General features: G+C 32.6%; 5 protein-coding genes and 1 long non-coding RNA gene across 11 annotated transcripts; 2 read left to right on the top strand and 4 right to left on the bottom strand.

Moving 5' to 3' along the window:
• Positions 1-6570: 6570 nt before the first annotated feature.
• On the bottom strand, positions 6571-16704 carry Mnn1 (menin 1). The gene is made up of 5 exons (XM_075297560.1): positions 15647-16704; positions 14070-14717; positions 13353-14005; positions 13167-13280; positions 6571-12239 (listed from the first exon to the last, which is right to left on the bottom strand). Exons 1-5 carry the CDS (start codon positions 15879-15881, stop codon positions 11592-11594), a joined length of 2298 nt encoding a protein of 765 aa, XP_075153675.1. The 5' UTR covers positions 15882-16704; the 3' UTR covers positions 6571-11591.
• A 1778-nt stretch (positions 16705-18482) lies between these two features.
• Positions 18483-81718, top strand: crol (crooked legs). Of its 6 annotated transcripts, none has more exons than XM_075297557.1 (11): positions 18483-19080; positions 37146-37404; positions 59243-59639; positions 60108-61487; positions 61588-61755; positions 67647-67814; positions 71994-72671; positions 73005-73064; positions 73135-73353; positions 73704-74071; positions 77951-81718. In XM_075297557.1, exons 2-11 carry the CDS (start codon positions 37195-37197, stop codon positions 78176-78178), a joined length of 3876 nt encoding a protein of 1291 aa, XP_075153672.1. In that variant the 5' UTR covers positions 18483-19080; positions 37146-37194; the 3' UTR covers positions 78179-81718. The 6 variants fall into 6 exon arrangements, with proteins under 6 accessions (XP_075153672.1, XP_075153674.1, XP_075153673.1 ...); XM_075297559.1 differs by lacking the exon at positions 18483-19080 and adding an exon at positions 23714-23964; XM_075297558.1 differs by lacking the exon at positions 18483-19080 and adding an exon at positions 23714-24113.
• LOC142227178 (uncharacterized) lies at positions 23544-24423 on the bottom strand. Its single transcript, XR_012719800.1, has 2 exons — positions 24196-24423; positions 23544-24129 (listed from the first exon to the last, which is right to left on the bottom strand). It is a non-coding gene; the product is annotated as an uncharacterized LOC142227178 (long non-coding RNA).
• Positions 81719-102341: 20623 nt separating the features above from the next.
• On the bottom strand, positions 102342-104932 carry fzy (cell division cycle 20 protein fzy). Its single transcript, XM_075297553.1, has 3 exons — positions 104483-104932; positions 104111-104423; positions 102342-104051 (listed from the first exon to the last, which is right to left on the bottom strand). The coding sequence occupies exons 1-3, from the start codon at positions 104807-104809 to the stop codon at positions 103099-103101; spliced, it is 1593 nt and encodes a 530-aa protein (XP_075153668.1). The 5' UTR covers positions 104810-104932; the 3' UTR covers positions 102342-103098.
• Positions 104933-107894: 2962 nt separating this feature from the next.
• On the top strand, positions 107895-109007 carry Pex12 (peroxisomal biogenesis factor 12). Its single transcript, XM_075297552.1, has one exon. The coding sequence runs from the start codon at positions 108003-108005 to the stop codon at positions 108888-108890; it is 888 nt and encodes a 295-aa protein (XP_075153667.1). The 5' UTR covers positions 107895-108002; the 3' UTR covers positions 108891-109007.
• Positions 109008-109382: 375 nt separating this feature from the next.
• On the bottom strand, positions 109383-111745 carry Dbp21E2 (putative ATP-dependent RNA helicase Dbp21E2). Its single transcript, XM_075297551.1, has 2 exons — positions 110247-111745; positions 109383-110178 (listed from the first exon to the last, which is right to left on the bottom strand). Exons 1-2 carry the CDS (start codon positions 111099-111101, stop codon positions 109441-109443), a joined length of 1593 nt encoding a protein of 530 aa, XP_075153666.1. The 5' UTR covers positions 111102-111745; the 3' UTR covers positions 109383-109440.
• Between the last annotated feature and the right edge of the window lie 3647 nt (positions 111746-115392).

Below are 115392 nucleotides of genomic sequence, written 5' to 3'. Positions count from 1 at the left end.
AAATTTATTAGTAAGCAAAGAAGAAAATTCTTCTAAAACAGCAAAAAAAATCTTTTAAAAATGAGTTTGGCTGACACAAATAAAAAAATATACACTAAACCATATTAAAACAAGTAAGTATAAAGTCGGGCGGAACCGACTATATTACACCCTTCACCACTACGTCGACAAACATTTGTGTTACCATCTCAACTACTTCAAATTTGCTGGGAGCTATATAAAGGTTTGAATCTCCAGATACAAATACTTTCAATGGAGACCATTTTTTGTATTTCTACAAAATCTCTAGAATAAAAATTTAAATCGGATAACGCCCTGGGATGAAACACAATGTTAGTAAAAAAATATGGGATATATGAAGCGAGAGAAATTTTAATACAATTGTACAAAAGAGCATTTATGATTTATCAGGCGATACATATGTATTCGAGATATAGGAGAATTTTAGTAATATTTACAATTTTTGCTACTCATCAGTGGCGATTTTACAAGGAAATTTTGGCATTACAGTGTATAGGATATGACTAAGATATGGGAAATCATCACAGAATTTTGTATAAAGTCAGGGAATTTTGGCCATATTTGTATAAACCGGAAAAACGAAATCTGAACCAAATTAGATCAAACTTAACAAACTTAAATATCATATTAAATATATTCTCTGTGGAAACTATCCAGTCAATTGTAGGAAAATCCCATTGAAAAGTCTACCATATTTCTCCAACTCTGGTGTACGAATGGGAGCTATATATATAATCTGAACCGATTTTGACTAAATTTGGCATGCATAGTTAGAATAATAATTCTGCAATCTATGCAAAAATTCACTTAAATGGAAGTATAACTTTGGCCCCTGTGGTCATATGAGTGTAAATCGGGCGAAAGATATATATGGGAGCTATATCTAAATCTGAACCGATTTCAACCAAATTTGGCACACTTACCGATACTATTAAACGTACTCTTTGTGCAAAATTTGAAGCAAGTCAGGGAAAAACTCTGGCTTTTGAGGCCATATAAGTCCAAATCGGACGAAAGATATATATGGGAGCTATATCTAAATCTGAAGCGATTTTAACCAAATTTGGCACACATAACGACACCGTTAAACCTACCTCTCGTGTAGAATTTGAAGCAAGTCAGGGCAAAACTCTGGCTTTTGAGGTCATATAAGTGCAAATCTGACGAAAGATGTATATGGGAGCTATATATAAATATGAACCGATTTCAATCAAATTTACCAAGCATTGGTAGAATGCCAACTCTACTCTCTGTGCAAAATTTCACGAAAATCGGTGGTAAACTTCGGCATCTGTTGTCATATGAGTCTAAATCGGACGAAAGATATATGTGGGAGCTATATCTAAATCTGAACCGATTTGGATAATATTTTGCAAGTTTTTCGAGACTCATAAAATATTTGGATGTACGGAATTTAAAGAACATCGGTTGATAAACACGCTAATTATAACCAGATCGGGTATAAATATATATGACAGCTATATCTAAATCTGAACCGATTTTTTCCAAAATCAATAGCGATCGTCTTTGTTCCCCAAAACGTGCCCTGTGCCAAATTTGAGGACGATTGGACTTAAACTGCGACCTGTACTTTGCACACAAAAATACATGAACAGACAGACAGACAGACGGACATCGCTAAATCGTCTCAGAATTTAATTCTAAGACGATCGGTATACTAAACGATGGGTCTCAGACTTTTCCTTCTTGGCGTTACATACAAATGCACAAACTTATTATACCCTGTACCACAGTAGTGGTGAAGGGTATAAATATGTATGTCCCGTATTTGCTAAGTTAACTAAATATTTCCCAAATTAAGCCATAATAGCAAACATAATGTTTGCTAATCACTTTTAGAAGTCCTTGAGAATATTGAAGGTCATCCAATGTACAAAGAACTACTTTTGGTTTTTAAAAATAATTTGGGTAACTTTTTAAGACCAAAATATTTTACGAGTTGTTCCCTAGCCTATGAAGTACAAACACCGACTGCTGTTTTCGGCAGATTATTTTTCTATGAGTTTAGATTTTTCAACAAAAATTTGGTGTTAGTTGATATTGGGGTCTCTCCGGGCACAGTTCCTTTGTCCAGAATTGTAATTTCGAACTTCACAATACCTGTAAAATTTTGATTATGGTACAAAATCTTTGCCAATTTCAAATTTGTTTCTGATAAATATTATATTTAAGAATTTCAGGTTATAGACACCAATCATGAGTGATTACACCAACCAACCCTTTTGCATTTGGATGCAACTGTAATGTAATATGAATTGTCTATTACAGCGTCTCATCTAAATATAACATTTTACAATTTTCTTATAATTAATGAAGATTTGGGCATATTTTTTTACTCGTGTATATATATATTTGATTTGATATAGATTTTACATAGATTTTTAAGATTAAAACATTTAAACATTCATTGGATTATTATGATTTCTTTCTATTTTTGTTATCATTTTCTTCTGGAAAATAAACGATATTTATATTTTATGCACGTTTTATTTTATTGATAGTAAATATAATAGATATTTTGTTTTTCAAAAAAAGTTTTTTTGTTTGTTTTTTCATTAAGATTAATAAAAAAATGTGCTTTATTATTTATTTTTCAATACATCACAGACGGTCTTTAATAAAGTCTGCCATAAACACCACATGAAATTTGCTTCAGCATTCTAATTAAATGGCTAAAGTTAATAGAAAAGTATTTACCAGGGGCGACTTTTAAATGTCCCAAAATTGATTTAGAAAATTATAATGACTATTGTACCAATGAATGCTGTAGCAAATATGCTGTATGACATGTGTGCCCGGCAGCCTTATAACAAAATTCATTTTAAATGTTTTATTATCAATCAATTGTTTAACAAACTCTTCTTCTTCTTCCATTTTTTTTGCAATACTTTAGCCAACAAAAATTATATTTTGTTCAGATTCCATTTCTATTGTATTATTAACAGAAAAGCAAATAAAATTTGAGCTTTACTCTCTTGTTGGGGGGTTAAAAGGTAAATAATGGTTGTTGTGTTTATTTTTTTGTGCTTAAATTATGTGCTTTAAATTATAACATACAAGTAGTTTAATTATGTATATATATACGTTAAATAGAAAATTTGTGTGTGTGTTTCATTATTTTATAATATAAATTAAAAACTTAAATAATTTATAATAAAATAGTTTGATTAAGGATTTTCATTTTAAATAAAATATAATATGTTTAAAAACATATATCGTGTAAAATATGCTAAAAAAAATACATAAATAAATATAAAAAAACATATCACAAAAGTATAGGAAGTTTTACAGAAACAATATTTAATTTAAACAAAAAAGGTATAAATATTAAAAGTAAATGACCATCGTGTCATTTACACTTTGCATACGCATATTAAGATTAATGTTGCCTATCTAAAGGACGTACAACATTTCATTCATGGAAGATATTTGTATTAAAATATTGAATGATCTTAGAGAAATTTGAAGATAGTATGGTACATTTTCGCGAAATAATTTGACTCAGAAGTGACATTTTTATTTTTTTCAAATTTATATTGCCATTAAATTAATATAAGAGCTTTTAAATAACACTGTTGAAGATTTGTAGCCTCTGAGATTTGGAAAATTCATTGATATTAGTGGCATTTAAAGATATCCAACTCGAAGAAGCGAGATGACGCGAAAAGGTTCCCCGTTGTACGTGGCGAATATCGCCACGGGTTCAAAAATGCGCAGTTAATGGTTAGTTTCCTTGATATAGTATATCATAGCAGGGACAACACCAAACTGATCTCTCTAGAGACTATCATCGCTAACAGATGGTGTTCGTCCTCAGAGAAAAAACATTTCACGAAAATTTTTCCAATTAAAATCTTAATTGAGTTAAAAAAAAAAAAATGCAATTAAAAATTTAATTGATTCAAAAATTTGTTTAATTGAAACAAAAATCAGTCACAAACATTAATAGTATCAATTAATTTTTTAATTGAATCAATTAATTTTTAAAATTGACTTTAATTATTTTTTTAATTGATACTATCATTTTTGTGATTGAAGACATTTCATTTCAAACCCCCCCCCCCCCGAAAAGAATGAATATTTTTATACAAATAAATATATATTTTTAGCTGCATAGAAAAATCTTATCGAAGATGTTGAAGAAAAGCTGGAGGTTTTATTTTGAAAAACGCTTACCTATAAAACTTGCACAAATCATAGAATACTAGTTGAAAAGCCCGTCAAACGACGGTCGAAAAAAAAACAAATTGTTTTTGTTCTCGCACCACAAATTTCATTTTTGGAAAATGTATTTCTGCTTTTTATGTGTGTTTGTTGTTCTTTTTGTGAACATGACTCGCTTTGTTTGGCCATAGAACAACAACGAAACAGCCAAACACACTTGTGTAAATGAAATGGAGCAAAACCTGCCTAATTTAGCGATGGAAGCAATAAAGAGATATTTCCAAACGTGCATATTTTAAAAATTTTGGTCACTTTGCCAGTTACTCAGGGATGGAAAATACAATTTTTAAGAAAGTACAAAAAAGGTATTTTTTTCTATATAAATAAAATTTTGCAAAAATTTTCTATAGAAATAAAATTTTCCATTCGTTTTGTTTTGTTATTGTTGGTTTTGATCTTTAAGCATTGTTGTTTTTTTGTTGCAGCTTAAAACCATACAATGACTAAACTACAAGTATAGTTTAACCAACAGAGGAAAAGAATGTTTGTCAAATTTATTTGGGCAAAGACCTATAGACTGCAAGATGGTTGGATGGTTTCGGAATTATCAACCAATTATCAGAATAAATTCAGGCAGTTCATTAAACCCAACAATGAACCACACTTGAACCCTCCGAAAAAAGGTTTTGTATGATAGCCGGCTTATGTCGAAATAATTTGGAAAAAAAAAAATCTATAGAAAAAAAATTTTGCAAAATTTTTTCTATAGAAATAAAATTTTGCAAAAATTTCCTATAGAAATAAAATTTTTACAAAATTTTCAATTGAAATAAAATTTTGACAAAATTTTCAATAAAAATAAAATTTTGCAAAAATTCTATATAGAAATAAAATGTTGACAACATTTTCTACCGAAATAAAAAATCGATAATATAGAATCGCATTCTTTTTTCGACTAAAACATTCTTGAAGTTCAATAAAATCCTGTTTTGGACTATGCCTTTTACAAAATCGAGATTTTCTTCCCACATGAACATGTCTGTTTTGCCATATTTGTAAAAGACTATTAGCAAATAAGGTTGATGAAGACTTTCTCAAAATATTAAAATATTTTGTCAAAGCTATTGTACCATAAATCTGATATCGACTCAAAAATGTCTACACAAAAGGTACTAAATCATTCGCGGGGGTACTACGTTACTGACCGGGGTGAAAAGGTTTTGAAAAAAGTACTATAGTACTGCATTTTCCATCCCTGCAGTTACTACGTGCTCATCCGAACGTTCATTTTCAACAATGAAGAGATTCATGGCTGAACAAGAAGGTTAAATCATGGGGCCATATGATTAGAATTTTTTTATTTCGACCAAATTTTAAGATGTCAAAATCATATGTTTATGGTGATTGCAGCTCTCCAAATGACACTGCATAGCAAATGCATCTCAAACAAACTCGCGCATTCATAGCTGGAGAATTGTTCAAAGATGACTTGAGTATCTTGATAACATATTCCAGACCCAAAATACCACGCACATCAGTTTTTAAACTGCATCATAAACTGTTTTTGTTAATAGATGGCGAATATCCATTTGACTGACTTCCATTATTAACTTTGGTCTCATATCGGCGTTCCTCGGATGAATTATCCACTTCACAATAACTCATAGGTGACGCAATTAAATTTGAACCTTTATTTTTCTCTGGATTTGAATTATTTTTTCAGGACAATTGAAAGAATAAATAATTGCCACTTTTACCAATGCCACACGATTGTTTTATCAGCTGATTTTAACTTCTTAAAATTGTAAACAACATATTGAAATTTGTTGTTTTTGTTATCGTGATTCAACCTCCTTATTCAGCCATGGAAGAGATTAAAGACGTATCTTAGAAATTCGACTAGCGAGAGTAGACTCAAAGGATTGGCATTAATGTCGGTTCATCGCCGAATAAATGTGCCGACTGAAGAAGTCATTGATTTATTTGCTGCCCAAAAAGCCCGTCGGTTCAATTTAATATTATAAAAATATTATATACATACCAATGCATAATTAAAATTTTCTACACATGAGATTATATGAATATTTTTTTTAAGTTGAACCCCCCCCCCCCCCCGAATTAAAATCCTGGCTACGGCCTTGAGTGCAGCCGCCTCAATTCATACTTATCAGTGATTGATATCAGCGTAGCTGACGTGTGTCCCATCTGTAATCAAGGGCCACATGACACTCGTCACTTTTTTGCTTGCCCAGCTAAGCCTACCCGTCTCACTACCAGATCACTCTGGACGCACCCCATCCTTGTCGCAGAGTTCCTTGATCTGGCTGCCAGCTGAACTACACAAGCATAGAACAAAATGGATGAAACTACATTAAAAACTGTTACAACAACAAGTAACTCTTGAGAGTAAAAAAAAAAAGAATTAAATTCGAATATATAGATGTTCTATCATAACCACAGTTGCCACAGTTGGTAGAGTTCTACCAAAAAATGGTACATTCTTTACTGTTTGGTAGATTGTTAGAATTCTTGATGTTTTGATAGATTTTGCAAATTATTCCTATCCAACTAAGAGGTACTTCAATTTTCTATAGAAATAAAATATTGACCAAATTTTCGATATAAATAAAATTTTGAGAAAATTTTCTGTAGAAATAAAATTTTGAGAAAATTTTCTATAAAAATAAGAAGTAAGAAAAGTCTAAAGTCGGGCGGGGCCGACTATATTATACCCTGCACCACTTAGTAGATCCACATTTTCGATATTATATCAAATCCGTCAAATGTGTTATGTGCTATATATAAGTGTGTATGTTCCCAAATTCATATATTTACATCTGACCCTATCTGGACAACAATTTGTTAGACTACAAACTCTATAGACCTACAATTTTAGTCAGCTAATGCCCAGGCGTGGAAAATGTGGCGCAGGGTATAAATATGGGAAACATTTAAATCTGAACCAATTTTGAGGCAGGTTACGTTAGGTTAGGTTAGGTTAGGTTATGTGGCAGCCCGATGTATCAGACTCACTTTGACTATTCAGTCCATTGTGATACCACAGTGGTTAACTTCTCTCTTATCACTGAGTGCTGCCCGATTCCATGTTAAGCTCAATGACAAGGGACCTCATTCTTATAGCCGAGTCCGAACGGCGTTCCACATTCCAGTGAAACCACTTAGAGAAGCTTTGGAACCCTCAGAAATGCCACCAGCATTACTGAGGTGGGCATCACGGTGGCTCCAGGCAACTTTGCAAAAGTGTATTTATGCTTTATCGGTCGATAGATGTGTTTTAAAAGTTTAAAAGTTGTTAAAAGTTTTCCACTTAGCAGAGACGATTTTATAAGGAAAACGTGGGTTTGAACAAAATTGGCATGCACATCAAGAACCTTAATTCTACTCCCTGTGCTAAGTTTCAAGTAATTCGGAATAAAACTTTGGTCTCTGTGGTTATGCGTGTCTAAATCGGGCGAAAGATATATATGGGAGCTATATCTAAATCTGAACCGATTTCAATCAAATTTGGCATACTTGACTATAGTAGTAATTGTTCATCTTGTGCAGCATTTCAACTAAATTGGGGTAAAACTCCGGCTTTTGGGGCCATATAAGTTCAAATCGTGCGAAAGATATATATGGGAGTTATATTTAAACTTCTTAAAATTGTAAACAACATATTGAAATTTGTTGTTTTTGTTATCGTGATTCAACCTCCTTATTCAGCCATGGAAGAGATTAAAGACGTATCTTAGAAATTCGACTAGCGAGAGTAGACGATTTCTCCCAAAATCAATAGGGTTCTATTCTGACCCAAAACAGAAACTTGTGCCAAATTTGAAGTGGATTGGACTAAAACTGCGACCTAGACTTTGATCACAAAAATGTGTTCACAGACAGACGGACGGACAGACGGACATGGCTAGATCAACTCAGGGGCCGGTCCTGAGCAATATTGCCAAATACACCATGTGTTTATCTCGTTTTTTTCTGGGTGTTGCAAACATATGCACTAACTTATAATATCCTGTTCCACAGTGTGCCACAGGGTATAAAAATCTAAGAAAATTTTCTATAAAAATAAATTTTTGTAGAAATAACATTTTGAAAAAATTTTCTATAAATTCAATATCTATAAAATTTTTAATTTTCGTGTTATTTCGTACACAAAAAATTGTCGCTGATAGGAGGTGTCATTCATTCATTCGAAGAAAAACCTTTTTTTTCATACTAACCACAAAAATTAGATCAAAAACATCAAGATAATATTTTTTCTTTAAATTTGGTAGATTTGTGCTAAAATTTTCTCCAAAGTTTGATAGGTTATTTTTGGCGCGAGTGGCCACCGTCATCTGGGTTATGATGACATCATCTTCAATTGTAAAAATGAAGGCATCTTCAATTGTAAGAATAACGCTTCATATGTACCATACATTTTAACTTATTTTAATTTTGTGTTCACCAATAAATTACAAATAATTTAAAAAAATACCAAAAAGAACAAAACGAGCACCACATTGAATATATAAAACTTTATAGAAATAAATAAAGGTTACCTAAATACAAAACTTACTGAATATACAAAAAAAAAACAAAGAGGTATAAACGTTTCTTAAAAACAAATAAGGCAAACCATAGAGGGTAGATCGAAAATGTTTGGTAGTAATACCATGGTATCAAATATATATGTATGTTCTCTGTAAGAAATAACAAACGCTTGGCGTTGTTTCGAAGAATTCATCTGTTCAATAAAGACTTGTTGTTTTGTGGATAGAGAGAATATCTTAATACTAGCATACTAATACGTTACTGGGGTTACTTTAAGCTGAGATTGTTACTAGTCCATATGCTTATTTGAAATGTATTATTCTGTACATATTTATAATATAACAAAATGTCTCACCAAAAAAAAATTTGTCTCTTACATTTTGTTTTCGTCCCTCGTTTTTTTTTTTTTGTTAGCTATGCTTCATTTCATATTGTTTTTAAAACGACGATTAAAAACCTGTAAATGCTGCATATATGCTCTACATTTTTACTACACACATAAATATATATATATAAATATCTAAAAACATTGAATTTAAAAAAAAGTTCACATTACTGACAAGTGAAAAGATTTCCATAATTAAAATGTATTCCAATGTATACACAGAAAAAAATTCCACGAAAATTCTTCCAATTAAAATTTTAATTGAGTTTTAAAAAATATTCAATTAAAAATTTAATTGATTCAACAAATTTTTTAATTGAAACAAAAATTAATCACAAAAAATAATAGTATCAATTATTTTTTTAATTCGATCAATTATTTTTTTAATTGACCTTCAATTAATTTTTTAATTGACACTATCATTTCTGTGATTGAAGACATTTCAATTAAAAAATTAATTGGATCAATTCATTTCGTGATTGAACCAGAAAAAAATTTTTTTTTGTGTGTACATTAATAACCGACAAAATTCATTAACTTATATATCGATTTTTTTTATTTTTAGTTTTTACTGATTTCAATTTTCCGATCTCATTTTCTGATCACTTTGTAGACCCTAGGTTTGATAGCTTAATCCCATGAAAAAGATTTAGCACTTATTAACGGACCAAAAGAAGAAATAGATTTGATTTGTTTTTAATTACAAAATTTAATGTAAAAATTAGAATTGTCGAAAAGTCGTAGTAGATTTTTTTTTTTATTTTTGGAAAAATTCGACTTTTCGCCTTTTTTGAGTTTTGTACTCTATAGATGAATGGTGTATGCAATTGAAGCAAATAAAATTTATAAACTTTGAAACATGTCTTTTTTCATTTCATTTATTCAGAATTGTACTCGTAATTTTGCTCATGGCATAAATTTGACATTTTTACTACCGAGTCATGGGGAATATTTACCCCATTCAGCTATGGGTGAAATTTCAAAGGGTAAAAACTTTATACTGATACCGCATAAAACTTTATACTGGTCCGCATGAAAAGTCAATTGGTCGATTTTGGCATTGGCGTATTTTGAGGGGTCCAGGGATGTGAGTGGTAATAAGATCCAGATATTATATGTCAACATTTCTATTTAAAGGTGAGTACTATGTTCGTATTTTTCACCAAAACACAAAATTAAAAGTACAAAAATCTATATGAAGACGATTATATTTATAAAAAGTCTTGCGAAATAATGAATGGAAAAGATGTAAGGAATTGATTGTGAACAATTTGTATTTATAATTTAATTAAATTAAAAAAGTAACCGTGAAAATAAGCGGGGTTTCAGCTTGAAAACTGAACATAGTACTCAGCTTATGTAGTTAAAGGACATCGAGCGAATTCCAGTCAAAACAAAATGATCAAACAAAAAATTAGTAGGATGTCTTCAATAGGACCATACAAAAACGGGCTGACATAAACTGTACAGACTTGTATCTGCCGGACTCAAAAACTTTATAAATTTAGAAAATATTATGTGTTAAAATATATAATAATATTCTCCATATACTGATGCTTTTTTGATGTCAGCGGATAAAATCGTGGGTTAAAGTTCCAAAAAGGATTTGTTTATCTATATATTTAAATTTTGGATAGTTCTCTTTAAAATATTCACATATATATAAAAATTAAGTTCTTGGGGGCAGGGGAAGGAAGTTCTTAGCTACGCCAATGGATTTTGGTCAGCATCGAAATTCGATAAAATTTTTAAAATTATAAAAAGTTGATTAGTCGAATTTGAAGATAGCGAAAACCCGAATTCTTTTATTTCATGTTTAAAATTAAACATACATTTTGTATCCCTCGAAATATTAAGTTCAATATAATAAATAGCAAAAAATAAAAATATATGGAGAATTCAAATCGCATGGAGTGAATTATAAAATCGCATTTTTGGAACTTTAACAAAGCGTTTTCTATGTTTAATTTTTCATTGTTGTCCATATTCTCCGAGCCATTAATTGTAACGATAATCCAAATGATGACTTTCTAACTTTTTATGGAATTGGAAAGTCAATATTTCAATTTTTCCGAGTTCGTTTCCTAACATTAGAAGTGGATATTTGACATTTCAAAATCTGCAGAATAAGCCGTTAAATACAATCAAAAACAAAAATGGCAGCGATTTAGAAACTGCTTAGCACAAAATCTCAATCCACAAGAGTGCATGCTCTACTATACCAATCCAAATAGTGGAGAAATGTAAAAAATCTGTTCACTTGTCACAACGAAAACTATTTTAAAGTTGTTTTCTCTATTGTAGAGCCTAGATAGCAAGGATAACTGGAAACATATTTGATATAATTCCAGCAATTTACAACTACATGTACACATATACAAAAAACAAAAAAATAACATCTACTTTACCACTGACACAGCCCGCTGTCACAGCAGTAATTATTACACTGGACTCATTCACGCCGCGTCCTTTTTGGTCGGGAAACAGCAATAGAATCGGCTGCCGATGGATCTGCAGAACTGGCCGCAGCCACATTTAGCGATGAATATGTGGAATTTGTAGTGTGATTACCCAATTTATCAATGCCTCGAACTTTTCTACTCGCCACCGATTGAGCAGTGACTTGTAATGAAATGGCATGTGTGTTTAGTTTTTCAGCCAATAGTAAATCTTTGAGCCCTTTCATTTTTTGACTATACAATGTTATAACTGGACTCTTAAACATATATTTTAGGGGATCATCATCGTCGAGTACAGGTGACTGGGGAGGAGGAGGCAAAGGATTTGTTATATGATTGGTGGATTGCCCCAAAGGCGATGTAATTGTAGAACTTTTATCTGGATTTACATTGTTTTTGCTTTTTGGGGTATTATTGATTGTGTTGATGATAGTTTTGCCTTTATCATCTGTGCCGTTGGTACTATTATCATCACATTTCTTTTTATTGTTCATAGCGTTGTGATTGTTATGCTTTTGTGTTAGTTCTTGATCAGCAAAAAGAAATCCTGTACGTCTAGCATTATTTGACGAACTTGAGCGATCTTGTGATGATGGCGATGTTGTGGAAAAGGTATCAGCCGGAGGAGTTAAGTTGAAACCCTATATGGTTTAAAAAAAATATGTCATTTATAATTATTATTAAAAATGAAAACCTCTAAGGAAAATATTTATAAGTGTAAACTGTGTAAACGTTTTGGGAAAACGTATAAGAAAAACGGGGAAACTGAATTTCTAAGAACATGTGAAAAATGTCTTATAAAGTTAGACAGGAATAATTATTATAGGAATTTTTCGAAAAATTATATTTTTCAAGAAAATGATTTATCCATTATTAGATGGAATAAAAAATTAAACAAAACGAAATTTCGAAGTCGAAGATAATATGCACATTTCCAATTGAATTGAAAAAAATCTTCATTTAATATAATTTTATTTCTGCAGGAAAGTAACATAGTCGTTCAGACTCTTAGGCAGTTACAATTACAATATAATAGCATTGCTTTTCATTAAAATTGAAAAGCAATTCACTTCATTTGAAAAATGAATCATTTGAAGTGTAAAATGATTCATTAAAACTGAAAAGGAGTTTCACTTGAAAAGGTTTCATTTGATTTAAAATAATGATTAATTTGAAATGGAAATGGTTTAATTTGGTTTGAAAAAAAAAAACATCATTTGAATTTGAATTATATAAATTGATAAATAGTTATAGATAGCCATAATTGGCCAATGTTAATAATAATATCAATGGAATTAATATGTATTTATCTGAATTTAGTATTTTTATGTGATGTATAAAATTAAGATTTACTAAAATGGCAGTACACTATTATTGGCCTCGTTTTTGGCTTATTGTATTGTCTCAATAAATTGAATTGAATTGAATTTCTATAAGTCATTTATGGGCTAATTTGTCAACAAAATCGGTAAGTAGCAACCCCTTCTTGCATGGGTCTTATATAAGTATCGCCCGATATTCAGTATTAATCGCAGTTGTAAGATCCCCTATACGTTACAAAATCTTACCTGTCGTAAACCTTGAAGCAACAAATCGGGATTTAAAATTTTTTCACCACATGCCGCCGTTAAATCTGCCAATAATGTTGTGGGCATTTCTGAATCGTTAGCATCATTTACTTTCTGTTGGGAAAAACATATAATGAAATACGTTCATCTTTATATCTTTTTAAACTATAACTTGTCATAATTTACCTCATCTTTCTTAACTAAATTATTATTTCCTTCAGACGTTTGCTCTGATGAATTATTTATTTTAGCCTCATTTATAGCATCCGAATTTTCTAATCCACTTTCCATAGCCCCAACAGCTGGTCCATTACCACGTTGAACCGCCTGCGGCTCATCTTCGGGAACTTTTATAATAACTTGCGAACGCACGTCATAATCAAATTTGCAAATGTTATTTACCAATGGTTTAGCCCAACCAATATGAAGGATTGGTGTTAAACTGTCCTCTTCCCATTGACAAATACCATCGTAAAACCTTAACAAATTAGCAAATACTTCGGGATCTCTTAGTATACTACGAGCTGAATGGCCAGAGCTCTCAGTTTTCATGACATAGGGAATCATTTCATTAGCTATGTCCAAAAGTTCTTTATAGATTTCTTCATCATCTCGACATTGATAGGTATACAGACGTATAACATCACCAGCATTGGCCCAGGCGGCAAAAGCTTCACGATATTTATTCAAACGATTATAATAGTTTCCTTGATAGGTGTATGGATAGACATGATGATTTTGATAATGAGCTTTGGCTGATTCAATAGCCTCGCGATAGAGCTGATCACAAGAGGCCCTTGTTGGTGTGGGATTAATTTCTTCCAGTTCTCCCAAAGTTCCTATTAAAACAGCGACAAAATTAGTTAGAAAAAAGGAAAGTTTATAATAGCTAACAACTCTTACCAATGGCCATAGGGTATTTCCTTAAGTGGCCCATATCATATAACAACCAAAGTAAACGTTGCTGCATTTCGGCTACTTCGATACAATCGCTATTGGTGGAAAGCGAAATATTTATAGCTGAAGCAATTGCTGCAACTTCCATAGGTTTATCACATACTACGGCTAGCCCTCCCAGATATAACCATGATCCTGATTCGATGCCAGCTTGTATATCCTGACCTCGTTTGTCTTCACTTCCTTTGCCATGCCAGGTTATTTCAATAGTTTCCAGTTTCTTGTTACCAAAAACAACCCAGGCATGATCTTCCGATATGGCTAAGCGAACATCGCGATAACCCAACAGTTGACAGCCAGCAACTACGGCTAATGCAACACCAAAACAATCCAATTTATTACCCGACAGATAAGTGTAAAGATTTTGCAAATGTGCCCGATCTTTATAACTACTCCGTATTAGGGAATGCCAAATCACATCGGAAACTTTTTTTATAACTTCTCTGGTCGCCTGGCGGCTATTACAGGTTGATGATACTTTTGGTTTGTCCACAATCGAAAGAATGCTTTGGAATTTTTTATACAGACCGGATACGAGTTCGTATGTAACAACAGGGAATGGTACAGAATTGCTTCGAATTACATCGTCGTTTGCTGAGAATGAGAGTATACGGAAACATTTTTTTAAAATTATCGTTCATACAATTTTTTTTTATAAATATTAAATACAAATAAACAGTAAACACGAATTTACAAAATTTCTAAAAATCTGTTTTTCGACCTTTATAAAGGTTGAAATTGTAGAATTTTGGCAATGTAGACATTTTGATTTTTGAAACGTCTATGGATGGCTGTCCCAGTAAAGCCCCGTACTAAGAGTAGCTATGCGTATTCTGGGGATTAAGCAACCAATAAATAACAAAATGTATAATGAAATGGATGTCAATGACCAAATACAATTTACAATTTTTAAATAAAAGAACATCCAGAGTAAAGGCCGGTGTTAAGAATACCATTCACTTCAAGAACTTTTGGTCGAAACTTTACATTTTGAAATTTTAATTTTCAGATGGTCGACGGTGATGATGATGACATATGTTACGATAGGTGACAGCCCGATGTATCAGGCTCACTTAGACTATTCAGTCCATTGTGATACCACAGTGGTGAACTTCCCTCTTATCACTGAGTGCTGCCCGATTCCATGTTAAGCTCAATGACAAGGGACCTCCTTTTTATAGCCGAGTGCGAACGGCGTTTCACATTGCTGTGAAACCACTTAGAGAAGCATTGAAACACTCATCAATGTCACCAGCATTACTGAGGTGGAATAATCCACAATTGCGTCCAAAAGGAAAGATGAAACTAAAATTTAATTTCTATAAAAAAAATAATGTTCAATATATTTGGATGAACATTTTCTTTGATCAAAAACACTTGGTTTACATACATAACTAAATCGAAGCAGATATTGATTCCAAATAACATATATTGACGTTTTTTTTTTTTTGCAAAAAACGAGAAATTCCTTTTTGGTAATCTTTTCTTTAATTTATCCCTAATTTCAACAGATTGATACATACCTTGTTCCAGGGCTGCTTGTGCTGCATCTCCAGTTGTCAATGAAAGTTCAATGTAACCCGCTACTATTGATAATAATGTCAAATCGGGTTCTACACATTGAGTGTGGTACAGTTCCAAGGATCTTTTGAAAAAGTTAACAACATCATCGATTGATCTGAGAGGGAAAAGGCTGGGATCTAAAGGTGAATTCAAACTAATTGAAGGACTGTTGCTGCTACGTGTAATAGTGGCCATGATGAAAATATTACTGACAGATGGATGTAATAATGGGAAACGATTGCAAATACGCTTCGGGTTATAATCTACCCCCCAAAAATCTCCTTCCTTAGTTTTTGGCAACTGGTGAAATGCAACTGCTGCTGCTAGCTACTGCTTGTTCTGAGCTTTGTATTCTCTTTGTTTTTTTTTTCTTGTTGAGTTAAATTATTGCTTGTGACGGTTGCAAGTCTAGAAAGGCCGAGACGACAAAAACGCCACAAGTTGACAAACCACTTTTTGATTCGCCTGTTTTGCACCTTGTTCGTCCAACCGTCGTAATGTGCAACAACTTCAAGTGTACTCCTTTTTCACTTCTGAATTGGAGCGGGAGGGGGGCATGAGTGAACTGCAACGTTTATTTTATCCTTTTATCAAAGTGGTACACTCACACAGATTACACTTATTCTATTTACTCTAAGGGACACGTTATTAATTATATTTTATCTGGTTATAAGCATGTTGTGAAAATAATGGAAATGAATCACAAATTCCTTTGCCACACCATTCCCGCCTTCCATTGCAAACACCCCCACAATACCTTCATTCCGATATATTGGTTAAGTCCGGACTAATGTACTAATGTCTCTGTTTTCAACTTTCTCTTATTGCGAAGTACAAACAAATCATAAATGGGTGACGATGTTTTTATGTTATCGTTATTCCCGGTATTGATGCCTAAATCATAAATGAGACTCTGGCGGAATCATGGGTTTGTTTGTTGATTAAATAACTTTTATTTTTCTTCCAAATATTTGCGGCTCAAAAATTACGTTCTCCTGTTCTTTAATTGCTACCGACATTAATTACGTCTTTTTTATTAAATAGAGATGCCAGAGGTAAAAACTAATTTGACAAACCTACAATAGGTCTGTTTGCGTTTTTATGAACACTTACAGGTATACAAGTGCAAAATCATCATTTAATAAAAATGTGGTATATCTGCAACAGGCGACTAAAATTTTTTGGCTTTTAATTATTTTAAAATTACTGTACCAGCAGTACATAATGGCAATGATTGAACAACATCCCTGCCAGTCCAATTTCTCCACATCGCTACTATAGACTCTTAAATGACACTATAGTAATCGCCAACTGTGATAATGAAATGTACTAAATCATTTTGAAAGTATTTTGCCATAACTACGGTTAGATATTTGACATTTTGCGAAAAACCGAGAGTAAATAGCGTCTTTAATCTAAAAGAAGAATTAAAGAATCTGCTATTGGCCTATAGGCTTAGTTATTTTTACAATGAATATAAATAAAAAAGATAAAATAAATGTACAAATCCAAAAGTAATAATTTTAGGAAATCTTATTTTCATACATTTGAAAGGTTCCTATTATGTACGCTTAATGTAATGAAGATACAAGCCTAGACTTTAGTAAACTGGTGTGGTACAACTTCTCAATAGTTTTCGAAGTACCGCCCAATTCAGAAAATGTTGGCTGGGAGTATATTATTTTTTTATGAATAACACGCCAGCGGTTTTGTCTACTTCTTTTCTAAGATATTAATTTCTTTAATATTTATTTTAAAAAGAGTATATTTCATACTTAAAATTGAAAAAGTAAACATTTTACGTGATTTGTGGGAAATTTGTGTATCGTTTTTAGTATAAAGAAACCGACTCATTTGAAAATGCTGCTAAAGGTTAAACATTTCAAGCCCTAAAACTACGTTACCACAATGCTCGAAAAATCGATTTTCGGGATTTGCAAAATTCATACAAAAGCAATATTTGGATTGTACAAAAATACGATTTCGTTTAGAGTGTGAATGGCGGATTGGGTTTTATAGTAAATAATAGTTAGGGCTGTCATTCGGGATCGATTTTTATAAATCCCGGGATTCGAGATTTCAAAATATAGAATCCCGGGGTCCCGGGATTTATCGGGATTTTTTTTTCGGGATCGTACACTTGTGTTCATTTCATTGCACTTCATCATTTTAAGCAACTTCTTAAAAAAATCAAGGCACCCAAATTTTTATCAGATAAAAGCTATCTTGTGATATTATCGGAGGACCTTTTATCACTGGTTTTTATTTTATGTTGCATTAATTCCATTTCACTTTAACTCATTGTTCAAAGGAGGGCCTTATCGTTTAAATCGATTTTTGATGAAATTGTTCTATACCTCATGTATAATAAATTCTTACTCATGTTGTACCATAAATGTTTATTTACCCAATTTGTCGGGTATGAAATAAAAGAGCCGTTTGCACTGAATGAAGACGCCAATTTATTAATAAATAATGCTAAAAAGCCACAAATTAAACAAATTGGAATTAGTTTTTCGGGATCCCGAAAAATGGATTAATTCCGTCACGAAATCCCGGGATTTCGGGAGGGATTTATCCCGGGTGACAGCCCTAATGATAGTAAAGGAACTCAAATATTCTTATTTCCCATGTCTGATAATAAAATTCCATTTTCCAAATATACAATCAGTTGTTTTGCATGCATTACCTGAGTGAAATTTAACAAAACAGGTGGCATCATCAATTTATCCACGAACGATTTTGTATCTCATACATATTATGGTTGCCATGATTTGTCAGAAATCCCGCTGAAGTACAATAAGAATTCATGTCAATCTGAACGGCCCATAATTCAGAAACAGAAATCGAGTAAATGTCTTCGGTGGAGAAAATGACGATACGTAAAACAATAAAATAAAATATGTGTAACTAAGTGAAGAAACTTCAAGTGATATATTTAACAAAATTCCTATGGCCTCTTTGTGTTGAAAATAACTATGTCTATAAAGAATATTCATGTGAAATCTTATTAGAAGCTGTGGTGTCGGAAGAACAATGAAACCTCCACCCACATCAATATAAACGAATTCATTATTACTGAGTTGAAGTGTAAATTTATTATTATTTCATAAAACAAAAAAATGTCAGCAACTATTACGTGAAACGGCTTTTATGGCCGGGAAATTTATATATACTTTTATTTTTTTCATAAAAAGAATAGAAGAAAATAAGACGTACAACAAAAACTCATACTAATACATCAATTGATTGTGTGTGGAGTAAGGAGTGGTGCCTATTTTTTCGTCTTTGCTTTACTTTAACTTGTGTGTTTGCATTCTAATTGGAATCGCCAAAGTACATTCCAATTCAAAATCAACCATTCGTCCAACAAGAAAAGAAGAGAAAAGTGCAAGTATGTGTGTTTCATTAAAATCCAAATTATTTAATTTAATAAAACAATAATGGTGTTGTAATTTTCATTAGAAACATATGTTTGTAAAAAGTGCGCGTAAATTCTTTTTTTACCATTTGTATGAGCATGCGTTGATTAATTTTGTATTTGGCGTTTTTGTGGCATTTTCGAGCCCAACACTTTATTTCTGGTGTGGGTCGGGAGGGGCAGTTTACTTCATCAATGATGGCATCGAAGAGTGTAATGGATTAAATGACAAAAATATGAGAAAACAAAATTGATGATTGTGTATGTGTGGGGAAGAGAATGTATATATGATTGCTGTGCATATATATATACTCGAAGATTGAAGTAATATTGATTGATGATATATTCAAATATATTTATGTGAAGTTCAATTAAGCTCTCAGAGTATATATCATATTATGGTAATGCCAGACTAGCTTCATAGGTAAGTTAACATGAAATTTGAAATAAAGGGGGCCCCAAATCGGAATCATCGTGGTAATAAAAGCGAGAGTAATAACGACAAAGGGAATATGTAGAATAAACGTTTTTGGCGGATATATTGGTATTGGGTTAGTTCCAACGGTATTTGGTCGAACTAAGAAAAAAATAGTTATAGGGTACCAATAACTTACATGTTACCCTGACTAGCACAAAAATGGAACAAATCTACATTAGGACAAGTTGTTTAAAATAAACACATTTTTTTGAGTGTAGAAGAAGGGATTTCGAATCGAAAATGTCAAGTAAAAAATTTGTCGGAAAAGCCTAGTTTTCGAAATATCGACATCTGAAAATCGCTATTTTTCCTTTATAGTTTTCTTAATTCTGACAGCAATTTTTCATGAAATGAATAAAATTCAGTTTTTTTTTCGTATTTGGTAAAAATAGTACATTTTAAGCAGAAAATATTAAGTAAAAATTTTGTCGGAAGAGCGTAGTTTTGGAAATACCGACCCTTAAAAATTTTGCATAGGTGACCGGCCTTCGGCCGGGATTTGAGGCTTTCTCCTATGGACAGAGTCCAAAGTGGGCTAACGCGAAGCCAAAGAGGATAGGTAGCCGGACTTCGGCCAGGGTTTGAGACTTTCTCCTATGGGCAGGGTCCAAGGTGGGCTAACGCGAACCCAAAGAGGATAGGTAGCCGGCCTTCGGTCGGGATTTGAGACTTTCTCCTATGGACAGAGTCCAAAGTGGGCTAACGCAAACCCAGGACCTCTCCGAGTCCATGTTATTCTAAATATATTACTTTTAGGATGATTATGTGCGATGGATACTAAATCCAATATAGGTGGCAATTAAAACTTTAGGGGCCCGTAACTCCGAAAATAGGTCTTTCCGCCAAAAAGTGGTATATAACATTTTGTGTTTAGAATCGAAAAAGTCTACACCCTGGCCAAAAATTGGACCAATCGGACCACTTGTACTAATGTAGATTTAAGCCCTAATTTTAAAATATAAGAGGCCGCTGTAACGTTTGGAGAATAATTTCATAAAAAATTACTGTCACCTCTTCTAAAGACTCTCGTAAAAATTGGAGGAACTACATGATATTACCGTATCTGACCAGATCCAAAAAATTGTAATATCTGATTAGACATAATTTATATGGCATTGTATCTGATTCGATATCAAAAATTATAGAAATGGATTCAGATATATGTACCAACAGATATTGTCTTAAATTATAACCGTACATATCTGAAGGTATGTAGCGCAGTGCTTATAAATATATATTCCCTCATATCTGCTCAGGTCTAATTATTTTTTATTTGTTATTTTTGTAATCCTATCCCTAATATTTGCTCGGATTGATAATACACCATGTTATAATCATGGTAAAATTACATATAAGGTAGCATTAATTCATTGGAAGACTTTCAAGGGTTCAGCAAAATGTCAAAACATATTATTGATATTTTGACTTTTGTTTACGTTTTATTGTTAAAAAATTCAATTGAAATTTGAAAATAACTTCAATACAACGGTAAAATGCGTAAATTTGTATGTTTTAAAAGCGGGCAAAAATCTTACGTCGAATATTTTTGTATTTGTTAATTTACTTTCCTTTTATATATTTGTTCTTATTTTAGTTAGGTTACCTTATACACAAATTATTTTCAGTGTATGGATATTTTTAAAAAATTCTTTAGCATATGACTTATTTATTTCTTGAAATCATTGGCAACATCGGTAATAAGAACGCCACAATTTACCAACAACGAATCAAAAGCCAACGATTAAGCTCTTCATAATCTCACAACAAAAACGATTTTGTTGTAATTAAATTGTTCTGTGTTAAGTCGTGTTTTTACTAATTCTCTTTTGTATTCTTTTATGCCAATATGGTATATGTTTTGTAAACAAATTTTAAAAATGTATCAACAATAGGCTCGACAACCTATACCCCGCAAAAACTAGCAAACATTTAATAAATCATGCTAAAAAAAATGTCAAATAAGCGCAACAAACCAACGAACTATACAGTGGAAATACATCAGCAACAACAACACGTATGCATCTTTTTGTGTGATAGTATGCTGTTGTTATATGCTTCGTTGCTTAGCCTTTCCCAATAAGAAACAGTAGAAGAACAAAAAATGAAAGAAACAACGCCACACATACTGAATCTGAAATGATACAACAACAATGTACAGAACTAAATATTCCACATTACCCCTCGCTCGTACTCGTCGCGTTCATACCACCACACCAACAAAAATTCACGAGCAACGACAGTTAGTGTTGACAGTGATGGAATTTCCATTCATATGGTAGTTTTTTGGTACTGAAATCATATATGTACTTCCACTTGATGGGAAAACGGGTTGTTTTACTTCTGTCTAATTGGATATATCGCACATATTCCACCCAATTTTTTTTCGCTTATCTTTCTTGTACAAATCATATATGTACTTCCATTTGATGGGAAAACTGCTTGTTTCACTTCTGTCTAATTCGATATATCTCACTATGTTAATCTTGCTTGTACAAACGGTGAATGTATATATTTCAAAGGTTGTATCCTTCATATATTTTCAAACTTAAGTAAATTTAGCCTATCTCAGAATTGTAAATAAAATATATAGTTTTAAAAATGTTACAAAATGTATTAACATTATACTCTTGAGGTGGTTGTACATTTTAGTTACTTTTAAAATGAGATGAATATGAAGTGGCTAAAGTAACAAATTAAAGATATCACACTTGTATATAAACAAAACAAGTATTAATAGCACTCAGTAATTTAATAAAACAATAAGAGAGGGTAAAATTTACCACCACCACAGTGGTTAAACGAAAGAAATTAATTATTTTTATGTTAGCCTGATATCAACGCAGGCTGGTTTTTCGTTCAAATCAATTACTTTACATTAATTACAATTTTAAGTGCGAGCTAATTGGACATGGAATTGACATTTAAAATTGTAATTAATGGAAAGAAATTAATGTTAGGTTAGGTTAGGTTATGTGGCAGCCCGATGTATCAGGCTCACTTAGACTATTCAGTCCATTGTGATACCACAGTGGTGAACTTCTCTCTTATTACTGAGTGCTGCCCGATTCCATGTTAAGCTCAATTACAAGGGACCTCCTTTTTATACCCGAGTCCGAACGGCGTTCCACATTCCAGTGAAACCACTTAGAGAAGCTTTGAAACCCTCAGAAATGTCACCAGCATTACTGAGGTGGGATAATCCACCGCTGAAAAACGTTTTGGTGTTTGGTCGTAGCAGGAATCGAACCCACGACCTTGTCTATGCAAGGCGGGCATGCTAACCATTGCACCACGGTGGCTTCCAAGAAATTAATGTTTTCAAAGGCTTTCTAAGATATGTCAAAATGAATTTTAACATATCTTAGTTTATGTGAGAAATGGCCACTGAATGTTTCGTATTTTTTTTCGCAAGCCTTCCTAGTCACTAAAAACTTAACACCAATTAACCTTTAAAGGTGAGTATTAAGTTTTTAGTTTAACCGCTAAAATCGCCAGTTTTTCACGATTACTTTTCTCTAATAATTCAATAAAAAGAATATAAACTTTGTAAAAAGTTGCTTCGGGATATTCCCCATCAAGTTTTAATAAAATTTGCATCAAAGAAGTACAATTTATATAATTTTGTTTTTACTGAACTTAATACCCATCTTAACTGGTGGGTATAAAAAAAAATTTTGTATCATTATTACATTTGTTGATTAGAACACATTGTATTTATCGAAAATAAAACAATATGTAGAAATATTATATGGTCTTTCAAAAATTAACATGTACTTTATTTCACACGTCTTATTTAGCATACGTGTAAACATGTGTGTGAGGTAGTAAATTATACCACCACGTGGACAATTAAAGGTTAAGGTGTTTAATGACATGTTTTGCAAATTTTCAAGCCTATCTAACTAATAAGGTCAAGGTCGATATATCGATTTAAAACGCGGTAAAAAGAATCCAAATACTGTATATAGGGACAATCTGTCAATCATTTATTTTTCTTGATAATTTTATTCTTATAGTACGTTTAGTAGTACATTTTGAAAACTTTCGTAAATACCATCACTGGATAGACAAGCAAAGCACAGCTAAGCTAAATACACAATCAAATAAACGCCGTGCCGCCGCACATACCATCGTAAAATTCATTGTGTGAGTCCTCTGCTGTCTCTTCGTGTCGTTCGTCTCTGTGTATTCGGCTACGTCTCGTCGACAACATTGTTCAAATTGTGCCCGCCGCCGCGCGATTTGTAAAAATTCTTCTCATTGACTTTAGTAGTTGAATTTAGTCTACGCACCTTAAATCGCGCCTCACCTCCGCGCTGACGGTATAGAGCGCAGTGTATTTCTTTCTTATTTTTGTTATTGTATAGTACTTTTTTACTGTGAGTGATACAACAAAAAAGTCTTTTAAAAAAAATTGTATATTTTCTTCGAAAAGAATACCGAGGAGTACGCCACCATAATATCAGCAGCAATAAAGGCAGAAATAAAATACGAAATATCTCTTAAAACTGCATCGGGAGTTGTTGGGGTATTCATAATCTCTTCTAAAATATTTAACAATTGATTTATTTGTCATATGACGTATTCATAATTTCCAAATGTTATAACACCTCAATATTTGCCCCGTCTCTACCCTTCTCCTTATTCCATAGCTGATTCCAATGATGATTTCTGTTTCAGATTCTATTGAAAAAATAAGCTTAACAGCTGTCGAAGTATTTCGTACCTAATTTCGCGACATTTTTTTTTTTCATTTTTTGCGCTAAATGGAAAAAATTAATTCATTTTTGCTAAAAATGACTTTATGTGAGACGTAAAAGGTGAAGAAGAAGAACGAAAGAAAAAACGAAATTATTCTGTATTCTATTTAATCAGTGCATTAAATATGTATGTGTATTTGTCATAATTCGTTTCGAATAAAGAGAGCACAAAGTGTAAATTAGAAAAATACAAAAATGAAAACGAACCAGAAAAAAATCCATCCAATTGGTATGAACGAAAATTAGACAAGCAGCAGTAGCAGCGCGAACTGCCACACAGCGCAGAGCACTAACACTTGTATACATAGTACCACACATAGATACACTCACCATTCGGATTAGATTCGGCGTTGCCAGAAATTACGATTTGTGACTTATTGCCAATTTAGCAATTAACGGGATAAAATGTACAAAAATATCATCTAAATATTTCCAATTAAAATATTGATTGGAGTTGACATCGAAATCAATTTAAAAAATTAATTGGTACAATTAACTTTTTTGTCAAATTAATTTATCTCTATTAACATTTTAATTAAATAAAAAATACATATATCAAATTAAAAATTTAATTTGAATTTAACCAACCTTTTTCGGTAAAAGTTTGTTTCTATATACATATTCTTCATTGGTTCATTAGAGAAATTTATAGAAAAGTAGAAACTTCGATAAAATTACAAAAAAAAAAAAATATTCAAATAGGAATAAATCAATAAGAATTCAAATAATAATTGATTGCCTCAACTAAAAACTTAATTTGGTTTTGCGATCAAAATCAATTAATGTTGCAATTGAACCATTTAAAAAATTAATTAAAGGTGCCGAAGAAATCAACTAATTTTTTTTTTTTTGGATAGCAATTTCAATTAAAAAAATAATTGGATCAATGAATTTCGTGATTAAATCAGGAGAAATTTTTTTTCTGTGCATATATCTTATAGATCATTACCATTAAATTTTGTAACAGTTGATTTAATCTAATATCGTTTTTTTATGAGTCGATCTTAATGTATTATTAAAGGAATCGCATAAACAATAATATCTACTTCTAAAACTATTGAAGTGTCGAAGGGGTTTTTTTTTGGGAACTCATTAGATATTTTGCAAAAAAAAAAATCGTTGTAGAGAAAAGAAACACGTAATATAACTATCGTGTTGAATTTTATTATATTTACATTGAAAACATATTCGACTCAAAAGTGTGTGGTTACATTTTCTGGAAGTAAAACCAAGTCAATTAGGAATGGAATATATCTTAACCCTCTAATGACCCAATTTTTTTGCAATCTGATTAAATTTTCAATGTTAACGACACAAAACCAAGAGAACTAAGCAAGAAAAATGCATACCGTAAAATTCAACATATGCTGCAAAGCCTTTTGAATAGTTTCAAATAAGTTTTGTTTTTATTTAGCCCATTTTTGTTGTCTTAATGTGTGTTTTACTAAATGCTTCCTTATTAAATGAATTAGAGGGTTAAACCTCATTAGAGGGTTAAACCTCATACACATTACTCTTTTAAAATCCACTTTAGCTAGATTTTAACTGTCATTTGCCTTATAAAAAAGGGATTTCAAATCCACTTTTAGTAGATTTCGAGCCTAATGTGAATGGGCTATTAATATTGTTGAGCATAAAAAAACTTGGGATTGACTCACAGCACACCCTACTAGTGCTGTGAATTTAAAAAAATTGAGAAGGAATGCAAAGTGGCAATAGAAACCTAAACACACACATTCCATAAGAGTATAAACATTAAAAAAATTTAAAATAAATCAGGTGGCTGAAGCAGTTGCAAAGGCCGGATTATTAATATGTTTTATTGATATATTCGCTATTACAGTAGATGAATGACCATATATTTCTTATTGGAATAAAATGGCATATAAGTTTTTACATCAGTCTTAAAAGTAACAAGCTGGCATCACCATCCATAGTAGTGACATCTACACACAAACAAATAGATTTGGCGCGCGCTCTCCTCCTTCTCTCACTCTCTTCAATTTGGATCGACGAAATAAATATAGCAATAAAAATATAAAACACAAGTTAAAAACAAAACAAAAACCAAAAATTGAGAATAGACACAAAACGATGAGAATGATTAACGTCATCGTCGGTCATGTCATTCTAGAAAAGCAATAATTGTATGCATACTCATCCCTACACACACACACACACACACATTAGTTACATATCTATAAGATATAAACGAATGTTTGTAGATATAAACCAGAGTGTAGTTATTGTCTTTCATTTGTACTTTTTTTTTTAATGTTTGCATTGGTTGGTTTTCAAAAGTGAATAAGTTACTACAACTGGAGTAATTTCGTTAGTGAAAAGACATCGAAACAAGTTTATCGAACAAGAAAATTCATTATACGAAACATATGCACTGTCCCCTTGATTTTAAGCCAACAAATAAGCAAAATTAAACCTATTTAAGACTAATAATATCGCTTTTAAACTTAACCCAGAAAAGTTTGGTTAATCGCTAGCGAATGCTTTAGCATTACAAGTAATTAATATCTTACTACTCGCACCATTACTAGAGGTGCAAAAATAATGGTTAATCACTAGCAAAAAATATCGGTTACCTGTGGCCAATTACGGGAAACATTACATGGGATCCAAATCTTGATTCCCCTTTTATAAGATTTTTTCTTTTTTCATCGTTTTGTACATTCCAGGAATTTTGATAAATGTCCAGAAATCCCAAGTGTTCATTCTGAATTTTATTATTTTATTATAAAATAATCTGTTGAACTTTTTGTGTTTTTAGTATATATCATAAGATTAGAGTAAACAGTTGAATTTCACAATTAAAATTAACAATTAAAACCACAAAATTTCCACCATTTGATAGCTCATATTTCTAAATTGTGATGTGATTTCAGCCGAAGTCTTATTTGAAGAGATATTGCAATTGTAGTTTTAAAGTCACGGTTAATTTATTTTGCGATTAATTAGAATAGTTCGAATTAAAGTAGATAATATAATTCAATTGAGGCATTCTTCCTTTTTCATCTAGACTACGTGAAGATTTAATAGGTCTATTTTTGTTTTCATATATAATAAAAATAAAGTGATTTTCAACGAGAAACCCGATGAAAGAACTGGTCTTAAGGCCTGCTTTAAAATATATCATTAATGGTATTTAATATTAAACATATTTTTCACAAAGAACTTTCTTAATTATTGAATTTTAAAGAACGAATGCTTGTTAGCGTTTTTATTTTTGAGTTTCGCCGTAAAACCTTTCAATAAGCTATTTTTCAATTATTCAATTTTTTTTGTTTGGCGTCTCGAATTAGGAGGCGTATTCCATATATCACAGTCGGTTACGAAAAGATTGTATCAAAACGTTTTAGATTCTTTTGCACAATTATTGTATCTAAATGTTCATTTTTCTTTTACAATAAATATGGGCATTAAGTCAGATTTTAGTTGAAATCGAACAAATCTGTAAATGCAGAAAAAATTATAATTTTTAAGCCGAATTTCATTATAATTTGGTGGGGAATGATCCAAAGCAACAATTGAAAAAGTTTATTTTCTTTAAAATAAAAAGTAACCTTGAAAAATTACTAATGGGAACTTAATACTAAACCCCAAGTCGGTCACCCAGACGAGCTGACACCAAATGGTAGATCAATCCAGGATATGTTATGTTATACACAAAAAAAAAATCTAATTCAATCACGAAATTAATTGATCCAATTAATTTTTTAATTGAAATGTCTTCAATCACGAAAATGATAGTATCAATCACAGATTAAGTTGGACATTTAAAAAAATATTTGATTAAAAAATTAATTGATTTCTTTTGCAAATTTCAGTTAAATTTTTAACTGATTGATGTTGATTGCAAAACTAAATTATTTTTTTCATTAAAAACTTAAAAAAAAAAACTTAAAAATTAAAAAAAAACTTAAAAATTTCTTAACAGTTTAGTGTTTTTAGTTTGATTAAAGACTTGATTGTTTGAAATAAATTTTTTGTTAAAAATTAAAAAAAAAATCCATCACTTTTTGTAATTATCTTCTGAGTTTGATTAAAAAGTTAATTTTATCAATTAATTATTTACTTTGAAAATTTTAAAATTTTCAATCATATACTTAATTAACTTAATTTTTCTATCTTGATTAAAAAGTTAATAGTATCAATTAATTTATTAATTGAAAAAAATTTCAACTTCAATCGACTTTTTAATTGGAAATATTTTGGTCATATTTTTTTGTGTATCTATATCGAAATAATTAGATTTAACTCCCATACATTCCGCTAAAGTTCTATACCTTTAAGTCAATCATTAAAAAAAAAAAAAATAAATTAATACAAAAATTCAAGTACATTGAGATTGTAAAATTTTGGATTGGAAAAAAAATTAAAACTTTAAAATATAAATTTATTTTTACGACTAAAAGCTTTTTGAAATCGTTGAAGCGCCTGTTTTAATTTGGATTCCATCTCCATATCCAAGTTAACAACAACATTTTCAACATTTCCTTCATGTAAAGATATCCAGGTTTAAGTCGAATCACAAAAGGACTTCGTTTATCGAATGTTGGACGCATTCCTTCGTCTTCTACACTCAAAAAAAAGTGAACTCTCTATTTCACTAAAGCCAATTTAACTTTATTTTAGTTCATGGAATTATTATGTTTGGAGAAAGATTCCTTTACACTAATAATTTTTTGCGTACGTTAGTTATATTACCTAAAACCGAGGAAAAAAATATGCACAAATGAAGACACGAATTTAGTTAATCTTTATCTAAATTCGTGTCTTCTACAAAATAGTTCAATATTTCTTTAAATTTGTAAATTTTACTACAAATGCGTGAACTTCGTATATCACTAAAGACATTCTTGCAATTTTGAACTTCAATTTTTCCTTTCAAAGTACAACATTTTCTTTAAAAAGTGAAAAAACTTAATTATGTCTAATAAATTTTCTTGAATTTGTCGAAAAATAATTACATATTTGTATGATATCGGCATGATGCCAGCGTTTGTAATACTATTTAGTTAACATTTTCTAAAAGTATGCAAAATTTTCTAAAATTAACCGAAAGTTTTCTTCCTGGAGGGTTCACTGTTTTTTCAGTGTATGTTAAGCAAAATTTTCATTATAAATCTCCAGACAATATTTTTTCTAAAAAAAAAGTTTGTTATTTTGGATTTTTTTAAGTGTAGCTTGGCTCATACTTTTAAACTATGTAAAACATATTTTCTTCTTCTTCTTCATTGAATATTTGCCCATATACAATTTCATTATATTTGCTGTGAATGTCTCATAATCATTACTATTCACACAGAAAGCAACGTTTAAGTTTAGCCAAATGATAAAGGGGGGAAGGTCTCACCTCCACTCACCGCAACAACAACAAAAATAGCAGTACATTTTGCTTTTGCTGTTTATTTAGCAATTATGAAGTGCACTCTAATTAAAATGAAACCAAAAATGACTAGATAAAATAGCAACAGCAAACAAGTATAGCGACGAATTTGTTAAAACAAAAACGCTAATGAATAAATAACAAACCAAAAAAAAAAAAAACGAAAAATGAATATAGTATTGCTTGTTGCTAGAACGCTGTTATACACATATGGATGCAAACATTCTCTTTAGAATATTTTTGGCTGAGCATTTATCATCATAACTCTCTGAGTAATAATGCAAAAATGAGTTCGATCAAATTGCTATTAAGAATATTTGATTGGTTATGACAGTGTTGCCACTTCCTTTTTTTATGTTTCGATCGTTAAACTAATTAAATATCAGTATTCAGTTCGTTTCTGCGAAAACCGTAATAACACCGCGAATAGGGTTCAAAGCACAGGATTGTTTACGTTTATCCAGTGATGCATCAAAGTATGTTCGAAAAGACCCATTGTAAAGTTTTCGCTATGTTTACCCCCGAACGTTATGGATTTGGAGTATAACATTGCGAAAACGTGATCTTAGTACAATATACATAACAGGTTGGCTGATAAGTCCCCGGTCTAACAAAGAAAAACACATTTTTTGTCAAAATTTGTTTTTATTATTCAACATAGTTTCCTTCAAGAGCGATACAACGATTATAACGAGCTTCCAATTTTTTGATACCATTTTGGTAGTACTCCTTCGGTTTTGCCTCAAAATAGGACTCAGTTTCGGCGATCACCTCTTCATTGCAGCCAATTTTTTTCCCTGCGAGCATCCTTTTGAGGTCTGAGAACAAGAAAAAGTCGCTTGGGGCCAGATCTGGAGAATACGGTGGGTGGGGAAGCAATTCGAAGTGCAATTCATGAATTTTTAGCATCGTTCTCAATGACTTGTAGCACGGTGCGTTGTCTTGGTGGAACAACACTTTTTTCTTCTTCATATGGGGCCGTTTTGCCGCGATTTCGACCTTCAAACGCTCCAATAACGCTATATAATAGCCACTGTTGATGTTTTTTCGCATCTCAAGATAATCGATAAAAATTATTCCATGCGCATCCCAAAAAACAGAGGCCATTACTTTGCCAGCGGACTTTTGTGTCTTTCCACGCTTCGAAGACGGTTCACCGGTCGCTGTCCACTCAGCCGACTGTCGATTGGACTCAGGAGCGTAGTGATGGAGCCATGTTTCATCCATTGTCACATATCGACGGAAAAACTCGGGTGTATTACGAGTTAACAGCTACAAACACCGCTCAGAATCATCAACACATTGTTGTTTTTGGTCAAATGTGAGCTCGCGCTGCACCCATTTTGCACAGAGCTTCCGCATATCCAAATATTGATGAATGATATGACCAATACGTTCTTTTGATATCTTTAAGGCCTCTGTTATCTCGATCAACTTCATTTTACGGTCATTCAAAATCATTTTGTGGATTTTTTGATGTTTTCGTCGGTAACCACCTCTTTCGGGTGTCCACTGCGTTAACCGTTCTCCGTGCTCATTTCACCACGCTTGAATTTTGCATACCAATCAATTATTGTTGATTTCCCTGGGGCAGAGTCCGGAAACTCATTATCAAGCCAAGTTTTTGCTTCCACCGTATTTTGTCCCTTCAGAAAACAGTATTTCATCAAAACACGAAAATCCTTTTTTCCATTTTTTCACAATAATAAAAGTTGCTTCACAGACGCTCTATCTCACAAACTAATTGACTTACAGACGTCAAATTTTGACACGAATCATTTGAAGGTTGGTACTATATAAAAATAATTTAATATTAGCAACGCCATCTATGTGTCAGACAGGGGACTTATCAGCCAACCTGTTTCCTAATTTCAAAAATAATGGATGGAATATAACTAAAAAAATACAAATTATTTATCAACTTGTAAAATAACGAAGGTGTCATTTGTAAAGTTTTTGTGCCCAAATGAAACCGGTAGAAACCAAAAATCACACCGGAAAAAAAGTGAACTGTTTTATAGGAAGAATGAATTACCTCGCATGAAAATTTTGAGATTTCCACAAAGCGTTGTTAAAACCGGGAAAATTTAATGCACTGTTGTACATTTTAACTGTAGTTCACGAAATTACATCCTCTCATAGAAGAAAAAATGAACTAAAAGTAAAGAAGAAAATCATTGGCGCCAAATTAACACCATTTTAACCAAACAGTAGTTCATTTTTACTATTTTTGGGAAACATACGAAAATCTTCGTTTGCTTTAGTTCATATTGAACTTATGTGTACGGTCATTGAACTTTATACCCACGTTTAGTTCATAAAATTTTGGAGACATACTTAAAAAAAGTAAGATTACATTAACTGTAGAGAATTTCGAAAAAAAAAATAAAATTTAACTACTAGCAAATAATATTTTTCCAATAAAAATAAGTTAAATTTAGCGTTAGTTTAACTACGGAAATTTTTTTCTGTGCAGTCGTAGAATTACCCATTATTAGTAATACTTATTGCCTATATTTTTGAATATGTAAGATGGAGAAATTCACAATCAGGATACCTCAGACTGGCTGTCACCTCGGAGAGATTTGGCTATTTGATTGTGCCTCGATATTCTTGGGAAATGAGTAAATTCATTCTTTGATCATAACAAGTCAAAATTCTAAATCTGTTTTCTTCCAATGTGTATGTTGTCAAAATCTTCATCATGGAAATCGTATGAGAGTATTCAATCAAATTATGTTACCATATTTGGGATTTGAACACGACCGATTTTCGAAATATTACATTACTTGCAATTTTGGCGCAAAAATTGGTACTAGGAGGCATTTAGAGGGTGCATTTCTCTGATAGAAAGTTTTTTTTCTCGACCAAAAGTCGATAAACTTTTCAATGAAGACGTTTTACCATTAGAGTTAGCAGATTCGATTTCCTACTTCCGTATATTTGGCTAGGAAGCAATACCAAAATTATTAGCAGAAAGACAGAGACAGGACAATATAATATTTTTTTTTGGAAATCCACTACGAATAACCTGATATTTCTATCAGACAAAATCTGCTTTGAGTAAATTTTGGGTCATGTGCTTGCAATGGGGAAATATGTATATGAAAAGTGTGGCAACACTTGAAAGGAAAATCCTACAAACATCATAAAACATTTTGAATTTGTCTGATGGTAAAATATGTTGTTGTAGTTGTTAGAATTATTTTTTGTTCTCTTCATTCTGTCTACCCATTCTGAGCTTTTACTTTGCATTGTTTGCATCATATGGTTGCCCTTTGGTATGGTTTCTGCCTGGTTGTTTTCCAGAATTGCAGGCCAGTGTGTTGTCTATGTGCGAATGTGTATGCATAGCATTTATGTCAACGACAGACAGAGGCAGCGTCAGTGGCAGTGGCAGAAGTAAATGTATCTAAAAAACGTCTCACGATTTTCAGATTTTCTTGTGGGGGGACCGGACCCACCATCAAACCAAACATCTCATCTATCCATATACACTACACATACAGAGAGTCTTCAGCAGCAGCAGCAGCACCTTCGTGTGTGCCAGTTGGTTTATTCAAGTTTGTGTATGGTTGGTTGAATGGATGGATGGATGGATTGGATAGATGTTGGGTCCCTGTGGTGTGGAGGTATGGTTTGTTTTTACTTGTTTTTCTTCTTCGTCTTCTTTAGCACTCTTTGTTTTATGTTGCACTTTGTTTTAGCTTTAGGCGGCGGCAATGGCCGGAGTGAAACGAAAGTTGACTGGCATTATTTTTTTTCTATTTTTGCTGCTTGCTTCCTTTAAATTTTCTTTACTTGCTCGGGTTTATTTTTTTTCTTTTTCTGATGTGCATGAAATCCATCCAGTGGATATCCGACGACAATTCATATGTGTGCGATTGTGTTGGTATTGAGACTCTCGTATCCAATACAAAGTAACTGCAGAATATGAAGAAGCATTGGCATGACTTAAAAGACAACGAAAGAGGAGTCACCGAACGAAAAGAAGGAGAAAAAATATCAAGTAAATGTACACTAGTCTAAATATCAAGAGCAATGATGATGACGATGAAAACGGGCAATTGGTACACATTGCTGGCATAAGAAATCAATAGGAAGTAGATGTTATTCTTCGTTATTGTTGCAACTTTCCTACTTAATCTTGTGGTTAATTTACTGCTGCAGTCTGCTATTCGAAATGTATGAGAGAGAGAGAAACTAAATTAGAGAATAACAATAAGAGAAATGAATGTTGTACTCAGATTGCAGCAATGTTTGATCCAATAAAAAAGTAATAACTTTTCATTTGGAATGGACCTATGTGCACTGTGGTGGCCAAAGTTTCATGGGTTGTGGCCACATTTTCACGCATTTGTACTTTTATTAATTATTATTTGGAATATATTTCAATTTATTACATTTCGTTGTAGTTGCTCTGCGTCTGCCACTGAGATCACCACATGTGATATTATTATGGTTTTGTTTTTGATACCATAAGTGGTGAAATTCTTTCTTATAAGTGTAGTCCAGGGCTGCCAATTTTGCCGATTTATCGGCATTTTGACGATTTTTGACCCGAAAAAATAGCATTTTCCGTTATTGCCACGAAAATGACGATATTAGCTCTGTTCAAAAATTGTTACTGGATGTCATTTGTTTACACTGAAGAGTCAGAAAAAGAGAGAGACTACATTTGACAATTGTCAGATGGAGAAATTGCAAGTTAATTTATAGGGATATTATGGCCTAATTTGGCATATGCATGGGCGCTATATCTAAATGTGAACTGATTTTCATGAGTTTCTTGAAGGTATAGTTTGTACTAAAAAAGCTTACATTGTACCAACATTCGGTAAATATATAAGAATTTTATGGCCACGTTTGTGAAAAATCGGGCGGGTTCGAAATCTGGACCGATTTCGATGAAATTTTGCGTACCTTAAGGGTGCTTATTTACCTTGTATTAAATTTGGAAAATTGAAATCGTGCGATACAAATATATGAGGGCCGTATATCTAAATTTGATCCAATTTTTGCAAATTCAATAGCGTTCGTCCTTGTGCCAAAAAAAAAAACACTGAACCAAGTTTCATCAATATTGGTTACTAATGGGTCATTTGTTACAGATCAAAGTTATTATACCCATCCATTATCCATTATGTAGCTTAGGATATAAAAAACGGGACGCAGTAATGGATTTTAATTTTTTATAAGCGAACATTTTGAATATGCAAATAGTTACTAGACAGCGTACTTTTCGGCTATGATTTACTCAGAATGCGTAATACAAACAGGTACTAATTATAATAGAATTGAAGTACATTACAAAAATACCCATGCAGAAAACAATAAAAAATAAATAAATAAATAAATAATGTTACTGTAGCTATATACATATTAGAAAAAAATGTTAATATTATATTTTTAAATTGCATGTTGTTTTTATTCAAAACTGAATTTGTTATGCTTTTTTATTGAAATTTTTTATTGTGCATTTTAATTTTTTTTATGCAATGAATACTTTGGTTTTGTTTTAATATATTTAAATTTTTGGACGATTCTGTGTATATGGGGCTAACATATATCGAAACATGGTCGATATAGCCCATCTTCGAACTTGACCTGGTTGTAGACTAAAAGCCGACGTTTGTGTAGAATTTTAGCACGATATCTTCATTATTGCAGGTTGTAGCGTGATTACAAAAGACAGACAGACGGACATCGTTAGATCGTCTTAGAATTTCTCTCAGATCAAAAATTTTCGACGGAACGAAAAACATATTATACCCCTATCACCATCCTATGGTGGGGGAATAAAAATAATTAAATTAAGGAAAATTTTCTCACATTCGATGATTTTTGTGAACTAAAATAAAGTGAAATCGCACCCTGAGAAGGAATATGATCACCTCAAACATGTTTTAAGGGCAAAATATTTTTTTTTTTTTGGATGGCGATCATGTAACATATTTGCCGCAACCATGTTCCATGTTCATGGGACTAAAATAAATATGTCGTGCGTGAGCGTGCATGAGAAATCAAATCGATTCGTGAATGTGCGTGAATAAAATTTCTGCAAAATCACGGTCACGAAAAAAAATCAAAATTTATTTCATACTCGTATGTTAACTGAAATTAATTTAGCTCTAGAATTGTATTCTATGTTTGAATTTTGTTACCTCTGCTGATTTCCGTTTGGAAAATGTCGTGAGTCTCGTGAATCACGTGAATTGTTGTGAATCGTGCGTGAATATGAGTCTTTAAAAGTAGTTCGTGCGTGAGCGTGCGTGAGAACTGGTTTTCATTTCGTGAATATGCGTGAGTGGGATTGGATACCACACGTATCGTGCGTGAGCGTGCGTGAATAAACATTTTGCTTCGTGAACGTGCGTGAGTGTGAGTAAAATTTCAGTCACGCGCAAACCTCTAATCACATCTTCATTCGATGGAAATTTCTTCCCTGGGGAATGCTGTGACGGGGAATTTCAGTTTATCAATTTTTTCACAATGACAGTGAAGTTGTTGCACTCAAACTTCCATCACTCAGTGAATGAATATGATCACCTCAAACATGTTTCAATAGCAAAATGTTATTTTTGAACTGGGAACATGTAAAATGTTAGTCGCAAACATGATTTCGGCAACCCTGTTCCATGTTCACCGTCCAAATATAACATTTTGTTTTTGAAACATGTTTGGGGTGACCTTATCCTTCTTTGCCTGAAAAATCATAAACTAAAGCCGACAACAATTTTTTATGTTTAAGAGTAATTAAAAATCATATGGATTTAAAATTAGGGATGACTTGTTATGTGTTGATTCGTATGGGCCTCAATTGTCTACCAGTTGGCATATTTAGTAAAATGTAATGTCTTATTACGTTAGAGAATACATAATGGGTTAAGGGAAGCAAAGATAATAAAAGAGGAAGATGGGAGATTGGCTACTGAGCACATCAAACCATTTACCACATTAGTTTAATACTCGAACCAAACGCGTATACGACAAGTATTGACATAGCATTAAAATGCAAATAAAAAGAAATTAAGAGCACGAAATAAATTTCCATGAAGGGGAAAATGTAATTTTTTTTGTTGTTGCCTAAAATTTATCATTGTTTCATTAAGAAAATTAAATTTTTCATTTAAAAAATAAAAACTAAAAACAACTAAAATGTTACAAACATGTATTAAACTAATCTGGTAAATGCAACATTTGGTATGACGCAAGCCAATCTCCCATCTTCCTCTTTTATTATCTTTGAAGGGAAGAATGTATTTTAATGTGCCTCATATCCATACTTTATTTATTTATTGTATTAATTATTTGTTTTATTCTAATTTAACAATATACAAATTTAAATAAAACAATGACTATTTTGTTTATTTGTGTGTGTGTTTTTTTTTTGTTACAGTTAAAAACAATGTTGTCAACAACATTTGTTGTTTGTTGTTCACCGGAAAATGAATGCTACTGATCATGCCAACGCTCCTGGAGAGTCTACGGCAACAGCAGCAGCAGCACATTTGGCAGCAATTATAGCAAATACCGCCCATGCAAATGGATATGATCAACAACAGCGAAATCAGCAACACATCAATCGAAATTCAACTCTTCAACAAGCACACCATCCCAATCATCATCCCGCCGTTGCTCATTCACAATTGAACGAGGTAAATTCCCACGCACAAGTGTTTCTTTTTTGTTATCCTCATAGTCATAATGTGTCCTCCCTCCTCCCCTTCTGTCTTGTGTTTCTTCTATTTCTTTTATTTTTCATTATGATATCATTTAACTCCATTACGTGTCTAGAATTCCATATACTCTGTTATCGAAATGTTTGTACATAAATCGATCTTTACACTCCTAGAATTATTGGTAGATCTCAGTTTATGCCATTCCATTATTCATATGTGCCATCTTTGATAAATGTGAAATAACAAATTCAAAATGATTGGAATAGTGGAGTGAATAACATTTTGTATATAGTACATATATTAAATTAGTAACTATTTTTAGAAATTAATATCTTACGAAGAGAACATTTTGATGTGACGCTGAAAAGGAATTTCAATCACCTCAAACATATTTTAGGAACATTTTTGCCGCAAAAATATTGGTTGCTCGCCAAACAAAAAGATGCTTGCTGAAAGCAGATACATAATTTCCGAGGAGAAAATAATATGGTAATGAGAAATATCTTATATGTTCCCCGTCGAAACATTATGCTATTGAAATATGTTTGAGGTTGTCATAACAGGTTGGCTGATAAGTCCCCGGCATAACAAAGAAAAACACATTTTTTTGTCAATATTCGTTTTTATTATTCAACATAGTTCCCTTCAAGTGCGATACAACGATTATAACGACCTTCCAATTTTTTGCTACCATTTTGGTAGTACTCCTTCGGTTTTGCCTCAAAATAGGCCTCAGTTTCGGCGATCACTCTTCATTGCAGCCAAATTTTTTCCCTGCGAGCATCCTTTTGAGGTCTGAGAACAAGAAAAAGTCGCTGGGGCCAGATCTGGAGAATACGGTGGGTGGGGAAGCAATTCGAAGCCCAATTCATGAATTTTTACCATCGTTCTCAATGACTTGTGGCACGGTGCGTTGTCTTGTGGAACAACACTTTTTCTTTTTCATATGGGGCCGTTTTGCCGCGATTTCGACCTTCAAACGCTCCAATAACGCCATAGAATAGTCACTGTTGATGGTTTTTCCCTTCTCAAGATAATCGATAAAAATTATTCCATGTGCATCCCAAAAAACAGAGGCCATTACTTTGCCAGCGGACTTTTGAGTCTTTCCACGCTTCGGAGACGGTTCACCGGTTGCTGTCCACTCAGCCGACTGTCGATTGGACTCGGAAGTGTAGTGATGGAGCCATGTTTCATCCATTGTCACATATCGACGGAAAAACTCGGGTGTATTACGAGTTAACAGCTACAAACACCGCTCCGAATCATCAACACGTTGTTGTTTTTGGTCAAATGTGAGCTCACGCGGCACCCATTTTGCATAGAGCTTCCGCATATCCAAATATTGATGAATGATATGACCAACACGTTCCTTTGATATCTTTAAGGCCTCTGTTATCTCGATTAACTTCATTTTGCGGTCATTCAAAATCATTTTGTGGATTTTTTTGATGTTTTCGTCGGTAACCACCTCTTTCGGGCGTCCACTGCGTTCACCGTCCTCCGTGCTCATTTCACCACGCTTGAATTTTGCATACCAATCAATTATTGTTGATTTCCCTGGGGCAGAGTCCGGAAACTCATTATCAAGCCAAGTATTTGCTTCCACCGTATTTTTTCCCTTCAGAAAAAAGTATTTTATCAAAACACGAAATTCCTTTTTTCCATTTTTTTCACAATAACAAAAGTTGCTTCACAAAAGACGCTATATCTCACAAACTAATTGACTTACAGACGTCAAATTTTGACACGAATCATTTGAAGGTTGGTACTATATAAAAATAATATGCATTTAATACTAACGACGCCATCTATGTGTCAGACCAGGGACTTATCAGCCAACCTGTTATTCTTTCTCTGTGTGCACTTCCAATAGCCATTGTGAAATATTTTGCACACATGATTTGTTATCAGCTAGTGATGCTCTAAAAATAACATTATGTTCTTGAAAAATGTTTGTGGTGATCATTTTCATTCTCTGAGTGAATGATGACAATTATGAATCCGTTTGGTTTTTAAAAGTAGGAAGTTAGCTTTTCGCAGTTTTTTTTTGCCAAAAAAAATATCTTTCTTTTATATTTCGGGATTAGAGAACAAAAACATATATAAATTATCGAAAATATATTTATCCATTTATTGCATTCCGTATTAAGATCTATACACTTTTGCATTGTCGAAGCACTTACTCTGAGGTATCTGCAAAACAGGCATACTGAAGGCATCTACCGCTTCTTCGGGTGTCGAAAAACCTTGAGCTCTCATTTTATTTTTTACGAACGGGAATAAAAAGAAATTTGGTGTCAAGTCAGGACTATACGGAGGATGACCCATCAAATCGATGTTTTGAGTGCCCAAAAATGTAGTTGTTTGAGCCGATGGGTGAGAGCTCGTATTATCGTGGTGAAGAGTGATCCGTCTTCGCCGGTTGGTTTTAAAAATTTAATTAAGTTCATCGCTGCACTGTTACTGAGTTAATCCATGTCGATAGTTGTAAAAAATAAACTCACAAAAATGTTCACGATTTAATTCCATTTTTTGGGCGAGATGGATAATAGGTAGGCGAATACATAACTCCTCCCCTCGACACGAACGATTCGACAATTCCGAAGGAATTGTAGATGCCAGCACGTTCATCGCTGCACTGTTACTGAGTTAATCCATGTCGATAGTTGTAAAAAATAAACTCACAAAAATGTTCACGATTTAATTCCATTTTTTGGGCGAGATGGATAATAGGTAGGCGAATACATAACTCCTCCCCTCGACACGAACGATTCGACAATTCCGAAGGAATTGTAGATGCCAGCACGGCGAAGTCCATCCGTTTTTATGTTGCTATTTTCCGTCCAGTGTACACATACGAATTGTCCGTGTCGTGGTGTGCATTTGCACACCCAGCATATCCTATACTGGCCACCAACGTTACTATCCCCCATGTTCCCATTTCGGAATCGCAAAGAATTTATTTTACTTACAACGAAAAAATCGCCCAACAAAAATTTGAAGTTGTTTTCCATAAACATTTCTTTTTAAGAGAATCCCGGGATCCTCCATTATTTTCCACTTCCGATGAAGTTCTTTTGAACCAAGTTCTAGAAAATACGCTATTTGATGGTTTAAGCAAAGAAATAGAAGAGAAGATGGGAAATTGGCTGCTGAGAACATCAAAACATTGACGGCGCTAGGTCACTACTTGTCGTTTACGCGTTTGGTTCGACACATTAAACTGCAAATAAAAAGAAATTAAGAGTTGGAAACTAGAGGTGTGCGCGTGACACGAAAATGTCGTGACACTCGTGATTCACGTGTGAATCACGTGACTCGTGAACAAAATCTGAAGAAACTTTCGTGAATGTGCGTGAATGGGACTAAAAATAATATGTCGTGCGTGAGCGTGCGTGAGAAATAAAATCGGTTCGTGAATGTGCGTGAATAAAATTTCTGCAAAATCACGCTCACGAAAAAAATCAAGATTTAATTCTTTCTGATACGATAACTGAATTCTATTTAGCTGTCGAACTATCTCCTATTTATTAATTTTGTTACCTTTCCTCTTTCCCGGTTGAAAAATGCCGTGAATGTCTTGAATTTGTCGTGAGTCTCGTGAATTTGTCGTAAGTCACGTATTTGAAAAATGCACAATTAGTGTAGACATAAACAATGAAAATAAAACTAAAAACTTCACCTCCATAGAAGTTCATTTGAATAGGATTTGCATATTACTAGAAATTTCAAATTTGTATTAAGTTTAAATGGAAAAAATATATATTTCTACAAAAAAGGTTTGATAAGAATTAATATTTGGTGAGATTTGAACCTGTGTTCCTTATTATTTCATATTTTCATATTTTTTCATACTAATAAAGAACATCACCAGAAGTAGTTTGAATGTTATGCCTTGTGTCATATTACGATCATGCAAACAAAAAAATATTTTTTGTCCTCAATCACGAAATTAATTGATCCAATTAAAAAATAATTGATACTATTAATTTTTGTTTCAATTAGGGAGCCACCGTGGTGCAATGGTTAGCATGCCCGCCTTGCATACACAAGGTCGTGGGTTCGATTCCTGCTTAGACCGAACACCAAAAAGTTTATCAGCGGTGGATTATCCCTCCTCAATAATGTTGGTGACATTTCTGAGGGTTTCAAAGTTTCTCTAAGTGGTTTCACTGCAAAGTGGAACGCCGTTCGGACTCGGCTATAAAAAGGAGGTCCCTTGTCATTGAGCTTAACATGGAATCGGGCAGCACTCAGTGATAAGAGAGAAGTTCACCACTGTGGTATCACAATGGACTGAATAGTCTAAGTGAGCCTGATACATCGGGCTGCCACATAACCTAACCCAACCTTGTTTCAATTTAAAACTTTATTGAATCAATTAAATTGGTAATTGAATATTTTTTAAAACTCAATTAAGACTTTAATTGGAAAAATTTTCGTGAAATTTGTTTCTGTGTATCACAATTGAATTGACTTTAATTGGAAAAATTTTCGTGAAATTTGTTTCTGTGTATCACAATTAAATTGACATTTCGACACTCTGTGTTCAATGGCATTTGTGACTGAGTGTGCTTAGACGTTCTGCCAACAACCCAGGTTCAATCCCCGGTCGGAGAGAAAAAGTTTTTCAAATTGTATAGAAGTGAAATTGCCGAAAAAAATATTCCTTTATCCCAGTTGAACTTGCAAGGCACAACTTCTATAGTATTGCAAAGGATCCGAAAGGATGTACTTCCGGCGTATGACAAGCCCACGTAAATTTCATTGGAGATGATCCAAATTTGCACTACTTCCGGATCACAAGTTGGGAATCTAAACTACTTTTATGGAAGCTCTTTTTTTTGCTGGGTCTGTATAATATTGCACTTCAATACAATTATGATTTGAAAATCTAATTAAAGAGAACTATACAGCGCTAAAGTACTACCAAATAGCGGTAATATACTGCCTTTAAAAATTATGAAATGAGCACATATTTGAAATCGTCCTCCTTTTTTATAATTATACTAGCTGGGCCCGGTCCGCGTTGCCGTGCGCAAGAGTTATTCTTACCTAGAATTAAATTCAACAATACAAAAAACAAGAGAACACAAAATGAATTGCATCGTCCGCAGAACACGTCTTTATCCTTCAAACACAATACATCAACTGATTTATTTTTACTAGTTTCTCTTCGCACAAAATCGTTCGTTCGTAAGAAGTCGTTAAAAAAAAGCTCTTGCTTATAGAAGTGCAACTTGGTAAGCAAAGGAGGAAGCACCCGCTTACTCTATTGCAACGAAATTGCGCTAATTTTAGCACTTCCATATTTTAACAAATTTTTTTCGGGGGTTCGATAAAAAAAAAATTATTAAGTGCGTCGCCCGCTGTAAACGAAGAACTTACACCTTTAGAAGAAGTAGCGCTGAATTCTGCACTTACAATTTTGCACAGAATAGTAGTGCCTACTGATATTTAACTGCTGATATTTAACTGCTTCCAATTTTATAATTATTTTTTGCTTGGTAAACAAGAAAACTTTATACGGCAAAATTCAGTATATGCTGCAAAGCCTCTTGAACACTTTCAACTACACAAAACGAAAATTATTTTTTTTTTGCGCTCAAAGAAACGACTTTACAACTAAGTGGAATGTCGGTCATTTTAACATAGGTTTGCCATTGCCTGGGAAAATTTACACATTAGGACACGACTTGGACTCATCCCAAAGGACACGTCCTGCAACAACTTAGTAGGACTAGCCCATATACAACTGCTCACGAAACAGTCTGGGACAAACTTTTAGGACCCTGTTTCCATCCGTATCGCACCAGAAAGGAATATGTTGAACAATAAATAATTCTTATACTCGTAGTAGTTTTGTAGTAAAAGTGTGGATTCAAAAAATTTTAATATCAAATGAGTATAAAAATCAATAAATTATATGATAAAAAAAGAAAAAAAAATTTGATAAGATGGAGCACTAGTACCAGTCCTGTAATGGGTCCATTAGTGGCATTAATTTCCCCTAGGGTTGTCAGTTGTTTCTCATCTTCAGTATATATCTGAAAAAAGTTTCACTTTTGGAAGAAATATATGAACAAGTACATACGGCCGTAAGTTCGGCCAGGCCGAATCTTATGTACCCTCCACCATGGATTGCATAGAAACTTGTACTAAAGACTGTCATCCACAATCGAATTACTTGGGTTATTGTATCTTAAAACTTCTTAACATCGTTTTCTAAATTGTGAGTTAGTCCATACGTGGCAGAGAGCCAGAATTGGTCGCTTATATGGGGGCTATATACAATTATGAACTTGATATGGACCAATTTTTGTGTGAATGGGGATCGATTTATCTGATGGCTATATATAACTATAGACCTAGTTAGGCATGGTTGTTAACGGCCACATACCAAGAGGCTCCAAAACCAAATCTCGGGATCGGTTTATATGGGGGTTATATATGATTTTTGACTGATATGGACCACTTTTGGCATGGCTGTTAAATATCATATACTACCATCACGTACCAAATTTCAACCAGATCGGATGAATTTTGCTTCTCCAAAAGGCACCGGAGGTCAAATCTGGGGATCGGTTTATATGGGGGCTATATATAATTATGGACTGATACGATCCAATTCCTGCATGGTTGTTGGAGACCATTTACTAACATCACGTACCAAATTTCAACCGAATCGTATGAATTTTACTCTTCCAAGGGGCTCCGGAGGTCAAATCTGGGGATCGGTTTATATGGGGGCTATATATAATTATGGACGGATGTGGACCATTTTTTGCATGATCATTAGAGACCATATACTAACACCATGTACCAAATTTCTACCGGATCGGATGAAATTTGCTTATCTTAAAGGCTCCGCAAGCCAAATCGGGAGATCGGTTTATATGTGGGCTATATATAAGAATGGACCGATCTGGACCAATTTTTGCATGGTTGTTAGAGATCATATGCTGACACCATGTACCAAATTTCAGCTGGATCGGATGAAATTTGCTTCTCTTAGAGTCCCCGCAAGCCAAATTTGGGGGTCCGTTTATATGGGGGCTATACGTAAAAGTGGACCGATATGGCGCATTTGCAATACCATCCGACCTACATCAATAACAACTACTTGTGCCAAGTTTCAAGTCGATAGCTTGTTTCGTTCGGAAGTTAGCGTGATTTCAACAGACGGACGGACGGACATGCTCAGATCGACTCAGAATTTCACCACGACCCAGAATATATATACTTTATGGGGTCTTAGAGCAATATTTCGATGTGTTACAAACGGAATGACAAAGTTAATATACCCCCATCCTATGGTGGGGGGTATAAAATATAGTCACGTTTAGTTCATAAAATTTTTGAGACATACTGGAATAAAACAAATTTCATTAGGAAATTTTCCAAAACATTTTTTAAATAAATAAAAATATATATTTTTGTTTGCTATAAAATTAACTTATTGTACACGCGCAGACCCAGCAAAAAATGGAGCACTATTTCAGCAGTATTGTAAGTGAGAGAGGTAGTACCAACTGCTTACAAAACAACCGAATCAGCGCCGATTTTCGTGGGCGATGCCCCGATTTAGAGCAGCTTCTACATAGCGCTGACATAATTGCTCATTTCAATATCAATATTGCTCAGAAGTGATATATAATCTTGAGTTTCCTATTTGATAGCATTGTTGGTATGAAGGAAAACAGCACTTCCTTTAATGCATCTATACTGCATGAATTGATTGCAATAATGTAAACGAATGATCATAAACTATATAGTTTGATCATAAACTATACACCCATGGAAAAAATCATGAACGGCGTTGTCATTTCAAAACGTTTCGTTCATGAAAGTGAATCAACACACATGTGTTGTCAAACTGAGAACAGACGGGGTCAATCTGACAACGTTAAAATGACACCATCCGTTGTCAAAACAACAACGAGTGTTCATGATCTGAAAACGTAATGGTTACGAATTTATAAACAAAATTAAAAAAAAAAGATTTCCGCTACCGTGACTCGAACATGTGTTGTGTGCACCATACGCGTTAACAGTCGCTTTAGCTCATTGCACCACCGGCGGAGTTGCCATAACAACGTCTAACGATTATTTTAAGAATTTTCATGGAAAAAGAAAAACGAATGCCGTTCATGAAATCGTGAACGCCCGTGGACAAAATCGTGAACATTTCGTTTTGATTTTTTGTGAACGTTTCCGTTTCATTTTGTCACCGTCCGTTCACGATTGTGGAACGCAATTTTTCTATTAGTGTAGTTTGCTTACTCGTTTATGTTATTGGCACCGATACATGCAGTGTGGCTGTGGACTGCCTATTTTATTGTATACCAAAAAGCGCAACTAAACTCTTACTGCTGAAGTATTTTTTGCTGGGGAGAGGGAATATGTTTCAAGAGCAATGTGTAACTTTCTTCACCGAAAACATGTTTGTCGCAACAATGTTATTTTCTCCAAAAATAATATATCTGATTTTGGCAAGAAAGTAATATTTTTGCGACAAAAATATTTTATGTTCGCCGTGAAAAAGTTACATTATGCTCTTAAAACATTGTTTAGGGGATCATATTCCTTCTCTGGTGGGGTAGCATGAGTATAACAACAGACTTTGTTTTTTCTATGTAGAAAGGTGTGAAGAATCTTGAGTCGATAATGTCCTGATAATGTGAAACAGATGGTTTTATAGATTTTTCAAACTTTACATTTCACTATTACATATATACTCTTCATAGGCAGCAACAACAACAACAACACCTATTGAATAATAAAGAAAGGAGTATATTAGCAGACTAATACATACAAACAAATATATTGCAAATACATACATAAACTTATATATATATATGAATCGGGAATGAGTGTGAATAGAAAACAAATAGAGAATGAGGGAAATAGAAAGAATAGTCGTCGCAGTAGCAGGAGGTAGTAATAATAATAAAAGTTGTTGACGATTTTAACTTGAGGACAATCGCTTCGAGCAAAGAAATTAAAATCGATTAACTTGTTTTTTTTTTGTTATTGAAAAGCATATGGCGACTGTTGTTTGTGGGTGTGGACGATGGGTGAGGTTTTTCCAGCATATATTGAGGCAAATTAAGTTTGCTATTTAAACCAATCCTTACTCCTCTATCCTTACACCCACCCACCCACACACCAGCTAGCATCTAAATCTAAAATGTATATAAAATACATAAAGGCATATAGCCAGCCACCCGTACTCATACACATTCATATGTATATGCAATGTGAAATCTAATATGAATGGAATTAAAACAAATGTCTGAACAGGATAATGAATGGGGTGCCCATACCACCATTCAGTTATCACATTTGATACAAAACCCTTAAAGGGTTATCTACTAAGGGATTTTTAAATCATCACCATCATCATCATCATCATCATGTCTATATTTCGAATTATGTATTCACAAAAATTATATTACATGTGTGTGCGTGTGCATAGGCATATTAATGTGGTTATTTATATTTCCCTCAGTTATATAGAAGACGACATACTATTTTAACATTTAACAACGTCTACAACAATATGGATTTTTGTATTTAATTCAACCATCCTTTCTTTTCATCGCTTAATTATGTATCCCTTACCCTAATAATAAAGTAAAACGGCGGGTGTTCCCCGTGGTATGATGACTTACATAACATACCATTAAATATTACATATCCATTTGATTATGTATTTCATCAAGAATGTTTATATGTCTGTATTTATTGTTAACATATAAGGAGTCCGTCCTTCTGTATATATTACCATTTAACTTATAGCCATTGTCATCGGTGCTAAGAATTTAGAGAGCATATCATGGACATATTTAATTGTTTTAAAGCCCTACAGAACGTCAATTTTTCGGTCAAAGCGAAACTAACACACTCGACCAAGCTATTGATATTCGGACGAGAGCAAATATAAACTTTTAAAATTCCTTTCAATTTTTCTCAATTGTACCATAAACTAACTTCGTTTGAGACCTCCACTATGAACCTATATAAATAGGCCATTCTGCTGAAGACCTTTAATAATTTAAAACAGTTAATGCGCTTTACAGACTATCAGTTATTCCGGACGGAATGTCGGTGTGTGTAAAGAATCTTATAATGTGTCGGATTTATACGACTTGTCGGCGATGACTAAATAATCGGGAAATGTGTTATCGATCCCATAAACATGCTGCAGTATCGATTATGCCTTCGGACTTAACTTATAATGTGCACAATATATGGGATATGTTCGACACGAGCGCTGTCGTCCGGAATAACTGATAGTCTGTAAAGCGTATAACTGTAAAAGGGCTATGTTTCAATTCTAGTTTTTTATACCCTCCATAGGATGGGGGTATATTAACTTTGCCGTTCCGTTTGTAACACATCGAAATATTGCTCTAAGGCCCCATAAAGTATATATATTCTGGGTCGTGGTGAAATTCTGAGCAGAGAATGAAGCCGACCCATTTTTGTCGGCGGTGGCTGACATTAAATTTTTGCATCCGGAGGCGGGGGCGGCGGCTAGACGGCTAAGCCGATATAAATAGGTCTCTTCGGCGGCGGACAATTATCCATTATAAAATCAATTTGAAGTTATTCGAATGGTAATGAATTAGTTGTACAACCAATCTTACAATCAAATTTACATTTCATTCAAATTTTCTGAGGTAAATTTTTGCAAAATTATAACATTTTGAAATAGATTGATTGGGGGTGAAAGGCTCAAAATTTTGACTAAAATTACTACAATTATTAATAAAGTTTTTTGATTTAAACTAATATTTTTGATTAATTGGCGGCTAAATTTGAGTCGAGATGAGCCGACATATTCGGCGGCGGCGTCGACTGGCAAAAAATGGCCGGCGGCGACTGAAATCGGCGGCGCGACTCGGCGGCTTCATTCTCTGATTCTGAGTCGATCTGAGCATGTCCGTCCGTCCGTCCGTCTGTTGAAATCACGCTAACTTCCGAACGAAACAAGCTATCGACTTGAAACTTGGTACAAGTAGTTGTTATTGACGTAGGTCGGATGGTATTGCAAATGGGCCATATCGGTCCACTTTTACGTATAGCCCCCATATAAACGGACCCCCAAATTTGGCTTGCGATTGCTCTAAGAGAAGCAAATTTCATCCGATCCGGCTGAAATTTGGTACATGGTGTTAGAATTTGGTCTCTAACAACCATACAAAAATTGGTCCACATCGGTCCATAATTATATATAGCCCCCATATAAACCGATCCCCCGATTTGGCTTCCGGAGCCTCTAAGAGAAGCAAATTTCATCCGATCCGGCTGAAATTTGGTATATGGTCTCTAATGAACATGAAAAAATTGGTCCACATCGGTCCATAATTATATATAGCCCCCATATAAACCGATCACCAGATTTGACCTCTGAAGCCTCTTGGAAGACCAAAATTCATCGGATTCAGTTGATATTTGGTACGTGGTGTTAATATATGGCCTCAAATACCCATGCAAAAATTGGTCGAAATTGGTCAATAATTATATATAGGCCTCATATAAACTGATCCCCAGATTTGACCTCCGGAGCCTCTTGGAAGAGCAAAATTCATATGATTCAGTTGATATTTGGAACGTGGTGTTAATATATGGCCTCAAATACCCATGCAAAAATTGGTCGAAATCGGTCAATAATTATATATAGGCCCCATATAAACCGATCCCCAGATTTACCTCCTGTGCCTTTTGGAGAAGCAAATTTCATCCGATCTGGTTGAAATTTGGTACGTGGTGGTAGTATATGATATTTAATAACCATGCCAAAAGTGGTCCATATCAGTCCATAATCACATATATCGCCCCCATATAAACCGATCCCGAGATTTGGTTTTGGAGCCTCTTGGAGGAGCAAATTCATCCGTGTTGAAATTTGGTACATTGTGCTAGTATATGACCGTTAACAACCATGCCTAACCAGGTCCATGTCGGTCTATAGCTATCTATAGCCCTCAGATAAATCGATCCCCAATCACAGAAAAATTGGTCCATATCAAGTTCATAATTCTATATAGCCCCCATAAAAGCGTAATTATTTGTAGACTTGCCTATACATAAATTTTTTGTCTAATAAAGGGTGATTTGTTAAGAGCTTGATAACTTTTTTTAAAAAAAAAACGCATAAAATTTGCAAAATCTCATCGGTTCTTTATTTGAAACGTTAGATTGGTCCATGACATTTACTTTTTGAAGATAATTTCATTTAAATGTTGACCGCGGCTGCGTCTTAGGTGGTCCATTCGGAAAGTCCAATTTTGGGCAACTTTTTCGAGCATTTCGGCCGGAATAGCCCGAATTTCTTCGGAAATGTTGTCTTCCAAAGCTGGAATAGTTGCTGGCTTATTTCTGTAGACTTTAGACTTGACGTAGCCCCACAAAAAATAGTCTAAAGGCGTCAAATCGCATGATCTTGGTGGCCAACTTACCGGTCCATTTCTTGAGATGAATTGTTCTCCGAAGTTTTCCCTCAAAATGGCCATAGAATCGCGAGCTGTGTGGCATGTAGCGCCATCTTGTTGAAACCACATGTCAACCAAGTTCAGTTCTTCCATTTTTGGCAACAAAAAGTTTGTTAGCATCGAACGATAGCGATCGCCATTCACCGTAACGTTGCGTCCAACAGCATCTTTGAAAAAATACGGTCCAATGATTCCACCAGCGTACAAACCACACCAAACAGTGCATTTTTCGGGATGCATGGGCAGTTCTTGAACGGCTTCTGGTTGCTCTTCACTCCAAATGCGGCAATTTTGCTTATTTACGTAGCCATTCAACCAGAAATGAACCGAACACTGATTTTGGTAATAAAATTCAATGATGAAATGAACCGAACACTGATTTTGGTAATAAAATTCAATGATTTGCAAGCGTTGCTCGTTAGTAAGTCTATTCATGATGAAATGTCAAAGCATACTGAGCATCTTTCTCTTTGACACCATGTCTGAAATCCCACGTGATCTGTCAAATACTAATGCATGAAAATCCTAATCTCAAAAGAATCACCCTTTATATACCACGTATGGACTAACTCACAATTTAGAAAACGATGTTAAGAAGTTTTAAGATACCACAACCCAAGTAATTCAATTGTGGATGACAGTCTTTCGTAGAAGTTTCTACGCAATCCATGGTGAAGGGTACATAAGATTCGGCCTGGCCGAACTTACGGCCGTATATACTTGTTTTCTTTTGATATATTTAAAACCGCCCAGAGAATATTAATTCCTAAAGAAAGTACACATTTAAACGAAACCGGCATCCAGGTGATCGAAAAATAAAATGTACACAGAACAAAGTAAATAAAGTCGAAAGTTCAGCCAGGCCGAATCTTATGTACTCTCCACTATGGATTGCGTACTTTGTCCAAATCTGGGCTTTGTCTAAATCTGAGGCTGTATTGACCAAAATGCGCACGCATTGCTAAAATGTAATTGTACTCTCTGTGTAAAATTTCAAGTTAACAGGAGTGCAATTTTGAACTACGATGGTCATATGAGTCTAAATCGAGTGAAAGATATATATGGGATCTATAACTAAATCTGAGCCGATTTCAACCAAATTTGGTGCGCATATCCTGAATGGCATATATAGTCCGATTGTTAACTCTACACACAAAAAATTGTTTTCTGATTCAATCACAAAATTAATTGATCCAATTAATTTTTTAAATGAAATGTCTTCAATCACGAAAATCATAGTATCAATCACAGTTTTAATTGAGAATCAAAAAAATACTTGATTAAAAAATTAATTGATTTCAAATTTCAATTAATTTTTTAATTGATTCAATTAAATTTTTAATAAAAAACGAAACTATTTTTAATCACTATACTATATTTCAATGACTTTCTATAACTATAACTATCTTACTCTTCCGAGTTTGATTAAAAATATAATTATATCAATTAATTTAATTTAAGAAATTTCAATCATTGACTTAATGTTTCTAGTTTCATTAAAAGTTTAATTTTAGTATCAATTATTTTTTTAATTGAAAAAGTTTTCAACTTCAGTAAACTTTTTAATTGGGAATATTTTTGGTGATATTTTTTTCTGTGTACTCCCCGTGCAAAACTTTACGAACATCGGAGTAAATCTTTGGCTTCTGGGCCATATATGTTACGTTCATATCGGGCGAAAGATAAATATGGGAGCTACATATAAGTCTGAACCGATTTCAAACAAATTTGACATGCATAGTCACTATGTTAATTCTAGTCCCTGTGCAAAATTTCAGTTAATTCGGAGTACAACTTTGGTCTGTGTGGTCATATTAGTGTAAATCGGGCGAAAGATATATTTTTCAATTAATTTTATTACACTTGACACTTGATCTCCTTGTGCAAAATTTCAAGCAAATTAGGGTAAAACTCTGGCTTCTGCCGCCACATAAGTCCATATCGGGCGAAAGATATATATGGGAGCTATATCTAAACTTGTGACAAATTTGAAGTCGATCGGAGTAAAACTGCGACCTGGACTTTGATCACAAAAATGTGTTCACAGACAGACGGACATGGCTATATCGACTCAGAGACCCGCCCTGGGCAATATTGCCAAAGACACCATGTGCCTATCTCGTCTCCTTCTGGGTGCACATATGCACTAACTTATAATACACTGTTCCACAGTTTGACGCAGGGTATAATTAAATTATATTATATATTCTTCTCTACACTGAAAAAAATATTTACCTGATATTAAAGATTACTCAACCTAAATTTTAGGATGTGCAATTTACAAAATATTAAGGACAACTTTCTTTAAAATAATGCAAATTTAATTAAAATAAAGTTTATAATCTGTGCTTCAAATTTTTTTCACTGAAATTTAGTACGCAAATTTTGGAAATTTGCATCCCTCCGTTAAAGTCGCATGTCTTTAAACCAAGGTAAAATTTCCTTAAAGTAAAGAAACACATTTTTGATTTAAAGAAATCGTTCTTAAATTAACTGAAATGTTGAATTTAAAATAAAAACGCTTCGAATATGGGCTAAGAATTATTTTGATGATTTAGCATCTTCGGTTTAGAGTTTTTTTTGGAATTAAGAAATCGCTGTTTGTATTCGTTATAATTTGGATTTTTAAACTGGCATTTGTTTGTACACACAAAAAAAATTTTTCAGAATCAATCACAAAATTAATTGATCCAATTAATTTTTTAATTGAAATGTCAATCACGAAAATGATAGTATCAATCACAGTTTTAATTGAGCATAAAAAAATACTTGATTAAAAAATTAATTGATTTGATTAGAAAATTTCAATTAATTTTTTAATTGTTTCAAATAAATTTTTAATTGCTGTTGATTCCAAAATTCAATTAATTTTTTAATTAAAAACGAAACTATTTGTAATCGCTATACTATATTTAAATCACTTTCTATAAATATTTTAAATCCTTTTTAGTTTGATTCAAAAATTTATAGTTTCAAAAAAAAATTAATCAAGAATTTAAAAAATATATCCATAATTGTTTAACTGTCCTAATCTTCCGAGTTTGATTAAAAATTTAATTGTATCAATTAATTTTTTAATTGAAAATTTTAAAAATTTCAATCATTGACTTAATTGACTTAATGTTTCTAGTTCGATTAATAGTATCAATTAATTTTTTAGTTGAAAAAGTTTTCAACTTCAATTGGGAATATTTTGGTGATATTTTTGTCTGTGTACGTGAATAGCTTTATTAATATACTGCGAAAGGAGAATAAAAATTCGATAAACGAATTCTGTATACTAATTTTAATTTTATTGATCTTAGATTTAATGCCAGATAGGTCGCTAAAATGTATTTTAAAGAAGCCGCATTGGAATCAATACCAAAATCCTTAAGGGAAGGTCGAAATCTTTGGACCCAAGTAAATTTTTTTTTGAGTGTACTTAGGCTAAATTATACCCTATTCACATGAGACTCAAAATAGATTTGAAGTCCCTTATTTACAAAGAAAATGACAGTTGTTAAAGTACACAGAAAAAAATATCACCAAAATATTTCCAATTAAAAAGTTAATTGAAGTTGAATGTTTTTTCAATTAATAAATTAATTGATACAATTAACTTTTTAATCAAGATAGAAACATTAAGTTAATTAAGTCAATGATTGAAAATTTTAAAATTTTTAATTAAAAAATTAATTGATACAATTAACGTTTTAATCAAATTCGGAAGACTAAGTCAGTTAAAAAAAGTGATGAACATTTCAGAAAGTAATTGAAAATAGTTAACTTTTTAAATAAAAAATTAATTGGGGTTTGCATTCAAAATCAATTAAATTTTTAATTGAATCAATTAAAAAATTAATTGAAAATTGCTAATAACATCAATTAATTTTTTAATCAAGAATTTTTTCTATGCCCAATTAAAACTGTGATTGATACTATCATTTTCGTGATTGAAGGCATTTCAATTAAAAAATTAATTGGATCAATTAATTTCGTGATTGAATCAGAAATTTTTTTTTGTGTGTAGAGTAACGTAGATTTTGGAAGTGTAATGAGAATAATGATTTCCCCAATGGTACTAAAAATAATATTTTTTTTTAGAATTATTTTATATAAAATACTGCAAAAAACAAAAGCGGGAGCGAAAAACTAGTTAATTCCCGGAAAAAAACTAATTCACTTGTATCTCATTGCATTTTGTCAGCCATCTCTTGACTGCGAATTCATGATATATTACATACATTACCCTAAATTCATAATAGTTCATAAATAGTTATGTCTGTGGAACAAACCTTATTAAAATATAGAACAAAAATTAATCTTAGCTTCGAAAGAAAGATTTTCTTTTTTGAGTTCGTCGTCTTAAATTGGTCACTCATATAAACTAAAAAGTCGTTCTTCACTATATGCGATGTACAAAATCCCATCAATTCATATTAATTTAAAACAAATATATAATATTCCCGCTGGCGCTCATTCACATCTCACTAATAAAAGCTCATTTGTTAATTCTAACGCAATTATGTATGTGCATTGTTGAAAGACAAAAAAAAAAAACTGTATTTTATGTGTGTGTATGCTTCTCTGTTTGTGTTGAGGATGAAATGGAAATGATTTTTCTTAAGGATTCATTCAATAAAATGTTGTTCGTGTTGTAATAAAACTCTGCCATATAATCAAATTGAATTTGAAAATTGTTTGCAGTTGGTTGGCAACACTATTGAAGTTAATGGTGTTTTTTCGACACAACCAAAGACGACAATACGACGACAATTATCATCGAGACGAGTCAAGTGTATAATTAATCTCAGAAGTCAAAAATATTTTGGATAAAATTAAAGTTGCCAATAAAAAAAAAACATTTCAACATGTCTTCAACGGCTTCTCCCACTTCTTCGACAACGACAGCAGTGGTGGCCTCCAGTAATATAGTATCTACTGTTGCCACCAGCAATACAAATTCTACATTGGTTATAGCACCAACACCAACTGTAACATCAGTTGAGCCGATTTCTTCCGGAGTTGTTAGTAATCCTATTGCAGCTATGGCCAATGAGCGACACCATCATCAAAATCAACAGCATTCGCTACAAGGGCCTCCAACGCCACACCATCAGCATCATCCACATGTCCTTAATCAAACTCCAACAAGTTCGGCTTTATTGGTGACGTCTTCATCGGGATCAACCACAACGGTGGTTTCAAGTCCTGCTGCTCAGTCTACTGGTACAATTTTAGGCAATAATTCTCAAAATGTAAGATATGTCTAATCTTAATTTAGTGTTTAATCCTTTTTAAAATGTCTCCTAACGTTGCATTAATATTTGTTATAAGAAATTAGTTTTTGGAAAGAAATTTTAAATTTTAATGCATATTTCTAATAGCTAATTGAAATGTTAATTGGTTAACGTTAATTGATTCTCTATTGTATTATATTCTACCATAATAATAGATTATATTCATTTTATCTGAACTGGAATTCGATAATGAATTTTAAACATGTACAATTCATAGAAAATATTCTGCTAAAAACAACAGTCGGTGTTTGCTATTATAAATTTGTAATTTGTGGGCTCTAGCATACAATTCTGCTGTGAAATAAAGAGATCGATTTATGTATATAGTGCATGACTAACCGGTAGGAAAAAAATTGTCATCAAGAAAATCAGGAGTCCTCGTATGTAGAAGATAGTAACAGGGATCAGAATCCAATAGAAGACTTCTCAAATTTTTAAAAAATTGAAAACACACAACTTTTCTACTTCTTCACATTTGTTGTTATATTTTGTTGAAGAAGCGAAGAACAATTCGATTTTAAAATGATACCTAAGAGTATGCAAGGATCAAAAATATTTTTTGGTGTTATACAAATTTCTACACCGATGGCTAAAATTGGAGTTTCGTGGTTTTCGTATTATATTGTAAATACCTGGAACTTAAGATGGCGAAAAGAATATCTAACTAAAATGTTTCTCTTCTTTCTGAAAGCAACAAAACATTTCTATAGATTTTGTCAAAATTTTATTTCTATAGAAAATGTTTTCAAAATTTTTTTTCTATAGAAAATTGTGTTAAAATTTTATTTCTATAGAAAATTTTGTCAACATTTTATTTCTATAGAATATTTTGTCAACATTTGACTTCTATAGGAAATTTTGTCAACATTTTATTTCGATAGAAAATTTTGCCAAAATGTTATTTCTATAGAAAATATTTGTCAAAATTTTATTTCTATAGAAAATTATGTCCAAATTTTATTTCTATAGACGATTTTGTCAAATTTTCATTTTTTAAGGAAATTTTGTCAAAATTCCATTTCTATAGAAATTTTTGTCAAAATTTTATTTCTATAGAAAATTTTGTCAAATTTTTATTCCTATAGAAAATTTTGTCAAATTTTTATTTCTATAGAAAATTTTATCAAATTTTTATTCCTATAGAAAATTTTATAAAAATTTTATTTCTATAGAAAATATATTTTTATAGAAAATTTTGTCAAAATTTTTTTTCTATAGAAAATTCTGTCAAAATTTTTTCTATAGAAAATTTTGTCAAAATTTTATTTCTATAGGAAATTTTGTCAAAATTTTATTTCTATAGAAAATTTTGTCAAAATTTTATTTCTATAGAAAATTTTGCAAAATTTTTATAAAAAATTTATTTCTATAGAATATTATTCTATAGAAAATTTTGTCAAAATTTTATTTCTATAGAAAATTTTGTCAAAATTGTATTTCTATAGAAAATTTTGTCAAAATTGTATTTCTATAGAAAATCTTGCAAAATTTTTATAAAAATTTTATTTCTATAGAATATTAATCTATAGAAAATTTTGTCAAAATTTTATTTCTATAGAAAAATTTGTCAAAATTTTATTTCTATAGAAAAATTTGTCAAAATTTTATTTCTATAGAAAAATTTGTCAACATTTTATTTCGATAGAAAATTTTGTCAAAATTTTTTTTCTATAGAAAATTCTGTCAAAATTTTTTCTATAGAAAATTTTGTAAAAATTTTATTTCTATAGGAAATTTTGTCAAAATTTTATTTCTATGGAAAATTTTGTCAAAATTTTCTTTTTATAGAAAATTTTGTCAAAATTTTATTTCTATAGAAAATTTTGTCAAAATTTTATTTCTATAGAAAATTTTGTCAAAATTTTATTTCTATAGAAAATTTTGTCAAAATTTTATTTCTATAGAAAATTTTGTCAAAATTTTATTTCTATAGAAAATTTTGTCAAAATTTTATTTCTATAGAAAATTTTGCAAAATGTTTATAAAATTTTATTTCTATAGAATATTATTCTATAGAAAATTTTGTCAAAATTTTATTTCTTTAGAAAAATTTGTCAAAATTTTATTTCTATAGAAAATTTTGTCAAGTTTTTATTTCTATAGAAAATTTTGTCAAATTTTTGTTTCTATAGGAAATTTTATCAAATTTTTATTCCTATAGAAAATTTTGTCAATTTTTTTTTAATTTTATTTCTATAGAAAATTTTGTCAAAATTTTATTTCTATAGAAAATTTTGTCAAAATTTTTTTCTAAGAAAATTCTGTCAAAATTTTATTTCTATAGAAACATTTGGCAAAATTTTATTTCTATAGAAAATTTTGTCAAAATTTTATTTCTATAAAAAATATATTTTTATAGAAAATTTTGTCAAAATTTTATTTCTATAGAGAATTTTGTCAAAATTTTATTTCTATAGAAAATTTTGTCAAAATTTTATTTCTATAGAAAATTTTGTCAAAATTTTATTTCTATAGAAAATTTTTTCAAAATTTTATTTCTATAGAAAATTTTTTCAAAATTTTATTTCTATAGAAAATTTTGTCAAAATTTTATTTCTATACAAAATTTTGTCAAAATTTTATTTCTATAGAAAATATTTGTCAAAATTTTATTTCTATAGAAAATTTTGTCAAAATTTTATTTCTATAGAAAATTTTGTCAAAATTTTATTTCTATAGAAAATTTTGTCAACATTTTATTTCCATAGAAAATTTTGTCAAAATTGTATTTCTATAGAAAATTTTACAAAATTTTTATAAAAATTTTATTTCTATAGAATATTAATCTATAGAAAATGTTAACAATTGTCAAAATTTTATTTCTATAGAAAATTTTGTAAAAATTTTATTTCTATAGAAAATTTTGTAAAAATTTTATTTCTATAGAAAATTTTGTCAAAATTTTATTTCTATAGAAAATTTTGTCAAAATTTTATTTCTATAGAAAATATTTGTCAAAATTTTATTTCTATAGAAAATTTTGTCAAAATTTTATTTCTATAGAAAATTTTGTCAAAATTTTATTTCTATAGAAAATTTTGTCAACATTTTATTTCGATAGAAAATTTTGTCAAAATTTTATTTCTATAGAAAATTTTGTCAAAATTTTATTTCTATAGAAAATATTTGTCAAAATGTTATTTCTATAGAAAATTTTGTTAACATTTTATTTCTATAGAAAATTTTGTCAACATTTTATTTCTATAGAAAATTTTCAATTTTACATAGAGTCGATTGTAAGTCAAGGCCTTCCTTTTCATTTCCAAAAATAAGGCCGAAGGATAAATTCCTAAAGAATGAGTTACACATGCAGGATAAAATAATCCATTGTTCAATGCTTTTAAAATCAGACATTTACATAAAAGGGAAGCAAAGAAGCTGTGAGACCTACACAGATTCCAAATTCATGGTGCATAACTGATACGTGCGAACAGTGTTGCCAGTATTTTTCTGGCGCTTTCCCCAGATTGGGATGCATTCGTCCCCAAATATCCCCAATAATAAGTAATAATTTAAAAATTGAAAAAAAAAATATATATAAAACTTTTGTCATGTGGGTTTCAAGAACATCAGGACTACGAAACACAAAATCAAGAGAGTGGTGATTGCTTTCTAAATACTCGAGAAATGAAAATGGTAATAAGAATTGAAACTCAAGTAATAAAATTGGGTGGTAGCTCAATATGAAGTTGAAACCAAAAATTTAGTCCACATGCACTAAAAATATCCCCAATACTACGCGTTAAGTGGAAAATATTGCTCTTTAAGTCGTCATTTTCGAGAAGATCTCTCATATTTTCCTTTGTTTGTCTCTGTTTCTGCTCCCCATTGTAATACCTGTGCTAAAATCTCTCTATATGTTCAGCTCCCGATATAGAATGTCTCCCTGAAAATCAAATATTTCCCATAGTTAAATGGAGTTTAAATGATTCGTTAACATTTTTTGTAATTATTTATCCTTTTCTCCCATAATATTACTAAGGCAAAGCAACAAACAGCATTAATGACAATCTTTTTAATACATTTCAGTTGGGAAAATATTGGGTTGTAACAAATTTATTCCAAGGACAAGCCGGACATCAACAACCCACAACAACAAGTGTTGGCTATAGCCAGAGTATTGCTAACGGTGGTGGAGCCACATATACTCAAACATCTATAGCTGGAATACCAGCATCGACTCTGGTACGTGCAATATCAACCACATCGGCACCTTCGGCAGCTGGTGGTGTAGCTAAATCGTCAGAGGCGGTAACAAGCAGTAGTAGTAGTAGTGCAGGAACACTTCAAATACCGCAACCCAGTCAAATGTTGTCACAGGCAGCTGCCTTGGGGCAACAATTGCCAAATGGTACTATTATAACAACCCAGGCCCAACAACAACAGCAACGACATGCTGAACACCAGCAACAATTACATGTACATGGTAAGTGAGAGATGTTTTATGGTAATCATTAACAACAATCATCAATCGTAATTGAAGTTTTTCCACATTGTAATATTTCGATATCAACGAACATATGGAAAATCTGGCTTAGGTGTAGATAGATTAAAATGTCTCTAAGTTCTCTATAGATTTCTATAAAACTATGACTGAAAGTGTATATTGTTGGTTTTTTGTAAAATATTAGCTCTATTGTGATTGATATTTGGGGTCTTATAGGGAATTCATGTCCAGGTATAAAAATCATTCAATTCAAAATATAAAGAAAAATTGTTATATGTTTGGACCCTACAAAACTATTTTCAAAATTTACACTGCAGTTAGATTCATATCTAAGTGTGAAAACAAAAAAAAAAACAAAGGTATCATCCATCATCAGTTCACATATTTCCAAGGCTCATGAACATAAGAACATAGAAGCTAATTGTAAATTTTGAATTTCTTTCGAAGCTTTAAATGCTGCTGCAGAAGAAAGCAGACAAGAAAGCAATCGTCAGCAACAAATACAACAACAAATAGCACAGCAGCAACAACAACACCAACAGCAGCAGCAGCAACAACAACAACAGCAGCAGCAACATCAACAGCAGCAGCAACAACAACAACATGTAGGAGTTCTTCAACCAACCGATACAATCAAGGATGAAAAACCCTCATTTACATCAAATGGAAAAATTGCTACCACCAATCAACAGATAATAATGCAGCACATATCTACAGCTTCGACAGCAGCCCCAGCCACTTCGGGTGCCACTACAATAACCCTGGGTGCACCAAAGGCTGAAATAAAAGACGATGGCAGTGTGGTTGTTGGTGGCAAAATACATCCAGGCATAGAGATGTATAAAGTCAATATTGAAGATATTTCACAATTGTTCGCTTACCATGAGGTATTCGGCAAAATACATGGTGATGTTATAAATCATCCATTGACTGCAGCCCATGGTATTCCGGTTTCATCCAATAATCCCAGTATTGCTCCTCCCGTACCGACAGCATCCAGCAATGCCAACGATTCAAATCAACAGCAGCAACAGCAGCAGCAACATCAGCAGCAACAACAACAACAACAACAACATGCACAGGCCACTGCTGGAGGCCAAGTGGCGAATAGTGTTGCGATCCAGCAACCATCAGATTCGACTATTACTACAACAGCTACAGGAACTACCACTACCAATACCACAGGAACTGCCAATACCGCGGGAACCGTTCCCACTACTACTGCAGGTGGAGCTACTACCGGCTTACTTTTACCTAAAATGGAGGGAGGTATTGCTGTGGATCCAAGTTCCGTTACCTTAGCTCCCGATGGTACTGTAATGTCCACGGGAGAACATGTATGCGATATTTGTGGAAAAATGTTTGCCTTCCGTTACCAATTAATTGTGCATCGCCGTTATCACACCGAGCGTAAGCCATTCAATTGTCAAGTTTGTGGTCAGGGTTTCTTTACCTCACAAGATCTGACCCGGCATGGTAAAATTCACATAGGTGGTCCTATGTTTACCTGTGTGGTGTGTTTTAATGTATTCGCCAATAATGCCTCCCTGGAACGTCACATGAAGAGGCATTCAACCGACAAACCCTTCGCCTGTACAATATGTCAAAAGACATTTGCGCGCAAAGAGCATTTGGAAAATCATTTCCGTTCGCACACAGGCGAAACACCTTTCCGCTGTCAATACTGTGCAAAAACGTTTACACGCAAGGAGCATATGGTCAATCATGTGCGCAAGCATACTGGAGAGACACCTCATCGTTGCGATATTTGCAAGAAATCCTTTACGCGTAAAGAACACTATGTCAACCATTACATGTGGCATACTGGTACGTTCGTCATTAGCAATGAAAAAAAAAAACAAAAAATTCTATTTAATGCCTTGTACATGGTCTATTTAAATATTTTTTTATTTTTACAATTTTCCAGGTCAAACACCTCATCAGTGTGAAGTATGCGGCAAAAAATATACCCGAAAGGAACATTTGGCTAATCACATGAGATCGCATACCAATGATACACCTTTTCGTTGTGAAATATGTGGCAAGAGTTTCAGTCGCAAGGAACACTTTACCAATCACATCTTATGGCATACTGGTAAGTAATTGAAGATCAGAAGATTAGTGAATGTATATAGTAGAATTGTTTCTGTAAAGGTCCAATTAAAATACAATCGATAAATAATGAAAAAATAAATATGCAAAATTTGCATAGTATCACTCTTAATTTAAACAAAAGCGTTCTTTCAAAAACGGTGTATCGCCCGGTTCCGTATTTGATTTTTGTTTCTTTATCGGTATCGATAATTTCCGTATTTTTTTATATTATATTTGCCAAATATTATGTAGACAATTAATTCGAGTGTATATAACCACGGACGAGGGTATTGTTCGTTCATAAAATCGAGCTCTATATACTGTATTTATTGTAATGGTTTTACGGGGGGAATTTTTGTTGAAATACATAAAAAATTTTCATCTATCGTCAGTAAATTTTTATAATTTTTCAAATGTGAAATAAGGTAATATAAAAGAAAAATATATTCTCAATTACAATTTTTTTAACTTACGTTTTTTGTGTAGAAAATTATATTCTATTATATAGTAGCATAGAACAGATGTCCTCCAATATCTCCCACCTTGTTTCATGATTTCTTTCCCCTTCTGCATTTTTCGCAACTAGTTTCGAAAATAACTGCCAATAACTTCTGAGCTCCAGCTAATTCATTAATTCTGACTACATATCCCCATTTAATCCCTAGTACTAAGATCACGTTTTCGCACAAAAACATTGATGCGACTCTGAAATTTGCAAACGGAAAAGTACGTAGGTATATTACTTCGCTTCATTATACAGAACTTGTATCAGAATACAAGAAAATGGAAAGGAAAAAGCAGTGTTTTTGAAATTTTTTGAATTATACACACAATTTTTTTTTCTGATTCAATTACGAAATTAATTGATCCAATTAAATTTTTAATTGAAATGTCTTCAATCACAAAAATGATAGTATCAATTTAAACAAATAATTGAAAGTCAATTAAAAAATTAATTGAAAGTCAATTAAAAAATTAATTGAAAGTCAATTAAAAAATTAATTGATCCAATTAAAAAATTATTGATGCAATTAAAAAATAAATTAATACTATTAAGTTTTGTGATTGATTTTTGTTTCAATTAAATTAAATTTTTAATTTAATATTTTTTAAAACTCATTTAAGACTTTAATTGGAAAAATTTTCGTGAAAGTTTTTTCTGTGTAGAGAGAGCTTCATTGAATTGAAGTTCACTGTAGAGACATAACAAAATAAACTTTGTTAATTGCTGCTTTAGACCATTATGGAAAATTTATTGTGCTTTTACACATTTATTTTTGATTTTAGAGCCAAAAGTCGAACTTAGTACCCATCAGGGATGATAAATATTGTTGTTGATTTGGACCCATATTTTTTGCATTTATGATTTCTCTGGACCGATTTTAACCAAATTACACACACTTTACACTATCAATTGTACCCCTTGTGAAAATTTAAAGCATATCAGGATAAAATTCTGATATGATTTCTGATTCTTCTTGAGTCACCCAGCAAAAAAAGAGCTTCCAAAAAAGTAGTTTGGATCCCCAATCTGTGATCCGGAAGTAGTGCTAACTTGGATCATCCCCAATGAATTTTACATGGGCTTGTCATAGGACGGAAGTACTCCCTTTTTGGATCCTTTGCATTGCTTTAGAAGTTGTGTCCTGGAAGTTAATTTGAATGAAGAAATTTAAAAAGCGAAAAAAAAATTTTTTTTTCAACCAATTTCACTTTTTTCATCCATATGTTTTATTACACAATTATTTTCCTAATTTTTACAATTTGAAAAACTTTTTCGCTCCGACCAGGTGTTGAACCTGGGTCTGTTGGCACCATAACAGAACGCTTTAGCACACTCAGCCACAAACGCCATTGAACATAAAGCGTCGAAAGGTCAATTCAAATGTTTGTGATATGATCGTAATACGACACCAAGGAATAACATTCTAATTGCTTCCCAAGATGTTCTTTATTAGTATGAACGAAAAAATAAGAGACGCAGGTTCAAATCTCGCCAGCGGCAATTTTTTTTTATCAAATATTTTTCTAAAAAAATATTTTTTTATGTCATGCATCGTTTTTATTTTTTATTTTCGGCATATATTTTCGTATAAATATATTTTTTTAAAAATCAACAAAAAAAAATTAAAAATTCTCGTAATTTGCAAAACCTTCTCAAAAGAACTTCCATGGAAAAAGTCAAACCGCACACGTTCAAATCCCAGCGGGGATGAAATTATTTTTTTTTTTTTATTATTTGTTTACTTTTTTATTAATTTTCTATTTTTTTAGTTTTTTATTAGTTTTCTATTTTTTTTTTTTTTTTTTGTAAAATTTAATTGTCCAAAATTTGCACTTAATATAGCCTGATTGCGTTCTTTCTAATACTTGTCCACAAGGACTGCATCGGAAGTAGAAAAAAATCATTGGGGGATCCCAAGATGCGCTTTAGAAGAAATGTTTGTGGACTTGTCCAAAAGGACTGCATCGGAAGTTGAAAAAACTCGATGGGGGATTCTGGGATGGGCTTTAAAAGAAATGTTTGTGGAACAACTTCCAATTTTTTTTGCTGGGCATATAAGCGTAAATCTGGGGCCGGCTCGAAGCATTAATTTTAAAGACCCATGTGTGTAATTCGTACCCTTCTGCGTCTTGCAAACATTTGCACAGCGTATAATACCCTGTTCCTGTGTAATTCGTACCCTTCTGCGTCTTGCAAACATATGCACAGCGTATAATACCCTGTTCCACAGTGTGGCTAGAAAAACAATATTCCCCTCATGATCCGTACAATAACTGGCAATAAATCTTAATTCAATTGATTTTTTAATGTCATCATAAAAACTACAAATATCCTCATTTCGGTACATCTTTATTTCTTCAATTTATAATCTTAAGAATTGAATTGATATCAGAGATGAAAAAGTACCAAATGGCTCGCGGTCGTGCCACGGTGCATTCGGCAGTCGAAAAGTATCAAAAAAAAAAAAAAAATACAAAAGTGTCAACTTTATCAATCCTGGTACCCAACTTATGTATTATGTTCGGTTTCAGCTGGATGGGATAAAATTTGCTTCTCTTAGAGTCCCCGCAAGCCAAATTTGGCGGTCCGTTTATATGGGGGCTATACGTAAAACTGGACCGATATGGCCTATTTGAAATACCATCCGACCTTCTTTCGTTCGGAAGTTAGCGTGATTTCAACAGACGGACGGACGGACGGACATGCTCAGATCGACTCAGAATTTCACCACGACCCAGAATATATATACTTTATGGGGTCTTAGAGCAATATTTCGATGTGTTACAAACGGAATGACAAAGTTAATATACCCCCATCCTATGGTGGAGGGTATAATAAAATGAATTCTATTGTTTTGTTTTCAAAAATATATGCTACTTCAATTTTATTCAATCTACTCCACTTTTTTCCAAAATCTACTTCACTCAATTTCTCACTAGCGGCAGCACTGCTATGTTCGCTTTTCGCGTTGAAATTTTCGCGGTTACTTTATTAAAACAGTTCAATATAAAGCTAATAAATTGACTCAATTGATGCGTAGTTTCATGTTCCTCTAGATTTCGGCAAGACTTTACTTTGTTTTCATTTATAATTTATAATCTTCATTATTTAAGGAAAAGTAATCGCGAAAATAAACCAAACATAGTACCCACCTTAAGGCTTCACGGAAAAGAAACTGGCGATATAAACGGCGTTGACAATTTTTTTTGAGCGGCTTGGGACTTCTCAGTTATTAGCTGTCATTTTTTTTTTGCTTGCTTTAGAAAAAAGTACGCGTTATTTTGTTTACATTTGTTTGTTTGGCGTCAATTTTAATATTAATCCAATTTAATAATAATATCAGCCTTTGAAGTGATTTGTGGCTTTAATCTGGAACACTTGAAGCATTGTTACATCTGCTTTCGCAACAAGTATCCTGACTTAAGAGTCATACAACAATGTTTACTTATCCAAAAGTAGCGACTTATAGTCAGTATCAGTATCTTAATTTAACAATATAATAATTAATTTCACAATATAATATATGTTTAAAGTTTCCCTAGCCCCTCATGGGACGGTTTAAAGTTATGGCAAGAAACTTCGCCCATCGAATAGCACTGAATGTCATTGCCAACCAGTCAGGTCTGTAGTGTAGAGATTAATAGTTTAACTGCCTGTTCATGAAACCCAAAATCGTCTCGAGAATAATCGTTCGTCTAAAGTGAAACTAAAATAACTTTAGATATATTCGCTACAAAACCTCCAACTTTGTCATGAACGCATCCTTTATGATTTACTATCGAACACGGAAATAATTGTGATTCGACAGACTATAGTTTTCGAGATACCAACGAATGATTTTTCACGTTTCGTTTGTCTCGAAGCGAACGGAACCTCCACGAACAGGCATTAATTCAAAGATTCCATTAGGATCGATTAGTTTGAACTATTTGCTGTTCTATATACTTGTCTTGTGTAGTAGTTGCCTCCAAATTTTTGGATTAGTTTTGTGTCCTCAATTATAAGAAATATAATAATTTGACTCTATACTGAAATCAATGATCTATACATGCTAAAAGTTTTCTATCCGTATGCGAACCTGCAAATAAATAATGTTAAATATTGAACTAACTACGAATAACATGTCGGCCTGATATCTATGGACAAAGATGATTAAGGTCTTTGAAGAATTGAGTGATTCAAAAGAAAATGTCAAATACAAATCCATACATCTTTCCGTCCGGACGAATGGTCTTCTTCATAGTCTTCAAGATAACTTAGTTTGGGCCCTATATGCTAACATCTAATGGAGAAAGCATTTAGGAATTACTCTATTGCAAATCGTATCATCTATAATCCCACGGTGCATCATCATAAATACCGAAGGAAACATATATAGTTATGGGCGTGCATATGACTTAATCTTCGTTGTCCCTAAAGTACGAATAAAAATTTATTATAAATATTTTTAGTTATTTTTAATTTGCAAAATTAAATTACATATCCAAATTAAAGAAATACGATAAATTTTTCAAAAAAAAAGTTGTCCATAGCTTATCCAGCTTAAGGAAGCAGTTATTTTGACAACGCGTTATTAATGTCTTGTATTTGGCCAAGAATTTGAATTCTCTCCAATTAAAGCAAATAAATGTTTGTTAATCGCATTTAGGAGCTTTCACACAACTCTATTTTTTGGTCATGAAAAGCCTTTGGCTAATATATTAAAACCTAAAAATTTTACGAAGTAGTTAAATAAAAGCAGGCGCCGATTGTCGTGTTTGTAGCAAGTTTATTCCTGTGGGTCTATCTATAGATCGATATTCTCTATCATGGAAAATTCTATTTTTATTCCAATTTTAAAAATTTGGCTAAATCGGGTTTGTAGGTATCAGCGATATTTGCTCTTATTAATAAATATTCGTATGTTACAATCAAATGGCTATACTACTTGATTTGAAAGCATTAAAACACAAAGTCATAAATATTTCATCTCTAAGTTGTTTCTGGCTTGAGTTTTTCAAACTCATTCCAAAGTCGATATAAACTCATAATTGCAATAATATTGATTAGAATATTTAATAAAAAAGTACTGTATATAGAGTTTCTTATGTATACGTTTAGGAAGTTTGTTATCGATTCACGGTGTCGGTGTTCTTATGATAGGCCTCTCGGTATTACCCTTTTCGCTACTTTACTACATATATATTCCCGCTATAGTGCGCTACATTTAATATCCATCTACCCAAAAAAAATGTAATGATTTTTATAGTTGTTTCTATAAAAAAAAAATCTATTGAATTTTAATTGGATGATCAGAAAAATCATCACATTATATTTAATTTTATTAAAAACAAAAAATACAAACACAAGAACGCTCAACAACCTCAACTTCTGTCTCGCTTTTACAGGCGAAACACCCCATCGTTGTGACATCTGCTCGAAAACTTTTACGCGCAAAGAACACTTATTAAACCATGTGCGACAACATACGGGCGAATCGCCACATCGCTGCACTTATTGCCCGAAAACGTTTACGCGCAAAGAACATCTAACGAATCATATACATCAACATACCGGTGAGACAACAATGTCGTTGAAAAACAAATACTTGTTAAGCTATAGAATATTTGCATATTTTATATATTTCATATATGGGAGTTTTTTTTGTTTGATAAATAATATAGTTTTATTTATATATATATAGAAAGTATATAACATAATAAGTATTATATAATGTAAATTTAATTCAGTGGATATATAACAAAAATTAATTATGTGTAGTGGATGGTGGTTATGTATTCATAGTTATTTTAAAGCTCATAATATTTCAAGAGACCCATTTTAATTTTTATTTTAAATTAATTTTTATGGCCTTGGATCGGATTGTCCATTTATTCTTCAATATCGTGATAAGTCGACTTAACATACAATGAATTTTAGGTATCGATGTTATAGTATTATTGTTAGTGATATAAAGGTGTTGTTACGCAGCAAGCTTTATTTTACTTAATATCACCTAAAAAGAATTTTTTTTTTAAATTTTTAACTCCAACTAGGTTAAATCTTCATAAAGTAGGTAAACCACAAATATCAATCACGATAGAGCTAAATCTAAGAAAGTTGTTTGTCCTGAATACAAAAATACTTTATAGACAACAAGACAGGAAAAAGCCCCTACGGGTAATTGGGGCAAATTGACACTAATGGACCTATCACAGGACTAGTACCAGTGCTCCAGTTTATCACATTTTTTAATTTTCATATAATTTATTGATTTCTATACTCTCTTGACATTAAAATCTAATTGGTTCTACACTTCTACTAAAATACAACAATCAGAATTATCCATTGTTCAACATATTCGAAAAACTTGTACTTTCTGGTACGATTCGGATGCTTGAAATGAAACAGGTCCCTAAGAGTTTATCCCTTACTGGATCATGAGAACCTGTCTATGGAGTAGTCCAGGACGCGTCCTTTGGAATGAGTTCAATTCCTGTCCCAAAGTGTAAATTTACCCCGCGAATGACAAATCCATGTTAAAGTGACCGGTCCCTTCCATACGTTTGGACCAGAACTGGAACTGCTCCACACACACACCAGGGACTAGTCCTGTGCCGATCCTGGGGTTGATCCATTTCCCGTACACACAAAAAAAAAATTTTTTTGTGATTCAATCACGATATTAATTGATCCAATTAATTTTTAATTGAATGTCTTCAATCACAGAAATGATAGTATCAATTAAAAAATTAATTGAATGTCAATTAAAAAGTTAATTGATCCAATTAAAAAATTAATTGATACTATTATTTTTGTGATTGATTTTTGTTTCAATTAAAAAATTTGTTGAATCAATTAAATTTTTAATTGAATATTTTTTGAAACTCAAAATTTTAATTGGAAAAATTTTCGTGAAATTTTTTTGTGTGTAGGAAGTCTACAGAAAAGTATATACTGTTATGCTAAAGCTTAGTCAGCTTGGTTTTAGAATCCATTGCATTTCCAACAATAACATTGGCTATTGTAAAACAATAAAATAAATATATAGAAAATTAAATATTTGGTTTTGCACATAATGATATTTTCCGATTGGGAGATAGCAGCAAATTAAAAAAAAAACTTGTTTTCAATTCAAAATTGTAAACTATAATTTTTGAAGCTCATTGAAAATTTTACTCTTAATGTGAGAAATATTGACTAAATTTGGAATATTTTATTTTATATTTTTATGATTTATTTTTTATTTCTAATTAGAAAATTGAAAAATTTTAATTTTAGAAGTTTATTTTTTGGCGCTTTGAAAAGATTATTTTGAACATACACAGAAAAAAAATTTCACGAAAAATTTTCCAATTAAAATTTTAATTGAGTTTTAAAACATATTCAATTAATAATTTAATTGATCCAACAAATTTTTTAATTGAAACAAAAATCAATCACAAAAATTAATAGTATCAATTAATTTTTTAATTGGATCAATTAATTTTTAATAGACCTTCAATTAATTAATTTTTTAATTGATACTATCATTTCTGTGATTGAAGACATTTCAATTAAAAAATTAATTGGATCAATTAATTTCGTGATTGAATCAGAAAAAAAAAATTTGTGTGTATACATTGATTGAATTTCTTACAATTTATTTGTAGTAGTAAAATTTAGTTTCGATCCCTTTTAACTTTCGTAATATCGAAAAATTTATACATTTAGATTTTGTCCTTAGTTTTATTGACCTATTTATTATTTATAAAAATAATATTTTATTATTATTTTTTTATTATCCAATATTTATTTAAAAAAATTAGATGTTTTAATGTGAGAATTGTCAATTTTTTGCGATTGTACATCTTGTCATACACACAATTTTCTTTCTGACTCGATCACGAAATTAATTTATTCAATTAATTTTTTAATTGAAATGACTTCAATAACAAAACTGATAGTATTCATTAAAAAATTAATTGATACTATTCATTTTTGTTTCAATTAAAAAAATTGTTTTTTAATTGAATATATTTAAAACTCAATTAAGGCTTTAATTGGAAAATTTTTTCTGTGTAATAAATCCAAAAGATTGTTTTAAGTTGTTAGATTTTTGTTACAACATTAAAATTCGATTAGAATCCATTTACAAGATTTGACTATTGACTGATTTGATTTAACATCTGATGTCCATAAACCAATCCGAGAAAGTTTACTTTTCTATATAATAATGTGTTCAAATCTGAGAACATTTATTTAGTATGGACATTAAATTACGTCCAGTTGAAAGAAATTGAAAAGTTGTTTAGTTGAATTTAATAAAGATTATGAAAAGTCAACTTTTAACTTTTAATGAAATGTTGTTTCATCGTAATTTGACTCCCATTACCTATTGAATTACTTAATTTTAACTTACTTGAAGAAGAGTAGACGAGTTTAAGATTATACAACTCGATTTGTGTCCATATTAAAATCATAGAAAGTAGATTTTGAAGTTCATAAAAGGTCGAATTGACTATCATGGAGAGTTGATATTTAAGATCACGGATATCGTTCATTTTTTTTTTTTTTTATTTGGTTGTTGTATGAAGTAGATGATTTCATGAGTCATAGTCCAAAAGCTCGAATAAAATAATATAGATATTATTGAAAGTCAGTACTAAAAATTATAGGAAGTGAATTTTAAAAATCATGAGAAGTACGTTTTCGAACTTTTGTGTAAAAATTAGAATATGTAAAAAGTCGCTAAATTATGGAAAATCCATTTCATCGGATAATGAATTTAGGGAAAACCGAATTCGGAGGCTATGGAAAAAAACAATCATGGATAGTCGATTTTAAAATCACTTTCTGACTTTTAACAGAAGTCGTTTATCAAAATAAGACCATAAATTGCTTGTTGAATAAATTGATGAAAGACTATTCATCCGAATTATGAGCTCGTCAAACGTTCATTAATGGTGTTGATTTAAAAAATCATTTTCTGACTTTTTAACGGAAGTCGTTTATCAAAATAAGACCATAAATTGCTTGTTGAATAAATTGATCCGAATTATGAGCTCGTCAAATGTTCATTAATGGGGTTGAGTCAGAATCGTGGAAAATCAGTTGATATATTTTAGACGATATTATAGGCAGCAATAGAAATTTTTGTTGTTTTTATTTTTATAAAAAGTAAATTTATTTGAGAGTCGATTTTTTGTTCTCTGATTATTGTTTGATAATGTATAAATTGTAGCTTATTATATAAATAGTATGAATAATTTTCCTTACTGTAATAATATTAATAATTAATTAATCGCATATTTTTATATATATATATATCAGTTTTTTTGTGTATGGCCTCTACATAATTTATTAAGCCTTCGAAGTTCACCAATGTGGTATCACAATGGACTCAATAGTCTAAGTGAGCCTGATACATCGGGCTGCCAACTAACCTAGCCTAAGCTAAACCTTCGCTATATATATTTAGATTTTTGAGGACGATGTCATATGAGCTGAAATGTTATCGAACTATATCTTCTAACTTTGAAATATATCATCCTACTCATATTCCATACATTTTAGGAACATTAACTATGTACCACCAACCACTATGCCATTTTATCTTTAATTATCTAACGAAAAATTCTATAGCAAGCTATTGTATTGTATTTTAATTGGATTGTTTGTAGAGAGAACAAAATTATGTTTTCGGAAACGACTAGAAAACCGAAATGAAAAACATATTCTTTAATCAAAAAACAACTTGTGTCTCGGTTTTTCAGGTGAAACTCCTCATCGTTGTGATTTTTGTTCGAAAACATTTACGCGCAAGGAACACTTATTAAATCATGTACGACAACATACGGGCGAATCACCACATCGCTGCACCTATTGCCTGAAAACGTTTACACGCAAAGAGCATTTGGTCAATCATATACGGCAGCATACAGGCGAAACGCCATTCAAGTGCAATTACTGCACCAAAGCTTTTACACGAAAAGATCACATGGTTAATCATGTGCGTCAGCATACTGGTGAATCACCACACAAATGCACTTTCTGCGCCAAAACTTTTACGCGCAAGGAACATTTAACAAATCACGTGCGTCAGCATACCGGAGAATCGCCACATCGTTGCACCTATTGTAAAAAGACCTTTACACGCAAGGAACATTTAACGAATCATATACGTTTGCATACAGGCGATTCGCCGCATAAATGTGAATACTGTCAGAAAACATTTACGCGTAAGGAACATTTGAATAATCATATGCGTCAGCATTCCAGCGATAATCCACATTGCTGTAATGTCTGTAATAAGCCATTCACACGTAAGGAACATCTAATCAATCATATGTCACGATGTCATACCGGTGATCGTCCGTTTGCCTGTGAGACATGTGGCAAATCATTCCCTCTCAAGGGTAATTTGCTCTTCCATCAACGTAGTCATACTAAAGGTATGTATACAGTTTGAGAAAACTATACAACAGTATAAAAAAATTCATATTCGTAAGCTCCTAGAAATTGAAAACTCTTAAAGTAATTTTTTTTTTTCAAAATTTTATATTTTTTTTTTCAAAATTTAAATTTTATATTTGCTTTAACTCGTAAATCGCAGTATTCATAATATTGTGAAAAAAAATCCTTATTAATTTTATTTATGTATGAATATGAATTTTCCCCACTGTATATGGGATATGTATGAGTTGATGGCTACTTTCTCATTAATGAATTTCTATTTTTTTTACTTATTTACATTTCTTTAATTATTGTTTGTGTTTTTGTTTCAGGCCAAGAAATGGAACGACCATTTTCATGTGAAAAATGTCCTAAAACATTTATATGCAAGGGTAAGATATAAATAAATTCAAACTTCATAGGCCATTAATCGAACAAAAATTTGTACTTTTTATGTTTTAGGTCATTTAGTTTCACATATGCGTTCTCATTCTGGCGAAAAACCACATGCTTGTACTCTATGCAGCAAGGCTTTTGTGGAAAGGGGCAATTTAAAACGTCACATGAAGATGAATCATCCGAATGCTCCTATGCCACCTCCACCAGTGCCACATCCCATAATACCTGCAGGTGTATTGCCGCAGATAAAACAAGAAATTAAACCAGTTATAAGTGAATTAAGTAAGTGAAACAAAAAAAAAAAAAACAAAATACATTTATTAAAAAAAATAATTTCTTTAAAAAGGAAAGTAAAGCCCAATATATTATTTTCGTTAAATAAAAAGATTTCAGAGAAGACGAATTGAAATATTACTAAAAGTAGCCTTCGATTTTGAAACTCAGATTTTTTATTGTGATTTTTCCCTGTATTCATTGTTATCCTATCTCTTATTGTAGCTCCTTCGTCAAATTAAAAAGATAACAGAGCAGTCGAATTGAAATATTACCAAAAGTAGCCTTCGATTTTGAGACTCACGATTTTTTATTGTGATTTTTCCCTGTATTCATTGTTATCCTATCTCTTATTGTAGCTCCTTTACAATCGGCTCCAATAGCACATACCATACAACAGTTAACAACGGGTGCTGGAGGAAATACAGTGCAATTACCCACAGGTCTAGTGCCTTTGGTTACATCTACCATAACGTCTCATGCTACCCAGAAACAACAAGCACCACCACCAGCACCTCTACAGCAAGCACAAGCGCCACCCCAACAGCCACAGGCTCAAGCCCAACAACAACAGCAACAACAACAACAATTGCAACAACAATTGATGCACCAACAAGCAGCAGCTGCGGCAGCAGCAGCACACCAACAACAAGTATTGCACCAACAACAACATCAGCAACAACAACTAATGCAATTATCATTGCAACAAGCTGCTGCAGCACAGACGGTATGTTTTCATATACCATAGATTTCAAGTACAATTTTCCAATTCAGGTGTACTAACATTTAAAGAAAAAAAAATAAATATGTTTTTAAAAATACACCTACGGCCATTTTCCGGGAGCTCCTTTAGGTTTTAACTGTCAGTTAATAAAAAGTAAATTTAAGATATTTTTATTGCGCGCCACACTGTGGTACAGGGTATTATAAGTTATGTTTGCAACATCCGGAAGGAGACGAGATAGACACTAGAGCTTAACCGAAGAATTGGCTTCAGCATGCGGCTAAAAATCGATAATTGACCACGAATCGACCTTCGTCGCCAGGAGGCCGATTGTCCCAGTCGAAACACCCAGTACAAATAAAACAAAAAGCTCAAAGTCCTCCATATGGAAAAAATATGACTTTATGCCCAATAAAAATGAAAAGAGTAAAAAGCAGAATAGAGCAGTATTTGAATATTGGAAGAATTATCCTTTTATTTATTTATTTATTTAATCAAACTGAGCCCCCATGGGCCATATGTTGATAGATATATAATATAGGACAATATCGTGATTTAAGTTATAAATTACATACATCAAAAATTGCTAAGGTACATAAAAAACAAATTTAAAAATCCTAAAACTAAAACATTTAAGGGTATCGGTTTCGGCCGATTATTGTTTTTTTTTTTTGTTTTTTTGGCGAAATTCGGCTTCGGCCGATTCTTGCTTCTGCCTCTGAGTATGGCCATGTTCGTTAGTCTGTGAACACATTTTTTTCTGATTCTTGTCCTAAAATTCCCAATTATTATATGAGAAAAAAATAAAGAAATAGGCTCTGCTGTAGAAAATTTTTGTATTAGCAGCTTTCGCGTTGCAATATGATGAAGATTTTGAAACACAAAGCCAGAAGACCGACAATTGTCATCCTCAAGAAATAAAAAGGGGACTTCGGCCACCACAAGTGATAGAGGGCTACATTTAGACTAGAGGTGTGCACGTGAGTAATAGTTTACTCACACTCACGCACACTCACGACTGAAAATTCATACTCACGCACGATATTTTTTGGTAGGACTCACGCACACTCACGAAAAGAAAATTTGTGCTCACGCACGAAAACGTTGTGACTCACGAAAAATATCGTGACTCACGAATAATTTTATGATTAATTTACCTTACCGCAGTGTCTGAAAACATGAGCATTATTAAAATCGAGAGTGTTATTACTATTAACATCCCAGATGTCACTAAAATTGTAATTGAATTTAACTCTTAAACGTTTTATGTTGGTGAGAAGGTATATTTTCGTGAGTGTAATTCGTTACTCACGCACACTCACGAAGATATTATTTTCGTGACTCACGCTCACGCACGACATTTTGGTTTGTTAATCACGCTCACGCACATTCACGCTGTTGTCATGAGCGTGACTCACGCACGAATCACGAACATTTTCGTGAGTCACGACAATTTCGTGTCACGTGCACACCTCTAATTTAGACCGAGTCCCCACGAAATGATTTCACAACTGTAGAAAAATGTCTTAGCCAAGCCGAGTGAAATTATAAATTGGCGCCTAAGGGTCCAAAATAAAATCCTACGTCCGTTTCTAGTCCAATTCCTCTCTATATATGCCGTGCAAAAAAAAGTAAAAAGGAGCAGAGTTTCCTTTTTTATACCCACCACCATAGAATGGTGACGGGGGTATAATAAGTTTGTCATTCTGTTTGTAACACATCGAAATATCGATTTCCGACTATATAAAGTATATATATCCTTGATTAGGGAGAAATTCTAAGACGATATAACCATGTCCGTCTATCCCTCTGTCTGTCTGTCTTTCTGGCTTCAAAAATGAAGCAATCATGCTGAAATTTTGCAGAAATTTCTTTTGTCTGAAGGCATGTCAAGTTCGAAGATGTGCTATATCGGCCCAGGTTTTGATATAGTCCCCATATAAACGGTCCATGTTTTGGTATAGCCCCCATATAGACCGCTCTACCAATTTTACTTCTTGGGCTTCTAGAATCCGTAGTTTTGATCCAATTTGCCTGAAATTAAAAATCTAGAGGTATTTTAGGACCATAAAGAGGTGTGCCAAAAATGGTGAGTATAGGTCCATGTTTTTGTATAGCCCCCATATAGACCGATCTCCAGATTTTACTTCATGGGCTTATAGAAACCCTGATTTTTATCCAATTTGCCTGAAATTGGAAATTTAGAGGTATTGTAGGACCACAAATACGTGTGCCGAAAATGGCGTGAAGTGGTCCATGTTGTGCTATATCCCCCATATATACCGATATCCCGATTTTATTTCTTGGGCTTATACAAATCGTAGTTTTTATCCAATATGCACGAAATTTGAAATCTAGAATTATTTTTCGACCACAAAGAGGTATGCCGAAAACGTTGAGTATCGGTCCATGTTTTAGTATAGCTCCCATATAGACCGCACTCCCGGTTTTACTTCTTGGGCCTCTAGAATCCGTAGTTTTTATCCGATTTGCCTGAAATTACAAATCTAGAGGTATTCTAGGATCATAAAGAGATGTGGCGAATATATTGTGTATCGGTACCCTCCGATTTGGGGTCTAGATTCTAGAACACAAATTAGATGTGCTGAATACTGTGTGTATCCTTCCATGTTTTGGTATAGCCCCCATTACACCGAACTCTTGTTAAATTTTCGATTTGCTGTGCTTCTTTGTTAATAATGTAGATAAAAAGGTATTGCATTTAAACCATTATTGTAGACCTGATTTATTATACTGAACAGATTTCAAAAAAAAAATCCCCACAAACATCACCAAATTTATGGAAATTCTCCACGAAGTCCCAACTTAAAAGTATATCCCCGATTTGGGTTGAGGGTGAAATCCCCAATACTGGTAACATTGCAATTGACAATTTGGCAAATTTATGTTCCAAAATTTCACTCACAATTAAGATTTTAGCAATGTGTTCCAAATTTGTTCAAAATCGGCATAGATTTAGATAAAGTCCCCATATATGTCTATGTTTAGTCACATGCTGTATATATTTTTTTTTCCAAAAAGTCCACATTTTTCTTGTAAAATTGCCACTGCTAAGTCGAAAACTTGTGAATGTGACTTAAATTTTTCTATAACTTTAATACATATCTATCGACCGATAAATCAAAAATGCACATTTCGAAATTGCATATTTAAATATTTCTCGTCTCAGATTTCAATATTTCTCATAATTAAATATTTAAATATTTCTTATAATTTTATTAACATTGTGCTCCGTACAAGGACATTAGCTGTTTTAGAGTCTATAGATTTTGTAGAAGTTTAAAAATATTGTTCACAACATTTAACGTGAACTCCGCATAACGTGAACACACTTTTATTTACACTAACTACTCCGTAACGCTGTAAAACATGATATTTGACGTTAAGAACAGATTCACAATGGCAAATACACCTACGGAATTTTTTAGTGATCTAGTTTTGCTTTTTTTTCGTGAATTTTAATTATTAATTTAAATTGATTTATAATTCCATACCCACTGATATTTTTTGATCTTTTTTTTAAATTTTTTCATGAAATTAAATTAAGTTTTTAATATTACTAATAACAAAAATTAAAGACTATCACGCTAGAAAGTGTAAAACTCCCGAATATGGCTGTTTTGTTCTGAAATTCGCTGAAGTTCGCTAACGTGAACTCTCTTTGTGTTAATTAATTCACGTTACCGCGAGTGCACTGTATATCTTCTATATGCGAACATAAACCTTTATATATGGCACATTTGAGATGGTATCGAAAATATCGGTCACGCCCGACTTTAGACTTTCCTTACTTGTTTTAACTGAAAAAATTTCCTGTATAATTTTGTAACAAAATGTATTTGATTTCTTCATTTCTTATAGGCACATCAACAATTGCAGCAGCAACAACAACAACAGCAGCAGCAACAACAACCCCCTCAAACTCAACAGCAGCAACAACAAACTCAAGCCCAACAACAACAACAGCAGCAGCAACCACCGCCACCACAAGTGCCAATCGCTCTAATACAAACCACGGATCCTGAAGCCTTGGCTCGTGCCGCTATGCATATGCCACCCAATGTGGAACAGCATCCAGTCGTTTACTAACAACAAAAGCAAAATGCCAATATCATAATTTGGTAACGGCAAACGCAAGTCAGTCAACGTGAGAAATAAGGATAAAAGTTTTACATGTGTTTGGTGTAGATGAACCTTTTTTTATAAGACAATTAAGGCAAGTGTGTTATTGTTGCAAGAATATACAAAACCATAGTTATTTTTTTTATTTGTGCTTGTAACGGTATTTTGTGTTTGAATTCGGGTCCCCACCTTATGATCTTTTTAATTTTCATATTTTTGTGCAATAATAATTTCTATAATGTTTAACATTTTTTATTTTCAACATGTAGCTGGGCTACTTCAAAATTTAATTTTATCATTGATTTTTTTTTTATATATATGAATTTTGCATTTTAAATTAAACACAGAAATGTATGGTATATTTTAATAAATATACACAAGAAGTAATATTTTGTACCATGGTGAGAGAAGAATTGATGTTCAAAGATCTAATTACTGAATTCAAATCTCAAAGTATCATAAGTTTATAAAACTTTTATCCGTCCCTAAAGGAAGAATACATTATTTTTTGCCAATAATGGGTACTTCGATATAATACAAGGTTAAAAACACTCGCCTAATGAAAATTTTCTAGGTTGGGAATATTCAATCAATATAGCTTAATTACTTAAAGAAAATGACTGTATTAGTTTGAAAACCCAATTCTATTTATTTTACTTGTATATGCCTAGCAGCAGCATGGTATACTGGAGCATATTCTTTTATAGGAATTTTCATTCAAAGAAATTAGTTATTTATATTGCGTCATTATATTGCTTTTTATTAAAATAAAATCATTAATTTTAGAGACTTCTTAAGGTTTGTGATCCCTCAAAATCGTGCAATTTATTCAAGGCATGCGAACACCAAATCTTGCAATTTAGGCTGGATGCTGTAACGAAACTTGGGAAATTTTTCTTAATTTGAAACCGATTAATTCCGAAAAAAATTGAATGGTTTAGAAACTCGGGTGTTTTACCTATAAACAATTTTGTAGTAATCCCACAGACTTCTAGAGACGAAAAGAAATGATTTCATAACATTTTAGACTGGATGTTGTAATGATTCTTAATTTTAAACCGATTTATTCCAAAAAAGAATTGAAGGGTTATGAAACTCCAATGTTTTACCCATAAAAAAAAGTTTGTGTAATCCCACAGACTTTCAGAGGCGACAACGAAATGATTTCATAACATTTTAGACTGGATGTTGTAACGAAACTTGGGAAATTATTCTTAATTTCAAACCGATTTATTCCGAAAAAAAATTGAAGGGTTAAGAAACTCCGATGTTTTACCTATAAAAAATTTTGTAGTAATCGCACAGACTTCCAGAGACGAAAACGAAATGATTTCATAATACATTATTCGGTATTCCCGTGGAATTTATTTTTATTTGTTTTTTTTTTTCTTTGCAATACCTTCCTAAATAAGTTTTTGCATACTCCTTGAGATCCATAATATCAGCAAGTTTTTATTATTCTATTTTCCAACAAATTTGAAACCGATTTATTCCGAAAAAAATGAAGGTTTCTTAACACTCCGATGTTTTACCTCAAAAAATAAAAAAAAAATTGTAATCGCATAGACTTCCAGAGACGAAAACAAAATGATTTCACAATATTTTAGACTGGATGTTGTAACAAGACTTGGGAAATTATTCTTAATTTGAAACCGATTTATTCCGAAAAATTTGAAGGTTTCTTAACTCTCCGAAGTTTTACCTCAAAAAAATTTTTTGTAGTAATCCCACACACTTCCAGAGACGTCAACGAAATGATTTCATAATACATTATTCGGTATTCCCGTGGAATTCGTTTTTGTTTGTTTTTTTTTTCTTTGCAGTATTACAAGAGAAATCAATAGGTTCCATAATATCCATGAGATCCATAATATCAGCAAGTTTTTTATTATTCTATTTTCCAACAAATTTTTAAAAATTTTATCAGAGTTTTGCTTTTTATTTATATATTTTATTTCAAAAAACAATTTTTATTCTGCTTCTTGGATAGTTTCTATTGTCATCAAAGCCGAAACAATGCCAGAAATTTTCTGCTATTTTCAATAGAATTTTGAGTGTTTAACTGCTCGACTGTACCCTCTAAAATTAAAAAAAAAACAAATTTCCGATATTAGTTTTTTTCTTGCCTTAATTGTTTTAGCAAAAAAAAAGGGGCAACACCATTTATGAAATCCTATACCATTCTCCGAAACTTGAAATATGCTTTACATATAATTTATATACACACACACATATATATATTAAGAAAAATAAAAAAAAAAGTTATTTTACATAACATATGTAATAAAGAAAACTATTAGATTTTAGTGAAAACAAGGAAAACATGTCCCATTTACATTAATTATTATTAACAACAACCACAAAAAAAAAAAGAAAAATAACACTTTCAATATACCACAAAAACAAAAAAAACAAGAAATGAAAATAAATTTGAATTCGCCAAATAAGTTGATTAAAAGCGATTTCCAAGAACCACATCCATATATAAGTCATTCACACACACACACGCATCATCCACCCACCCACACACAAACAATTTCTATGTTATGTTTTATCTCTAAACACATAATTATTTGCTAATCTCACAAGTTCACTTATTGTTTATCCATCATTTATGATAACAAAATAAATAATAAAAAAAAAACAAAACATTGAAGAAAAAAAAAACTTACAGAAACTATAACAAATTGTTATTGCTTTTTTCAAAAAAATGCAAAAAAGTCTATCTAAAGCTAAAATGTATTAAAACTTTGCATTTCTCTACAAGATGAAAAAAAAAATAGTAACACCATTACAGTAAAACATATAACTCCCATATAGCTGGTGAAACATATGTAATTTGTTAAACATTTGTTTGAAACAAAGAAAAAAAATATATTGATTTTTTAACACACACATATATATAAAAACGAAATTGTTTATTTTTAAAATTTGAAAATGTATTCTATTTTATTACCTTTCTCCATACAATTACACATTTTTAGTTTTTTTAGAATTTTTATGTAAAAGAGTATATAATTCGAAATGATATACTACTATTCTTATAATTATGATTATTATATTACTCCCCCCATAAATATAAAGAAAAAGTAAATATGCTTTAAAAATTTATAACAATATAACATATAAATAAAAGAAAAACAATACAATTGATGTTAAAACAAAAACGTATATTATTATCACCATAACAAGAAGAAAAAATTCTAAAAAAAAATAACAACAATAAAAATCATAGAAAACTTAACATTAACTCGTCATCCGAAATTAGATGTAGACGACACACCTTCGTTCGACCTAAGCTTTCCCTAGAGAGAAAAAAAAGCAAATATTTATGAATTTGCTTTTGCGTGCGTTGTCTGTCTATCCCGAGTATGTAGTGTGTACCAACATTATTGTAATTGTACTAATTATTTAGTATTTAGTTTGTTTTTAGTATTTACTGCAACTACAAACATTAAAATGTAATTATTAATAATGAGTATATATAAACAAAAAAAAATATATAAATTGAATGTGTTTTTAATTTGTATGCATTTAACAAAAATGCAAAACAAAAATTACTCTAGTTCGATATAATTTCTCCACATACGCTATTTCTATTTTAGGGTAGTAGTAGAAATAAATTCATTATTTTTCCAATAAGGTGGGTATTAAGTTCGAGTTTAGCCGCTAAAATCGCTAAAGTGAAAACTAAATCAGCAAGAAAAATGCATGAAATTATACGTATTTGTTGCAAATTTTATTATAACTTGATGGGGAAAAGCCCAAAGCAAATTTTCACAAAGTTTGTATTCTTTAAAATGGATTATTAAAGAAAAGTAATCGTGAAAAAATGACGTTTTTAGCGGCTAAACTCGAACTTAATACCCACCTTTAGCCGCTAAAATCGTCATTTTTCACGATTACTTTTATTTATTTTTTTATTTTATTTTCATTATGTAATTTGAAGCCACATAGCGGCCAATTTATGTAAATTACAATATTCTTTAATAATCCATTTTAAGGAATACAAACTGTGTGAAAATTTGCTTTGGGCTATTCCCCATCAAGTTATAAAAACATTTGCAACAAATATGTATAATTTTATGCCTTTTTCTTACTGATTTAGTTTTCACTTTAGCGATTTTAGCTAAACTCGAACTTAGTACCCACCTATAGATGACGTTATTTATCTGTATCTCGGCTTGTATATGTTCGCTGGGGTTTTACTAGATGACTTTACACAGATGAATGACGTCAAGCAAAGCCTTGCTCAAAACGCCATTAACCCTGGAAAGTCATTCTTATTTTTTGTATACTAACTTAAGTGTTCGCCATTTTGACATTTTGGCGTTATAAGTTGAATCATGAGCAAAAATGAGACCCAACATTTAGTTTAATTTTTTATTCAGTTTTATTTTTAATTAATATTAAACCAAAATTCATAAAACTTTTGAATTGGAATAACTTAAAATTTGTCTTTTCCCAATCGACCAAAATACAGATTAGATCGAATAAATATTAAGCGTCGTCATTTTGACGAAGGATCACTGTCTAGGGTTAAACATAGCGTTTGGCGTTTATTAAATCTAAATCGATCAATCAAAAATCTGACAGAAAATGTTTTTTTTTTTACTACCCCGAATACATCATAGGCTTAAATCTACTTTAGTACAAGTGGTCCGATTGGTCCAATTTTTGGTCAGCGTGTAGACTTTTCGATTCTAAGCACAAAATGTAATATACCACTTTTTGACGGAAAGACCTATTTTCAGAGTTACGGGCCCCTAAAGTTTTCATTATCACGTATATTGGATTTAGTATCCATCGCAAATAATCATCCTAAAAGTAAATATATAATATTAATGTATTGGCCTTGTAGGCTTTGGGTATTATATGAAATAAATAAATAAAAAATAAATATTTCGAATAACATGGACCCAGAGAGTTCCTGGGGTCGGTATCTCGAAAACTACGATCTTCCGACCAAATTTTTACTTAATATTTTCTGCTTAAAATGTACTATTTTTACCAAATACATATGCAAAAAAAAAACGGAATTTTATTGATTTCATGAAAAATTACTGTCAAAATTAACAAATATATAAAGGAAAATACCGATTTTCAGATGTCGATATCTCGAAAACTAGGCTTTTCCGACAAATTGTTTACTTTCTGAGAACAGATTCAACAAGTTTCTGAGACATTTATTTACTGGAGACCAAATGAGTATCTGTGTCATATTCGTCTCTTAATAGTTTACCTAATTTAATCACACTTATTCCTCAAGTCGGCCTCGCTCTCGCCGTCGCTTTTATGTCGTCTCGTCATTCATTTGGTATTCCTGCGAAGTGGCGACGACGACGATTACTTTTTGTACCAATTACAATACTCGGTAATAAAAGGCCGATATCCCTAGAAAACAATCAGCTGATGTGCAAAAAAATAATTTTAATTTTTTCGGTTTAAAATATTTTTATTTCTGACGCAATTCTAAGTCGGAAAATCGAGAAAAAATATTTAATTTGACGCGGAAAAAATGTGGATATATATTCGAGGACAGTTAAAGCTTCCAAAACTACAAAATGGTGACGACGCTGAGATCAATGGCACAAGGATCATCGTGAAAGAAAACAATCAGCTGATGTGCAAAACTGAATTTTAATTATTTGCGTTTAAAATGCTGTTTGTTTGTAATCCAATGTTAACTTGCAAAATCAAAATAAATGATAAATTTGTCTCGGGAAATGATTTAGATATCTACATTAGGACTATAACAACATCCGGCATATACAATAGGAACGACGTTGACATTATGTGTCCAAGGATCATTCAAAGTTCGACACAATTGTTACCTAAGTTTGGTCCTAAATAAAATACATTGGCCTTGAAGGATTTCTATTAAAAATAAATGGAATTGAAAATCAACACGTTTATATATACTGATTTTTTCCTTTTTTTTTGTATTTGTTGAAGATTAGTTACTTTACCTCTTACCAATTTCCATTTTTTATATTTATTTTTCAATTGTTCGATTAATAAAGTCTAAAAAAACTTCTTCAAAAATTAAACACTAAACTCGTCGCTGGTATATTTAAAGGCGACAAAAAGCGACGATGTTGGCGACAAAAAGCGACACCAGGAATGCCGATTTTCTTCGATAGCAGAATATATCGACGAACGGAATACCAATTTGTGGCGACTGACAAAAAGCGACGGCGCGGGCGATTTCAGGAATAAAGGTGGGTATTAAGTTCGACTTTAACGTGGGTATTAAGTTCGAGTTTAGCCGCTAAAAACGTCATTTTTTCACGATTAATTTTCTTTAATAATCCATTTTAAGGAACACAAACTTTGTGAAAATTTTCTTTGGGCTTTTCCCCATCAAGTTATAATAAAATTTGCAACAAATATGTATAATTTCATGCATTTTTCTTACTGATTTAGTTTTCACTTTAGCGATTTTAGCGGCTAAACTCGAACTTAATACTCACCTTTAGCCGCTAAAAACGTCATTTTTTCACGATTACTTTTCTTTAATAATCCATTTTAAGGAATATAAACTTTGTGAAAATTTGCTTTGGGCTTTTCCCCATCAAGTTATAATAAAATTTGCAACAAATACGTATAATTTCATGCATTTTTCTTACTGATTTAGTTTTCACTTTAGCGATTTTAGCGGCTAAACTCGAACTTAATACTCACCTTAAAGCAGTGTACTATGTTCAGTTTTCAAGCTGAAAACCAGCTTGTTTTCACGGTTACTTTTTTTAATTAATAAATTTAGAAATATAAAATTATTTGCAATCAATTCCTTGGATCTTTTCCATCCATTATTTTGCAAGACTTGATCAAAATATAATCGTCTTCCTAAATATATTTGTACTTTTAATTTAGTGCTTTGGTGAAAACCCCGAACGTAGTACTCACCTTAAAGGTGGGTATTAAGTTCGACTTTTTTCACTAAAGTGAAAACTAAAACAGTAAAAAAAGGCATAAAATTATACATATTTGTTGCAGATTTTATTATAACTTGATGGGGAATAGCCCAAAGCAAGTTTTCAAAAAGTTTGTATTCCTTAAAAAGTATTATTAGAGAAAAGTAATCGTGAAAAAATGGCGATTTTAGCGGCTAAACTCGAACTTAATACTCACCTTAAGGGTGAATTTCTTTGCAAAACTAAGTAGTGAAAATGAAAAAAATGTCACCTCTCGTTTATATGGAATTTCACCGGGAACTCCAAAGATTTTTGCACTATTGTAGAAGCTTCAATGGGTTCAACAGTATTGGTGGTAAGTATGATATTCAATCTGCCATTAGTGTGCTAGAAAACCAAAACTGACTGCTAATGCCAAACAAACGGTAACTCACATCATGGGGATCTTAAAATCGATATTTATCGTAAATTAATTCGTGAAAGTAAAAATTAATCTACCAGCATCTTTACGACCCCCTAGTCGACCTATAAACATTTTTAAAATTAAATTTCACAAGTTTTCAACATGAACTTGGTTATCACGGTCTCAACCGAAGTTTACGTCCCTAAATGGTAGAAAGGCACAAAATGGATCTTTGGAAATCAAGCCTGGAAAAGGTAATATGTTGGCTATATTTCATAATAAGGCGAAATTGCGTATTTTAAGGGATGCATACTAACCACCTATGTTATACAGTATAACGAAATTTATAAGAATCGTATGAAGGGGTTATCAAAGTGTTCAAGAGTGTGTATGTGGGAACTATATATAATTAGCGGATTGGATGAAAAATCCGCCACCCGGACTATATGGGGCTCAGTTCTCACGGAGGCTATGTGCTAGATTATGGATCGATATCGTATAAAAAAATTCACATTTTGGGGATCTTGTATATTGGGACTATACCTAAATAATAATAAAATATTGTCCATTTGCAATACAAGGCAAATCCATTTGGATGTGATTGGGCAAAGTTCAAAGTGAATAACTTATTTCGTTAGGAAGACAGATGGACATGGCTAGATCGACTTAGAATTACAAAAACTAAAATGTTCAGTCGCCATATTGAAACTTTGATTGTCAGTCAAATTGAATTAAATTTCCCACTTGTTGAACATATCGTTTTTAAATAGAGAATATCTGGAAATGTAACGATGTATGCTTCGAAATATGAGGAAATGTGTTACGCTTCGCAAGAATAATTAAAGTAATTCTTACCATCAATTATAAGGACAATTTATTTCGATACATTTCTGTCATAAATTTAAAGCAAATTGAAAATTTCAAAATTTTTGGTACAAAATAATTTTATTTTGAATTTTTATTTGTCACAATTGCCAATTAAACATTGGCGTAGCTAGCAACATTTTTGTAAGCGGTAAAATCTACAATGTATGCTCATTGTATTATTTATTTGTCACAATTGTCAATTACACATTGGCGTAGCTAGCAACATTTTCGTAAGGGGTAAAAGCTACAATGTATGCTCATTGTGAAGATACCTCTAAAAGAGAAAATAAATTCTTGTAGATGGGCAGAACCAGAACATTTAATTCAATTACAGTGAAACCTCTGAAAGGTAGACATTCACGGTCGCCTAAATTTTGTCCACATTTGGGAGGTGTCCACTTATGAGAGGTTAGTTTTAACGTGTTAATATAGCAAACGTCCCCGGAAAACTGCACCTTTGGGAGGTGTCAGGCTTTCAGTGTCCAAGTTTGAGATGTTTCACTGTATATATAATCATAGTTTGAAGAAATACTGCATGGTATTTCGTAGGGTGAGATGACAAACCCATAAAACCCCTTTAGCTAAGCCTATGCCATTAAGCAAATAATGACAATCAAAGTTCTACTCAAATAAAAAAAATTGTAATCACCCGATAGCTTGAAACTACCTTCCTAAATATATCTTGAAGTTTATATATTTTAGGCTTAAGGCCGGTATGCACCTCTAGCGAAATTTTCGGTAGCAACAATTTATTAAAGTCTACCACAAAAAAACAGGGCTGTGTACACAAATTTTAAACCAGCTAATCGCTTTTAAAAATTGTTAATATATGTTCCAAATATTCCTCAAATAAATTGTTTATTATTTACAGACAATGATTGTAATAAATTATGATTGTAATAAATTAAATTTTTGCTGCCAAAATATGCTTTTGACAACCCTGTTATTTTCATTAGAGGTGCGTACCAGCTTACGAAATTGAATTTCGTTAGCATAAATAGCAATGCATTTCTTATGGGAATGAAATTTTTCGCTAGAGGTGCATACCGGCCTTTACGAATGAACGATTCCAAACATTGAAACTTGGGGGTATATTCTATAACAAAATTCCAGATGAGTTGATAAATCTGTCAGTAGCATTTTTTCACAATCAAATCAAATATCATCCATATCACATTCAATTTATACATTTTTTTTTTACATTATTACGAAAACCTAGTGGCCCTTAACTATAATCAGAGAAAATATATATGTAGATATGAAAACTATATACACAACATATGCAAAAAAAAAAAACAAACAAACTATTGAACCAGGCATTGCATTTGGCAAATAATTTAAAAATTTCTCCTATAGAAACTTAATCTTACTTTATTAAATGTTTTCTTTAGTTCGAATACAACTAACACACAGAGGACATTTTTCACAAAATACTGATTTCCTAGATGGATTATCATTCTCGGTATGCTCAATGAATTCTGGTTGAACGTCATTGAGGGATTGATAGATGTGTAACAGTTGATTCCAAGTTACCAATATAGGAATCGAATTTCTTCGTTGATTTCCAACAGATCATATTCCCTCAGTGGAATCCAGGTAAGTTTAGGTTAGGTATAGTGAAAACCCGATAATTCAGGTGAACTTCTCTTTTATCACTGAGTGCTGCCCGATTCTATGTTTAACTCAATGACAAAGGACTTTCTTTTTATAACCGAGTCTGAACGGCGTTCCACAATGCGGTGAAACCACTTGCACAGAAAAAAATTTCACGAAAATGTTTCCAATTAAAATCTTAATTGAGTTAAAAAAAATCCAATTAAAAATTTAATTGATTCAACAAATTTTTTAATTGAAATAAAAATCAATCACACAAATTAATAGTATCAATTAAATATTTAATTGGATCAATTAATTTTTTAATTGACAGTCAATTTTTTAATTGATACTATAATTTCTGTGATTGAAGACATTTCAATTAAAAAATTAATTGGATCAATTAATTTCGTGATTAAATCAGAAATTTTTTTTTTGTGTGTAGAGAAGCTTTAAAACACTCAGTATTACTCAGAGGGGATAATCCGCCGCTGCAAAAAGTTTTTAGCGTTCGGTCGAAACTGGAATTGAACCCACGACCGCGGAGGCAATTCGTTGCTCAAGGTAGTGGCACATTTTTTTTGTGTGTAGAGAAGCTTTAAAACACTCAGTATTACTCAGAGGGGATAATCCGCCGCTGCAAAAAGTTTTTAGCGTTCGGTCGAAACTGGAATTGAACCCACGACCGCGGTGGCAATTCGTTGCTCAAGGTAGTGGCACATTATGTGTATGGAACCAACGTTCAATCCCATTCTCGACCGATCAAAAAAATCAATACTGTATCCCCTCTCCGTAATGCTGGTGAATTTTCTGAGTGTATTAAAGCTTCTCTACACTCATAGAAAAAAAGTCTGCTAAAAACAGCAGTCGATGTCTGCTGTTATATTTTTGTACTTCAGGGCGTAATGAACAACAATTTATAAAATTTTTAGGTTATAAATTTTTCCCCAAAGCATATTTAAGAACCAAAAGTAGTTTTTGGTATATTTTTGCACTGTAATATACTTACAAGCTCCTAAATACGATCAGCAAACATTTTGTTTGCTGTTATGCCTCAATTCGATAAATATTCAGATTTTTGGTCAAATACTATAGATATTCATAAAATATTATGTTAATTATGTTAGGATAGCTCCTAAGTTGACATTTTTATTTGTTTTAGCCAAAATAAAACATGTTTTAGTGTAATCGAGCTTCAAAAATAGCAGGAAATATTTGCTATTTCAGCAAACAGTGACTGCTTTCCCTTTTTCAGCAGACTTTCTGCTGTTTTAGCAGACTTTTCTGCTGTCCCTACTAACAAATTTCTTTGGGTGTAAGTAGTTTCGTCGGCTATAAATATAAATAGGAGGTCGATTGTGATTGAGGTAAACTTGGAAGCGGGCAGCACTCAATGATAAGAAGGACGATAAGTGAGTCTGAAATTATGGGCTGCCACTCACTATACAAATAAAAAAAAAAACACGAAAATTTTTCCAATTACAATTTTAATTGAGTTATTCAATTCATATTCAACAAAATTTTTTATTCAATTAAAAATTTAATTTATTCAAAAATTTATTTAATTGAAACAAAAATTAATTAGATCAATTAATTTTTTTAATTGACTTTCAATAAAATTTTTTTATTGATACTATCATTTCTGTGATTGAAGTCATTTCAATTAAAAATTAATTGGATCAATTAATTTCGTGATTAAATCAAAAAAGTTGTTTGTGTGTCGGCTAAACCCAAATGTCAACCAGAGTTTTAACGAGTAATTTTTATTTTGGTACACATTCTGAACATAATTTTCTATATCCTACCATTATTATCTATATTATGTCCTAATGCTGCTAAATGTACATGAAAGTAGCCCAATTGGCGATTGTTCTACCTTTGTTCCAAAACAGCAGGGATCAAAAGAAATATTTTTATTATACCATAGAAAATCATCATCAACTAGATTCCTAGATGCAATAATATTTAATTAAAATAATGCAAAAAAAAAATAATATATATACATAGATACAATATTTACAACAACAACAACAAAATAAAAAGATGAAAACAATAATTTATGACAAGTTTATACATGAAAATACCTTCAGATATAAATATGCTAGCTTATAACTATTATATATACATATACTACTACTACTAATCATCAAGTGCATCATCCATATAGACAAATAGATGTTATAAGAAATCAAGAAAAAAAACAAAAACATAAATATACGATATAAATAAATAGCTAATAAAATAATATGATCATAAAAAATAAATTTCATGTAGAGAGAGAGAGTGATTCTATAGTGTATACGTTTAACTTCCAAGAAAAACTTGTTGGTTAATGATTTGGGACCTCTTATTTATATAAGATAGGGATATATTTCCACAAAATCCAAAATGTAACTAAATGTACTAAAATATTTTCCCAGATGATGCTTAGGTTAAAGTGGCAGCCCGATTAAGTTTCAGGCTCACTTAGACTATTCAGTCCATTGCGATACCACATTTAACTAAAAGTACCTATTACATATGGGCACTTCTAGTTTTAACCACTGAACCTTCTCTATTATTTTCTTTTGTTGAACCAACCAGATTGTTCCAGAAACATTAACAGACTAGGTCCGCCAGTAACCTAAACCTATATGCCCCTAAAATTTGCTTACGCCTTACACAAAATGCAGGACACTCACACAAGAGGTGCTTAATTGATTCCTTTTCCTCCGCATCATGACAGCTCATACAATAGGTTAGGTTAGGTTAGGTGGCAGCCCGATGTATCGGGCTCACTTAGACTATTCAGTCCATTGTGATACCACATTGGTGAACTTCTCTCTTATCACTGAGTGCTGCCCGATTCCATGTTAAGCTCAATGACAAAGGACCTCCTTTTTATAGCCGAGTCCGAACGGCGTTCCACATTGCAGTGAAACCACTTAGAGAAGCTTTGAAACCCTCAGAAATGTCACCTGCATTACTGAGGTGGGATAATCCACCGCTGAAAAACTTTTTGGTGTTTGGTCGAAGCAGGAATCGAACCCACGACCTTGTGTATGCAAGGCGGGCATGCTAACCATTGCACCACGGTGGCTCCCTCATACAATAGTCATTATACTTCGCGCCAATAGTTTTTGCAAAATCGCCTATCAGGCAGAGACCCGTTATAGCAGATATCAGGAGTGATATCTGACGTCTTGAGGACACTAGCATATCTAGTGTGCGGTTCAAGTTTAAATGGGACCATATTTGCTTGGTGTCATTTCAACCCTTGCAATTCTGCCATCGAACATTTGCCATCATGACAACCTCACGCAGTAAGAGCTTGCAGGTAGCCGGAGACATACCAACAGATTCTAGTTCCCCTGGAATATGTAAGGTAGTTCCTGGCCTTGCTAACTCATCCGCTTCGCAGTTCCCCGGTATGTTCCTATGGCCAGGCACCCATATTAGGTGAATATTGTACTGCTCAGCCATCTCGTTGAGAGATTTGCGACAGTCGATGGCCGTTTTCGAGTTAAGGAACACAGAGTCCAAGGATTTTATTGCAGGTTGACTGTTTGAGTATATATTAATGCCAACCATTTTTGGAACATTACTTCTCAGCCAATTCGCCACCTCTTTTATTGCAAATATTTCAGCCTGAAAAACACTACAGTGATTAGCTAAATTTTTCGCTCTTCGAAGTTCCAGATCTTTAGAATATACTCCGAAACCCACTTGTCCATCCAATTTGGAGCCATCAGTGTAGAAATGTATATATATTTCATTCCCCGGGATCTGTGTACACCACGCCTCACTGTTGGGAATTAGAGTTTCAAACTTTTTGTCGAAAAGTGGTTTCGTCAGAGTGTAATCCACTACGTTAGGCACTTCTGGCATTATTTTGAGGACCGAACTGTGACCGTACATTTTTTCCGGATGATGAAATGAGCGAAAACCTAGATAAGAATATTGATTCAAATAAGTCTGCAAATAATAACACCCACTCCTCATGGTAAGTTCACGAAATTGTTTCCTATCAATAAAACTCAAAAATTCTCGATATCAAATGCCGTGATCAGTCCCAGACGTTGGAATTGGCAATCAGTAAAAATTATATGTTTTGGGGTTAACGCATAGTCCATTGTTTTTTGCCCATATGTGAATTATATTCAAGTCTTTGGTTATCGCCAAAATAAGTTTTTCATATAAAAAATGGTATTTTTCGAGGGTTTTCAAGGGAATTTTGATTTTTCGCTCTAGGACGCATATTTAAGGAGGTATGATCAAAATAAAATTTTCATTTAAAAAAGAACGCATATTTAACCCTGGAAAGTCATCCTTATTTTTATTTTAGACAAACAAAGTTCGTTTCTCATTTGCTTTTTGATTTAAGGAAGTTTATTTAGAAGAAAAGTATATACTTTTTGTGATAAACGTTTATTCTTTTCCAGGATATAAAAACAATTTCATAAAGGCATTTTCCCTCATATCTGTCTCACTTCCACGAGGTTTTTTAGTTCTTAGCGTCTTTTTCTGTACTACAGACAATGTAGAAGAAATTCTTCGATTTTATAAATTTTTTAAGTTTTACCTTTCACCTGAACGGAGAATCGAACCGCGGACCATGCAATTTGTAAGCCAACACACTATCCACTGAGCTATGTAGTGTTATTGTCATCAATAGACAATTATCCATATAAGTTATATTTATATAGCATAGTTTGCGGCGTCAACGAGCCGATTAAACAAACTTTATTTAACAGAAACATACAACGTGGAGCAGTGGTTGCTACGTCCGCCTTGCATACCAAGGGTGGTCTTGGGTTCGACCCTGCTTCGACCGAACACCAAAAAGTTTTTTTACATATATTCCAGATATGTTCGGAAGATTCCGAAAATCACATACTACAATATTAAATGTTTACTATGAAACTGTAAAATATGTCTTATTAAAGACTTAAAGTCAGAAAAGAACAGTGCTTGATATAAACGAATTGGACTGTGTTGGTTCAAAAATAATTTTTTTTATTGAAAAAATTATTTTTTTTGTGTTTTAATATTTTCGAAGAAATTCAAAAAAATCTAACAAAAAAAAAACTTTTTCGGTACACATTTTCCAAACGTTTTTTTTTTTTTCTTTGCGTATATAACTTAAATGTATCATTTCACAAACGACCAAAATGCATTTTAAATCGAAAATGAAATTACGCGTCGTCATTTTGACGAAGGATGACTGTCCAAGGGTTAAGGAGGCATGGCCAAAATAAATTTTTCATATAATAATTTGGAGTTTTCGAGGATTTACATGATATTTTAATTTGTTTGATGTGGTCACGAATTAACGTCCTATTCGCTCTAGGACGCATATTTAAAGATATGTGGCCAAAACAAGTTTTTATAAAAAAAATTTGGATTTTTTGAGGTTTTCAAGGGATTTTTGGCGATGGTCACGAATTATGGTAATGTACGGTAATGTACTTTTCGCTGTAGGAAAGGCAAAAATAATTTTTCCATACAAAAAAAAAAGACTGCTGACAAAAAACTGATATTTTAACAGTTTGTTTTTTTGATAAAACATCAAATAATCTAAAAAAGCAAACATACTGCTGAAAAGTCAGTGATATAAATTTTATGCTGATTCGAAATTATAACTGAATTACTTACGGTTGCAATAAGCCCAAAACAGTAGAATGGTAGACATTTAAATTTTCAAACATTAAAGAACAATGAATAGTTTTTGATTACACAACATCATTTGTAATCAATTCGTTCTTTTTTATATGATGAGTTCGTAATTTACATATTATGTAGTTAAAATATTTTTTAATTAAATGGAACATGAAATTTTCATACACTAAACCTCTATGAAAATGTGACCATAAGAAATATTTGTCCTGGACCACAAAATCTCACATGTCACAGTCTTCGGCAGTCACTGATCTTATTTCATGTAAAAAATGACAAAGGTTGTTGCCAGGACAAAAATGTCAGCTATTTCAAGAAATGTTGTGTGATATTTCGGCAGAGATGTTTTTCGAAAAAATTAACACTTTTGCTAATTCAGCAGTATTTGTTTGCTTTTTAAGCATAGAAAAAGATTTGTTGTTTCAACTAACGGATGATTGTTGAAACAACTACACTTAGTACATTCCCTTTCAGCAAACATTTTTGCTGCTATAAATAACAAATTTTTTGGGTGTATTATTATGTTTTTCTAATTTAAGGGCTAATTAAGAAAATAGTTTCGTTTCAATTTAAAAAAAATCAACTTTTTGAGCATATAAAAACTTTTTCTTAATTTACAATAGCCCCTAGAGATTACATTTTTTGTTGGTTTCAATTAAATTACAACATGTTTAAGGAATTAGGGTTTACAAAAAATAGCAATCAAAGTTTACCCTCAATTCCCTATTTCAGTTGACCTTTTGCTGATTTAACAGATTTTTTCTTCTGTTTTCACTCACATTTTTTTTTGAGTGTACTATTCTTACTAGTTTACTGTTGCGACTTTTCTCTTTTGAGTGTGCTCTTCTTTCGAATTTCGCCCATTCCCTAAACTACTGCCGATATTTTACGGAATAACATAGATAGTGAACTATGTTATTCTGTAAAATCGAATAATCCTTTTGAGAGATAGGTATCCATTTCATTAATCTGAATTTTTTATATAATTTCCTTATAAACTAATTAACATATATAAAGAAAAATACAAGGGCCTACATACCATAATAACAAATTAACATAAAGGTAAATATATAGATATCACATATACCCATTATTATTATTATTATGTACACGTATGATACGTTATAGTAAGTAGTACTCTAGGCAAGTATTAATGTAAAAAAAACTTAAAATAGTATGGTTAAGAAATAAAATAATAAAAATATGTAAAAGAAATAAGTATATAGAGGAATATATATGTAAAAAGTGCATAATAACCATTGATCTATTGTTTTATTGGAAGAAATTATTTACTGAAGTGATAGATGGTATTGGGAGGTACAAAAGTAAGCAGCGTTGCCAATTTAGCTTTTTTCCCGCTAGATTTGGCTTTTTTTGAAGACGTTTAGCGGGAAAAAAAATGCATTTAGCTTTTAGCTTTTTTTCTGGCTTTTTTTCATGACCCTTTTAGCTATTTTTGGCTTTTTTTATTTTCGACATGTTCCTATTGAAATATGGATACAACTTCGTTTTTATCTAAGTCTTGCTGCCAGAATAAGGTTTTCCGCATATTTCAAAGCTCAATTGAAGCCTTAATAATTATTCCAGCCATTATGCGGGCATTTTTGCAGCAAATACACCTTTATGTAAAGTTTTTGTCCTCGTATTCATAAAAGTTATCGTAAACTTTAAATCTACTATTACCATACAAATTCCTTATATAAACTGTCAGTAAATTATTAGGAATAATAGCATTTGACTCGTTTATCCTTTTTATGTTATTTTAATACGTATTCTAAAGTTATTATGATATTACTAAATTAAAATAGTGGATGTGAATTGCTTTGTACACTGAAAAAATATTGTCATGAGACCAAAGATTTCATGTCATGATTTTTTTTATAATTCATGAATTTTGGTTATAATAGCATTTGTGAATTTCTCTTATATGTTATACCCCCATTTTCATGAAGCTCCGTTAGTGTTCCGTTAGCTAACGAACTTTTAAACTGTACTATGGACATACCTGTCATCTTGCCTACATATTCCACATGCCAGTTAGACTTTTAACTGCGGAAAATTTTTCAGTTAAAGTTAACCGGAGAAAAGATATTTGCAATTTACTGTCTGTTAACTGGCAGTTAAAGCCATACGGAGCTACAAGAAAATGACCGATAAACTGTTTTCCTTGTCCAAAAGCCGATAAAATCGTTTTGTCCTTATAGTTAAGTGATTCAACTTAAAAATGGGTATCTTTTCATGAAAGAAGGCTAGGGTCAATTCTAAAAAATTCTTAAAATTAATTAAATAGTCTTTAAATTTGTGGAGTTTTTGTATCTTGACCACAAACCAAAATAGCGTTCAAAAATAGAAGAGGTTTTTCAACATTTTATTTTAAAAACGTATACACAGAATAATTTCTACTTAAATTCGAGTCTGAATTTGGAAATTTAAGTTGTCGTTAGCACATTTTTAAAGCACATTTAAAGCTCATGAAGAAAAAGCTGAAAAAACGAATAAATTCAAATTTGACTCTGAATCAATACCAAAATCATTAGTGTACAAAATCTTTGGAACAGAACATAGAAATAATTAAGGAAATAAAGTATTGAATGTGGTATTATTTTTTTAACATCAAAAAAATGCAATAAAAAATTCGTAGTGATAGGATCAAAACAAATCTGCTATTTATTAATGGAATGGATTTACATTTACGAAAATTGGACAATAGGTTTGTATGGGAAATTTTCGAATAAAAGTTATTCAGTATAAACTTGCAAGACAGTTAGAATGGGTTTTATTCTCTTGGGTAATATTAGGTGAAGTGTACACGATCACGAATTTATCATTAATTCAGTTAAAACGAAATATATTGATATTTTCTAATGCAGTTCTATGCGACATTGGACTTGTTGACGATTAACCAGCTGATAATTGCAATTTTACCGGGAAAAAAGTTTTTTACTAGGAAATATAAATGAAGGACTTGTGATAGTAATCAAAATGTATCGAGTATGCAAACAGAGCTAATATGACATAGATTTTCTTACAGTCTCACAGAAATGGAAATAAAATGAATACAATTAAAATAATATGCATTTTAAGTGAAATAAAGCCTTTAAGTTTGTTAAATTTCAATCAAAAATGTGACTTTTGATACAAAAAATTTAGCTTTTTTTCTAGCTATTTTTTAAAATTTTTTAGCTTTTTTGGCTAGTTTTTTGGACAAATCTAGCGGTTTTTGGTGAAACAATTCTGGCAACGCTGAAAGTAAGCTCTGTTAAACGTTTTCTGCTACATCTTAAGCGACATAGAGTTAAAGAAAAATGTGTTTTCAGGTGACAAATCACCAGTCACAAGTTCCATAATGACATACACTGATAGCAGAAAGGCTATTAACAACGCAAACACGGACTGCTGTTTTTCAGCTGACAAAAAACTGCTACTTTAGAAGATTTTTGTCTCCAATTTTTATTTATTTATTACAAGATTTACAATCATAATAAATTATGAAAATAAAAAACTTCTTAACATCGTCTTCTAAATAGTAAGTTAGTCCATGCGGGGTATATATTAAACAAAAACAAGTAAGGAAAGTCTAAAGTCGGGTGGGACCGACTATATTATACCCTGCACCACTTTGTATATCTAAATTTTCGATACCATATCATATCCGTCAAATGTGTTGGGGGCTATATATAAAGGTTTGTCCCAAATACATACATTTAAATATCACTCGATCTGGACAGAATTTGATAGACTTCTACAAAATCTATAGACTCAAAATTTAAGTCGGCTAATGCACTATGGTGGAACACAATGTTAGTAAAAAACAAGTAAGTAAAGTCTAAAGTCGGGCGGAGCCGACTATACTATACCCTTCACCACTATGTAGACAAAATGTGTGTTACCATCTCAACTACTTCAAATTTGCTGGGAGCTATAACATATAAAGGTTTGCATTTCCAGATACAAATACTTTTAATGGAGACAATTTTTTATACTTTTGCAAAAACTCTAGAATTAGAATTTAAATCGGTTAACGCCCTGGGATGAAACACAATGTTAGTAAAAAAAATATGGGAAATATGAAGCGAGAGAAATTTTAATGCATTTATGATTTATCAGGCGATACATATGTATTCGAGATATAGGATAATTTTAGTAATATTAACAATTTTTGCAACTCATCAGTGGCGATTTTACAAGGATATTGGTTAGATCTCGCCAAGATATGTGGTCAAGTGTGGGTTGTGATATATCATTTGGTCAAGTCGGGCGATTTGGAGCCTTATTTAAAACTCAACCGCTCTGTGGAAATTCTGGCATTACAGTGTTTAGGATATGACTAAGATATGGGGAAATCATCACAGAATTTTGTGTCAAGTGTGGGAATTTTTTTGCCATATTTGTATAAACCAGAAAAACGAATATATGGAGGCTTTATCTAAATCTGAACCAAATTAGATCAAACTTGACACACTTAAATATCATATTAAATATATTCTCTTTGGAAACTATCCAGTCGATTGGAGAAAAATCGCATTGAAAATGGGTCTAAAATATGAAACAGTCTACCATATTTCCCCAACTCTGGTGTACGTATATATGTGAGCTATATATAATCTGAACTGATTTTGACTAAATTTAACAACCTAACCTAGAATAATAATTCTGCAATATCCGCAAAATTTCACGTAAATGGAGTATAACTATAGCCTCCGTGATCATATGAGTGTAAATCGGACGAAAGATATATATGGAAGCTATATCTAAATCTGAACCGATTTCAACCAAATTTGGCACATTTACCGATACTATTAAACGTATTCCTTGTGCAAAATTTGAAGCAATTCAGGGCAAAACTCTGGCTTTTGAGACGATATAAGTCCAAATCGGACGAAAGATATATATGGGAGCTAATCTGAACCGATTTAGATAATATTTTGCAAGTTTTTCGAAACTCATAAAATATAGGGATGTACGGAAAAAGAACATCGGTTGATAAACACGCCAATTATAACCAGATCGGGGATAATATATATGACAGCTATATCTAAATCCGAACCGATTTTTTCCAAAATCAATAGCGATCGTCTTTGTTCCCCAAAACGACCCTGTGCCAAATTTGAGGACGATCGGACTTAAACTGCGACCTGTACTTTGGGCACAAAAATACATGGACAGACAGACAGACGGACGGACAGACAGACAGACAGACAGACGGACATCGCTAAATCGACTCAGAATTTAATTCTAAGACGATCGGTATACTAAACGATGGGTCTCAGACTTTTCCTTCTTGGCGTTACATACAAATGCACAAACTTATTATACCCTGTACCACAGTAGTGGTGAAGGGTATAAATATGGGAAACATTTAAATCTGAAGCAATTTTAAGGAAACATCGCAAAAGTTTATTTATGATTTATCGCTCAATATATATGTATTAGAAGTTTAGGAAAATTGGAGTCATTTTTACAACTTTTCGACTAAGCAGTGGCGATTTTACAAGGAAAATGTTGGTATTTTGACCATTTTTGTCGAAATCAGAAAAACATATATGTGGGAGCTATATCTATATCTGAACCGATTTCAACCAAATTTGGCTCGCATAGCTACAATGCTAATTCTACTCCCTATGCAAAATTTCAATTAAATCGGAGTAAAAGATTGGCCACTGTGGTCATATGAGTGTAAATCGGGCGAACGATATATATGGGAGCTATATCTAAATCTGAACCGACTTCAATAAAATTTGGCACACATGATTACACGACTAAGTGTACTCCTAGTGCAAAATTTCAACCAAATTGGGGTAAAACTCTGGCTTCTGGGACCGTATTAGTCCTTATCGGGCGAAAGATATATATGGTAGCTAAATCTGAACCGATTTCAATAAAATTTGGCACACTTGACTATAGTACTAATTGTTTTTCTTTTTGTTTTTCTTGTGCAAAGTTTTAAGCAAATTAGGGTAAAACTCTGGCTTCTGGGGCCATATAAGTCCATATCGGGCGAAATATATATGGAAGCTATATCTAAATCTGAAACGATTTCTTCCAAAATCAATAGGGTTCTATTCTGAGCCAAAACACATACTTGTGCCAAATTTGAAGTCGATTGGACTAAAACTGCGACCTAGACTTTTATTGAAAAAATGTGTTCACGGACAGACGGACATGGCTATATCGACTCAGGAGCCCACCCTGAGTATTTTTGTCAAAGACACCATGTGTCTATCTCGTCTCCTTGTGGGTGTTTCAAACATATGCACTGACTTATAATACCCTGTTCCACAGTGTGGCGCCAAAGACGCCATTTGTCTATCTCGTCTCCTTGTGGGTGTTGCAAACATATGCACTAATTTATAATACCCTGTTCCACAGTGTGGCGCAGGGTATAAAAGGCCGATTAAGTACGTATATAATTCAGATTGACAAAATTTTCTATAGAAAAAATTTTGAAAATTTTGACACTACTTTCTACAGTAATAAAATTTTGACAAAATTTTCTATAGAAATAAAATTTTGGTGGATTATCTTAGGCGATTTGGACCAATTTTTGTGTGATTGGCCACCGGCTATATATTTATATGGGGCTATATATAATTATGGACCGATATGAACCAATTTTTGCATGGTTGTTAGAGACCATATACTAACATGACGTACCAATCTGGGGGTCTGTTTATATGGGGGCTATACGTAAAAGTGGACCGATATGGCCCATTTGCAATACCATCCGACCTACATCAATGACAACTATTTGTGCCAAGTTTCAAGTCGTTAGCTTGTTTCGTTCGGAAGTTAGCGTGATTTAACAGACGGACGGACGGACATGCTCAGATCGACTCAGAATTTCACCACGACCCAGAATATATATACTTTATGGGGTCTTAGAGCAATATTTCGATGTGTTATAAACGGAATGACAAAGTTAATATACCCCCCATCCTATAGTGGAGGGTTTAAAAAACAATTAATAGTTTTTGATTATGCAATAACATTTGTAATCAAGTCGACCTTTTAATATATAACCCACATGCAGACATTTTAGTTATAATATTTAAATAAATTAAATAATACATTTAATTAAATGGACGATGAGATTTTCATACCTTGATGAAAATGTGGCCAGCAGAAATAATTGTAAAAAAGGATGTTGCCAGTGTGCTATTTGCTTTCCATTTTTCAGCAGATAACTGTTCTAGCAAAACTTAAATCTTGAAGTAGGTTCTCGGAATTTTGGCATTTGAATCTGCTGCTGTGACATCTGCATACTGCTTTCGTCCACATAGTAAACAATCCGACCGAGTATTTGACGAATATCCTTAAATTTATTGCTGAGAAAAAAAATTGTTGAGAATTAGCACCATTCCCTAACTGAAATTCCATCTGGACAACTCTTGGGAAGTTTTTGCACTCTTGGTGACACCAATAACTTTTGCAGAGAGGAAAACCCTTGTTTGTCTATAATCCTCATAGTGCTGAATAAATTGTGGTTTGAAGAAAGCCTCTTAGTGACACATCGACAACAGTGCCTGATTCAACTCCTACCGGCATGGAGAGAGAGAGAGCTATAAGGATTGGCATGAGTTTGCCGACTTTCTTGCTCATTTCCTTAATTCTAGCATAAGTACCGCTGAAAATTTAGGACCCACTTGTGATGATAATCCTTAAGTTCATTTGTGACTTCGCTACTGCTTCTTTGCAGCCGACCATCATGATTCTCTTTCCCATCACTGCCTATGTTGCTTGGATCTGGGGCCAAATCACCGCAATCGAAATCGAGTACTTCGTCTTCGTAATGTAGTTTACGCGGATCACCGCGCAGTCGTTATCGAATTGTTTCTACTCGAAGTTGAACACGATAAGTAGCATGCTATCGAAAACGAAGTATGTAGTGATTTTTGAGCAGAAAAAAGGTAAACAAAAAGAAAAAAGTTGGTGAAAATGTAATTATTATTCCATTTTGGCAAAATACATTTAAGAAAATATATTACTTGCATTTATGGAATCGGATCAAAGAAAGGAATGCTCAGTAGCCGCTTCAAAAAAACTTATTTTTTCAAGAACATATTTAAAAGCTTATTTTGACATATGAAAACGTCTTTTAAATCTACGGATGTTAAAAACACAATACTCTTACTCTACTTCAGGCAATGCTAAAGGACTGCTTTTGTCACGAATATTTTTCCTTATTAATGCCACTTTGTACTCATCGTCTGAATCCGAAAACGAGGAAAAAACACTTGGATTCATAATATATTTTTACACATATATTTTAACACACAAAAACAATATAAAAAAGTAGTAGACAAAATAAATTACGATCGAATGCGGTGATCCAAAATTTTACAGCGATCGAAATGTTTCTCGATACGAAACAGAACTCGATGACGAATGCGGTGATTTGGCCCCTGTTAATTCGAGAAAGAGTAGTAGTTTGAGTTTGATTACAATTCTTGAAGCCATCTTGTCTTCTCTGTTTATAGAGTGGAATTGCTGTTAGTTGTAGATATTTTATACAGATTCCCGAACAAGTGTTTACGTACGTAAATTATTTTTGACAGTGCCACCACAGCATGGAATAGAATTTGATATCTTTGTTATGAAAGACTAACGGACTTCCACTGTGCCTGCAGCACAGCTAGTGAAATGTCTGATCCGGTCATTCTAAACCTACTTCTTCGTCTTTAATGGGGAAAATTGGTTGAAAGTTAGTCATTGTTTTATTACAATAAATAGGTTTACAAACATTTTTATACAAAAAAACTTTTGGCGATTACATTGCTAAACATGATTGAAAAAGGCAAATTCGTTACAAAAAAACATAGAATAACCATAACTAAAATACTAATTAAAATAATAAAGGCTTAATTTTATAGTCAGAACTAATGACGGCTCGCTAAAAGGTGATGTGCATTGCAGACAATCTTCTGTTGTTCCGTTGCCTGATTCTACATAAGACCATATACACATTCTCTATATTATGTCAAATTTCTCCGCAAGTTTTTCCAATGGACAAAAGGTCAGATTTATTATGTAGAAAATGTTTAGTTTGATTTGCGAAATACTTTTTTTCGCAAAGGGGATTTGAAGTAATTACACCATTAAATTTCCAATGCAAGCAAACTTCTTCCGCCCATTTATGAAATGACAATTGGTAAAGGACCAGGTTTTACTTAGTTTAATACTTCAAAATTTCTTAAATAATTTAAACGGGCCAGATGAGCTATAGACCTACTCCGAAGAAGATAAATTAGATTTGGCGTTATTTCTGGCTTACTTCTATAGGCCAATTACGAAAATATAAGCCTCCTTCCTAATATTCTGACTAAAACTATCAATAATGTTAAAAAAAAGTCATAAAAATGTAAGAAAAAAATATAGTTGGGCAAAATTGCATAAAAATTAATAAAATTAGAAATTTACGAAACTAATATCAAAATATTTGCTTTGCTCCACCTCTATCGTATGCTTTGACGGAAAACACTCTGTTGTTTTGTTTTACTTGCGGCACCACTGGATTTCTTAGCTGTATGCGGATCAGGGGCAAAACAATTCCAAAGGCGTAGAGTTTCATCTGCTCCAGCACTTATGACTGTACTACCATCCGGAGACAAGGCCATCTGCAGTACTCTTGATGTGTGTCCAGTTAGCTCGGCTTGTTTCACCATTGAAGGATATTTCCATATAGTCAATTGGTTGTTTGCAAAGCCATGGGCCGATATAAGTTCCTTGTAATTTCTAGACCATAAAAGGGCACACACTTGCGACTTGGAATCGACAGAATTGACAAGTGAACCATTATTAGTGTTCCAAAATTTAATACACCTATCGGCGGTCCCACCTCCCGAAGCCAATATATTGGGCTGCCATGGACACCAGGCCAAAGCCCGTACTGCTGCCTGATGTTGATTGAGAACATGAAGTGGTTCAGTACCAGTACCAACACCACCACTAGCTGCAGTCCATACATTTACCAAATTGTCATTACCACCACTTGCTAGATATTTGAAATCTGTGGACCATTTGAGACCACAAACCTCTTGAGTATGTCCTGCTAGATTAGCTACTTTATGTTCTCGAGCCCGAACGTCATGATGAATAATTGTACCATCGCGACTTCCCGAAGAAACTAAAAAGGAATTCCATGCCAAGGCTCCTACCCGGGCCGAATGACCATCCATTACACGTAGTCTTTTAATTTTGGAGCAATCCCAGAGCTCCACGGCTCCGGTGTTATTGCCTATTGCTAAAATCTGTCCATCTTGTATCCAGGCTAAGGCACATGCGTGATCGCCCTCATCATATTCTACCAATTGTTCTATGTTACCAGTGACTGCATTCCATAGATAAACTGAATTACCCAGGGCAACAGTCACAATGTTATCCGCACTCCAGTCCAATAAATTCAAATCTATAAAAAGATATGTAGTAAAAGTAATCCTTGAAAATCTTTATGCATCTTAGACTTACAATAGTCATTAATGATATCGGGAGCATCTAAAATCCGATCCGAAGTTGTAGGTATATAGCGTGAACCGCTTTTAGTCGATATAGGAGTTTTGATGGAGTACACAACTTTCAAGGGATTTGTATGCGATTCCGGAGCAGCTGGAGCCTTGTTTTGATATGATAAAATGCGTGTAGTTTTGCCATCGGCAACCTGCATGGTGTCCGATATTAACTTTTGACGCTCTGCTTTGGCCGGAGTCATTTTGTTGGTATTATTGGAATTTCCACTTTCATTCTCCTCGTCATTTTCTGATTTGTCCTGTTCTTGTTTTATCTGCGCAATGGAATTTCTACATTTATATAAATTCGAGAAAAAAATGTCTTTATTCTTACCAGATAATGGCCTAACTCGAAATTAGTTGTTCCACGATTGGGAATGAATCTATCTCCACCTCCGCCTGGTGTCTTGGACCCCTTACTGGGTGTAGGTGTCTTTTTGTTTTTAGCCTCAGCATTTTTTCCTGGAGTCTTTGTTGGAGGATTTGCTCCTGTAAAACTGGTGTTATACGAAACACTAAGAACAGAACGCTGAGTTGTCGATTGATTCAGGCTCGATGATTCCAGTAGCTTTTTCTGCCATCTTGGCACAGGTCCACGTGTAATTTCACCATCCATGGTAAGGGCACTATTAATTTCATTGAAAAAGTTGAATTGAGACATTTTGATCAAAGTTTTTTTGTTTCTATTGTTTAAGGCTTTATTGACGATGTATTCTACAAAAAGATACTACGACAATGTACGGTTTTGGTGTTTGATTTGTTCGCGCCTATAGAGTAGTGTTGGTAAAGTAACGAGTAATTGATTACAAGTACTCGTTACTGACTAATTTTTTGAGTACACGTTACAATTAAATGAGTACTCATATCTTCAATACAATCCCAATAAACACAACCGTTTGAAAAATGCTAAAATTCAAATATTTTTCAAACAATTAATTAATTTCTGGATTTAAATTAATTTTATTTTAGTAATCAAAAGACCGTTAGAATATAATTAAAATATCCCCCGGAAATTTGGATGATGATGCCTAAATATGTTAAAGTACCCACATGTGTCTATCAATCGAACAAAAACATAAAACGACATCGTAAACTATAATACCTCATTCACAATCCACTTTTACTAGATTTCAACTCTTATTTGCCTTATAAAAACTGGATTTCACTTGTAATCCATGGCTGAATAAGGAGGTTGAATCACGATAACAAAAACAAAAATTTCAATATGTTGTTTACAATTTTAAGAAGTCAAAATCAGCTGATAAAAGAATCGTATGGCATTGGTAAAAGTGGCAATTATTTATTCTTTCAATTGTCCTGAAAAAATAATTCAAATCCAGAGAAAAATAAACGTTCAAATTTAATTGCGTCACCTATGAGTGATTGTGAAGTGGATAATTCATCCGAGGAACGCCGATATGAGACAAATAAGACTATAACACCCACCAAAGTTAAGAATTGAAGTTAGTCAAATGGCTCTTCGACAGCTATTAACAAAAACAGTTCATGATGCAGTTTAAAAACTGATGTGCGTGGTATTTTGGGTCTGGCATATGTTATCAAGATACTCAAGTCATCTTCGAATAATTCTCCAGCTATGAATGTGTGATTTTGTTTGAGATGCATTTGCTATGCAGTGTTATTTGGAGAGCTGCAACCACCATAAACATATGATTTTGACATCTTAAAATTTTGTCGAAATAAAAAAATTGTAATCATATGGGCCCATGATTTAACCTTCTTGTTCAGCCATGTTGTAATCCTATAATATATGACTATTGTGAATAGTAGCTTTTATCGAAATTCAATCTGGCAATACCAGCCAGATTTGCAATCGATTCCCAATGACAGCCCTATTTATAACACTGTACGACTTTTTTCATGTTTTATTTATTTATTTTTATTTATTTATTTCATATAATACCCAAAGCCTACAAGGCCAATACATTAATATTATATATTTTTTACTTAACAATAGTTGATAGATATAAAAAACATAACATGTTTAAAGGAATTTTAAAATCATGAAATATAAATTAGTTAGAATAAATTATTATTGTAAATCCAAAAAAACACCACCTTATCAAAATGCAATCTGATGAGATGTTCTTTATAGCTCATACAAATCTTTCTTCCTGTACCCAATAAACACAGGCATTGGAGAAATGCTTATATTCAATACGCTTTCAAACATTTTTTCAAAGAATTATACTACGTTCGCACTAGACACGAAATCTCGCTATTTAGAACCAAAATCTCTTTACAAATCTCAAGTGTTCGGACTGGCGAAATAACGAGATTTGAGTATTTAACAGCTGTTTGTAAATATATCAATACAAACACAAACCCGTGTGTGTACACGCGAACACACATTCATCTACAAGGAAAATTGTGGCAGGATTGCAAAAAGCGCATTTTTAGTACTAAAACCACAGTTGTACAAGGCAGTATTGGGGATTTTGAAAGAGATTTTGTTGAAATCCTCTACAAGCCAGCTGATATTGGCCTATTTCAAATCTACTGAGATCTAGGAGGATTTCTGTGTCTAGTCCCAGCCAACATTTTTTGAATTTGGGGGCGCTTCTGAGAATCCCCACTACGTCGAAAACAATCATATACGACATCAAAAACTCGTCGGAAAAGCGCCGTCACTATTGAGAAGTTGTACCACGCCAAGTTACTACGAAAAAGTTTCTCATCAGTGCAATTATTAGGTGCCTATTTAGATCAATTTCGAAGGACGCCAATAAGAACCCCTGCAAACTATCAGAAAAAGTGCATTTTAAGGTGATTGTAGAAGAATCATTGTGGTCAAGTAAAACACGATTGTGTAGATGTTTATTGATTTGATTAAACATTTATAATTTCTTATAAATATAGCATTTTTCGGTTTATCTCATCACATTTAACATAATTTTTTGCATTAATAAAAGAATGATGTTGAGTTTTAAGTAGCAAGTTACATATTGCAGCGTCTATCAGCCAGTTTGTTTATTTTTTTTTATTTATGGAGATAGCGTGCCTGGAAAAATATTGGAAAAACGATCACTTTATTCTATTTGGAAAGTCGAAAATTGTTCACCATATACCTTTCACAATTTTAAGCGTAATATCTTTATTTTTATTTTTTATTTAAATAAAATATAACAAGCTGGTTGCGCTTGGCGTTTCACAAAAAATAAAATGGCTCTTCTAACAGTAGTGATGGCAAAATACTTTCATGTACATTTTGTACTTTTTGATATGCTTCCCCCATCACAGTTCGCGATGGTAGTGGTGACATTTACGAGTCTGTGGTAGCGATGAGGATGAAATGGAACTTTGAAATGCTGACAGGGGTGCGAACGTAGTATTAGATTAGAATTCAATTTGAGCAATTGTCCTTGTGTTTGTTGGGTACTAAAAGAAAACAGCCATATACAAACCTTGCATCCAGTTCTAGAAAAAATCAGGCCTTAAGGTTAAATTACACACCATGCGTCAATCCGTGCGTTGATGGATGGGTTGATTTTTTTCTGTTTGCGACATACTATTCGAGCTTTTGATATCAAAGAGAAATTTCAACTCTTCAATCATCGGACGCATAGTACGCATTGAACGCATGGTATGTAATTCTACCTTTAAACATGTTTTCGCCTCTCGCCATTCGCTGTTGTTATGTTTACACACTCAGAATTGTCTTTTATGACACTACCTTAATAGGTAGTGTCATTTGACACAAAAGTTGTATGTGCGTCCGATTTAGAGAACCCTTTAACGTTCACATCCGTAATTGTTTATCTGCTCAAATCTTACCCCAACAACTTGTTTAAAAATAATAGAGCAATTAAAAACATTGTAGACAAGATTACAGAATGGCTGAGGGAGCAAATGTGCGGCAAAATTTACAAAACATACCCTCCATATTTGAAATAGCTGCTGGCGAAACTCTGGACAATCTCATATATCCTGCTTTGAGTAGGATTTGTGATTTTTTGGGTTTACGAGTGGACTTTAAGCTCTTCAATAAACAGAGCGTGAGGGAAGATATTTCACCAATAATTACATGGATTTTACAATATATGTATTTGAGAAAACGTGGCTCCTCTTTTGGCGAAAGCTTTTATGGTCTTCAAAGGACAGATAGTGCCACTGGAGTATTGTTGAGTAGAAAACAAGAAGTGCTATCAGCTACATTGTTAACAGTATTACCTTTGATTGAACGCAAATTGAAGACAAGGGTGCAAAACGATGAAGCCTCTCCATGGGAAGAATATGTGTTGAAATTATTTAATGTCTACAAAGCAAGTAAGGCAATACATACCTTTATGTATTTGGTGAAATATGCTAAAAGTCATTCGCCCATATTTCGAGCATTGCAATTGACATTACGTTACCCTACACAGCCACCCAAGGATGATAAGACAACATATATTGTATTGAAGTTACTGGAAGTCTTGGCTTTCTTTTTGCAATTCATACAATGGTGGTATTCCAATGAGCAAAGGCGTAAAATAGGTGGAACCCTTAAAAACCCCAAAGCGCTGGAAGATGAAGACTGGGAAGCGACTACGAAATGTGAAACACCGATCGGAGAATGTCCCATTTGTTTAATGAAAATTGATAATCCTACAGCGTGTAGTGTATCTGGCTATGTCTACTGTTGGAAATGTATAATAAACCGTCTGAAAACTCATCCAACGTGTCCCGTAACGGGCTATGCCATAAGCATAGACGATTTAATTAGGATTTACGAATCCTAGTGCCATTATAAATGAAGATTGTTTTTATTATTGTATTACTATGGATAAGGGATGATATTGTTTGTATTTCAGGGATAATTAATTTTTGTATTAAAAATTTGATATAAGTAAAAGGAAGCCTTATTATGGTTTTGAGTTATTGCAAAAAAAATCTATGATTTAGAAAATTTAATTGTGATGAAATAGCTAAGTGACTAAAAACAATTGCCAAGTTTTTTATGTTCGAAGGCTAAAAACCGGGAACATATCTCAAATGCATGAAGTCCAATTTAATTTATATCACCCTCTCCTAACCAATTATACAAAAAATATTCAAGACTGGAGATTTTTCCCGAAGCCATTATCTCATCGTGACACTCAGGGTATAAAGCTTTCATGCTACATTATTTGCAACACGTTGAAGGGAACTCCAGGGATTCTATACCATCTTCTAAGAGAATTTGGTAAAAGGGCTGATATATATTGCCACCCCTTCGATTAAAAAATGCTAAATAGATTATCTTAAACATAGCCTTTATTTTACAATTTAAAAACAAAAACATAGAACACTTCAAAATGCCTGATCTTGGTGTCCATTTGGAATCTCAATTCCCGCTTCCTTCATTTCCTTCATGATTTTCGTATTTATAATATTTTTTATATTTGCATTTACATCCGGTAACAATCCACCACATCTTGCTGCGTGTTCAATACGTTGAACCACATCTATTTCTCGTCTAGAGGATATTAAGTTCGTTACCGTACACCTCTCTCTGGTACCAACGCGACCAATACGACCACTTCGATGTATATAATCGGAAACATGCAAAGGAAAATCATAGTTGATAACATGTCGAGCACGGGTTGTATCAAGTCCACGACTACCCACATCAGTTGTAGATAAAACATCACATTCGGCATTTTGAAATTGATCGAATCGTCCCATACGAATTTTCATTAGCATATCGCCATTTAGATTAAGACAATTGATGCCACTGTTATTGAGGAAAATCGAGACGTAATCGCACGCGGGTGTTTTGTTGGAAAATACAATGACAGGTCTTCGCAGTGAGACCTCTTTTTTAACGATATTCAGTAAATGTGCCGGCCTATCGGCTTTGTTGACTCGTATGAATTTCTGTTCTACATGGGGCATGAGTTTATGCAAATGCGGACTTGCGACTTCTTCAATAGTCTCCACATCGATAACTCTATGCAGGAGTTCTCTGATGTTGGTAGGCATTGTGGCGGAAGCTAGAATCATTTGGGTTCCAACTTCTGCATCAGTTTGGCTGAGATTTTTATGAAACTATATAGAAAAAGACAATCATTTGATATTAGCCATCTATATGTGTATATAAGCAAGCTTTAACTTACTGGGAATCTTTTCAAAAAATGCACCAATTTATCCGAGAAACTATCGTCGAGTAAAGTATCGGCTTCATCCAAAACAACATGACGTACATGATCCATGCGATATATGCCAGTTGTTACCAATTTACTGAGGGCCCCAACCGATGCTACTACCACATCGACATCGTCGAATTCTGGATTCATCATCATTTGCTTTGTATTGCCACCCAAGATGGTCTTCACCACAACATCCATATTTGTACAAAGTTTACGGGTAACATTGCCAATTTGTTCGGCTAGCTCACGACCCGGCGTTAGAATAATAGCCAAAGGAGAATTCATTTTTCGTTTATTCGCTGTCTGTTTCCTTTGCAAAATTCTCTGGATCATAGGAACTAGATAGCATAGGGTTTTACCACATCCTGTTTCAGCTGCAATTAGAGTATGATTATAGCCATAGATTTTGGGCCAGCCTTCGCATTGAATGGACGTTAATTGTGTGATGTTTGATTCATTTTTTAGATTCTGTAAGAGAGTCGCATCAATGTCCAAACCCGTTGTGGTTAAAAATTGACCTATGTCATGCATTTCTTGTAGTTGCTCTTGTTCGCCGATTGTGGGACTGATGGTGAACCAATCGCCTTTCGATTTTTTGTGCAACCATCCCGACGAGGCAAGGGGCAGTGTTCCAAATTTGCATGTTGTTTCTTCCGGCACATATAAATTAAAGTTTTGTCGTTTGCATTGTATAATCGGTGGTCGTGATTCTTTTTCCTTTGGTTTCCTTTGTTGGGATGTGTGTTTAACGGCAGCTTTTGTGGCGGCAAATAATCGTTGGTGGCTACTTGTTTGAAGTGTTCTCGTTATTAAGTTTAACATTTTTATTTGAAGAATTCAATAATTTTCTTTTATTAATACTACCGGTAATAAAAACGAGGTGGTCAATGTTTACATTGTTTTGAACAGCTGTTGTTATCAGAGATGGGATTTGTAAGTAAGTAAGTAAGTATGTTTATTTGAGACTTATTAATTTCGATTACATTGATGATATGAACTTATCGATAAGTTAGTGGTAAACTTAGAACTATATCTGTCTTGTTCTAATACACAGTTAAATAATGTAACATAGCTCTTGCTTTATAGTGAACAATTATCGATTGTGCGTACATGGCACATGAGATGAATGAAAAAAAAAGGCTTGCTCATTAACCTTTGTTGTTGTCTTACAGAGCGCGGGTGTCTGTTGAAAACATAAATAAATGATTAATACTAAATCTACTACTAAAAACAACACTTAAAACGAATTAACAATTTGTATAATAGCGTCGAGGGCTAATAAGAATAGCTTTTAAGGTACAATGGTAAGTATTTGTCTTTACAATAGTATCACAGTTGAAGCGAATATGCATGAGCATAGGGTAGGTACGTAAGTATTATAATATGACTTATGGTCTAATATAAATGATTGCACATATTTCTTTTAAAAGATTATTTTATAAGAGAGAGTTAAATATAATTATCATTTATCCTCTATGTGTTCCAGGTGTCGTTTTCTGGAAGAATTGTGGCAAGGTAAGATTGGCTGATTCATTGTCAAGTAATTCATTAATGATGGCAACAGACGAGAGGTATTTAGAATCAGTCCAATTAGAATTTTCTTCAATGTTGTAAATTGTGCTCAACAATTCATTTTCATGTGCGGCAAGCCTCTCTATAAATGATCGCTGGAGGTTGAGGGCGTAACTGCATAATGGTTGTACTCCAGAAGTTTCATAAATGTATGAGTTGGAGTATTTTTTTACGCGGCTTTGGTAATGTTTGTTGATGCATTTTCTTAATATTTTCCGTTCAAAGATTTCTAATTCATTAGCCACTGTCGGGGAGATAGTGAACCAGATCGGAAATCCATATATCAGCATTGGTCTTATGGCTACTTTGTAGAGTAGGAGCTTTGTTTTTTGAGGTAAGTATTTATTCCCCAGAATGTATGAGAATGACCCAAGTATACGTTTTGTCTTTTTCAGTGATAATCGGGCATGAGTGTTGAACTTTAACAAGTTGTCGAAAGTGACTCCCAGATATTTTATTTCTGTCTCGAAGGGAATTTCGATATCATTTAGTGTGAGTTTCAGTGACTTGCTCTCTGGAACTACAAATCTGGGACATTTGCCGGAAGCATTTCTTATACATATTGCTTCAGATTTTGATGCGTTAATTGTTATTCCCCACTTTACGTAGAAATCGCTAATGAGCTGGAGGTGTTGTGTTGCTTTGTGTAGCGCCTCTGCCGGGGAAGTGCTGTGGGCGTAAATTAAACAATCATCTGCGTAAAGAATTGCCTGTGAGTCCGCGTGGGTGTGTGGAAAATCGTTCAGGAAAATGTTGAACAGAATTGGTGCCAGGACACTGCCCTGAGGTACCCCGCTATTTACTTCACCTAAGCTGGATGATATTCCTTGAATATTTACAGAGAATTTTCGGTTTGTAAAATAGCTGGTAAGCATTTTGACGATGAATGGGTCAGTTTCCAATTCAACAAGTTTGTATAAGATTCCCATATGACATACAGAATCAAATGCCTTTTGAATGTCTAGTGCAATGGCAACAGTACATTTTTTATAGTTGAGATGTGAAACTATATCGTTGTGAAATTTCAAAAGAGCATGTTGGGTGGAATGACCTTTTTTAAAACCAAATTGAAAATTTGGAATTGGATCAATTATGTAACCATTTTCAATTTTTTCCTTTAGGACATGCTCAAAAAGTTTCCCGATGTTAGAGAGGAGAGAAATAGGACAAAAATCTGCCGGTTCAGCACTATCCGTTTTTTTCTTAATAGGCAATATTTTTGCTACTTTCCAAGCAGAGGGAAAATATCCATTATTGATACAGTGATTAAAAATGCATGTAAGTAATTTTAATGTTGCACTGGGGAATTTTTTTATAATAAAGTTTGAAATTTCATCAATCCCACTTGACTTTTTATTATTTGTATTCTGGATAATGTTTCCGATCCGCTCTATATTAGTAAAATGGAGATTATCAGGATTTTGGCAAGCGCTAAATTCATCATCGAATGAGTAAATATGAGGAGTTGTGGCACTAATGTATGCAGGTACTTTTGTATTTAAATCGGAGACTGGATGACGAGGAATTGTTCTCTGAAACACTGTGTTATAATATTGTTGAAAGTGATGGGCTATTTCGTTGGGATTTTTGGAAACATCATTGTTGATGACAATTTGGCTACAAAATGGAGATTTTATTTTACCAGTTATTTGGTATATTTCCTTAAAGGCGGACGGACCAGGTTTTATATTTTGCAATTTCTTATTAAATTTTTCTGCTTGCTCAATATTAACGGATTCTTTTATGATTATCTTCAACAGCTGTATTTGCTTTGAAAGAATGGTATACTCAATACTCACTCTGTTTCCTGTCCGATGAAAGATTTTTTTCAGTTGCTTCTGCCAGTTGTGTTTAAGTTTGAAAAGTTTTTTAGTTCTTTCTGACAAAGGGAATTTATTATCAACGATCTGGATTTGTTGGGAGTGAGTATTATGTATCGATTTATATGTTTCATTAAATCCATTAATTAAATTATCAATTTCTATATTTTCCAAATTATTATTGTGCGGAGGCATCAATCGATTTGAGGCAGAATCCAAGTCACGGCGAAAATTATCCCAATTTGTGTTTTTATATGATATTATGGTATTTGGAGTTCTCAGAAGGAAGCCAGTGTGCTGAAGTTTTAAATTCAATTTAAGTGGAAAATGATCTGAGAATGATGATAATGATGATATTTGGAAATTCGCAACATTTCTACTGATTAGATGAGGACTGACCAAAAAATGATCGAGATAAGAGGGGCCATTCGGATAAGATGGAGCAGAATCACATAATCTGGTAATATCCAAAGTATGATTTTCCAGCCAATTGGATAGTATCTTACCATTCGAATTTTCGATGACATCTCCCCATGCGGAATTTTTGGAATTGAGATCTCCACCCAGCACAAAAGCATCAAAACTTTGACAAAGACGGAGTAGTTTATCCAGATCATTTCCAAGTTGCTGAGCAGGATGATTACATGGAATGTAAATAGACCCAAACAAATATCGTTTTATGTTATTATTAAATGAGGATTCGACTTTTATCAGGCATGTTTTGATGCCGACATCATTTAATAAAACTTTGTCGTAAAGGAATGTGTTTTTTAGAACTACAGCAACCCCCAATGGTGAGTTGTCATACACAAAGTTGTATCCATCTAGTTTAACTTTCCTTTTTCCTTTCAGGTGGCATTCCTGAATGAAACCAATGTCTATTTTATTGAGAAATAGAGTGTTTTTGAGGTCAATTTGTCTGCTGGAGTCCACCAGAGATCTTATATTGAAAGTTAAAAAATTTATGACTCTATGGTCCATATTTAGTTTTAATCTTGTTTAAAATACGAATAAATTCTGTTTTGGCCTCAGATTTTTTCATCTTTGAATATTCAGACAGGAATATGTTTATTTCCTGCTCAATTGACAGCTCTTCTGGCTCAAGGAAAAGGGAGCTTAACTTCATAAATTGTTCAATAATGGATGGTTTTTGTCCTGTATGACTTGATACAGGACGCGCATTAAAGAGACTGGCAAAACTTTGCTCAGGGACAATACGAGAAACACCAATAGCATTTTGGACATTATTCCTTGCAATGGAACGTTCTTCTGCCGCTTTGGCAATTCTTTGTTTTCTGGCTGCTGCATATTTTTTGTAAGTGGGACAGCCTCGCCAGTTTGCAGGATGTCCAGGTTCTTTGCAATTATTGCAAAAAGGTTCATTATTATCTTCCCGCTTTCTTTGACACTCACCAGGATTGTGACTTTGGTCACACTTTACACATCTGTAGCTAGAGTTGCAATTTTTCGCAGTGTGACCCCATCTCTGACATCTACGGCATTGTATATCCATTTCTTTTCTTTTGGGCTTTTCCCATACAACTATTTGGTTTTGTAGACTGTTTATTTTAGAAACATCACTTACTATTTTCCCAGGAAATAATGAAACGAGGAAAAGGCCAGTGTCAATATTGTTTTTTATGGAATTTGTAGTTGTGAATTTGTTTATTTTTGCAACAGTGTCAGGTACAATAGTGTCAAGCTCAGTTTTTATTTCGTCA

This window comes from Haematobia irritans, chromosome 2 (assembly GCF_050003625.1).
Source record: "Haematobia irritans isolate KBUSLIRL chromosome 2, ASM5000362v1, whole genome shotgun sequence".
Classification (NCBI taxonomy): Eukaryota; Metazoa; Arthropoda; class Insecta; order Diptera; family Muscidae; genus Haematobia; species Haematobia irritans.
The sequence above is the reverse complement of the archived record's forward strand: the minus strand, read 5'-3'. Positions and strand labels throughout refer to the sequence as shown.

Coding starts and splice junctions, on each gene's coding strand:
- Mnn1 (XM_075297560.1), bottom strand. CDS start 15,881: ATGGCCACTATTACACGTAGCAGCAACAGTCCTTCAATTAGTTTGAAT. Junction 14,718..15,646: donor ACAAGCAGCCCTGGAACAAG/GTATGTATCAAT, acceptor TCTCATTCTCAG/CAAACGACGATGTAATTCGA. Junction 13,281..13,352: donor ATTTAGTTAAGAAAGATGAG/GTAAATTATGAC, acceptor TTTTCCCAACAG/AAAGTAAATGATGCTAACGA.
- crol (XM_075297555.1), top strand. CDS start 54,785: ATGTCTTCAACGGCTTCTCCCACTTCTTCGACAACGACAGCAGTGGTG. Junction 59,640..60,107: donor GCAACAATTACATGTACATG/GTAAGTGAGAGA, acceptor TTTCTTTCGAAG/CTTTAAATGCTGCTGCAGAA. Junction 61,488..61,587: donor CCATTACATGTGGCATACTG/GTACGTTCGTCA, acceptor ACAATTTTCCAG/GTCAAACACCTCATCAGTGT.
- fzy (XM_075297553.1), bottom strand. CDS start 104,809: ATGTCTCAATTCAACTTTTTCAATGAAATTAATAGTGCCCTTACCATG. Junction 104,424..104,482: donor TCGAGTTAGGCCATTATCTG/GTAAGAATAAAG, acceptor TCCATTGCGCAG/ATAAAACAAGAACAGGACAA. Junction 104,052..104,110: donor CGATATCATTAATGACTATT/GTAAGTCTAAGA, acceptor ATCTTTTTATAG/ATTTGAATTTATTGGACTGG.
- Pex12 (XM_075297552.1), top strand. CDS start 108,003: ATGGCTGAGGGAGCAAATGTGCGGCAAAATTTACAAAACATACCCTCC.
- Dbp21E2 (XM_075297551.1), bottom strand. CDS start 111,101: ATGTTAAACTTAATAACGAGAACACTTCAAACAAGTAGCCACCAACGA. Junction 110,179..110,246: donor ATTTTTTGAAAAGATTCCCA/GTAAGTTAAAGC, acceptor TTTTCTATATAG/TTTCATAAAAATCTCAGCCA.